This window comes from Mangifera indica, chromosome 12, assembly GCF_011075055.1.
Source record: "Mangifera indica cultivar Alphonso chromosome 12, CATAS_Mindica_2.1, whole genome shotgun sequence".
Taxonomy (NCBI): Eukaryota; Viridiplantae; Streptophyta; class Magnoliopsida; order Sapindales; family Anacardiaceae; genus Mangifera; species Mangifera indica.
Window position 1 is genome coordinate 10,735,858 of NC_058148.1, and position 137,532 is coordinate 10,873,389.

Consider the following 137,532-nt stretch of genomic DNA (forward strand, 5'->3'; position numbering starts at 1 on the left):
TTTGAAAGTTAAGGGGGGCAAAAAGAGATAAAATTTTCAGACGTTAGGATTATATTAAATTTAATTGGTCATGGGTGGATGTTTGATATTTTCATAGTTAAAAAGTGAAAACTTGTCATTACAACATACCTTGGGTGGGAAATAGTCGTTTGCCCTTTTTTTATTAAAGTTTTTTCAGTTGTGCTTGGCGTGTGCCTTGTTGCTTGTGTGTGCGTGGTGTGAAGGTACTATTGTTAATGTGACGTTGCGGTCATGGGGGATCTCAGTGAGCGAAGAGGGTTTTCCACTGATGTTTCGCCACGTAACTTGTTTGGCGGAAAGTACTGCCACATCATGGCCATCCTGGATGTTTCGTTGTTAGGCGAGTTTCCGGCGAGGATTTTCAAACGAGGAAGATTTTGTTTTTTTTAGATTTTAATATTTTCAAAGAACAAATTTTCTACCGAGATTGTATGCAGATGTCACGTTTTCCGACGAGTTATTCGGCGGGAACGAAAATCTCTTATTCAAATAGAACGACGGAGTTTTTGGCAGTACGATCAACCTCAAGGAGATTGAAAGATGAAGGGAGATGGTGTTAGCGGTAAAGACAAGGATAGCTAAAGCTATTCATCATTACATTAACGATGGTGATTAAGAGAGAAAAAAGATCGAGCAACATATAAAATCGAAATTTGGTGGGGATGCAGTCTTTCTCTCCCCTGTGATTTGTAAGTATAACTGGCAAAGGCAGTTTTTGTATATATTGTCGTACCGATATTTGAAAATTGAATCTTCAAAAGTTTGCACATGATAACTCGAAACATGTTCTGCAAGCTGGGGGGTAAAAAAAAATTTCACTGATGAACCTTGACTTCAATGGACTCCGAATGATGTTCACCAAAAATCTCAGCGATGAATGGATGAAGATGGAGTTGGAGAGAAAGAAGGTCGAGTAGAGAAGGAGTGGTGATGGCTCCGAATGATGTTCAACAAAAATGACCTTTTTACCTTTCTGCGTAAGGTTTTCGTTGATTAAATTGTATAAATATAAACAAATTGCAATATTAAATAGATTATATAAATTGAGCGAAACAAAATAGTACGACAGAGTTTTTAATTTCTTGATATACTGTGAGGGTCAACCACATCTTCAGTTGTTACTTTCTGTGTAAATGACACTGGAACCAAGCAAAGGCCTCTGCTTCTCAGGTCTACATCCTCTGTCACTTCCTGTTGGAAAGCACAGAAGAAATTAGAGACGACGCCATTATAGATCAAGTAAATCGTGTATGTAAAGCTTTGTATACAAAAAAGCATGCCTGAGAATGAACTACTCCAACACTGCTGTATGAGCTACTGAGCATCTGAAACAAGTTCTGTTAATTCAACAGGGGAGACAAAAGAATGTGAAATTTTGTTTTAAAGATGAGCTTGGATGATTGATTTGGTGTGTAAATTTACAAACCTGAATTTGTTCTTGCAGCAGTTTGATGTAAAGAGAAGCCTCTTGGAGAACTGAAGCTGTGTCAGTCTGCACAAGGTTTAAGAACTCAAATGAAATTCACACCAAAAAAATTCTGCATCCCTGAAGATCGAATCTGGGTCATCGGCTTGAAGGGAAAAATACTGACCTTGCCATATGGGGAAACCAGTTTTTGAAGAGTTGTGATCTTGTCACTCAGCTTTTGGCTTCTCCTTGTTGGCACCTGCAACTGCACGAAAGGAAGAAGAGATGTAATCCTGGAAAGTTTGCCATATTTACTTTGCTGAAGAAATATATATACCCTTTTCTCAGTTGATGTGTTGATGATATGATGATGCCATTGTTGTTCATAGGGCATGTTCACTTTCTTCTTCTTACTAATCTTCTTGCACACATTTGATGATGTGTTCTTAACAAGGTCACTGATTCCTTCTTGGGGCAGTAGGCAATTTTGTAGGGACTGAAAATCCTGAGACAAAGTTCAACATTGGATCATTGAAGCCTTCATTTTACTAATGTTAAATTTCAGAAGTCTAAATATAGAGTATCTACACACCACTTCAAATTGTGGAAGTGAACGTTTTCGACTAAGCATTGGAGACTGCTGAGAAATGTTATCAAAGCTGGTGGAAATAGACTGAAAACCTGCCACCACAAATGGTCGTTCATGAGCACAAAACATGACCAAATGAACAAAACTGTGCAAGATGAGAAGGAAAAAACCTTGTTGATGTTCAATGAGGGGCTGACAACAAACAGAAATGTCACCATCTCTCAGCTGGTTGTCATCTTTGTATAATCTGGAATCAACCGAGAAGCCATTTCTGTGGATATTTGTTCTGAAACAGTGAACAAAACAAGCTTTAGTTTAAAATCCATACAGAAAAAGATAAGAACAAACTGTTTTGATCCATTAATTTCCACCCAATTCTTTCCAATAGAGTGAAAATATTTGACTCATTGACATTATTATACCAATTCAAGATTCCCCCCAACAGGGCATCTGATGTTGAATTGTTAATGAAATATCTGGACAAACAAGAGGTCACATTCAAAGTACTAAATCTAGACCTTAATTTGTTAATGTAATTTGAGGAAAATATTGATTCCCTGGACAATGAGATAAATCAAGCAGAAAATAAAAGATGGCTCTCTTGGAGATTTCTGTTCTGTAGTTATCTGGGGCAAAATATGAAAGGAGATGCAATAAGACATACACAATACTGTCAACCTGCAGCATGGAGACATCCCAGTTTGGCATCTGAGCTTCATTGTTTCCTGAAGTTTATGTTTAACCAGCATTATGTTAAGATGCATAAAGGTCATAACAATGTTCGAATAAAAGTAAAAGAGACTACCAAAGTTGAAAGGCTGTGAAGGCATTGATGAGCAAAAAGCATTCCTCATTTCTGTGAACTACCAATCTCGAGAAATATTCTGCAATAAGAACTAAGATGAAAAAAGGGTAGTTTTGTTAAAAGAAATAAAGAAGGAAAAAGAAAAGAAAAGATGAATCAATCACATTGCATGACTTCAGTTGCCAGCGGAAATGAAGAAAGAAAAAAGAACAAAAGATGAACCAATCAATCGAGAACTGAATGAGATTGACTTTGATAATTAATGAGGCAGAAACTTGAAGGGTTTGTTGCAGTTAATTACAAAGTGATTATAGTGGAGGATATTTATTGCATGAAGAGATTATGAAACGTCCAGGTGAGTCATCATCAGTAGATATATAAAACAACCTTTATAAAAATGGTAGGATGGGCGGCTCTCTCTGTTTAATTTCGCTTTCATTTAGCTTTGACTTAATTTGATTAGTGTTGAGTAATTAATTATATCCAGCTAGTCAAAACTTAAACGTATTGAAACCACCATTAGACTCCATTTCTGCAATGACTCAGACGGCAATCAAACTCATGGGATACCAAGATGGTAAAGTTCCAGTCCCAGAGCCCAATTCAGAGTTTAAATCTTTGCCAAAATTGCTTCATCTACTGGGCTAATCATAGGTTTAAATTTAGTATTTAGATCATTCTGAGGGTTAGGCTGCAACAACTTGTCCATCTAAAATTGTAAATGAAATGCCAGAATTGCTTACAAACAGTATCTGATGGGATTTTATATTCAAATTTGCATTACTTTGAGTAAAGGTTTTGGTGTCATCAATTATCATCACCATGAGCTATTGAAAAAACAAGAAGAAAATGCCCAGAAAAGATATTGTAATACAGCATAGCTCACAAGGCTGTTTAGATAAGGATAACTCTGTTTTAATCTGTTTGAAAAAGCTTTCAACAATCTGTATAAATCTGGCATAGTCGGCCATGCTAGAGATATGTGAATTTGGTGATATATTTACTCATAACTTTGTCTTGTTTGCATGGTTCTTGTGGCTTGTCCTTGTTTGAGCCTGTTTCTTTAAAGAAATATAATGGTTGATTGCTAAGGTTTTGGGCTCTCAAAGTTTGGGATCTGCTCCTTGAACTGTTACGCTTAATTTAACTAAGAAAGATGATATCTGAGGGTGTCAACATTAATTTTTCAAAAATAAGTTGTCAAATTTGGGGATGAAAGGGATGTAATATTTGTGGTATGACAGTAACACGATGGAAACAAATCTGTTCGTATCATAAATAATTGAATGAAATATAAAATAGTTTGACTTAAAAGGCAAATTGGCAAGTTTTCTCTTTGTCTCTCTGCATGTTGATTATTTTATGGAGAAATATCCCAAGATGAACACATGTAACAATACCCACTAACCCACTTGATTACTTATTACAATAGTACAAGCGTATTGTTAATCACGATCATTTACGTCTTAATGAAGGTCAAATCACTAGTTTCCGCCCTAACTTTGACGAAATGCTTTTCCTACTTTTTAAGTTTGGAAAATCTATTTTCCCATCTTTTGGTTTAAATTTGTTAATAAAATTGGGTGAAAATATAATAATATCTTTTATCTTTATTGAAACTAAATATTAGGTCATCCCAAAAAATTTATAAAATTTTTATCCATCTTAAAAATGTTATTGTTTTTGTTGCCACCCATACATTTAACCAGTGTTCAACTTTTAACAATGTGTATTAAATCTTCCATGTAGTTGTATTTTAATATTGTGCACAATTTTCCAACATCACTTATAAAGAAGCAATTATGACATCTCAAACCTTGAAAATCTACCACCACACACCCATACTCCCAAGTCGTAGCATTCTATATCTTAAAAACCCATCACCACATAGTGTCACTCTCAAGCCATGAAATCCCAAACCCTCAAAACCCATCACCTCACACCGTCACTTACAAATACAATTTAGGCTCCAAAACCCATCACTAAACAACCACCAATGATCAAACTCTTTATCGTATCTTGACCAAAAAGGGAAGAAAGTAAGATGTTCATGGTGCACTTGTAACCATTTGTGTGAGCAATCAAATGTGTCATTTCCACTTTACCATTTCTAAATCACGACACACACAAACTGTGTAATTGAAGAAACATATATTTTCATTTTATTTATATAACACCTGAATTAGTGGTCTCACTTAGGGTTTAGATTTTAGAGTTGAAATCAAGATTAAAGAGAAAAAGGACAAAACGATAACTAACCTCTCTAATGTACCTTTGTTAACGATCATATCAAGCTTCACTTCCTTCATTGGAGGGGTTTTGGCTTGCTTGTCTCGCTCTCATATTGAAAGGCTAGGTTTGGAACCCCTTGGGAACTAAATTTCTAGAAACATATCTTCCTTTGTTTAAACTAAATGAGCCCTAACCAAAGGTTTGATAGTTGTACTTCTCTCTTCTTGTTAGTCCTATTACCATACACCACTTCAAATGGTTTCTTTTGCATTTCTTAACATAAGTTGATTCACATCGCTTTTATAGGCAAAGTTTGAGGTTGGAACTTGGAAGAACTCATTCTTAGTTGTTTGGTCTCCTTTGCATTAAGCTCCTAATCAAGTCTTCCAATAAATTGACAATTGAAATATGGTTAACCTGAGTGATAAGCATTGCTAAATATCAAGTTGGTGTATAATTTTTTCCATAACAACTTATATTAGAAGAAAAACTATTTTCTTGATTGGATGTAATACTCTCGTTTTATCATAAGATGTGGTTTCTCATCACCTAATGATGATCGAACTAGGATTATGTATATACTTATAAAAATGTATATTTGCCCGAACTTCTATAATAAGATTAGTGGAGACCCTTATTTAGACCCTTGTGATCAAACTTATGATTAACATCATATTGTTTTCACTTGCAAACCCATGTCATCCATAGCTCAAAAGATTCTCATTCATCTCATTTTTATGGGTTTGCTTTGGTTGCACCTAGATTTGCTGGATGGAAATAAAGTTGGTAAAAAGCAACACAAATGGAGGAGCAAAAGATATTTTGAGGTTGGGTTAATTGGAAAAGAGAAAGGCGAAAAAAAACAAAAAAGGAAATATAAAGTATTTAAGGGGAACATGAATTTACTATTATTATTAAGAATATAACTGATAATAATTCTATTATATATTATATAAAATGACAAAAATATGTTTTAATTATTAAAACTAATAATAAAACTAATATCTGATTTTAACATTTGGGTACAAAAATAAACTTTTCAAAATTGAAAAGTTTTATCAAAGTTAGGACAGAAGATGGTCATTAACCCCTTAATCAAATGCTTCCCGTTAAATGTCAGCTAGCAGTTTATGATGACACCTGGAATTGGTGTAATATGGGATAACCCAGTAAACATTTATTTACTTCAATTAATGTCGGAAATGAATTATGATACATAATAATAATCTACTGAAACAAAATTATAAATTGAATTCAAACATCACCAAAACGACCTGGTTGAAATTATGTTTGTATAAGTCAAACCAATGAGTAAAAAATGTTGGAACAAATAGGCACACCGGCCACGCAATCAAATTGGTTTACCCTATCCTTCTTCTCTCGTACATTAAACATATATTAATTTGATGGTTAATAATAATGCGTAAAATTAATTAATTTGGAAGTAATTATAAAATAATATCATTATAATACGTTATTATTAATATTAACTTAATACACGTAACACCATATTTTTTATAATATTAATGTAATTATCATTTTACTCATAGATTATAAAAGGCAACATGAGTGTTTATGATATAATTTCAAAATTTGAGGGTAGTTTTAATTTAAAAAAATGCAAACATTGTTATCTGAATGATAAATTTGAAACTCGTAGGAGTGGTATAAAAAAATTTCCCCCGTCAAAATTAACAGGATAAGGGGATGTAAGGGATAATTTCATGAAGTTTGATGAGAAACAGGTAATTTCCAGTACTTTTGGGAACTTTAAATATTTCATTAACCCTCGGAAGGCAAGATAAAACTTAAAATTCGGCCCTTTTTTAAACTAGGCTTTGACCTACGTTAAGCCCAAAAGACAAGCAGTCTCATTAAACTGCGATGAAGCCCACATAACTGAATACCGATTAGAAACGTGGGAGGAAGGACATTATAGTAATTCGGCAATACCTTCATTAACCCGATATATAAACACGAGGGTATGAGAATGACTTCTCTCACTCTCCCAAAACCCTAGTTCTTACACTCTTCCAGAGGCGGCATACCCTGCTCTGATTTGCCGACGGTACGTACAGTTGTATCCTAAGATCCATGTTAGGGATTCGAGTTCTACTTTTTCTTCGTTGACCCAATGTCCTGGATCTGATATTCGTTGTTTATAGAGATCTGTTTGTTTTCATGATTTTGAAGATATTTTAATGTAATTTTGTATTGTTACTTTTTTGACATCCGATTATTTAATAGTAATTATAAAATGAATAAAATAGTTTGCTGTGAAGGTTATCGTTTGTCGGATTTCACTGTATTAAAAATTGTTGAAAATGTTATGTGCTGGAAAATTATAAAGTTTGTGATGGTTGTTTTAGTTGTCTTGCACCATTGCTGGGATTAAGCTCCTCACTGTATACGTAAAGATTAATGAAGTATAGAGTGTAAGTTTTATTAATTACAATTTTGGCTTTGTAACTTGCCTGATAATGTTAAACGGCTTGGAGCAACCTAGATTCGTGGAGCTTGTATGGAAATCAATAGTTTGTTTGTATATTAGTTTCTTCATTAATTTTATTTGTTTGGTGATGACTCTAATCTAAAGGAGCAGGGGACGAGGTTCTCATTTTTTGGCAGTGCTGGAAATAGTTGTAGTAGCAAATATTTTAGGAGCTTCTTTTTCTGCCCATTCTTTTCCCTCTTGTTTCTCCTTCATGAAGTTTTACCGGCATGCTCAAGTTTTGTAGTTGGCTCTGATATGCTTTCTTTTTTAAATGTGCAGCAACTATGGTGAGAGTTAGTGTTTTGAATGATGCTCTCAAGAGCATGTATAACGCTGAGAAAAGGGGAAAGCGTCAGGTCATGATCAGACCATCCTCCAAAGTTATTATTAAGTTTCTTCTGGTTATGCAGAAGCATGGTATGAGACCAGGAGGATTGCCATACAGTGTTTTTTCTGTCATATCTTCTTGGTATTTATATAATTGATTTATTTGCTTTTCTGTATAGGTTACATTGGAGAATTTGAGTATGTTGATGACCACAGGTCTGGCAAAATTGTTGTTGAACTGAATGGAAGGCTAAACAAGTGTGGTGTTATCAGTCCCCGTTTTGATGTTGGTGTCAAAGAGATTGAAGGTTGGACTGCCAGGTTGCTTCCCTCCAGACAGGTTAGTGCAAAAAGTTCTAAACTAATCTGTTTTGATATCATGAATACTTTTACTGTACTGTGCATTTGTATGCATTATGGCACTCTGTGATTATCTCCTACATGTTATTCTGAGAATGCATAGCTTTGCACATTTTTGAATATTACAATCATCTACTTTAGGCTACAGCTAGAAATTAGTTTTAATTACCGAAACGGGAGGAATTGAACAATTTCTACTTTTCTACTTGTATCATTGCTTCTTCCTCGTGGCCTCACTATGATGGTTGTTGTGCAGTTTGGTTACATTGTGCTGACAACTTCTGCTGGCATCATGGACCATGAAGAGGCAAGAAGGAAGAATGTTGGTGGTAAAGTGCTTGGTTTCTTTTACTAGTCTGAGTTTTCATCGAGGAGGTTTGAGTTTTGCTTTTGAGATTTTGGTGTACCCTGGAAGAACTTGTTCACAATCGGATTAGCTCCGTTGTTTTTCTTAATTTAATTATGGATTTTAAAATGAGAGTAGTAGTTATTGTCATTGTTAGTTGAAGAGAATGATGTTATGTGTTCATACATTTATCTATTAGCAGTTGATGTGGTTATCAATTTCATAAAGTTTTTCAAAATTCCATTAATCCAATATTATCTTTGATGCATGAAAGAGTTCATTGCTTCTTCTTCACTTGAATTATGGAGATTGCAAATTTTCTTCAAAATGATGGTAGGGTGAGAATGTGATGGGCAATGTATCATTGCTTTGTAACTTTGTTGTTTTCTCTTGCGAAGTGTGCTTTCTCTGTTATTCAAACTCTGATAATTTACAGAACTAGAATACATGGATTAAGTGGGAGATACACCAAATTTAGGATTCATACTCTTCCATTTGTTAATGCTTATTATTAACTCAAGCAAATCAGAAAATTCATAAAAGAATTTACTGTTGAACTTTGAGCAATGACTAAACATCCATAAAAGAATTTTCTGATTTCATGGATAAAAATGATTCATCTGCTTTGCATTCTAAACAAATGTTTGCTCTTGTATTCAATAAAGAATCAAATCCACTATTTCCCTCACTTATTAATCTAACCACTGCACTGAAAGTTTGGAAGACGATGAACTTAATTGATTTAATTGCAATAATTTCACTATGATTTTTTCCTTATCTGTAAGTAATGAAAATGAGGCCATAATTTATGGATTAGATCATCATCAAGTCACTGACTAACTAAAAATAAGAACAGAAAAACAAGGTGCAAGACAAAAGAAGATCTATAGATCATTCAAGTTATAAATATGAGTTACAATACATTTTGCCAAAGATCATAATTGCCCTAATGGTGTAAAATAACCATCATAACTCAAGACTTTTAACGCAAACATCTTCAAACTTGTCATGGTCACTGCTTGAGGTGGCACCACCGCCGGCACCAACAGCCTTGAAACCAATCAGAAAAGAGCATAGGGAAGAGACCTGTAGAAAAACAGAGAAGAAGATATTGATGAAAAGCTTCAAGCTAGGTGGGGGAAAATGGTGCCATTTAGAGGGGGTTTTATAATGGGCGCAAAAGAAAAAAAAGGATCTTCCAAGCATATTCTTTGAACCATAAAAGTTGCTTTTGCTTTGAATTTATGCTAACTTTTAAATGATTCATAAAAAACATATGGTGGAATCTGCCTAAGGTATTGTGGCTATAGTGGTTTTTTTGTTTTCAGTTGGTGACATGTAACACTTTGATCAATCGCACCCTGAACAACATTAATTCTTTATGCTTAACCTCAAATTTGGTAGAATTTTGAATTTTATATATATATATATATATATATATATATATATTTTCCCCTTATTGTCATCCTTGTATTTAGAGACATGATTAATGCAGTCAGTCTCTACTTGCCCCGCTGCCATAATGAAGTGGTGCCTCCCTGGTTCCATTTAAAAAGATGACCTAATGGGCCATATGTGAAAGGGCACATAAAAAATATATATTTATCTTAAAATTAATTAGATATATTTATGATTTTTAAAATTTGACGTAGAATTATTGGAAGTGATAATATTTTATCCCTTATATTTTTGAAAATTTATTAATAGTTTCTACATTCCATTAATTATAACATTAAAAATGATCTTGTGCAACCTAGTTTACATTTGCAACACAGATTGTCCAATCCTATACCAGGGTGGAGGCATAGAAAACGGCCACGTATCAAACGCGGAGAGACGCAGACGGAGTCCGAAACTCTTAAGTCTTACCTATCATCTTTCCCATGTTACCGAAGACTAATTAATCCTTTTATTTTATTAAGGTTAAAGGTAATCTCTGTCTCGCGTTCTGATCTTCCTATTTATTCTTGTATTTTGTTGTTAAGAATTGTTTTTATCATACGTTGCGTGTGGAAATAGAGAAAGAGCTAGGGAAACTAGATGGCTGCACCACCAGCGAGGGCTCGTGCTGATTATGATTTTCTCATCAAGCTGCTTTTGATTGGTGATAGCGGTTAGTTTCCATTTATTTATTTATTTTTATAATGATTCTATTTTATTTTTTTTGGTTCATGTGGGAATTTGGAGATATGGGAATAATGTGTGTGATCTTGCTATGTTGATTTGTTGTTTGTAAAAGGAAACCATATGGGCTATTAATTTCAGATTCATGCAGTTGTTTTTCAATAAATGTTGCATTTCCCTTCTAAGTAGAAAAATATTGGAGATTTTTTTCTATATTAATATGCTTGGGGTTAACCCTTTGTGAGAAGACTTGATTTTTTTGCTTTACTTTTGGTTCTAGTTGGAGATCTCTGGTTGGTTATGCAACTTAAGGAGACGTTTGTCATGATATGTTTTTGCATGTGGGGTCCTTGCAATGTCTACATAACTTTATTCTTACCTTTTATTTATGTCAAATCATTTCATCTTTTGGTTAGTTTCATTAGCTTCTCTGGCTAGAAATTCTTGTTAGCTTTTTGTTTCTTTTGTAGTTTTTAATTGTTGGGCTCTTATAGTGTGGAAGTAAGTGAATAGTTAAGGAATCATGTTTTTCATTCTTGCAGATTGGTTGGTTGACGCTTTATGTTTTAATCATTCAAGTTTTTTCCTTTGGATTATTTGAAATCTTTTCAGGTGTGGGGAAGAGTTGTTTGCTTCTGCGGTTTTCTGATGGTTCTTTCACAACAAGTTTTATCACTACTATTGGGTTGGTAGCCCTTGGAGCTCCAGCATCATTCTATTTTGAAATTTTTAATAATATTATCTGTGTGGTGTTATCTGGATATCAAGAAATGGCACTGAGCGACTATTGCACAGATCTGCTTTTGGGATCTACAGTTAAAATTTAGGATGAAGGAATGATTAGTGGCCATCTAGTTTCACTACTATTATATGCTGTACCAAAACTTGCACAGTTGTTTTTGGACATGAAGTTAAGAAGCTAATGCTGTATAGGTTTTTATGCTCACAGCTCCCTCAAACAACCTCCCTTGGTGTTTGTGTCTAGAATGACCCTCTCTTACAATTGTGGATCGAGGAACTTTTAATTCAAGAGTTCATCTTTTTTATTTTATTTTTTTAATTTCTCCAACTTTTCAAATATCTTGGGAAGGGGACTTGTACTTTTCTGTTGCTGGAACACTATAAGTGTAAGTTAGAACACTCTTCAAATCTTACTTTCAAGCTTTTTTCAACAGCATTGATTTTAAGATAAGGACCATTGAGCTTGATGGCAAACGAATCAAATTGCAAATCTGGGATACAGCTGGTCAGGAGCGGTTTCGAACCATCACAACAGGTTTGTTTGTTCTGACTCTTTATTTAGAAGATAGGTAGATAGCCCAGTGGACTCTTCCCTCCTATTTGCATTGGAGTTAGTAGAGAGGGAGGGGGAATGCTGTTTCATTGTTTATCCATATTCAAGCGCCGAGACTGCAAACTTAATCAGCTATTTAGTAGTACTCTCATTAATTAAGTCAAATCTTATTTTCTCTCCAAAGAATCTTTGAAGCAAATATTGTAGAGCTTACATGGTTTGGAATATACCATAATGTTTATCTTTACCTTGGTGGTTCTATGTTCTCCACGTGGTGCTTGTTATTGGAACATTTACTTGGTGACATACAAAAGAAGAGGTCTGAGGTTGTTCTTGCTTGGTTGGTCTTGTTTAGCAATCCTACTTTCAATTTATCCTGAGATGTATCTTACAAATTTCAGATAGTTCTGGAATTCACTTGTGTTCTCTATAACCTTTGCAGCTTATTACCGCGGAGCCATGGGGATTCTGCTGGTGTATGATGTTACTGACGAGGCATCTTTCAATAGTAATTCTTCCTGCCTTTCTCCCAGCTTTTGAACAGTTCATCGCATTTATGTTTTTCATAAATTGCAAATGTTGCTGGGATATTCTTTCATCATATACATGGTTTGCATCCTCCATTTCAGTGTGGACAACCTTTGAAATAGGTTTTATGCAATTTTCATATCTTCTTTTGTTGAGGTGGATGGTTGAAGATTCTTCCCTTCTGGTAGAGTTAGAATTAAGTCTCCATGTCTTGCAATTCTTATTATTCTGGGTATTCATTCTGTCTAGATATAAGGAACTGGATTCGCAATATTGAACAACATGCTTCTGACAATGTCAATAAGGTACTGGTTGGCAACAAGGCAGACATGGACGAAAGCAAAAGGGTAAGTATTCTTTTGATATTCATTGATGGGTTCAAGAAATTTATTCTTTGACATGGTAGCTTGGGTTGTGAGTTCACCAATTGGACATGCAATCCCTTTTCGATTGGATGACTTCTGTAACTGATTACTTTCTGAGACCATGTCTGGTGGTCCTGCTTCTCTCACAGACTTTGGTGCTAGATTGGCTTCCATATTTTGTGCCTTTGTCCTGAGTTTTCTATTTAGTTACATTCATGTTCATGACTGTTAACCACAAAAGCTCCTATTTATATTTGCTCTTCCAAGGCTGTGCCTACGTCCCATGTTTGAGATAATTTTTTTCAACATGGTGGGTTGGATGTGGGCTTGTTAAATGACAGGAAACCCTCTTCAATTGTATGACTTCCTTTACTCACTCACAGTTTGAGAAGAGGATAACTTGTGAGGTGTTGATGACCCTATTTCTTTTTGAAGACTAAATTGTGGGATTGGAGCTTCTCTGTGTCTGTATATGCTGTTTTGTATACTATCTTGATTTTAACTACAATGGATATTCTTTGTTTTCTGTGTAGGCTGTTCCTACATCTAAGGGTCAAGCTCTTGCTGATGAGTATGGCATCAAGTTCTTTGAAACTGTCAGTAGCATTGTGCTGTTGGGTTTAAATCTTTGAAACTTTGTCTGTTTCTTTCTCTGATGAAATAATTTATTTATCCAGAGTGCAAAGACTAATTTGAATGTGGAGGAGGTTTTCTTTTCGATTGCGAAGGATATTAAGCAAAGGCTTGCAGAATCTGATTCCAAGGCTGAGGTTTTTACTTTTATTATATTCTTCATTTTCTGTCTATTTTAACTTCTCTCCACGTTTGTTGATTTTTGCTGGTGGTTGCAGCCTCAGACAATCAAAATAAACCAACCTGATGCAGCGGCAAGTGGTGATCAAGCTGTCCAGAAGTCAGGTTGCTGTGGTTCATAAAGGGAACCCAAAGATATGACTTGAGGGAGAAGATTCTGCTTGTGGCAGCCATTGCAGGGTAATTCTTATTGTGATGACACTGTGGTTGGTGCATGTATTTATCCCTCTGCTATTTTTTCCTGTTACCGGCATTAGTATGTTAAAGGTAGCGATTTTCACAATCAGTCTGTGGAATTTACCATATTGCAGTCTTTTTTCTTTGTCTTTTTCTTCTGCATCTTTTCCAATTTGGAAGTCCAACTCAGTTGACGCTTGAATGTATTACTTGCTCTTGGTGTAGATAGATAATGAAAACTTGGCTCATTTCTGTTGCAAGAAATATTGTTTGTGCTTTCCCATACATTGTGTAATGGAGAAAGTTCCCAGCGCCATTATTAATCTTTCCACAAGAACTTGAGGGGATATTTGCTAGTAATTGGAAGGTGACAATTTAGGGGACAAGTACAATTTGAACTTGATTAATGGCTGTTAGTTTATTAAATTATTAATCATACGGTGACACATCATCATTAGGACATAAATTAATATTTATTATTAGTTTATATATTTTAAATTACAAAAATAAACGTATTTTTGGTGAAATAAAAGTTTGTGCAATGTTATATTTACACGTTCTTGAGTAAATAATTTAATATATAAATAATATATCATTATATGATTAAGTATTATTTTATTTTTAATTTAATATCACTTAATTAAACAATAACGTATAATTTTTATTTAATTATATACTTAAAAGTCATCTACATATATATTTATTATAAAATTTTGATATATTTACTTGCTCTGTAATCTTAAAAATGGGTTTTTAAAAATTAATTTAAACTAAAAAAATCCTCCATGTACTAATTAAAATTCAAAATCTAAATTGTATTGACGGAAAATCTATATATATATATATATACAGTAACAGTTTCCATACTTAAATCACTTAATTTAACAAATAAACATTTTTATATCTAATAAGAATAATTTTTAAATTAAAAAACACGATAATCAAGTTAAAAATTGATCTATTAAGTAAACCAGAACAGACACAGAAATGACGATAAAAATATGCAGTTACTAACCTGGAAAGGTATTTGAGAGATGATTATGATTGAGAAAGTGAAGAAAAACAAAGGTTTGGAATTGAGATTGTCGAAAAGCCTGAGAACAATACGAAAGCTAAGAGGGGTAGCGGATGAAATGAAGAAAATGTGGTGATACATCATTTGTTTATAAGGGTATAAGGGTAAGTTCGATAAGACGCTTCTTCTTGACTTCAATTCAATTGTATGGTGCATAAAATGTGTGAATTCCTAAACTAAAAGCTTCCAAAAATGCAGGTTCATTTCATTTTAAGCGCTGACGGTGTTCAGTGAACAACTAGGGTTCCTATCTTATTCTGTCTTCATCTCCGGCTCTGTAGGTACGCCTCGTAATAAAACCATTTCATTTTATTTCTTTTTTAAAATAATATTATTCTGGAATTGAAGTCACTGCTGCTTACATCTTGATTTATTGTGTTGAACATCACCATTTCATTTTATCTATTTTTAATTAATAATGTCTATTTTTTGGTGGTCGATTTTCATGATGTTAGTTCTCTGGTTTCTGATCTTAGCTGGTGATTTTTGTTTGTTCGGTGTTTAATGAATTGCTTTTTTTTTTTAAAATAGAGTTGAGAATTGAGGTTGATTGCTATGGGGTGGTTAAGAGCTGGTTCAAGTGTGGCAAAGCATGCCATTAGGAGGACTTTAGCTCAGGGATGTTTATATCCAACAAGGACACGTGTGGTACCGGTGCAGTCCCGGTATTTTCACACCACTGTGTTTAAGTCAAAGGCACAATCTGCTCCTGTACCTCGCCCTGTTCCTTTATCTAGGTTAACTGATAGCTTCTTGGATGGAACTAGTAGTGTCTATTTGGAGGAGTTACAGAGGGCCTGGGAAGCTGACCCTAATAGTGTGGATGAGTCATGGGATAATTTTTTTAGGAATTTTGTGGGTCAGGCTGCTACATCTCCTGGAATTTCAGGTCAAACAATTCAGGAGAGTATGCGGTTGTTGTTGCTTGTGAGGGCTTATCAAGTTAATGGTCATATGAAAGCGAGGTTGGACCCATTGGGGTTGGAAGAAAGAGAAATCCCGGATGATTTGGACCCAGCTCTTTACGGATTCATTGAAGCTGATCTTGATCGGGAGTTCTTTCTAGGAGTGTGGAGGATGGCTGGTTTTTTGTCTGAGAATCGTCCTGTGCAGACCCTTAGATCCATTTTAACCCGGCTTGAACAGGCTTACTGTGGCAGCATTGGCTACGAGTACATGCATATTGCTGATCGTGAGAAATGTAACTGGTTGAGAGACAAGATTGAAACCCCAACACTGATGCAATACAACAGGCAGCGGCGAGAGGTTATTCTTGATAGGCTTATATGGAGCACACAATTTGAGAACTTTTTAGCCACTAAGTGGACTGCAGCAAAGAGATTTGGGCTTGAAGGTGGGGAGACATTGATTCCTGGCATGAAGGAGATGTTTGATAGGGCATCTGATCTTGGGGTGGAGAGCATAGTTATTGGAATGTCTCACAGAGGAAGATTGAATGTGCTTGGAAATGTTGTTAGAAAACCACTTCGCCAAATATTTAGTGAGTTTAGTGGTGGTACAAAGCCTGTAGATGAAGTTGGTCTGTATACTGGAACTGGTGATGTTAAGTATCATCTGGGAACTTCTTATGATAGGCCAACTAGAGGTGGTAAGAGAATTCATTTGTCCTTGGTTGCTAATCCTAGTCACTTGGAAGCTGTAGATCCTGTTGTTGTTGGAAAAACTAGAGCAAAACAATATTACTCCAATGATGTGGACAGGAGCAAGAATATGGCGGTTTTGATTCATGGAGATGGTAGCTTTGCTGGACAAGGTGTTGTCTATGAGACTTTGCATCTTAGTGCACTTCCAAACTACACTACTGGTGGCACTATACACATCGTTGTGAACAACCAAGTGGCCTTTACTACTGATCCAAGAGCAGGCAGATCCTCACAGTATTGTACTGATGTTGCCAAGGCTTTGAATGCCCCCATTTTCCATGTAAATGGTGATGATATGGAGGCAGTTGCACATGTTTGTGAACTTGCTGCAGAATGGCGCCAGACCTTCCATTCAGATGTTGTGGTTGATTTAGTGTGCTATCGTCGATTTGGGCACAATGAAATTGATGAGCCATCTTTCACACAGCCCAAAATGTACAAGGTTAGTCCTGTTATAGCCATCTTTGCCTTTCTTTTTACATTTGTGGATTACTGTGTTTAATTTTCTTCTCTTTTTATTTTTTTTTAGTTAAAGTATTTCACCCTGATCCATAGTTTTCTTCTAGCATTTTATGTTTCCTTTTTTTAAATGAAAGTCTAAAAATATGCTGTTCTTTAGACAATTCAGTAAATCTAGACATTCTGATTGGCTGAATATAACAGGTCATTCGTAGTCATCTGTCATCACTAGAGATCTACAAAAAGAAACTCTTGGAATCTGGACAGGTGACCCAAGAAGACATTGATAAGATAGAAGAGAAGGTCAACAAGATCCTCAATGAAGAATTCTTGGCCAGCAAAGACTGTGTTCCCAAAAGAAGGGACTGGCTTTCGGCTTATTGGTCTGGTTTCAAGTCACCTGAACAGCTTTCACGTATTCGAAACACTGGGTATGGTGGTGTCTTTTCAGTTAAAATTTTATTGTTAGCTGTCTATGGCATAGTGGATTAAGTTTAATGAATTTTTTATGGTGTTGTACAGGGTAAAACCAGAAATTTTGAAAAATGTTGGCAAAGCAGTCACAAACCTTCCTGAAACTTTCAAGCCTCACAGGGCTGTAAAGAAAGTTTATGAACAACGTGCACAGATGATAGAATCTGGAGAAGGCATTGACTGGGCACTTGGGGAAGCACTTGCCTTTGCTACATTGCTTGTAGAGGGTAACCATGTCCGATTGAGTGGTCAGGATGTTGAGAGAGGTACATTCAGTCACCGGCATGCTGTCTTACATGATCAAGAAACAGGGGAGCAGTATTGCCCTCTGGACCATGTCATGATGAACCAAAATGAAGAGATGTTCACTGTGAGCAACAGGTAATGTGCTGCCTTTTCATGTTTTGTCTTCAGTCTATTCTACTCTTTCTGTATGATAATCATTATTAAATGCTCCTGTATCATTATCTTCCTTTTAGTATATTGACAAGACACTAATTGTAATGGTTTAGTTATAATGTAGCTTTGAAAGTAAAAGAGGAATAGCTTAGAGTTTAGCAAACATGCATTAGAGGACATTCTAGTATTATGTACTTTAATGTTTTGATGAAGACGGTTCCTTACTTATCTTAGGTACACGTTCCTTTGTTGAGTTCCGAAAATGCATTTGGAGATTAATGCAGTAAGTAACTATCTTCTCCAGTTGCATACACCTACACAGATTGTTTATGTTTTTTCCTTGTTCAAATTGGGGGCAAGCATGGGACGAGCTTAGCTTGGTGTAGATGCAGTATCCTAAGAATTTTTATGGGTAAATTAATACTATTATAGCTAAGATAAGAAATCCTGTTGTTACTAATGCTGGCTAATAGTCTCTCTACTTGAAGAAGTTAAAAGTGCACCAGTATCCCCAAGACACGTGATAATTCTTGAAATTATTGCTTTTATTTTGTTTTTTACGTTCAAACTATTTATTTTTCTGAACAGTTCTCTTTCTGAGTTTGGTGTCCTTGGATTTGAATTGGGTTATTCAATGGAAAACCCCAACTCTTTGGTAATGTGGGAAGCACAATTTGGTGACTTTGCGAATGGAGCACAAGTGATATTTGACCAGTTTCCGAGTAGTGGTGAGTCAAAGTGGTTGCGTCAAACAGGACTTGTTGTGTTGCTTCCTCATGGTTATGATGGTCAGGGTCCTGAACATTCAAGTGCACGATTGGAGCGTTTCCTTCAAGTATGCCTCAAGTGCATTACAATTGTCCTTTTTGTACTAGTTAGGCTGTGCATCATGTCTCTTTTATTTATTTTTTTCATTGGACCATGTGTTTAATGTGGACTATAGGGAACAGGCATGCAATGGACTTGGTATCATCTCTTCAAAATTTTTTCCTGGCACACTGTTTTGTGTTTCTCACGGTGTTTTTTTTTTTCTGGGTAGTTCCTAGTTGGGTTTATTGAATCTTTTCACAGGGAATGTGAATCTAACTAATATATTTGTTTATGAATTCTCTGGTAGATGAGTGATGACAATCCGTTTGTTATACCTGAGATGGATCCAACTCTTCGAAAACAAATTCAAGAATGCAACTGGCAGGTTGTGAATGTTACCACTCCTGCTAATTACTTCCATGTTTTGCGCCGTCAGGTGAGTACAACTTATTTGATTATGAATTGCTTCCCAGTTTTCAGCTATGGCTCTTCATTTTATTAGTTTTCCTATCTCATCTTACAGATACACAGGGAATTCCGTAAGCCTCTGATTGTGATGTCTCCTAAAAACCTTCTCCGTCACAAGGATTGTAAATCCAATCTTTCTGAGTTTGATGATGTTCAGGGCCACCCTGGTTTTGACAAACAAGGGACCAGATTCAAGAGGCTTATAAAGGATCAGAATGATCACTCTGATCTTGAGGAGGGTATTAGACGCCTGCTTCTTTGCTCTGGGAAGGTGTGTCATTCTCGAAATTTTAGTTAATGCTGGATGATTTTGCATATCTTTGTTATCTTCCATGTTATATGTTACATGACCAAGAGAGCAAACTATTTGTTTGTGTTTGACATGATAATTAATCCCACAAGAAAAATGGTTTATTAGATAGAAAATGGTTTCAGTTTTTGTTGGATTTGCCTGTGATACATATTTCATATGCATTCTTGCTTGCAGATTTATTATGAGCTCGATGAAGAGCGAAAAAAGAAGAAAGCAAGTGACATTGCAATTTGTAGGGTGGAACAGCTTTGCCCATTTCCATATGATCTTATTCAGCGAGAACTTAAGAGATACCCCAGTATGTCTTCTAACTCTCATCCAGAGATGTGAAGTTCGTTATTTATGATGGAGAAGCCATGTTTTATTTTCTCTTTTACATTGAATAATTGGTCTACTTGCATCATTTTATATGTTTGTAGTCATCATCAGTTTGTTTTGACTGGCACATTCAGTTGTGTACTGCATTATAATCTGCCATGATCAGTGCATTCACGTTGTGGTCCTGAAATTAATGCTATTGTTGAAATATTTTGAGATGATAAGATATGTCTGCTGCCAGTAAAATAGATTAATACTGAAAGTTATTAACGAATAATGCTATATAAGAGAGAAGGCAAATCTAAAGTAATTGAAACGCTAGTAATTCTTTTGGAATCTAGCTAGTTTTTTATATTGTAGGAAAGGATCTACTTTCTAATAATTGTATGAGTTTTATTAGGGTAGAATATGTCAGTGAACCTGCATGTTTGCTGTTCAGTTTGATGACCACTTGGATTTCTTCTTCAATTTTTTATTTTCTTTACACAAATTTCCTTTGACATAGCGAGTCTGATTGGTTTTGACTTGAATTATTTTAGATGCCGAGATAGTTTGGTGCCAGGAAGAGCCAATGAACATGGGTGCATACAGCTATATTGCACCCCGCCTTGGCACTGCCATGAAAACACTGAGCAGAGGAACCATAGAGGATATCAAATATGTTGGGCGGTCGCCTTCAGCTGCCACAGCCACTGGTTTCTATCAATTGCATGTAAAGGAACAGACTGAGCTTGTGCAGAAGGCCATTCAAGCTGAACCAATCATCCACCCTTTTTAAAGTTCCTCTAAACCCTTGAAACCAGTATAAGAACACAATGATTTGATCCAAGAATACTACCCTATGGTGCTATCTGGGAAATTTTTATTTCCATTTCTTCTATTGTTTGTTGTTTGTCGTTAATTCTGTTGTCAACTTCAAAGACACCAGCGAAATCATAGAAAACACAATTTCTATACGAATATGGTATTCATGCACAAATTTTTGTAGAATTTTTTGTATTATCTTTTAATTATTTTTACTTTATTTCTGTTTGCAAGTTGAGAAGAAGTGTATTTGTTTTAATGCCTATAAAATTTGAGGGATGCACACACAATACAAATACAAGCGACAAAACGTATTCACTACATTTTTAATAGAAAATCAATACATATGCATTGATTTTCTATTAAAAATGTAGTGAATTTTTTGGTTATTTTAGTGAAGGCAATTCCAAAGTAGTCCTCAGAAATTTCAGTTAAATGAGAAATGGCTATTGGAACAAAAATTTTTAAAATTAAAAATAACAAAAATGAAGCAATAAATAGCAGATCCAACAGAGACGGAGAATAGGTTTCTCTCTTCATCTTCAGATTTGTAGGTGCGTTTCTTTGTCCAAGCATTTGGTTTAAAATCACCGTACTCTCATCCATGTTGAGATGAAATTACGGTACTTGAAATATTTGGATGTTCTAATTAATTTTTCTTTAAAATCTCGTTTCACTTTTATCTCATTTGATATTTACTCCTTAGATTTTTTAATTTATTTTCTGTCCCTATAGTTTACGATCATTATCAAATCAAATACACTGGTAGTTCCTGCTACAGCATAGTATATTGATTTCTTGTGCAACACGGTGCCTGTATTGATTCGTACGAGGAGAGAATTTTGATCCGATTGATCTATTTTCGTGAATAATGTAGTTTTTTGGTCTATTGTTGTTTTATTATTTGTTTAGTTTCTGATCTTGTTAATTTTTGTTTGTTTGACATTCTATAAATTGCGTGTTTTTAACTGAGTTGAGGATTCAGGTTGATTGCTATGGGGTGGTTTAGAGCTGGTTCAAGGGTGACAAAACTTGCCATTAGGAAGACTTTATCTCAGGGTGGTTCATATGCAACGAGGACACATGTCCGGGTTCAGGACCGCTATTTTCACACCACCTTATTTGAGTCGAAGGCACAATCTGCACCTGTTCCTCGAACTGTGCCTTTATCTAGGTTAACTGATAGCTTCTTAGATGGAACTAGTAATGTCTACATAGAGGAGCTACAGAGGGCTTGGGAAGCTGACCCTAACAGCGTGGATGAATCGTGGGATAATTTCTTCAGGAATTTTGTTGGTCAGGCAGCTACATGTGCTGGAATTTCTGGCCAAACAATTCAGGAGAGTATGCGTTTATTGTTGCTTGTGAGGGCTTACCAAGTTAATGGTCATACCAAAGCCAAATTGGACCCATTGGGGTTGGAAGAAAGGGAAATCTTGGACGATTTGAACCCAGCTCTTCATGGCTTCACCGAAGCTGATCTTGATAGGGAGTTCTTCTTAGGAGTGTGGAGTTTGGCTGGTTTTTTAGCCGAGAATCGTCCTGTGCAGACTCTTAGATCCATTTTAACCCGGCTTGAGCAGGCTTACTGTGGCAGCATTGGCTACGAGTACATGCATATTGCTGATCGTGAGAAATGTAACTGGTTGAGAGACAAGATTGAAACCCCAACACCAATGCAATACAACAGGCAACGGCGAGAGGTTATTCTTGATAGACTAATATGGAGTACACAGTTTGAGAACTTCTTGGCCTCTAAGTGGACTACAGCAAAGAGATTTGGGCTTGAAGGTGGAGAGACATTGATTCCTGGCATGAAGGAGATGTTTGATAGGGCAGCTGATATTGGGGTTGAAAGCATAGTTATTGGAATGCCTCACAGAGGAAGGTTAAATGTGCTTGGAAATGTTGTTAGAAAGCCACTTCGCCAAATATTTAGTGAGTTTAGTGGTGGTACGAAGCCTGAGGATGAAGTTGGGCTCTATACAGGAACTGGTGATGTAAAGTATCACCTGGGTACTTCTTATGATCGGCCAACTAGAAATGGTAAGAGAATTCATTTGTCTTTGGTTGCTAATCCTAGTCACTTGGAAGCCGTAGACCCTGTTGTTGTTGGAAAAACTAGAGCAAAACAATATTACTCCAACGATAAGGACAGGACCAAGAATATGGCTGTTTTGATTCATGGAGATGGTAGCTTCGCTGGACAAGGTGTTGTCTCTGAGACTTTTCATCTTAGTGCGCTTCCAAACTACACAACTGGTGGTACTATTCACATTATAGTAAACAACCAAGTGGCCTTTACTACTGATCCAAAAGCAGGCAGATCCTCACAGTATTGTACTGATGTTGCCAAGGCTTTGAATGCTCCAATTTTCCATGTTAATGGTGATGATATGGAGGCAGTTGCTCGTGTATGTGAACTTGCTGCAGAATGGCGCCAAACGTTCCATTCAGATGTTGTGGTTGATTTAGTATGCTATCGTCGATTTGGGCACAATGAAATTGATGAGCCATCTTTCACACAGCCCAGGATGTACAAGGTTAGTCCTGTTATAGTCATCTCTGCCTTTCTTGTCAGACTTTGAGGTTTAATTGTGGTTGATTTCGTTTCATTTTTTTTTTCTTTTCGGTTTTTCGCCTTGGTACATATTTTCTTATAGTAGTTTCCTTGTTTCTAATGAGGGTCTAAATATATGCTGCTCTTTAGACAAGTCAATAAAACTAGACCTTCTGATTGGTCGTATATAAACAGGTCATTCGGAATCATATCTCATCTCTAGATATCTACAAGAAGAAACTCTTAGAATCTGGACAGGTGACCCAAGAAGACATTGATAGGATACAAGAGAAGGTCAACAAGATCCTCAATGAAGAATTTCTGGCCAGCAAAGATTATGTTCCGAAAAGAAGGGACTGGCTCTCAGCTTATTGGGCTGGATTCAAGTCACCTGAAAGGCTTTCACGTATCCGAAACACTGGGTATGCTGATTTTGTCAGTTAATTCTTTTTCTTAGCTGTCTCTGGCTTCGGAGATTGCACTTATTGAATTTATTATGATGTTGTACAGGGTAAAACCAGAGATATTGAAAAATGTTGGCAAAGCAATAACAACTCTTCCAGAAACTTTTAAGCCTCACAGAGCAGTGAAGAAAATTTATGAACAACGAGCAAAAATGATAGAAACTGGAGAAGGGATTGACTGGGCACTCGGAGAAGCACTTGCCTTTGCTACATTGCTTGTGGAGGGTAACCATGTCCGATTGAGTGGTCAAGATGTCGAGAGAGGTACATTTAGTCATCGGCATGCTGTGCTTCATGATCAAGAGACGGAGGATCGGTATTGCCCTCTAGATCATGTTATGATGAACCAAGATGAAGAAATGTTCACTGTGAGCAACAGGTAACGCTCATTACTTTTCCATTTGTTTTGTTAAATCTACACTATTCTAGTTAAGATAAGAAACCCTGTTGTGTTACTGAGGCTGGGTAGAGTACATTTCGGTAGAAAATAGTCTCTCTGCATGAGGCAGTTAAAAATGCACCGAAGTCTCCTATGTAGCACTTGAAATGGAAATAGAGAAACGTGAAAACATGGAAACAAAAATGTGAAAACGTATTTTTTAAAAAAATATTAAAAATAGAAACGTAAGAAAACTTATAAATATGAAAAATATAAGAGTTTTATTATAAATACTAAATTTTTTATAATAAAAATACATTAACTTGTATAGTATAAAAATAAATAGTAAAAAAAAATGAAAAGAAAGAATACTATAAAATAAAATTATAGAATCTATTGTAAATTGTTTTTAAACAAACACATATAGATATTTAAGAAAAATAATAATACACACCGATTTATATAATATGTCAAGAAAAAGATGAGTAACACATCAAAGAGTGGAGAGGAGATGAATTTAATATGAGATTTAAAGACATGTTAGATTTGAAAATATAAAAGATGTGTGTTTAATTGATTTCACGAATTTTCTTTTAAAAGAAATGCATTTCAAAAATTTTCAAAAATTTTAAAATGATCTAAAACGCTTTATACAAGTTTTGTAAAGTTTCATAAACAAAAACATTTCTAAAACATGAAAACACACCCCATTATAAGTTTCCAGGCTACTTTGCATGTGATAATTCTTGAAATTGTTGCTTCAATTTTGGTTGCCTACATTCAAACTATTTAAACAGTTCTCTTTCAGAGTTTGCTGTTCTTGGATATGAATTGGGTTATTCAATGGAAAACCCGAACTCATTGGTAATGTGGGAAGCACAATTTGGTGACTTTGCTAATGGCGCACAAGTGATATTTGACCAGTTTCTAAGTAGTGGTGAGTCAAAGTGGCTCCGTCAATCAGGACTTGTTGTGCTGCTTCCTCATGGTTATGATGGCCAAGGTCCTGAGCACTCAAGTGCACGATTGGAGCGTTTACTTCAGGTATGCTGTACTAGTGGATTTTTATTCTTCTTTGTGAACTAGTTGGGCTGTCCACTGTCTTTTCACGGGTGTGCAAAGTACGGTTCACAAAACTAAATTATTATTCAACTACTTAAAATTTACAATTTGGTTTAATTTGAGATGAAAAATATAAACAAATGGTTTATAATCCCATATAGCAATACTATTGACAACTCAATGTTATAAATTTGATGCTTCATCAAAGTTATGGATTTTAGATTTTGAATCTTGAATACATAATCAGTGATATAAAGTAATAGTGTTTCATTCTTGTCATTCTATATATAGTTTATTTTGGAAGAGATTTCTATTCTGCCAGTTCAATAACATCAATAATAGCACTTTTGGAGGCTTCTTTGCAAGTTGTTTTAAACGTGCTTTTAAAACGAAGAATTTAGAAATTATACATAATAATCTATTACTTGGAATTGGTATGTTGCTGCTTCTATTTTATAAGTACAAGTGGTTTTTATTCTTAATCTGTTTAACTCATTGTTTCGTCGAATACGTATTACTGTTGTTCCAAAGGAAAAATTTTGGTAGTTAGCTTATTCACTCTATTATGGTTACATTAAACTTATAAAGGGTTTATTTTCTCCAATTATTCATTTGTCATGCCATTATTTATATTACTTCATTTGTTCTGTGTTTGATATTTTGTTTGTCCTAAATATATTTTTGTTGTGCTTTATATAACTTTAACAATGAGATTGATGTCGTATCTATTAATAATCTTGTACTTTAATAATTACAATAGATTTTTTATACATCAAACCTATAATTCACTTCTGTTCAAACTAAATTACTATTTTTCAGTTCAGTTGGATTTGATTTAAAGTATAAAGTTGTTTAATTTGACTTGAAATTTCTCAAAATTATTTTTTTCAATTTAGTTTAAACATTTTTCCAGACTAGATTAAGTCAGACTGTATACACCTCTAATGTTTATTTTTTTGGTTTACCGTATTGCACCATGTTTGTCATGGGGACGGTAAGGAACTAGCATGCACTATGTTCTTCGTATTATCTTTTCTCGGTTTGTCTTTTTTCTAGGTTGGTTTTATTGAGTCTTATCAATTGAAATGTGGATGAAAAGATTTGACTCTGTTGCTAACTAATATACATGTTAATAAATTCTCTGGTAGATGAGTGACGACAATCCGTTTGTTATACCTGAGATGGATCCAACTCTTCGAAAACAAATTCAAGAATGCAACTGGCAGGTTGTGAATGTTACCACTCCAGGTAATTAATTCCATGTTTTGCGCCGTCAGGTGAGTACAACTTATTTGATTATGAATTGCTTCCCAGTTTTCAGCTATGTCTCTTCATTTTATTATTTTTCCTATCTCATCTTACAGATACACAGGGAATTCCGTAAGCCTCTGATTGTGATGTCTCCTAAAAACCTTCTCCGTCACAAGGATTGTAAATCCAATCTTTCTGAGTTTGATGATGCTCAGGGCCACTCTGGTTTTGACAAACAAGGGACCAGATTCAAGAGGCTTATAAAGGATCAGAATGATCACTCTGATCTTGAGGAGGGCATTAGACGCCTGCTTCTTTGCTCTGGGAAGGTGTGTCATTCTCGAAATTTTAGTTAATGCTGGATGATTTTGTGTATCTTTGTTATAAGAGAGCGAACTAGTTGTCTGTGTTTGACATGATAATTAACCCCACTAGAAAAATGGTCTATTAGATAAAAAATGGTTACAATTTCTGTTGGATTTGCCTGTGGTACATATTTCATATGCATTCTTGGTTGCAGGTTTATTATGAGCTCGATGAAGAGCGAAAAAAGAAGAAAGCAAGCGACATTGCAATTTGTAGGGTGGAACAGCTTTGCCCATTTCCACATGATCTCATTCAGCGGGAACTTAGGAGATACCCCAGTATGTAATGTCTTTCGAGCTAGTGAAAAGAGACCATGGTGCATTATATATAATGCAGAAGCCACGTTTTCTATTTTTAGATGCTTTCATTGATAAAGTGGATTACTTGCATCATTATTATTATTTCTTCTATTGAGGTTGATTTATTGTGAGTTTGATTGTTTTAGATGCGGAGATCGTTTGGTGCCAGGAAGAGCCAATGAACATGGGTGCATACAGCTATATAGCACCCCGCCTTGGCACTGCCATGAAAGCGTTGAGCAGAGGAACCACCGAGGACATCAAATATGTGGGCCGTAGTCCTTCAGCTGCCACAGCCACTGGTTTCTATCAAGTTCATGCCAAGGAACAGACGGAGCTTGTTCAGAAGGCCATTCAACCTGAACCAATCAGCGACCCCTTTTTAAAATCTTCTAAGCTATCTGAAAATATGTATTTCCACTTGTCGTTCACTCTGTTTTCATCTTCAAAAGCACCTCGGTAACCATTGAAAACTGAGAATTTTGATGCCCATATGATTTTCATGCACTGCTTTTGCCTTTAAATACAATTTCAGTTGCATTTTGTTCCTTTCTTCTCAAATGAGATTATACCATAAGTAAGAATCTTGAAATTTTTCTGTTACTGTTTTGCCCTACATATACATTTCACTCAAAGAAATGCGTGTAAATCCGTAAGGAACTTGTTAATATTGCAGTTTGAGCAGTAATTTTTTTTGGGCAAGTAATTTTTTCAAAGTTTTATAAGTGAAAAGGACTCGAATTCAAAATTTTAATACTTTATCAATTTTGATAACCGATATTTTTGTCTTTACAAATTCGTGGGACATTAACTCCTCACAAATATAATGAAATAAACAAAAGGTGTAAGATTTCTTGTGGGATGTTTTCATTAAATACACTTTGGAAGTGTCGGCTGAGGTCCGATTGCTTCTGAACTCAGTATGAACATTGCATTATAATGAATGTCCCCTTTAATATAATTACGTGATGGAATTCTTCATCAATTAGTCTGTTATAATATTGTCGGCAGGAACTGTTTGCTCAGTATGAACTATTTCTAGAATTGCTTAAAATTAATGCCCTCTTAACTAAAGCAAACTGAAACATCAGCTCATCAGCAGTGAAGAGATTACTTGTAGAATTAATCAATCCCTCTAATAGGCACCAAAATACAACAAAATTCTAATTCTCAAGACAAAAACCACTTATGTAGTCAAACGGAGACACCTTTAGTTTAGATTGAAATGAACCAGTTTCAGTTCCTCAAGGATGTCATTTGTCTCAGCAGCAAAATTCATGAATCTTTGGTTTGACTTGAAATTAAAACAAGACTGTTTTGTATTGATAATTAGAGCAAGAAAACTCTTCTATATCAAAAACGTAGTAATAATTTTGATACTAAATAATATAAACCTTAAAAGAATTTTATTGAAATTTTCCACTAAAAACTCATATTTTTCAATATAGGATCTAAGTCTCATACCTTATACTTGAGTTCCTAACATTTATCTATTCATTAGAGTGGATTAAACTATATATTATATTTTTATTTATTAATCAAGCATGCATAATCTGACTTCCATGAAACCCACTAACTGGCTTTGCATATTATGGTTACTTTTATTATTTGTTCTCTAATCAGCATATGTATAATGATTCTATAATTATCCAATGTACAATGTAATTGGCAAGGAAATCCAGCAGCTAAAGCAAAAATTAATGGAAATTCAAGTGGCATGCAGCACTTTCTTGATAAGTTGTTAAGTAAGTGGAAGCACATGAAAGACTCCAAGAATTTCCTTTTTCTTCTGAACAAGGGATCAATTAGGACAGTCAATGGGAATTTCCAGGGGCCTGGTACAGATATGTTGGCTGTTTCTTAATAAGAAATTGAGTTTATGCCTTATAATGCAATTAAATATATGAACTAATGAGATTATGAAGTCTGAGATGGATGGCATTTTTGTTAGTGCTTTGATTCAGAGCCACTAATATCACAAACAAAATCCACTTTTGAGGCTGTAGATGAACCTCTCTTTTGCTTACATATTGACTTTGTTGTTTATGAATAAGATTATTTTCCTAAAACACTTTCATCTGCTGGCTCCATATGATATATATTTGAAAAATATTATAAACTCCAAAATTTTGCTACTGAAATTAGTACTGACAGATGTGGAAATTGATGGGGCAGTTTAAATAGTGATGTGGAAGAGGAGTTTGAGTCGCTCCATCGGCTTCCACTTTGTACCAAATTGTATATATTTTCAAAAGCAATATTATATGTATACAATTTTGGTATATAGATTATATGTTATTGTATGATTGAGTGTTACTTTATCTTTAATTCAAAATAATCTAATTACATTATTATATATCATCATTATATATCATCTGTGTACTTATAATTTTATTGAATTTTCAAGTTCAAGCAACCCTACGAAATCACCACTATTATATTTTACAAACAATTGTAATCAACAAAATAAAATGGTATTTGACAATTACAAAAGTGTGGAAAAGATTGTTTGCTGGCTAGCTTCTAATATTTAGCGAAATGAATTCTGGATTAAATATGTCATTAGTTCACGATTTTACGTAGTGGAGTCCCTAGACTTCAAAAACAGAAGACGTGTTAAGTTTGTAAATGCCCATGACAATTAAACCACTCCCTTGTTTTCTCTATTTAAACAAGTGCTTTAGTGCTCCATTTGCTCATCTAAACTCATTTGATTCAACCATTTAGCAAGAAATAAAAAGACATTGTAAATGGGGTCATTTGATGACATGTGTAGTAGAGCCAGGCCATTTCTGGCAGCGATTTTGCTGCAGTTTGGATATGCAGGGTTGGCAGTAATTTCTAAGTTTGCCCTAAATAAGGGCATGAGCCCACACGTATTAGTAGTCTATCGTCACGCTGTTGCCACTGTTGTTATTGCTCCTTTTGCCATTGTTCTTGATAGGTATGTTTAGCCAGCAGCTTCATACTCTATCTTTCTTTGCTTCATGGATGCACTAATATCTCTCTCTTATAGTTTTCAGAAAGCTGTTAAAATATTCTTTGAATCAAATTCATTTTTCAAGTTTTCTAAACATGGTTTTCTTGGCATATGCCCTACAGGAAAGCGAGGCCAAAAATGACTCTCTCTACCTTCTTTAAGATATCGCTGCTCGCCCTCTTGGAGTGAGCCTCTTACCATTAAGCAATGTCTTTTTATCGCCTAATTCCCATAGTCTTCAGTTATGAAAATTATATATCTACTGGATATGTAAACTGGGAAATTATATATGTGTTTGCAGGCCCACAATCGACCAAAATTTGTTCTACACAGGCATGAAATATACCAGTGCCACATTCACATTTGCCATGAGCAATGTTCTCCCTGCCTTCGTATTTTTGATGGCTTGGCTCCTGAGGTAAACTCAAAATCTGACTATATATACACACAGAATGATTTTTGAGTTAATTTCATGAATGTTTTTTTTTTTTTTAAAAGGATTGAGAGGGTTAAAATTAGGAGCCTGCACAGCCAGGCAAAGATAATGGGCACCGTAGTAACAGTAGGAGGAGCAATGCTTATGACTCTAGTTAAAGGACCTACGATTGATTTTCCATGGACAAAAGTAAGTGACCATCAACAATCTGCAGCCACTTCCACTATGGAACATCCAATTGAAGGTGCAATTTTGATTGCAGTGGGCTGCTTTTGCTGGGCTGCTTTCGTCATTCTTCAAGTAAATATCATAAACACTCACTAAAGCATATAGTTTATTTATAAATTTAAGTTGTATAAGTAAATTTGTTGCATGTTTGATTTGTATAGGCAATTACACTGAAATCGTATCCCACTGAACTCTCCCTCACGGCTTTGATTTGCTTGATGGGCACCATTGAAGGCACCGTAGTTGCCTTGGTAATTGAAAAAGGCAATCCTTCAGTCTGGTCTATACATTTCGATTACAGTCTCTTGGCTTGTCTTTACGGTGTAAGAATTTCTCTTGTTTCATCTGTCACCGATCCATTTATATATGCAATTATAATACTGACATATAATGCATATAACTGAATATTGCAGGGAGTAATATGTTCAGGATTGGGTTATTATATTCAGGGTGTGATAATGAAGAAGAAGGGACCAGTTTTTGTCACTGCTTTTAGTCCTCTAAGCATGGTGATTGTGACAATTATGGGCTCATTTCTATTAGCTGAGATCATGTGTTTAGGAAGGTGCTCGTCATTTTCTCTCTACATCTTCCCGGCACAATAATTCATTAAATCTATATATAGTAAGATTAATTTTACTGAAAAACTGAATACTCTTTTCAGGATTATTGGAGCAATTGTGATTGTGCTGGGGCTTTACTCGGTTTTGTGGGGAAAGAGCAAGGATGAAACCCCATCAACTCCAGGCATCAGTGAGGCTGAATTATCAGTTGATCTTCATCATCAACAACAAATGGCTAAAATGAGTAGCGGAGTGGGGAGTCTGAATGAAGATTCAATTGATGTTTGATGGTAAAATTTAGCATCGAAAAAACAAAATATTCCATGCATGCATGGGATGTGTGTCTTCTTGATTTGTTTTCAGATACGGCAGCACAATCCTGCTTCATCTTTGCAGCTGCAGCTTAGCTTCCTCAACTTGTAGGTTGTACTGTTTTTTGGTTGATGCTTAATATTTATTAAAGCTCTGACTTGCTCTTCATTTAATGAGTATCAATGGAGATTAAGTTAGACTTAAAGTACATAACATTTTCCCACCCAAGGTTTGGCGAAAAGCATTTTTCCACCCTTTTTACTTTTTTTGACTTAACTAACATTTTTTTATTTAAAATCAAACTATATTAAAAAAATAATGATATAAGGGTAAAATAGTAATTATATCATTGATTAATTAAAAAAAAAACAACTTTTTATTTGATCTAAACATTTTAAACCAAATAATTTAACCTTGACAAAATCTGTTGCATTTTGTTCAATTCTTTAAAGATATAATTATCATTTTTTAAACTATTGATGACAAATTGATATTTAAAAAATTTCTAAAGAACCTGAAACTTTTTTTGAATTTTCAATAACCCTTAAAAATTTTCGAGAGGACTACTTTTTTTAAAATTATAGTTTTCTTTATGATATATGATTATAAAACAAGGACACATATTATTTATACGAAGATAGAAAGCAAGGATGAAGATTAAAGAAACGAAAAACAAAGAAGCTTTTTTCTATAATTTAGATATTTAAAATAATACTCATAAAAAATGAAATCCAATGGATAAAATAATAATTTCACATCCTAATATTGTTATTTTATTAACCTATTTAATTTTAAATAAAAATTATTATTTATACTTAATTTCGGATAAAAAAGTATTTCAAAGTTAAACCATAAGTGAGAAAATGTAATTTAACCTTATATTTATATAAATAATTTTATATATACATATTTTTATGTATATAAATAGACACATATATAATATAATTAAATATTATTTTATTGTTAATGTAAAATTATTTAATATATTTTAGAAAGAGAGAGAGAGAGAGTTTAGCATAATTTTATTATATTTATAGAAGAGGGCGTGCGTGCCCAATTCATACTCAAAATAATTATTAATCAATGATGAGTGAAAATAGTAAATAAAGATGACATTAAATTGGAAATTAATAATAAAGTCATGGTGGAAGTTCCGGTGTTCGCTGTAATTGACCAAGTCAACACTAGAATGTTCATTTGACGTGGCATTCAAGTACACGTGGACTCGTGTTTCTATTTCTCGCGGCATGCATGTTTTACATAGATTTTGAGCTAACATTGAGTTATAAGTTTTTATTTTTTTTTATTTATTTGTATTATTATCTGTTCATCGATAGTTTCTTAAATTATATACTAATATTGATTAACAATCTGTAACTTCTAATTTCCTAAGCATTATTGGGATTTTCTCTTTGTTAACTAAAAATTTCATTGCCACTGAAGAGCCAAGTCTCCAACACCACCTGTTTACAAGCCCGATCTCTTGCCACTTTCCCTATTGGTACTTCAGAAAGGTTGGCTTCCGTTGCTTATTGTCAATTCTTCCTTTGAGCCTGCGTGCTAAAAGTATAACAAATCTCATACTTGATTGGATCTCCAACAAATACAGCTCTGACTTATGAACGAAGATGCAGCAAACCTAGTCAACCTCTGACGAAGCTCAATCGCTCTTGAGGCAAGACATGCCATCATTTCATTCATGGTGGCCATTAACCTTCAATGTTTCACGATCGTCACAAGGCCCTTCAGTGGCCTCTAGAGGTTTCTGCGAGTCCCTTGTGGACAGCTACCCAATAAGAATTTAAAAGGGAAAAGATAAAAGAAGAAGAATAGATGGGTTACAATGTGATTACTAAAGTAGTAAATAATCTGAAAGTTAATGAAAGATTAGCAGCATCATAATAATGTCATTAATTACTAATTAGCTGTGCTCACTAACAATTAATTGCATAGACTGATGCTTAATAATTCATTCACATACCTTAATTAGTAGCCCTTGCTGTCCATGTTACATGTAACTGTAACACTTAATTTGCGTAACAGATAAAAAAAAAAGTCATGTGGAATCATATAATATAAGAGTTGTTCATATAAATATATTTATAAGGTTGACAGTTACAAAGCCTATTCCGTCTCAGGCACGTTATTTTGATAGTATATTCCAAAAGAGGAAAAAGCATGTTGGTCGTGAAGTTTTCCGGAATATAAAATTTGTTTTTCCGGGAAACGCTACCGTTCAGTCTACCTAACGGCTCTCACCTCGTGTTAGGTTTAGATATTTTTTATTATAAAAATAGAGACTATCACAAAGATATTAAATTATTTTTATAATTAATAAAATTAATATAATAAATAATTATTATATTTAATTTAAAGTCCTCTTAAAAGATTATGAGTATATTTGTGTTTTTTTTAAAATATTTTTCATGTTAATAATATAATTAGGGTTTTCAAGTTGCATGAAATTAATTAAAACTTTTTTTGTTTTTGTAATTAGGAATTTTATTCGAATTAGATCATTATTTTCAAGACTACACCGAACAAGACAAACTTTGAGTTTAATGACTGACCCTATAACTATTAAATCAGATAAGTCAAGTATTTGATTTTGACATGTCGCTAAATGAAACTTGAATTTATAATTTTTTTATATATAGAGTCTCATCTTTTACTATTCAAACTATCATTTGAGAGTATTTTTACTCTTACTTATTATTTTAATTAAAAATAAAAATATTTTTATACTAAAAATTTAATAAGTAAAAATAATATGGTAATATAATTAAGACTTAGATCATCATACATTGCTAGTCATGTCAGTTTCATAATGAATGATCATCAGAATCTTAATTTTGTTACTAAAAGATGATTGAAGAGGTAATTTCAAACCAAATCATGGAAAAAAAGAAAAGTTTTTGAAGGAGAAGAAAGACTTTGCAAAAAGTCATTTGTTTGCATTGTTGCTTCTATCACCTTTGCCAACCATAAATGAAGACGTGTTAGGCAAAATGTTCACATTAGTTATGTGACATAACCATGCAAAATTATGTATCATATATATACAGAAATAAACTCTTCAGATTGTTATAAAGATATGAGGTTTTTCAGCAAATCAAAGCCATATTTGGCTGTGTTTTGTATGCAGTTTAGCTACTCAATTATGTCTATAATTGCAAAGCGTGCTATGGCCGACGGGTTGAGTCCGTTTGTTCTTGTAGCACTCAGGATGCTCGTTGCTGCAATTCTTATTTCTCCATTTGCCTTTGTCTTAGAAAGGTATCTCTAACTCTAACTTTCTGAAGTCAATTCTGATCAAATTTAAAGATGTTATATTTTCACAGGAACACTAGGTCGAAGATGACATTCTCCATTTTTTTTAAGATTATGTTGCTTAGTTTATTCGAGTAAGAATTTCTCCGACCCAGCTACATTTTTTTCCATTAATTATTAAGAACATACAATTGAGCTAGAGTATTCAATTATGTATGTACACAGGCCTGTGCTTAGCCAGAATTTGTATTATTATGGGATGAAGTATACTACTGCAACTTATACAGCTGCCATGTGCAATATTCTTCCTGCCATGACATTTATAATGGCTTGGATTTTCAGGTAATTAACTATTCTCATCTTCTATGTCTTTAGGAAACTAAAAAAAAAAAAAAAAATCGAAAAAAGAGATGGAAGAACAAAAAATCAACTCTTTGTGAATGTTTTTGCAGGCTTGAGATTGTGAACATTAGGAAGGTCCATAGCCAGGCAAAGATATTGGGAACCATAGTGACAGTTGGGGGAGCCATGATTATGACGTTTGTGAAAGGAAGTGATCTCCTGGAGTTGCCATGGACGAATGGAAGAACTGGTGTTCTTAAGAAATCACAAAGTGACATGCAGGAAGCAGGTCTAATAAAGGGTGCAATAATGATCATAGTAGGCTGTTTTTGCTGGTCTTGTTTCATCATTTTACAAGTAAGAAATATTCCCAACTTGCAGATATAATATTCATTGAGTTTTAGCAGCTGTAATAACCAACTAAATAGGCTATTTTTACAGGCATTTATATTAAAATCCTACCCTTCAGAGCTCACTCTGACGGCTTTGGTATGCATACTAAGCTCGGTGGAAGGCGTTATACTGGCGTTTGCAATTGATCAAGGAAACACAAAAATCTGGTCAATATTCAACCCAGATGTTAAACTTCTAGCTGTAATTTATGGCGTAAGAAAAAACCCTCGACTATCATCAAGAAAATCCAAATATCATAATAATGTACTTACTAACATGGATGTTTAACTAAATTTATAATAATATATGTAGGGAATGGTGTCCTGCACAGCTTATTTCATAATGGGATGGTTAATGAAGAAGAAGGGACCTGTTTTTGTGAGTTCGTTTAACCCTCTTGGCATGGTTATCGTTGCTGTTTTGAGCGCATTTGTTTTATCTGAGAGACTCTTCCTTGGAAGGTATGCATCAGATATTACTTAGCAGAAAATTTTGTGCTTAATCAAATTGATGGGACTGGGAAAGTAAAATTAATCAAGTTTATGTTGTGGATGTGAGTAGGGTAATTGGGGCAGCTGTGATTGTTATTGGACTGTACATGATCTTATGGGGTAGCAGCAAAGATCAGTGTCATTCAAAACTACAAAACACTCAACATGACGTGGCACAAAATAGTCAACAAATGACTATAATAAATGGAGATATAGAGACTTCAAAGGATAGTTTAAATGATAAAAAAGAGAACTTCAATAAGAAGAGATTAAGCGTTCAAATTTTTTTTGACAATATTTTAAGATTAAACTCTTAACTTATCTGATGTATGTAAACAAAGCCCTAAATAATATATATGTACGAAATTTAAATACAAATCAGTATTTATTTTTTGTCAAAGAAGTATGTATGTATTGTTGTTCTTCATTTATCATTATCTTCAACCAATTATGAAGTTAGGGATTGAAGTCTGTTGCTCAAATCTCAAGTATTTGTTTGCATGAAGTCAGTTTCGAGGTTTATTTTGGGATTTGGGTTTAAAAATATTGCCTTTTATATTTTAAAAGTTTTATATAACTGATGAAAATTTAATTATGCCTGTTATTTGTTAAAAATTTATATTTTAAAAAGTTTTACAACTGATGAAAAGTGAATTATGCCTTTAGTTTGTGAAAAATATTGCCTTATATAGTTTAAAAGTGTAATAACTGATGCAAGGTTAATTATGCCTTCTGATTGTTATTTTTGTACTCACATAAGTAAGTTGAAGGACCTTTTTGTGAGAGGAAAATCATTGTGTCCATAACTGTATTTGATCGAAACCTGAGGGACTAAATAAGCCATGTGTTCCTGTTGCTTAGCTTTTTACAAAGATGGTATCAGTTGGCCGTTGTTACTGTTGAAACATAAATATCATATTAATTAATAATCATAATTCACACTAATGTATTTTCCATAAAAGAAAAATAAGATTATATATATATATATATATATATTTTTATTATATATATGATGTATAATTATATAATTGAATGATTTTAAATTAAAAATTAAATTAAATTAAATTACATTATTACATGTACCCTGTATATCCAAATTATACATTGCTTTAGAGAAAAATATTTACTATTCGAAGACAATAGGAACATGAGCAATTAGAATGATAGGGATGATTATTTTGAAAGCAGATGTTGAAAGATGAACATTTTGCTTGAAATTGGAAATTTTCCAGACAGAAGGCAAGGTTGTTTGGGGGTTTAAAAACTCTAACAATAGAGATAGAAATTAACCTTTTTGTAGTCATTGCAAGAGGAATAATCATAAGGAGGATGAATGCTGGTTCAAGGGGAAGAGACCTTCACCCTTGAAGTGTAGATTCTGCAACAAGAATAGGCATATGGACAAGTTTTGTTACCATAAACATAGGTAACAAAACTAGGCACCACCTACAGCAAAACCAACAAGTAAATTATTTCAAAGAAGAGGAGAATGAAGACTATTTACAGATGACCTTGCTGATGGATGAATAGTATCAAAATCACGGATTTGGCATAAAAGGTTCGGGGCTTTGTAACCTTAATTCTATTCAATTAGCTCAAAAGAAAAAAAAAAAATTGTGAAGGACTTACCCACCATTGAACTTAGTGAGAGAGTCCGTGAGAGTTATCAATTAGGGAAATAATATGAAGAACCATTTCCTAATTCTACAAATCGGAGAGCAAAAGAGAGATTGCAATTGGTTTACTCAAACATTTGTGGATCTATCAAAACAACTTCCCCATATGGAAGTGTTCTTTCTTTTAAACTTTTCTTTAAAGATGTTGCAGGATAACGTGGACCTATTTTCTAAACTTCAAACTACAGATAATTGGGGAAAGGTTTAAAAAAATGGTTGAAAATTAATTTAGCCTACCTTCGAAGGGTTTGAGGACTGACAATGGCAAAATGCGAAAAAGTATTCCTTTGTCAAATTTGATTCTTTCTGAGTAGATTTCGGAGTTCAACATCAATATATTGTGACTTAATCTTCTCAATATAATGGAGTTACAAAAAGAAAAAATTAGAATAGTTATGGTGATGACAAGGCTTCCTCTGGTAGAAAAGAAGATACTTAAGAGTATTTTGGCTGAAACAACAAATGCAGTTGTATATTTGCTCAAATTATTATCATTAAACGTTGTGAGAGATATGACTTTGATTAAAGCCTAGAGTGGAACAAAACTAACACTCAAGCATATAAAAGTGTTCAATTGTATTGGTTATGTCCATACCCCTTATGTAAATAGGGTTGTATTTGAATAGAGTAGAATCCGAATATGAATTATCTCAAGTTTGACTCAAATTTGTTATGACTAGCTCCAACAGAATTCAAGTTGACCAATAATTTTATTAAAAGGTCATTAGTAAAATAAATAGTAGTATCAATGAGATAAATAGTATCATCACTAGTATAAATAATATTAATGAAGAGATAAATAAAATTATTGAAGGAGAGTTTAAGTCAAACTCAAGATGAGTTATTCTTGAATTCGATTTGAATCAAGTCTAGCACCATTTTGAGTTGAGTTGTCTCTATTCGAGTCCACCCCTAGATGTAGGAAGGAGAAAGTTGAAAATGTGTTTTTGCCGGGTATAATAGTCTAGCTGAGTGTTATAAATCTACAATCCGAGAATGAAGAAAACTTCACTATAGGGATGTAGTGTGCGAGTGTGCGATGAAGAAGCTACATGGGTGAGGGAGGAAAATGAAGGTGATGAAGTTGCAAAGTTTACATAAGTTGATTGGGATGAAGATGGAGTAGGATATGATACTAACTATTGAGGATGTTGTTGCAGTGAGAGGCACCAGACAGCTTGATGAGTTACCAAAGGTAGCAGTGCGATGATTGACCAACTTACTTTTCATAAGCAAGTAAGCATGAAGAATGAAACCTGCAATGCGGGAAAAAATTTCAATGATTCAGAAGAATAAAACTTCGGAGCTTTTAAATGCCCATGAAGGAAAAAAAAATTACTGGAGTAAAACAGGTTTATAGGGTTAAGAAGAATCTGGATGGTTCCATACAAAATTTAAAAGAAAAATTAATTGTGAAAGAGTATTACTAGATAGGCGAGTTGATTATATTGGCAAATTTTGCTCTTGTGGCAAGATTAGACACGATAAGACTTCTAATTAGACTTGTTGCTCCCCGGCAATGGGAAATTTTACATTTGGATGTCAAGTCCGCTTTTTCTAAATGGTTGTCTTGAGGAAGAAATTTGCTTTGACGGTGGACAAGGAGAGTTTAAATTACATTTGCTTTGATAGTAAAGACAGGCGTGTACATAGATACTAAGCTGTTAAAGGAAAATTATTTAAGGGAAGGAGGGATATTAAAGCCAAACAAGACATTGGTTTGCAGCTAACAAAAAGGAGATAAATCTGCTCAAATTAATACACGAGGCGATCAAGGAGAAAATAGAGCATATTTATTACAACAGCAGACAAAGATGAAATCTGTCAAGATTTGCCCTTGTTTTTAAAAGGGCGATTTTTTGGGGGCGAATTAAATTTCTAGATACTTTTGAGGGGAAATTGATTAAAATGAAATAATTGCTTGCCACACTTCTCTTACTTACCACATTGGTTGAGTTGTACATCAGCAGCATAGAGATTAATTAGATTAATTAGGATTCCATGATCTTTCAATTTTTAAAACTACAAGAGTGATATTTTATATACCATTCATGAGTTGTTATTAAATATTTCTAACTAACATTAACGTTAATTAATTATTCATCCAATCCAAAGAACGTGTTGGTGATGACCATGCATCACCATTTTCACTTTCACCTGGTATCAAGCAGAAAAAAGGCACCACTGGCACCTCCATAAAAAGTTCCCTTTAACAGATTATTCAACACCAACAGCATACTTAAAAGAGTCTTAATTCATTACAAATATAACCCTGTTGTTGTCCATCTACGCAAATTATTATGAGCAATATTATGTATACACACTTTTAAGTATATAATCGAATATACAGTTGATATGACATCATTTAATTAGGTGTTATTTTATCTTTAATTTAAAATCACTCAATCATAATGATGACATATCAACTGTATATTCAAAAGTTTATACACATAGGTTTGTTGAATTATTATATACTAAAAACCCAGTTGGTAACTACTTAGCTCAAGTTCACGGATATGGCTGCTAATATCAACAAATTACACAGCTGCTAATATGGTCAAATTACACAGCTTATCCCAACTCACCAGCCCTCTAATACCACACTCTTCACCTCAACAGACGGTGGTGATATCATCCTTCCCATAAATACGCTCAAGTTCACGATTGGCAGCTTCAAAGGAACCTGAGAAGAAAACAAAATTTGGTTTTCATATTATCATATCAAGTAATGCCAGTCACTTTGATTCTCTAAAGTTGAATAAGATGAACCCCAAGAATGATATTGGCCTTACCTTTCCAGGTGAGGAATTTTTCAAGATTAATTTTTGCTCCAGTCACATTTTGAATCTCCTCAAATAGGTTCTTCTGAGGAGTATACCTGAGCTCTTGCACAGCTGAATATATGGTCTTTCCACTCTCCAAGAATATGTGATTGTTGGGGTGTTTGGTCCTGCAATTAGCGTGACGCTCAAACTGATGGGCATTCAAAACCTACGGAATACAATTCAATGAACTGTTATGTATTGGTTAACTTAAATGAAACTGAAATTTACAGAGTTGCGTACCTTGGTGAAGTTGCATTCTTTGCAGCCGCATAGATAGCCAGCTCCTTTAATGGTTCCTTTAAGATGTTTCTATCCACAGAGTAAGTCAAACAATGTCAAAAGAAGTTACAGGAGTTTGCACATTCTTTCTAATCGCGAAACAAAATTTAGCATAGGAAATAAAATGCACCTCTCTTGACCAGGAAACGTACTTGACAGAAGCACCATCCAGCAGACCAGTTTTCAGCAAACTTTTGACATGTGAGGGGAAGCTGTTTGCAGGAACCTTCTTAGCCTCCTTTGGCTCTTTAGTTTTGGTTTTCTTCACAGTTATAGTATTTGAACTGGAAGGGCTATTGCCAACTGAATCCACGTTTGGCTCAACCAAATTCTTCTGGCCTGGTTTGCCTGAAGCTTGAACTGAGCTCTGAGTACCCATTAAGAAATCATAGCTGCTAACGATATTCCCAGAGGGATTTGTCTCGGTCTCATTTTGAAAAACTTCAAAACATAATGCACTCATCTCACCCTTATTGTAGTTGTGACCCATAGAGAGCGCTCCAGAATCCCCTTTGTTTTGAGTAAAATCCACTGATGTGATGTTGGAACCTGGCTTGTCATATGCTGTAGCCATTGCCATGATATTATCAGTTACCTTACTGTGGGAAGAATTCATTGAAATGAAATTCTCATTTGCCTTATCATAACTGTGTCCCATTGAAAAAAATTTCTCATGATCTTTGTTATAGGAGTAACTCATCGATATGACATGGCTAACTCCCTTTTCAGAAGATTGACCAATCGCTACATTGTCTTTTCTCTTGCTATAATTGGAACCCATCGATATAAAATTCTCACCTCCCTCATTTAAGCTGTGGTCCATTGATATGGTATTCTCGTCTGCATTATTGTTATTTGGACCCAGTGATATAGTGCCATTATTACTCTTATGATACATAGTACCCACTGAAATTTGGTTACCATCTCCCCTACTATAGGAGTACGCAATGGGTGCTAATGTGTCATTGACAGAGTCTCTAACTTGATTGACCCCAACCTTTCTGATTCCACCAACACTGAAACCTGAAGGATCTTCAACGAAAGGAAACATAGACAAACCCGTTGATGAATTATTATAGTGACCCTGAAAATCCTTTCTTCCAAAATTCAAACTTCTACCATCAACAGAAGGAATGTTCCTGTCAAACAGATTGACAGACTGTACAGGCTCAGATCCATATAGATGTTCAGGGAATTGCCCTGAGACTGACTGAAAACTAGAAATTGTTCCAGAAACTGTTCTGCCCTTAACAGCATCTACTGCTTGCTTCTTGTTACTGAATAGTTCTGGTGTGGTGGCATCCATGAACCATTGATGACCACGCTTGGGTTCAATTCTTGAGGAACTATCATAACCCGTCTCTGCATCAGTTAGACACCCAGCATCCCTTGGCATCCAAAAGCCTTTGTGCTGGGAAGATTGCCAAAAAATAATAAGATCATCGGATTGACTGCAAGTTACACTTTTAAGACAACAACAGTAGCTTAAAAACAAATAAGAAGCTGGTCATCCTGCAAAATTAAACTTGAAATAATAATATAATCTAAGAAGAAAACGAGGAAACACAAAGGGAAAAGGAAGAAAATATTCCATATTACGAAGAAGAAGCATGCCACATATATTTAAGCAGTACTAATTGATATTTATTATATGTAACAAAGGTATTAATCTGTTCAATATATCTCTTTTCTTTCTTTTTTCCCTAGCTCCTTCCTGTTATACAAATTCTACATTTGATACAACCTCAGTAATCTCTGGAGTTTACATTCATATCACAACTGACAGTAAACCATAAATATCGTCTTACTGAGGATAAATTTAGATTAAACATAACCCTCATTAACTTTGAACATTCATACCCAAACACAATTTCAGATTAAATCCAAAATCTTCAAACAGTACAAATAACAATTATGAATTATCTAAAACAAATGCAATGAAATTTAATAATCATCCACCAATCTAGTAGCTTATAGTCACGTGCTAAACCTTGTGCCTGTAACTCTATAGTAACTAACTTACAAAAAATTAAAACAACTCCGATCACCATAATTACATGTTTAGATTAAACAGAACCTTCATTAATCTAGTTAAACTTTCATAACCCACACAATCTCATATTAAATCTGAAATCTTCGACCAAAACAGATAACAATTATGAATTACCTAATACAAATGCAATGAAATTTAATAATCATCCACCAATCTAGCAGTTTATAGTCACATGCTAAACCTCGTGTCTGCAATTCTATAGCAAGTAACTTACAAAATAATTAAAACAACTCCGATCACCATAATTACATGTTTAGATTAAACATAACCTTCATTAACTTAGTTAAACTTTCATACTGCAAACAATCTTGGATTAAATCTGAAATCTTTGACCAGTACAAATAACAATTATGAATTACCTAACACAAATGCAATGAAAGTTAATAATGATCCACCAATCAAGCAGCTTATAGTCACGTAATAAACCTCATGCCTGCAATTCTGTAGTAACAACTTACAACATAAACAAAACAACTACGACCACCATAATTACATGACTTAGATTAAACATAAAGTTGATCAAACTTATCTAAACATTCATAGCCACAACACAATCTCAGATTAGATCCAGAAACTTCAATGGTTCAGAACATATTTATTAAAACTACGTGGAATAGTTACTAATCATTTCAAATGTCACACAACAACAAAACCTTAAACATAACATAAACATTAGACAGCAATCAAACAGAACACAACAGATGATGTCACAATTAGTCAAAATTTTATGAAAGAAATGGAAACTTTCAATTCTCAATATAGAATGTGCATGCAAAAGCTTTCACTGCCTACCATTTTCGCTCCTTCAACTCAACCACTCAACTGCTGTAAAACCTTTACCACCTTAATCTTTATACTATACCGTTTTGTCTAATCGTCAGCTTCAAACAAAATCTGACAAAAAGGAAAAAAAGAAAAATAAATAAACAAGGAAGAAAACCTAACATTTTACTTAAATCAACAAAATTATAAACGATCGAACTTCGATTCAAACAACATGCAATTTATGATCCGAAGAGACAATTGACACAAACATGAACTAAAATAATGATCCATGAGAGAATTTTATTTAATTTAAAGAGAAACGACCTTCACTGACACTATCTAGATTAATCACCGGAGATGATTTCCGGCGCCGGATTTTATTTTTATTTAAAATTATTTTTAATTTTGGTGTTTTCGGCCGGGAGAGTGACTTCAGTGAGTAGAAGATGAAGCTCAGGAGAGGAGAGGCTGGGTTCTAAGTTTAACTAAGAGGAGAGAAAGATACTGTGCAGCTTATTCTATGAAAACTATTTATTCGCAGGGTCATCGTGATCGTTCAATTGTGATAAAGAGGGAATCGTGACCGTTTAAAGTGTTTACTGGATTTCAAAGATTTTTGTACGGGAATTCAGTGAAGTCAAGTTTGGTAATGATCTATCTATGGTAAGGAATCCACGTGGATGAATATTATAGGTTTACAAGTGTAAAGTACTATTCTACAAGACATTTTTAAAATATGACCATAAATTGTGAAAATGTTTTATCATGAAGGTTATTATTGTAAATTAGACCCGCAGACAATTAAGCCGATGATTCTCCTGAAAAAATCAGCCCTGCTGAATCAGTCCTTAATTGGCAACTTCTTGAGAGTGACAACAAATGACTTAAAATTTTGTAAACAAATTACCAAAAATAATCAGTCTTCATGTATGGTGGTAAGTTTGTGAGGAACATTGTGGTAATATAATAATGAAACATCAGATGTTGCGGCACAAATGAATCAATTTCAATGGACAAATATTCAAATTTTGTCTTTATATTACTTGTTACCTTTTTGAATTCAGTTACAAGGGTAGAAGTGATATTTTAATCTGGTCGATATTACCTAATATAAAATTAGAAAAGAAATAAATTTGTAATACCCTAACGATTTTTATTAAATTTTTTTTTTCTACTTTAATTTGAATCAAAAACTAACAAAGACTAAATCAAGATAGTTTTCAAATTTCATAAAAATAAACAGGGTATATTTGGAACATAAATTGTAATTACGTTGGGTTCTATTCCTTTAAAAAAATTTCCATAAATGTAGATTATGTTACCGATGGTAAGAGAAACATTGCAATTTATGCTACTAGTGTTGAGATTCTAAGTTTAATTGTTTAATTAATATGCCCACCAAAACCTTAGTTACATCATACATTGTGACAGGTTAGTTTAGGTTTAGATTAGTGTAACTTATCATACAACGAGCAATACAATGTCAGTATTCACCAAAAGACAGATTTATTACAAAACTATGACTAAAACCCGTAAGGTGTGCCTGTGTGGATTTTTTGGCTAATAAAATAAAAAAAATTGTATATAAAATAAACTCGTGTGTGATACTTGTATTAAAATTTATAAATATCATACATTTTTTATTTCTCTTATATCTAAATTCTTGAAATTTTAAATATATATTTAACAATACAATTTTGTAGTTTAAAATCTATCATTGCCCAATCTTTCACCCAAATCATACTTTTAATAATATTTGAGTGTAAATTTGATTTTCTATCCTCCAAAATGCATTTACTTGTATTAGAAGCTTGTGATGTTAAAATAGCTAGACTTTGAAGGCGTTAATAAATTGTGTGCTATGACAAAAAAACGAATAATAAGTTTATTTATGTGCTTTTCACCGTACAAGAATATCATAATTATTATTTTCACTTATAATTTCAGAAAAATATTTAATATTTATATAATTTATAATTACATTAAAACATATCCAATTTGCAATCATGTTTAATAATTACATTTTCCTTGTAGGCTCAAATACAACCCACATTGGAAATGATAATTTTGACCTAAGTTTAGGAATCCCGATCTTTTCTGATTTTAATAGGGATAAGATTTTTTAATAAAAATGAGAAAGGAGACTCTAACAAAAAAAATCTTTATAATCGGGAATGAAAATATATGTATCCCCTTCCCACTCCGCCTTCGTCCCCTTTTCTATTATTTTATATTAATATTTTTTACTTAAAATACTAATATATTTACATAGTTTTAAATTATTTATCTTTTTAAGTTTTATTTAAATTTTCGTTATACATATTAAAATGATTAATATATAATATTTGTAATATTTGAAATAATAAATTTATTTAAATTTTACTTAATTTTATTATTTAATATATTTATGTTGTATTTAGATAATATGGGAAAGAGATTTTTTTCTGTGGAGATGAAAAAGAAAATTTTCCTCCAGGGAGAAGTTAAGAAATTCTTGTCATTCTTATAACAAGGCAGGCGGAGATCGAAATTGAGATCCTCCTCTCATCTCTCCATTGCAATCCCTACCTGACATGACCTATCTTAAGAGCACAGCTTCGTGCCACTCATAATTTTGTAGATTGTGGCCCAGGATATTTTTTATTTATGTATTTATTATTTATTTTTTTTTTTTTTTGTAGATGTTAATTCTAGACTCCGATATAAAGCATTTGGGGACCATTATTTGGGCCTTTCTTACTTCTGGTCCATGGGCTCACAACTTCTTTAACCTTGTGTAAATTCAAGGTTGGCATTTTCTAATAAAAGTCAAGGGAAAAGAGTTTGTGATGTATTGAATGACATAAACATTTTCCCTAATAAACATAATACGATTAATTCTTAATGATAGTTACTTATCTCCAATACGCCATTGCATTAATTTACTTATTTATATATATATTTCAATAAACAAATTTATACCATTTATAAATCCAATGGCCTAATTTATTCAAACTGTACATAGTTTTATACTTAATTTCAACTAATACATGCATATCCCCCATTTGTAACATAATTTGACTAAAATACTAGTCATGAAAAGTCATTACTGAACATTGATTATTTAAGTTCCTTGCTAAGTCATTCATATTGACAATGGCATGCATTTCCCATAACTAAAAGGTTCCTTCGTATTAAATTATAAGAACATTGCAAAGAAATGACTATTATTTATGGTTTCACACAGATCATTCATTAAAAAAAATATTTATTAATTTTCTGGGTATTTAATTTGGAAAATATTGATTAATTGGGTTCTAATTTTTGTTCTTCAAGAGGAAGATGTTCCCCACTTCTCAAAACTCTTCCTTTTCACATCATCGTGAGACAATAAATCAAATATAGAAACCAAATTAATTGAAGCTAAATAATTTCATAAATATCATCATGTTTTCTATTAATATTTCTGTAAAAATATTACCAATTAATGAACATATACATATATATCAACACCAAAGGTAACCCTAAAAGGAGTAAAACAAAAATAAAAGAAGTGGAAAGAAAAAAAAATCCTGTATCGTAATAAGGATAATGAACAATTTACAAGAAGCAATCGACAGTGGGAGCTGATTTACTACCAAGTTTAAACAACTCCAAATCATTCTCTAATGGAGTTAAGTTCAAATCCAAACACAAAACCCTTCTGCTGTTTGCTTTCTTCAAGATTTTCACATCCCCATGACCATCAGAAACTTCACCGCTGAAACTCAAAGCAGGCTGAAGGTTGTCGTTATTCAACCCTTCGGTTCTGTGTCTCCTCATGTGACCGCCCAAAGCTTGGCCGATGGCGAACTCCAGGCCGCAGATGGAGCATTCGTGAGTTTTGGGTTTAATCGGCGACCGGCTCTCGAGGTTTCCCTCCATCAACCGTGGCTTCTTGTGGCTAGCTCGGTGGCCCCCCAGCGCTTGAAACGAAGGGAACTGCCGGTTGCAGGTCTTGCACTCGAAGACGCGGCTTGTCGTTGAAGGCATGGTGTTAACCATGGCTTCCAGATCCCGTCCGTGTGAAAGTAACATCAAGCAGTTGGCCATGGTTAAGCTATCGAGCTCTGCTTCTCCAAAAGTTCTCTTCATGGTGTGAAACGTCTGCGTTTTTTGCGTGGAATTCAAGTGAAATTAATCGGTTCATAAGCATGCAGGGTTCCCTTGTACTTATAGGTCGGTTTCAGTTTTGAGGAGAGTCGGCATTGACTTTTTTAGTTGACTGTTCAGAATGACGTTTCTGCCCTTGTTTAGAAAATGGAGGTTTTGGGAAATAAATTAATTAAAAAATATTACTTAACGAGCCCTGAGTAAGAAAACGTGTAAATAACACGTCAGCATGACCAAGTCACATGCACGTAGGAAGTCTAATTTTCTAGAAATTCCCTAATTGATTTGGCAAAGGTTAAAATGGGGATTAAAAAATATATATTAGGGTTCATGTGAACGAGGACACAATGTGAGTCAAGTACAGTAGTAGCCGTACAAAATAGAATTTATAAGAAATATTTATTCTTGGTAGTATGCACGTTATATTTTTAGATAATATTAGAAGACTTTAGTTTTCACGTGTCAATGAATCTAAATTAATTTTAATTTTGATTGAATTGAGTGTTTAATGTGCAGGGAAACGTTAACGTGACTTACAATCCGGGTTAGGTTTAAGTCTTGCTAATGCGTGACAATTTTATGATGGCATGATGTGTCAAATGAGACACCATAATTTATTCCTAGACAAAAGACTTACTTATTCCCTTATAAGATTTACATTTCTGTCAAATTCTTATGAATTAATTTTTAAAAAATTAAATATATATCTATTAATTATTAAAATTAATAAAACCTATTGATTTTATAGATAAAATTATCATTTAATTAACAATATTAAAAATAAATAAAAATTTTATATTTTTTTCTATCAAACTAAAAAAATTAGAAAACTAATAATTTTTTTAATCTAAAAGTTAAAAAAAATATATTTTTTCTTTTCTAAGGTTTACAATTTCTTCTTTTGCTTCTCAAATAATTGGAACTGATTAAAACCCTTTTTAACTCATTCTCTTTATCTGTTGTTGACAATTTTTGACTAATGACAAATAAAAAGATGATGAATCAACGGATGATCAAACATATCCATGAAGACAAACTAATCACGATTTGACTAGGTTCGGCCGAATTCTATGAACTTGAAATATAGAAATATTTTCCCAATTCAATTTTGATTAGTGTTATTAATTATGAAGTATAATCAATTTTGGTGACGTTGGTTTAATAATAGATGACAGATTAAGGAATAATTGTTGATTATAATAATGCAAACATGACCTAATTAATTTCTTTCCCAAAAAGCCTTATTTATTTTAGTCTGCATTAAATGATACCATTTTAATATTGAAATCAAACATTTTTATTTTCTCTGGATAAATAATCATTTTCATTTTGAAATTATTTTTACAAATAACACTACTTTTAAATCTAAACAAAACTTTAATCTACCAACACTTTATCTTCACAATTTCTCTCCATTTACCAGACTATCTATTCATCTTTGTTCAAACTCCACATAACATAAGGACGAATTAAGGTATTTTCATCAATTTGTTTGAATTTTTGAAAAGTAAACCTACAATTATGATAAATGTATGTATTTGTAAAGATCATGTTTTTGACTATCTCAATGTAACTTTCAAAATTTATTAAACTTTTAAATTCGAAATTATCTTTTATAGGTCACAAATTATTGGATGTCATCGGTAAATAGAGCTTTATCGATTGAGATGAATTTCAGTTCGTGAATGGACTTTCAAATAGGATCTCTAATCTCTATTTGGGTATCAAAATTTTGCAGTAAAACTCAAGGGTGACAAATAATTTTACAGTCAACATCAAAAATTTTGCATGCATGAATGTGTTGGAAAAATTTACGGATCGGTGAATTCAGTAGGTTAATTAAAATATAACTGCTACAACTAAGCTAAATTGAGATGACGTTAATAGGCAAAAGATAATCAATTGTTATTGACTTTGTTGGTGACCATAAGATAAAATTCCTAATCAAACTATCTCGTCTTTAGCATGTAAACGTTATCAATTTGAATGTTGTCACGTCATGTAAGTTCTTCGTCAGCTCGCCCAATTTTTGAGTCATTCAAGCCGTTACTTTTATGATTTAGTAATTTCCTTCTTCTACGGCAAGTCTGTTTGGCACACATAAATTATCACACACTTTTCACCATTTTTTTTTTAAATTTACTCATAAATTATAGTTTCAATAAAGTTATGTAAATAATTTTTATATATAAATAATAACATATTTTTATGTATAAATAAATATAAAATAACAATTTACCTCTTATGATCTCTATTTTGTTATATTTGACTAATATATTTCACATTTATTCTATTAAATTTTACGGTGAAACCCTCATGGAATTTTTGCAACGAGGGATTATTTATTATCTGTAATTGGTAGAGATAGAATTTTTTTTTTTATATTTTATTTGTTATAATAGAGATTGTGCAAAAAGATATTTATATAAGAATAAAAAATATATACCATATTTATATTTATTGAGAAAATCCCCCATAATTTGTTGAGAAAATTATGCTAACAATAATACCAGTTAATGTATTTATTAATGAAATAAAATTATATATACAACTAAATCGTATAAATTTATATATACAAACTAAGGTGATAATTTATGATCAGGTGATGTAATTATTTATTTTTTCTTTTACTTTAAAATTATCTAATTAAATGTTACTATATACAGATATATTTGTATAATTTGTTTATGTATATATTATATTATTAACTAATGCAGAGGAAAAACCGTAATGAACTTGGGTGTAATTTGGTGAAATTTGACCCATCTCTCCCACCCTTTCCCTTGGTTCAAAAGTTGGGTAACATTGACTGCAATTGCCGTGGTCCATGCATGCATGAGAGAGCTTGAAGAAGGAGAAGGGAAACTTGGTAACAAGGCATACAACCCAAGCGAAGCTAATTAAGCCAAAGTTACCTTGACGTATACAAAAATTAAAAAATTCGACTCGAAAACTCTTGGCTTGCTTTTCGAGCCATGAATGGAAAACTTATCTGAAGCTACTTAAATTTCTAAAATAGGAATTTAAAATATATATAATCATATAATAATAAATCATTTATATATCTAAATATATATTTAAAAATATATACATATAATTTTACTGTTGAAAAAAATCTCACTATCAATGTCAGCATGAACGAGGGAGTTTGAAAACCTGATAAATATAAAAAAATTAGAAGCATATATGGCAGGCATTTCTCTGTATCCAATTATTTTAAGTTTAATAATTAAGTAAATTAATTAATATCCAGAGTGTGAATATTGAGAAAAAATGGCGTCAGGAAAATATGGTTTATTATAGAAATGTGTGGTACACGTGTAGATATCATTACTGTAAACAAATAAGCTAAAGAGTCAAACTTTTATAATTTTCTCTTAAGAAAACTAGTTTTGGAAGAAGAAAGATAAAGGGTAAGTGACGTTTGAGTTGGTTGGCCAAGAGGAGGAGTTATCCAGAGCTTATCTTAAGCATAAAATTCTGCAGGTTCTTTGAATGGCTTATACAATTCAATTAATGTAATGTGTGTAGCATTTAATAAATAAAAATGTCTGACTTTACTTTATTATAATTTAGAAATACATAAAATCAAATGACTTGATTGAGGCATGATTTGAGTAGTCAAAGAAAAGGCTCTACAGTCAGTAATATATTCAACTTGAGTATTGCCGGGACTTCTGGTGTGGCCCCTTACCGGTTTCACACTGTGCTGGTTATCAGGAGTCTTCACTTTGAACACAAATAAATTAATACTGCATTTATACTAAACTTGAGACAATTTTATGTTAAAAGTTAGGTGAATTCAGTTTAGGGGATGATCCTGATTCTTTCAAATATATGAAATAGGTTTTGTATATTTTTCAAGTCAAAGACAAAGGTATAAAACCATGTTATATTTCCATGTTTTCTGCTTCGTATGGCTGGCAGTTCACCTACCCAGAAGCAGAAAGAACTTTCTTTGTATTTTGTAAAATGCATGTTCAAGTTTTAACATCAGACCTGGCAAATTTTTCCTGAGAGTAGCTTGTATCAGACTCCATTAAGAAGTGGGTTCCTACGGGGCAATCAACTTTCCCAGTAACTGCCGCTAAAAGTTGGGTCCACGTCTACCAGAGAGTCATTTTTTGAGATTTCACACAATGCAATGACGCTTATCTTAGAAACCTCGGAAATTTCTTGTATATTTCGATACTCACTAGTCAATAGTCATTATCATTGAAAAAAAGGGCTCTACTATCTCAATCAATAGCAAATTGGCATCCTAGAAGCCCCTCATTCATCGAAAAATACATTAGCATATAAACGGGTAGTGGGGTTCTTTCTTTTTCTGGAGGCCATGGCCCCATGGCATTGCAAGCCACGGGAAATCCATAGGATTCTTCAAATTTCAAACTTTTTCACCGACTGCTTATTTATATACGCACTGAGGTGGGTATTAAGTTAACAGGTCCAGTACACATTTGACATTCCAGAAGCAGTAAAAGTAAAAATATAAGACTTTTCACAATCAACAGAGCAGACTCCAGCTGCAGTTTCTCCAGATTCATGGTGCTTAACTAACAAATTAAAAGTTAAAAAAATGATAAATTGTCTATTCTATTGATGTTGTTTTCAAAACATCACAGTCAAATATTAGCGGAGGCATTTGGTATTCTTATTATAATTGTAGTCATTTTATTATTCTTGATGTTCCATGAGTTTTTTTTTTTTTTTGGTTTGCTGTATATTATTGATTATTACATCTATACCAACAAACCCTTCACACTCAAAAAGTCTGCAGACTTTGCAGGGGGCCGCCCTGCAATTATTTGCTACAAAGGAATCAAAGATTTCTAGAATTGGACTTTTTAACAAGCAAAAACTATTCAGCCTAAACTCATAATTCATTACAAAATAAGAGAGATGATGAGAAATTTGAAAGAATTAGAATTAGATCATACTGTCATATTAGATATGCAGTTCATCACGAAATCAAACACTAAGCCACAACTATAAAATTTTTGCTTCAGTCAACCTAAATAAACACCACTGTGAAGATATTTTGGTAGTGAGAATTCCACCTTTAAGGTCCCCCTATTGCCATTTGCTACTTCTTCAATAGGTCGTCTGATAATAAAACTGAGCCTAGAATCCCAACACGTAGTAGCTTGTAGCTCCTTCTCAATGCAGCCTTCAACCCAGCCCACAATAGATTCATATCCCATTAAAGAGTGAGTGCCAATCCAGTTGAATGTCAGTTTCAGGAGTCAAACTCATGCTTTCTAACATTTTGGTTCATTGCAACTGCAGAAAACAATCAACAACTTTTGGTTCAAATAATAATAATTACATAGATGCAAACCTAATGAAAGGATGAGGGCCAAAGGAGATGCAGCCAAAAGTATTTCAATACGAATTACACAACGAAAGACGTAAACCTAACAAAAGGATGAAAGCTAGAGGAGATGCAGCCAAAAGTATTAAAGTACGGGCTTCATCTTTTAATCTTCACAGTCACATTAATGCACGAACAACATCAACTAAAATCTTGATTTACCATACACATCTGGACTTCTCCAGCATTTCAACATTATCAACCAATAAAGAATGACCTGAAATCAACCAAACTCTTAATTATAAACAGCCCCCCTTCTCAAACAAATTAAAGCTGTGTATTTGATTGTAGCATTCAGTCAGGGTAAGGCATTAAACACATGCACAATCAACAAAATGTTCAAACAAAATTGTATTCTGGAATGAGGTTATTCAATGTCAATGTAACTGAAACCTTATCCTACTCTTTCTGAGTCAAGTAGTTGTTAATGTGTTTCAGATTTGCAAATTTTGCTTTAAGAAACATTGATTACTCTGCAAAGTATAGATTGCAATTTACAAATAACAAATTCTAATGCCATGAAAAATGAAAAACATGCAGAAAATTTTTTTCCATGTAAACAAAAATCAAAGATCTCTTAGCCTAAACATTTGACCAATTTGGCATAAAAACTAACAAAAAAATAATTAACATAACACCTAAGGAGCTTCAATTAACTTGAAAATGAACTCTAGAATAGAATATTGACACCTCTTAGCCTAACAATTTAAACAATTTGGCAAGATAACTAACAAAGATTATTAAAATGACAGTTGACAAACTTCAATAAACTAAAACAAATATATTCAAGCAACAATGTATTTCAGAAGTCTCAAAACTAGCAATTTATTATTAGAATGTCGTCACATTTCAGTAAATCTAATCAAACCTCAAAATACAAAGTACAACCAGTGTTATTATTATTTATGATAAAAAGTACAAGCAAAACCACCAAGTAAAAATTGAAAATTTTAACAATTTCCATTTCTCTGTTTCTATAGATACAAAAACTGATTCTTCCAGCTAACATTCTTTGTCAGGGTCATGCTTGTTCATCAATATCATTGCCTTGACTGACTGTACCGAACTTTTTCTGGAACGAATCTTGTTTCTGTAACCACATCATATGCCCCTGAAAAACAGACTAGAAAGATTAAAAATCAAATTTTGAAAAGTTTCTAATAGGGATTTCTTGATACGAAGAAAAGGGTTACCTGGAGGGCAGCAGCCCAGCCAATCAGAAAAGAAGCGAACCAAAACTTCTTGTCTTTAAGAAGCTGTCTGGCATCAAAATTTCCCATTTAAACCCTATCCGAAATTTTTTGCAGTTCTTTTGGGGTTTTTTTATGCTCTGCAAGGGCTTTTGGTTGTCCTCCGGTTCTGTACAAGTTAATGCCATGTCACCTTCAATAAGAAGCTCATATTGAGAGAGTTAGGCATATCAGAGGTGCCGGCTCGGGCGAGCCTGGCCCAAGGACAATGCCGGGGGCCTGCAGGACAGTGTGAAGTCACAGATTTCCACAAAGCCCACCATTAATAGAGCCATAACCCAACATGGCTCATTGTCATATTTGAAGTTTGTTGCAAGGCTTTTTATGAATATAAACTTTATCCATGGTTCATTGAAATCAATTTCCAATGTAATAAAGATAATATTTCCTATTTTGATTCACATTTTAAAAAATAAATGAATTTATGTGAAAAATCATTCAATATAGAATGATTCTTAGAAATTGAAATGAAATCACATGTTAAAAAAATAATTTTATCTTTTATAATTGGTACTATATACAAAATTTCACTCAAATACAGAGGGTTATTTTCTAATTTCTTAAATCAATTTGTTCAATTTAATTTTTACATATCCTTCAAATGATTGAACACCATTCACCAATATACTTGACTAGTGTATAACTGATTTCTGTAAATTGGATATATACTGAGACTTTAGAGAGTGCATCTTCTGAACTTCATACTTAAAGAGTCTCTCAGTTTCTCTGGAAAATGATTTATTCTTGTTTGATGTGTGTTCACATGGATGCACTAACTTTCAAATATCATAATTTCCAAATTCAACTAAAAGAGGACATCTAATAATAGCATTCATGTTACATGAATTTGCTACAGTTCTCTGTAAAAACAAAATGGCTTGACCAGTGAAAACCTTCCAAAGCAACTGATGGTAGTGTGCATCATCAGCAAGGTTATTTTAATGAAGGCGGCTCATCTCAAGGGGGTAATTTTCCAGGTAAGTAGAGTGAAAATTTCTCTCTCACAATCGAGGCAGTTTTGTCAACAGATTCACAATTCTGTTGCCGATAACCTGAGTCGTGATGATATGATAATGGCATCTCATCTAGGACCTCATCCTCCATATCTATGATAATATTGTGCAGCAAGCAGCAAACAAGAATAATCCTTGGCAACCTGTTCTTATCAGGCATCCACATTACTCCATGAATTATCCTCCACACCTCCTTCAGCCTGGCCAATGCCATCTGTGCCACCATTCGTGTTGCAGAATGTCGTTTATTGAATGCCAGTTGAAGTTCTGAGAGGCCTTTTCCATGATAAGGAGTAATAAGCCATGGCAATAGGGGAAAACCTGTGTCCCCTATTATATATTCCCTTAATTCTGTTCCATCTGGTAGTTGTAATTTCTTTCCATTTAGTCTCTTTCCTTCTTCAGCGAGTTTGAAGAAGCCAGAACTTCGGAGCACAAGAGAATCACTTAAACTTCCTGGCCAGCCAGCAATGATGTCTCGGAATCTCATCTCAGGGTCCACAATTGCCTGCAGAATCATGCTGTAGTTCTTCTCACGATCAAACCAAACATTATTGGCAGGGTCCACCGCTGGTATATTCATGACAATGTGTGTAATATCTATTGCACCACAGCAATTGTGAAGGCCACGGATTTTCTGAAACTTGGACTTTACCCCATCCATTTCTGCTTCAGTTGAGGGCCACTGGAGATGATGGAGCCCCCTTTCCTCCATTGATTCAACAAATCGCCAGGTTATTTGGGAAACAGTTGATTGATTCAACCCAAATGAATCGCCAATGCTTGATAATGATTCACCAGAGCTTAGCCTCCTAAGGGCAATGGCTACCGTATCATTTAGAGAAAGAGTCTCACCATTTGAAAAGGCAAAGCTCGATAGCCTGGGTGTCATATCTTCCTTCACAAGTGAGCATATGTAGTCGAATGTCTTTCTTGAGATTTTGAATACAGATTCAAATTTCTTCAAATTTTTTGATTCAGATAGAGGGCCTAAAGGTGGAAAATACAACATAATCACTCTTGGATGTGAACTTTGACATTCATGTCAATTTTCAAGTATAAAAATGGAACATCAAACTATCATTATTTTGTAAGAACACTTGAATTCAACTATCATGAAATTAAAGTACAAGAGGTAGATTGTTCAGCCTACATTGAGACAGCCAAAATCAACACGAGATAGTAAAACCTAACCTGAATTATTTCAACAAAAAGGGGAATTACTATCTATCTGAAAATAGCAGACTATGATTTTTACTTATCCATGTGGAAATGGAAGTTCCTTCCTGACTGTCAATTAGTGCACCCATATGTTTATTAGAAGCATTCACTTAAACCACTGTAAAACAACTATTTTAACATAAAATAAAACTATGCATACAAACAAATTTTATTAGTTTATTTGTAAAAACTGAGGTGGCAATTTATGATTGGGTAATGTGATTGTTTATTTTTTCTCTTACTTCGAAATCATCCACTCAAATGCTCCTCAATTTGTACATATAAATTTGTATAATTCGTTTATACATGTAGTATTACTTTATAGGCAAGCATTTCACCTCCACATAACTGATCCTACAGTATGGATTTTCTTGGTACAAGAACATAATATTATCAGCACTTAAGACATCCCAATCTCAAACTGGCCATTGAAAAGCTTGCATTTGTCCAGGTTAACACTGTCAATGTTATACTGCCATGCGGACCATAAACAATACAATGATTCATTCACTGGAAATAAATGTAGTTGCCTGCTACACTGGGGATTTCTGTTACAGACTGGCACATATTTTACAAAAAATTGTGAATAATAAAAAGGTACTTGAAAAGGACTGCAAGTCCCGAAGCAAATACTTAAGTGAAATATAATGGAAACTATCAGTAAAACAAAAACAAAATCTTGCACACTATTTCAGGACCCTGATTAATGGGCTGCTTATGATCCTTGGGTACTCAGCACATGAAGCCAGCATTAGGTGTTTTTGGAGGGTTTGCTAGAAATTACGTAAAAATGTTATTTCTTTTCATATGAGTACATACTTTTTGTCTTGACCAAGTTCTTCACTTGCATGAGTAAGCTTCATGGTATAAGATGCAGAGGTCACATGGATATTAAGGGCATCTTGGACCAGCATGCCATCTCTACTTTATAATTACTATGCTAAAGAATATTAAACCAACTAATCTTAACGACTCAGACTCTGTAAGTCAAGTTGGACAACAACATACACCAATCAAGAACTTGATCACTTTTATTTTTCCTTTCATTTGAGAAGCAACATGGGAACCCTTGCGTTACTAAAGTCAATCCTTGATGATTACAGCTTATTTGCCTCTTTCAACTAAGTGAATCTTCATCTTCTATTGTTCTAAAAGCACTTCGAAGCTAAAGAATTTCAGTTATACACAGGTGTGGTTTGGATAGTGTTTCAGCTGAAATCTAACCAAGCTAAGGAAAAGGCAAAAGGAAAACAAGGAACTACATCTGAACTTGCTAAGTAATTTTCAAGAAACAAAACATATGTTAAACCAAAAAGACTATTGCTCATGGTAAAAATTAATAGTTCAATTTAGATCTCAACTTTTCAATAGACACAGATTGCAAGTGATCTCTACACAGTGTAGAATAGGGGGGAAAAAAAAAAAGACTGATTGATCATCAGGCAACCACAGAGTAGCAACCCAGGATGTGAAAAATCTTTCAAATCAGATCACAATATATGCGAGTGGAAATAGAACTGTATAACAGTGAACATGATTTAGTCTTTCAAAATACAGTAATTCAATGTGTAATGCATAACCTAGATGTAACAGAATGCCATACAGTTAAGGCATTATACAATTTTATCCCAAACTTTTTAAGTGACACAAGCAGAGCTCTAGCAGAGGTGCTGAAGTTTACAGTAATGTGTTCTAGGACAGATCCTAGGTTCAATCATCAACAATCCAATAAATAAAAAATATACAAGCCCATAATCTTTGTGGAAACTATATATTTCATCAATATTCGAACATCCCCTTAAATCCAGAAAACAATCACAAAGACACCATACCAGTAATAGCTACTAAAACTACTCTGCGTATGTGAAGTATCAACAGAAGCTGAATAACACTAAACGCAAAGCAAGTATGCAATATTCAGAGCCCTCATAAAGACATGTAAATAAACAAACATCAAGAAATAGCAATGCACAATCAGCCAAAGAAGTGAAAGCGTTTAACCTACTGTGAATTCATACAGAATATTATTACAATGATGAAGTTCATAAGAAGATCAAACAAATTACAGCAAACTGAATCCGACCCATGTCATAAAATTTCACCAAATATATATTATAACCAGCGTACCCAACGAGAAACAATCAAATGCATACCATACACACAAAATGAACTTCAACACATTAAAATCAATCAGCAATATAACGAAGCAGAGAAGAAAAGAATGCAGAATATAAAGAAATAGTGAAAAGTAAAATGTTTAATACCAGAAATTCTCTTGGAGAAGTCATCCCACCAATCCAAGGGCTGTGGTTGGGACAACAAAGAAGAAGCAGCAGAAACGAAGGCATTTTGGTCAACTTTCTTCTCAACTTTCTTTCTCTTCTTCAATCCTCTAATGGGTCCCATAAAAGACAAACAAAATCAAAGAATTCTTCAGTAATAAAACGATGAATACGGTTTGGTATTGAAGCAAGAGTGTTGGTGTTATATATTATAGTGGTTTTGTATTGGGTCTGAAAACATGCAGTAACTAAAGAAAAGAAGAGAGAGCTTATGGAAAGATGGATTGGAGAAAGAAAAGAAAGGCAGGCTTTAAAGAGAACAACGTGAGACGATTTTTTATTAAAGCCGAAGACAATGTAGCGCAAAGAAGTGAGAACAAACAAATTCATAAATCGTTTTGTAGTCTTATGGACATGCTGTTCCATCATATATTTTCTTCATTATTATTATTATATGAATATCCTTTTGGTTTAGATGATACCAAATTTGTCGAGGACAGGCAATACTGCCCATGTTAAGTACTAACATTTGGTCAAGTTTTGGTAAAATAAGAAAAGTTTTTAATTGTTTTAAAAATATTCAAGGCATAAAGTGTGAGTGCATATTTTTCTTTATAAGCAAATGATAGAAGAGTCTTATCTCTTTTCTGTATTCTTGTTATTAATATTAGTAACCATTTTTATTTTTCACCTTTTCTTCAAAACCATTTCTAACCTGCTGTAATTCAGATTTTTATTTATTTATTTATATTTTATGCTAGCTTGCAAGTACTGAAGAGTTTCATCAAGTACAGAGGGCAACAAATATCATCCTGGTGTACTGCAGTTTCTTCAAAACCAGAATACCTCGTCCTGTTATTGAAATGGAAGACATTACGCAATCAAAAGTTACTTGGGAATAAGTTTTCCCTGGCCAACTCCATGAATTTACCTTAAACTTCAACAAAACAGGATAAAGGAGCTTGCTTTCAAACTATAAAACTGAAGTTCATATAATAACCATGAAAGATACAACACTTCTGTCTGTCTAAATTTGAAAGAATGACATTTGTGATATCTAGAAAACGTTCAACTTGTACTGGAGTTTGTAGTATCAGCAGTTTTCTTGGGGCAGGCTGAAGAAAGATGACCTTTTTCTCCACACTCATAGCATGTTCGTCTCCTGATCTTACCACTAACTGTAACCACTCCAGAATTATCAGTACCATTGCTAGTTGCCACATTACTGGCAGTATTGTTATCAGTAATATTACTAGTCACCACATTACTTGCAGTGTTATCAGTAATATTAGTAGTTGCCACATTACTTGCTGGGGCAGTCCTGGATTGGGTGTTTACACCTTTCTTTGGCGGAACTGCATAACTTATCTTGGCAGGCCTTCCACAGACAATCTGCTGATCCAACTTTAGTGCCATTGACAAAGACATACTATCAGCAAAATCTACATGGGCGTAGCCTCGGAATTCCCCTGTTTCTTTGTCCATCCCAAAACGTATGGATGATATTTTGCAATCAGAGAGAAATTTTCTCAGATCATCCTCGGTAATATCCCATGATAAATTCCCAACATAAATCCTATTATAGCCTTCCACAATTTTTGGGACAAAATCAAGTGCTTTATTGGCTATAGTGACTCTTGTCATCTTGTAGGGCTGGATTTTCAGAAAGAGCCCATCCCTGAGACATTGGGAATTCCATAAACATGATGAGATCTGGGAAAGAACAATGATTTTGCTAATTGAAGAAAACATATTTTACATATCACTCACATCTCAGATCCATCAAGAGCCAAGGCTCGTTTTGCAGCACCTTCAGTCTGCAGAGGGAATAATTTAAAAAGTTAAAAAGAGCCAAGAAATGAAAATTAATCAAAGGATTACTTTTCAGTTATAAAAAAAATTGTAACCTTTTAAACCTATTTTAAAGATAGCAGTTCCAAAGTTTGGATTAAATTGAACTTCATTGCCTTTGCAAAATTTCAACATTTCTCCTTGAAGAGTAAGAAATGATCATGATCATCCACCCGCCATGTGAAATTTTGACTTAAGGCATTTACATGTCATAGTATTAATGACAAACTGAAGCAAGATAAGGAGGATATATAGGTAAAGTACTACAAGACTAACTTATGGCACAATACAATAGCAGATAACATACAATGTCAGTGCTCTCAGAAGTTTGTACACTGGAAAAGCACTTATTTTAACTACTAGCAACAAATGTGCCACAAATATTGATGAAAGACCAAAAAATATCAATATCGAAAGAACAACAGAGCAATTAAATTTTTAGCAAATTTAAAATTACTCTCAATTTTTTCAAACAGTCACAGGCAAGCATAATTTAATTGCAGAAAGCAATACACAAAGAAACTTACCCTGAAACTAATAATGGCAATTCCTCTAAACTTCCCGGTATCAGGAAACGTCATGTAATCAATTTCTGTTATTGAGCCACAACCTTCAAAGTATGTTCTAATATCATGCTCACTTGCATTATAGGGAATACCTCCGACATAAACTTTTGTGGCAACATTACTGTTCACTTGACTGCATAGCAATACAATGAATCAAATTGAGTGTAGGAAACATTTTGCTACACTCTTCTATTAACTGAAAATCCTCCTAAAGCCACTGGCCAAGTCAACTTAGGCACAAAACTTAAAAAATGATCAGACAAAAAATAAACATGAGGCTCTTTCTCAATGTTAATGTGAAAAAGAGACAAATAAAAAATAAAAATAAACCCAATTTCTTCATTACTTAAGAACTAATGTCGGCACTACAAAGCAAAACACAACTTATTGCTTAGATATCTCATCCTTTGAACATTTTAAATGCCAAACCTTTTGACCGAAATATTAAAAAAGACAGCAATATATTCACAACCAATATACAGATCAGGCTGCGTCCAGTAAAATTCCTCTTACACCATATGTTACTATTTTGCTTTCTTTCTGCCGTTTTCATATGTATTATACTAAGAAATCTCTATAGAACACAATGGCCTCTATCAGACGACTGAATTATACTGTATTATATCTTTTCTGCTGCATTCAGCAAATTAGAAAAGAACTATAGCTCCAAACAATCAATCAAATCATCAATGAAAACTGTAAAAGCAGCTATATTTAATCATAAATCTCAGCTGGGAAAACTATACATTACCCATCGTTTTCCTTATTTGGCTCTTCATTTCCCACAAGTCCATCACAACCTTTGTTCTCTTCCTCATTCTTCGCCTTTGCTTTCATCTTCTTCTGCTTTTTCTTCTTCTTGTTCTTCTTAAACTTCTTAGTTTCCTTCACAAGACCACTCTCTTCTTCACCATCATCTAGTTTCTTCCTTTCTTCATCATTCCTCTTCCTCTTCTTTTTCTTCTTTCTATCAACACTATCTTCCTTGTTCTCTTCTTCAACTCTATTTCTCTCTTCATCAGCTCTCTTGTCATTTTCGTCATTGACACTCTCTGAACTGGGAAAAGAATCGAGGGTTCTTCTGCGTTTCTTCTCTCTTTTTGACAATCTGGGTTTCACGGAAACCGAGTCCAAAAGCTGTTTCAGTGACTGCGGCTTTGAACTCGGGTCCGTGTCGGGTCCCGAAGATTCAATGTTGCCCCCATTGGAACTGGGTATTGTGGGTGACGATGTTAGATTTTCTGCTATTGCAGCCCTCAGCTTCTGCTTAAGTTTCTTATTAGACAACACCATGTTCCTTATGGCTTCTCCTTCGAAAGACAGAACATACGATAAACCCTAGCAAAGTCTGAGGGAAATAGTCACAATTAATAAAATTTGTGGAAGGACAAAAATACCCATATTTCAACATGATATTTTTGTACTGGGATTTGCTTTATTACGTACATTAGGGCTTGGGCGCTGATCGAACGAGCAAATCGCAAATCTCCAAAACGCCCCCGAAACGTTTCTACGTTTCTGAATGATTTTGGAAGTTTCAGCTTTGACAAAGCTGCTATTTCCCCTAATAACAATAACAAGCTTCATTTTGATTTCTCAACTGGAAACAAGAATTTCCAAAACGCCACTCCCTCTAATTTCTTCGTCAAAACTCTTTATCTGCTCTCAGAAAATTACAACACCGGTGAGGCAGTGTTGTGTCTAGTTTCAGATTTTCTTGAAAGTTTAACTATTGCAGACGGCAAACGTTTACCATCTATATGCATTTTTGCTAGTTCAAGCTTCGAAAGTTAAAGTCTTTGCATATTTGTGAAGCTTTCTAACATAAATCTTTTCGGTATCGTGGGCTACTCCCCTGTTTTCATTTCAATTTTTATTTGGAATTGGTAGATGCATGTCATGCTTAATTTCAGAGAGGTCCTGGATATAGCTTTAAGAGTGGTTTCTTTACCTCAATCCTAAATGGCATAGAATTTGTTGAGTTCTTTCTGATAACTTTTTAGTCTTTGTTCCACTTGCCACTCAAACATTCATCTATTCTTTCTAGTCTCATTCAAGGTAGATTTTTAAACACTTTTTTGCTTCAGAAATTGATTCATCCATTAATCGTATCAAAAAGTGGTTACCTTGACTGCAGTGTCTTGATCTCCTTCTTAAAACTTGGTTTTGCCGCTGGGAGACCCAACTACTTTTGCATACATGTATAAGTCAATTGCAGCAGCCGACATATCTATATTCAACTAATAATTCTTTAATCAATGTGTTTCAATTGGATATTTGGAATAAATATAAGGAAATGAATCTTAACTTGAGATTTTTTGAACAAAGCAATTATAAATCACTGCCATTTGCCTTCCTCAACAAGGCCCTGTTGGGAAATATAAATAATAGTTTGTCTTACTTGACAATGTCAAACAATATTTCTACATTCTTGCCTTAATAAGTTTAAGCAACAAAATTCCATTAGTGACTAAAAAATAAACTAATTAATTCAAATCTGTCTGCCATATCTGGAATTTGACCACCGCTGGAGCTTCCTTCAATCACATATAATTTACCTTTGATTCTCCCCGTTTAACAGACATCGCTGGAGATCAAAGAGGGTAAGAACATCCCTGGATTTTTTTAAATTGTTTTCTTTTCTGCTCTATATTGAGATTGTTGATAACAAAATACTGATGCAGGAATTCAGTTATGGAAGGTGATATGATCAGTAGGATGCCTGATGAAATCCTTTTTCACATAATTTCTTTGCTCCCTTTTGAGTCTGCAATTCAAACCATTTTTCTGTCAAACCGGTGGAGGCTTCTGTGGAACCTGGCTTTGGTTCAACATGGAACCAAAGAAGAGGTTGCCAGCGCAATTTCAGGATTTCTTACTAATTTCAATGAGCACAATCCAACAAAGAACACCAGGAGGCTTCGATTTCATTTTGGCAAAGATGGCATCCTCTCAGCTATCATTGCACCCAATAATAGACTTCATTTAGATTTCTCTGCTCAGAGACAGGATTTACACAGGCAGTTTGGTTTGGAATTGGAGTTGAATTGTGGAAACCCTGGCCACCAGCCAACCACCCCTTCCTTCTTTGTCAAAACTCTTAATCTAATCTCAGTTAACCATATTTCCAATGAGGCGGTTTCATCAACAGTTTCGAGTTTTCAGTTTCTTGAGAACCTGAAGATCACAGACTGCAATGGGCTGACATCTTTGTCCATAAACTCCAATACAAAGCTACAGCATTTGACCGTCTTCGATTGCCCGCAACTAACTTATATCCATCTCAAGTCTCCCAAACTCAAAACTTTCCGATATAGAGGACTGCTTCCTTCAGTTTGGCCTGAATTTCACTATAACCTGGCCGATGCCATGTTCGATTCCCGGCAAGGCCCTGGATATGGTAGCTACAAGAGATGTGACTTTGACCCAGTTTTATTAACAATAAAGAATGCCAAAATTCTGACACTATGCAAATGGACTTTTGAGGTATGTCCAAGGGCAAACTCTATCTTATGATATTGGTTTTTACTTTCTTACTTTCATCCTGCAACTTATGCAAAACTTTCCTGCAGGCATTGATTTGTCCTTGCTTGTCCTCTTTGAGGGCGGAATTTCAGTTCTATAATCTAAAAGAGTTGTGGTGGATTGACAATTCTAACGATGGATACAACAGTGACTCTTTAATCTCCTTCCTCAAGCTTTGCCCTTCCTTGGAGCGACTCTTTGTAACTGTAAGTGATCTCTCAGTTTTCATTTCAACTAAAACTCTGCAGAAATTAATCAATAGCGGATTTTAGCTGTGCAGATTGATGCTGAAAGCTACTGCACGACGAGCACAGCCACATGCTCCAAAAAAGCTGGTAAGCACACAAAATTGAGAAATCTAAAAGTGGTGAAATTGGAGGGCTTCACAAATCAGGAAGAGGAGATCACATTAGCCGAGCGTTTACAAGAGATAGTTACAGTGGATCCCCTCATCCTGGCAACTTCTGATGGGATTAGGTGGCGAAGTTTGGTGAAGGATGCTGAAATGGCGACCCAATCAAGTGACACAAGGTGTTCATACAAGTTTGTCCAAGAAGTAAAACACAGGAAAGAGTTTCCTATTAAGCATACCCAGATGGGTTTGTGAAGGCAAATTTCCATAAAATCCTGAGAGTCCATGAAAGGCTTTGTATTATTCATTGTCAATAAGGAAAGCTCTATACAGTTGCCACAGTTATCGTTTCAATGAAATCCGGAGAGTCCATGAAAATTTGCGGCTCTGTTATGATGCGCATAGATTCTTAATCAAGAAAAGCTTATTGTTCAGGCCTTCTAGACACTGAACAGCCTATTATTACTCATAAAAGTCAACCTGGGGAAACCTCGTTGCAGTTATTGAATTTAATGTCTTCAATAATGCTGAATATATCTATATAATATAAGCAGGCGGATTATCAGTATTTCAAAAAAATCAAATATCAAACCGGCAAGCAAGGTCCCGAAAATGATGGTGCTTTTAAAATATTAATAAAATATTGAAAGTCTAATCACGGAAGGGAATTATTATCTGTTCAATCTTCAAAGAGGAGAAAGAAATCATATACTTCTCTCATCTCATCTCTGGTTTCAGTTGCTAGTTCATTGGTTTAGACTGATTGCTTAGAGTTGAATCGTTGATAAAATATTATTATTATTAATTAAACCAGGGTATGGAAAATAAGAAAAATCTAAGGATTAGACCTTATAGTCAGTACAAAATTTAAAAAATAGCAAGGGAAAAGTGAGGGGAAAGTGCTGCTGATTTCTCAGAGGAGTCTTGGAAAATAACCCAAATAGCAATTGGGAATTAAGAATAAACTTCAATCCATTATTTTGATTGGCTGACAGTTTTAACTAGAATTGGGATTCATAGAATTCAGCTTTTTAAAGTCCAATTTTTCATTAATGAAGGGCCCAAAAGTATGAAATTGAAAACCCAGCAAACATCTTAATTAAGCCTCTGATGTGACCCATACAAGTTCACTATCATCTCAAATTTATATCTTACAAAACACTTTTATATTACGAAATAATATAAATAAAAAATCATGTAAAAATATCTGTAATATCTTTTAAAAGATTGTTTGTGAATTAAAATTTTTTATTATTTTATTATTTAAAAAATATATGAGATACGATAAAAAAAAATTAAATTTTTAATTCATGATTCGTATACCATACTTATAACTAGCTTTTTCCTCGTATTCAATGGTCAAAATTTTGAAGCCTTTTGAAAGGTTTTTTTTTTTTTTTAAGATGTGTTTTACTTTTTAATCAATCTGAGACTGTTTATGATTGTTTTAGTCCAAGAAAGGTGACCAGAAACAGAGAATTTTTCAACCAGGAATTTGCAAATTAAACAACACAAATTCACAACTATAACAAGTAAAGACAACCAAGAAGCTCCCCACTTCCACTCCTGTAACATAAATGAAGACAACAACACACCTAAATAGAAGTATAAATAAACCCAACTTTGTTTTCAAACTTTATTCTCTCCATGATCTAAAAAGCTGAGAGAGAATGGTGTTTGTAATTGACAAAGGAGATGAAGTATTTAAAAATCACTGTTGGAAAGTGGTTCATGCGAGCTGTCGCCAATGAAGATGTGGTCATAGACAATGGCTGCAATGGCTGCACCAACAAATGGACCTAACCAGTAGACCCAGTGGTTAGTCCATGTCCAGCTGACCACAGCAGGGCCAAAGGAGACTGCTGGGTTCATGGATGCTCCATCAAAAGCACCACCAGCCAAAATGTTGGCACCCACAATGAAACCAATAGCAATAGGTGCAATAATCCCCACATTCCCTTTCTTTGGATCCACTGCTGTCGCATACACTGTGTATACGAGTCCAAAGGTCATCACAATCTCAAAAACCAAAGCGTTCCATGCAGAGACCCCAGATGACAGTGAAAATGCTGATGTTTCCTGCAATTTCATCACAGTAAATTTAAATTAGGCATTTGTAAGAACCAATGCGATTGAGCTCAAAATTTTCAAACACTAAATTGACAATTTACTCACCAATCCACCAGTGGAAAACTTAAGCAGTAAGCAAGCAACAACTGATCCGAGCAACTGGGCGATCCAATACAAAATTCCTCTCAACAATGTGATGTGTCCTCCAACAAATGCACCAAATGTCACAGCAGGGTTCACATGACCTCCAGAAATATTTGCCCCGACTGAAACCGCCACAAATAGGGCAAATGCATGAGCCAGTGATGCGGCTACAAGCCCTGCCGGTGTCGTTGAACCATTATCCGTTAACTTATCTGCCACAAATTAGAAACATCAGCCTTTTAATCATTTGATCACCAAATTATGTAGCATGAATATATCGCTATACACACAAACCAAATTAAATTCAATTTGAAGGTCTTACTGAAGGCCATTCCAGATCCTTCTCCGGCAAAAACAAAAATGATCATTGAGAAAAACTCCGCTAGAGCCGCCTTCAATGCGTCCGGCTGGCTCGCCTCTCCCGGGTTTCCAATGGCAATTCTGTAAATCGGCATTTTGTATAATTTTTCTCTTTCAGTAAAGCAGAGAAAATTCTTTTCTCAAAAGCTTCACCGATCACTCTCGTTTTGCTTTGCTTTGTGAAGCTCAGTGTTTCAGTAGGGTTCCTATTTATATTCCATACGTAACAGAAATAGCGGCACAGCCAGTACTTGGTAAAAGTCACTGAACGGCCAATCAGGAGTGTCTGTTTAATGCACATGTCGGTGACAATACAGCTGTCAACCGGGACTCGCGTTTTCTGAATGTGGTGACACGTGTACGGTGATGAGGTGATTTTATTTCGGCGAAATCGGCGATCAAGAGATATGGGATCGCCGACCAAGTGAGAGAAGGGCCCCGCTAGATAATTGTGTGGCCAAAAAATTTTGATGAATAAAAACCTGGTGGAGTTAGGGCGGCGAGTTTTTTGGATTGAGAGGGCCGACCGTTGAATATTCAAATGATCATGTGCTAAAATGGATGGTGAGTTTAGGTATTGTGTTTGTCGGCTCTTGAAGTGGGTCCAACCATGATTTAATACAAACCGTCCAAATGATAGACCATTGACTATAGTTCGGGCTGATTTATCAATGATGTGGTTCTAGACTTATTTAAGTTGATTAAGGTAAAGGGTATCATTTATTTATTTAAAATGTTTCAAATCCATTTGAGTGATTATGTAAATTAATTAATTTTAGGTAATTGAATGATTAAATCACTAATCAATATGCACATGTTTTAAAATAGACTAGGTTTGTATGTATCAGCATTAATATAGAAAGTAATATCTTTTTTCTTGTGGAAGAATATTTTTATTTCAAATATTAATAACCGACTCATTAATAATTCTTTGAATAAATGAAGCTACAAAGTGGTGTATGGTGAAGTATTTATTTTTCAAATACGTAAAAGAAATATTTAGGTTTAAGATTAAAATTGATTCAAAATAAGATTAATTGATTGTTTTTCATCAGTATTTTGATGAAATAATAATTTTTTATCTTTTGAACTCGAAAAATTTATTTTTCTAACCTATCTGTCAATCGATGAAGTCTTTGCTTTTGTATAGGGGTAAAAATGTAATTTTATAACTAGTTTATCCCTACTATTTGGTGTACGGAACTTCTTCTGAGAGTTTGTGTTGCAATCATCTTATGATTGAGTTTGAGAGCGCCAGCCAGCCAGCCAGCCATGGCCATTGGATAGAAGCCCATGTAATGGCAACTTTTATATTTCAGACAATATCAAGGAAATAAGGTCCCTGTGAAATTAGAATTTCATTTCTATATAGATACCAGATTTACTTATACACTATGAAATTTCTGTGGGATTCGATCGCCTACTTTAATCATTATCAAAGACAAGATATGGAAATATAATCCATATGAAACGAGAAAATTATCTCTACATATAAGTAACAATCATTAAACATCACAATTCAGTTGCACATTCACACAGATTTTCCGTCATGGATGATATTCATGAAGAAATATTGAAGCTGAAGAAGCTCTACGGAGTTGCATTCGATTATGAAGGCATCATCTTGGCCCTGCGTATTGCAAGATATTCCAAATATCCAATTTTGGGTGGTGAAAAAGAAACATTCTTTTTTGTTCTTGAAGAAGCTTGTGAACGTAAAGATTTGAATACCGATGATTATTTTGCTTTTGCTTTACATGATGATGAGAGGATACAACTTCACGACAAGTTTATGGAAAGATCAAATGTTATTGGTGTTACTGAAATTGCAGAGATGGGAACTGAACTTACTGGGATACCATCTTCTTGGTTTGTGAAGCTCAAAGATTCAATTATAAATTCTCTTTTGGTGCCAAAGGTTGATAGTAATTCTTCAGGGAGGCCACTGGGATTGTTTCTTTTTGTGCGTTCTAATGGTGGTTATAAATATAAGCTCGCTGAAGCTAATGCCAATGAGCTTTACGAAGAAGAAGATAATTGCCTTATCCGAATTGACATGGAAAAATATACGGATCCTGATTCAGCTTCATGTCTTGTTGGTACATTTGTTAACACTCTGAAGAATAAGCCATACAGTGTTGTAATCTTAGACAAAATTGACAAGGCTCACTCTTCGGCTATGGATGCCTTGGTCAGTGCTCTAAATCCCGAAAAGGGTATTGATTTCAGAAACGTATTAATTATATTGACATGTTATATTGAAGATGAAGATATGTATGAGCTCAGCCATGCTTCTGGTCTGGGGAAAGAATATGAAGAGGCGACAACCTTTGTGAAACCTGAATTGCTTCAAGTGGTGGATGAGGTGATACTGATCAATTGACGTTTTCTGAAGGATATTACTCAGTTTCTGTCAAGAAAAGGGATTGAAGACACTTTGCCTCTATTGTCTAAAATTCTTGCTGATCAGATTGATGGAGTAGCAGAAAAAACAACTAGATATGTTGACACGGAGCTTTCTGAATAACTTCTTTGAGCACCTGATTTAGGAGTAGCCTTAAGAAATTTAAGTAGGGATTTTTTTTTTTTTTTTGGGTTTCAAATTTGTAGTTTGATTTTTCTTTGGCTTAAGTCTAGTTTTTGAGAGTGGAAACAATCTGTAGAGAATGAATCAATGTCAAACAAATTTATTTTGATATGAATATGACACAATCAAGTTTAATTAGAAAATTAATTAAACTTTAATTAATTTCAAAGAGATTAAACTTTAATTAGAAAATTATTTTCCCCTTTTAAACCTGGATAATTACACAACAAATATATAGTAGTTTTTTCAGTAATAGATTGCATGCACAGGTAAATAAGTACCAAACCTGGCCAAATGCATATATGAATAACATTATTATTTGAGAATTGAGAAATAAATGCTCTCTCCTAGAAAAAAAAAAAGATTTTACTTTATCAATTGAGTTCATTAATCTTATGTAATTTAAACTAGTCCAACTAATAATTTATAAAACAGAAAACATATTATGTGAATTTGATAGTTTTAAGTGCATATATTATAGTTATTTAATTGTTGAGAAAAAAAAAAAACTAAAATCAATCATCCAGTAAATCATAAACCAATACAAGAAGAGAGGGAAACAAATCCACAAGGTCCTGAGCCACATAAAGCCAAACTGCACTATCCACTATCCATCTTATCGTGAGAACTTGCTTCTCTTTACTGAAAACATGGCACTTTCATCTCTCTGTGTTTCTTGTCCCTTATCAAACAAGGTCTGTCCTTCATTTTCATTTTCACATTTTAACATTCTTTCACACTACTAACATCCTGTTGATGTCTTGCTTATGTTTCAGTTGAATGTGCCCCATCCAAATCTTTTTTCTTGTCAAAACTCTATCACATGCCCAAGAGAGACCGCTTCCATTGAAGAAAGTAGGATACCCATGATGAAAAATCATGTTCTAGAAATACCCAGATCAATTTTTCTGTGAGAAGTCATATATTTATTCTTTTTTGTTGAATTTAGGTAATTGCAAGAGACGGCTGCTACTGTTGGGAGCTGGAATTCTGACTGCAAGATTACTCCCTACGAATCCTCTCTTAGCTCAAGGTAACAGGACCTATATATATAATCTCTATGGAATTGATACCTTGATATGCAACTTAATCTGACATTAAACCCCCCTGATTGCTGTCATTGTGTAGGGATTCCTAAAAATTATCAGGCGTTTGTTGATCCTAGAGACGGGTATTCGTATATTTACCCCTCGGATTGGATAGTAAGTTGAGCAAATGATAGTTCATTTTGGAAGAAAAAGCTTAAACTCAGCATATGTCTTGGTGATTCTTGTTTAGGATTGTGACTTCGTAGGACATGATTCTGCGTTCAAGGACAGAATCTTGCAGTTTCAGTTTGTTCGAGTGAGATTTATACCAACTGACAAAAAGGATATCCATGATTTGGGTCCTGTGAATGAGGTGATGAATGATCATTTTTTCTGGGCTTAATCTAAATTTAACAATGAAGAGGATCCTTTACTTCACCTATTTGTTTGTTGTGCAGGTTGTTTATAATTTGGTTAAGCATGTATATGCCACACCAAATCAAATTGCTGACATAGAAGACATGCAAGAGGTTTGTAATTCTATATCTAATTCTCCAATTTAGAGAGATACGTTTCCTTTCGGACCACAAAATTTCTCATTTTCCCTACTGAATGCAGAGGACTATAGATGGGAAAAACTACTATGCATTTGAATACAAATTGACTTCCCCAAATTACTCAAGCCATTCCTTCGCAACCATAGCCATTGCCAATGGTAATCATCCAAGTTCGATTTCTCGAGTTTCCATAAACTGTCTTCCTTTATCAGTAGCTGGAGAACTTAGAATTTCCATTTGAAACAATTTGGTACTAAATATGTGATTTGATTCAGGGAGATATTACACACTGGTTGTTGGTGCACTTGATAGACGATGGAAAAAGCTCCGGAATAAGCTAAAACTGGTGGCAGACTCTTTCAGAGTGCTTGATATCTGAAATTTTATATTATCAAGCTCGACTTTCTTAAAAGAGAGACTATATTTGTTTAATCCTAATGAGCAACAAAATTTTTATCATTTGTTGTAAATATATATCAGAAGACATTGATGAAAACTATCACAAATATTTATTTACAAAGATTACAACTATCCCCTGGGTTCTATCTTCTTCTAAACTCAATCAGATTTCACAAGTGTAAAATTTTTACAGAAACACAGATTCAACAGAGTTACAAAATTTTGCTCTTACAAATACTGGGATAGCCAAGAAAGAAACACACCTCTATACTGCAGGACTAAAATTAACTTCCATCTTCTGATTAATAAACAAATTAATATACCATGGAGGCAGCTTTCAACTGCAATCTAACAATGCTTGCCTCCATAAAGAATATGCATCCAACCCCAACCAAATTTCAAACTTCTTACTTCTAAGTCCTATATTTAAACAATTTAACTAGTTCCCGCAAGTGTCCGCCAATCCCGGTATATTGTTACAGGCCTCATCCTTCATCCTTCTAATTTGCCCTAACTCATCGTGGAATCTCCAACCAGAACATATTCAGGAAAATCTAGCACGTGTAAACATTTACAGCAATTCAAAATGAGCAGAATGAGAACCACACAGATCAACCACTTTTAAGTCACAATCAATCCCAAATATAACTATATCAATCGGTGTTGACGTAAACCTTTCCCAAAGTGGGGTTGCATCAAACAGACATACAAACCATTTTTTGCTACCAAAGAATCATGCGTCCCTTCCTCCACAATTCGCCCTCCATTAAGAACTACTATGTTGTCTACATGCCTCATCATTGCAGCTCTATGAGCTATCAGTATGGTTGTTTTGTTTCCCATTATCAGTGTATCAAGAGCCTCCTGCACTACTCGACTTGACTCTGACTCGATGGATGAACTAGCTTCATCCAGTAACAATATGGGCGCATTCTTCAGCACTACTCGGGCGATAGCAATTCTCTGTTTTTGTCCCGGGGTCAAGTCCACACCCCTCATTCCTACATGTGTGTCATAACCATGAGGCAAGCTGCTGATGAAATGGTGAGCATTAGCTATTCTTGCAGCCTCTTTCATCTCAGCTTCACTAGCATTGTGCCTTGCATAAATTATATTCTCCCTTATTGTCGTTGAGAAGATAATGGGCTCCTGCTGAACAATTCCTAAATGGTTTCTCAACCATCTCAAGTTATAAAGTTTCAGATCTCGCCCATCTAGTAGAACCTGACCAGCAACTGGATCATAAAATCTCTCAATCAAAGATATTATAGTGCTTTTTCCAGACCCTGAAACTCCAACCACAGCTATAGTTTGTCCCCCACTGACTTTCAGACTGAAATTGCTCAATACTAACACCTCCGGGCGACTTGGATAACAGAAATCAACATTTTTTAACTCAATGCTTCCATAAACATTAGGGGGCTTTAATGCTGCATTATCATCTGGATCAATCTTAGGCACTCGATCTATAATTTCAAAAACTGATGTGAGAGATTTACGCCTTTTAAGTATATAAGGAGCCAATCCAAATGGTTCCACAAGTGCAAATGTTGCGAAAGAGAAAACCATGTACTCCTTGAGAGCTGTAGGCAAATCCATATGGCCATCTCTAACGGAAATAGCAGTATACCAAAGAAGAAGAGCATTACAGGCAAAAAGAAGAAACTGTGAAAAACCAAATGCAAACCCAATGGCCATCCCATGAAAGAAACTCTGTTTGAATATTTTTTTCAGCTGCAATCTATAGAGCTCCATTACTTTGTTGCCAGCACAAAATGCTACCACAGTGTAAATATTTCTAACTGCATCCTCAAGGACTAACGATGCCTTCCTGTGCATCTCCTGGATGCCCCTTGAAAATCCAGCAAGCCACAATTTCTGCAATATATAAATTGTCAGATATCACAACCCACCATCAATCAGTAAAAATGAAATAGCAAACTGCTGTTGGAGTACAACATCCTTTTTGTTTCTTTCTTCTTCTATTTTATTTTCTTTCTTTTAAAAGGATTTATTAGAAAACAAAAATTTGAAGAAACAAAAGCTGCAGTACAGAGGATACAAGCAAAAGGGCACAACTCCTTATGGCTAGAAGGAAGTTATGAAGAGCCCAACTGCTTATCATTTTGCTGTGACTGCATCCTCTGACTTGAAGATATACATGAAACACCCTAAAATTGATTCTACAAGGATGTATGAGAGACAATAATAAGATCATGAGAAAAAAAGTATTGTCTGATACATTGATTAGGGCCCTTGACGAAATCAAATCTTGGTAGAATTGTTCATAGCATCATAAAAAGCAGGTAATGACAATGCAAACCTGGGCTATGGCAGACACAGTGAGTATTGGCAAGGTTGCTAATGCTACAAGTGCTAATCGCCACTGTAGCAACATCCCAATAAGTACAGCCACAATAACAGCAGCACTATCCTGTATAAATATGGAAAGACGGTTGCTAAAAGCAGCTCTAACAAATGTAGCATCATTTGCCAAGCGCATGGACAATGCGTCAGCACTATTATCCTCTTCATCAAACCAACCAACTTCATTCCTCAGCATTGCTGTCATATAATTGAAAAGCATTAATAACATAGAGTTTGCATACAAAGAATTCGGGGAACAAAGGAAAAAATATGAAGATACCCAAGGGCTCTTATACCTGAGAACATCATTCTCCTTACTCGTTCAGTCATTTTCTCCCCCATAATACCGAAGTAGAAGTGCTGCAAAAAGTTGGCAACAACTGTCACTATACCCATGCAGGTAATTATCAAGCACCATTTGTCTACTTCCTGACGTAGGTGATGATGTTCACCACGTTTATAGTATTCTGTTACTATCAATGCAATAACGTAAGCAAGCAGAGGATTGAAAGAACCAAAAATGGCAGCACCAATGCTTCCTAACACAGCATAGAGCCACTCAGCAAAACTAAGCTGTGCTAGTCTCCAAAATGATGGTGCTTTCCGATGCTCTGTATCCTTTGCTTCTCTAATCTTCATTGAAATGTCATCGGAGTGACTATGGGGTCGACTAAATGTCTGTGAATGGGAGCGTTCATTTTTAGGATCAGATGTCAAAAGGGGTGATATAGGGGATTCAGGGTCGGAACCATTTGATATTTGTTGATTTGCAGACTGTACATCAATCTTTGGTAATTCTGGTAGTCTCATTTCAAAACTATCTTGCCTTTGGATCGATGGTTCCTTATCAGACGCATCCAAGGGCAGACCATTTTCCAGCATTTTCTCTGCTGGCGGGCTACGAACTGCTGGAGATTCTAGCGAGTCAAAAGCACCATCTGTGGGCCTGAACATGCCAATTCTCTGAAGAGAAGGTGATTTCTGCATTTTGGGGGATAATGGTTCTTGGAAGCTGTGATTTGCAGAAGAATCCTTTTCAATTTGGAAAGATGCAGTTTCCTTGTAGTGTCTGACTGGCATCCTGGACAGAAAAACACATTCCATAAATATGTTAGGTAGAAGAAATGTATAGCTATTTAATTTGAAGGCAGGATACACTTAGAAAACATAACAAGTATTCCAGAAACAACTATACACTTTTACTATGATATTTCCCATCATGGTATGCATACCTCCTAGGAAGTTTTGCTGCTTCTTCACATTTGAGAAGCTCCGCGTACAAGCCATCCAGGGTTAATAGTTCATCATGTGTACCCATTTCAACAAGTTGACCCTCTTCCATCACAGCTATATAATCAGCATTCCTTATAAGACTAAGCCGTCGAGCAATTATTATGGTTGAACGTCCCAACATAAGCAGATCCAGAGCCTCCTGAACAGCTCTTTCAGCTTCAAAATCAAGCCCACCAGTGACCTCATCAAGCAAAAGAATCGATGGGTTTAAAAGCACCGCTCTAGCTATAGAAAGTTTTATCTTTTGCTCTTCTGTCAAGGCTAAACCAGCCCTACCCACCTGAAATGCACATAAATTAATTTCCCAGGAGAAGACACTAAGGGAGAGAATTTATCATGATACAACTTTTAATTTTTTACCAGTGTCTCATATCCCCTCTCAAGTGAGCTGATAAATGTATGTGCATGTGCTATTTTAGCGGCCTCTTCAATATGATCCAAAGCAGCATCCCGCCCATAAGCAATATTATCTCTGATACTCAAACTCAGCAAAGCAGGCTCCTGTGTGACCAGTCCTATTTGGCTTCTCAGCCATTCCAATTTCAAGTTCTTTATATTCTCACCATCCAAAAGAACCTCTCCTGCACCACAAAAAGAAAAAAGCATTAGAATCTACAGCAAAAATAATCACTAAGAAGAACTTTAAGAGAAATAGTGAGGCAACCACTTTAATGAAAACAGTATCATGGCCATATTACCTAATGTTGGATCATAAAAACGCTCCATGAGTGGGATAATACTGCTTTTCCCAGATCCATTTCTGCCAACAAGTGCTACAGTTTTTTTAGCAGGTACAGTGAGGTAAAATCCACTCAAGATAGGAATCTCAGGGCGAGAAAGGTAACTGAAATATACATTCCTAAACTCTATATTTCCATGCACTGATGATAGGCTGTTTCCGTCCTGATTAGTAGTTGAGGATGATCTGCTTATCATCTCAAAAAGTCTATAAGCAGCAATCCGCCCTTGGTCAAATGAATAGAAATTTGTTGCTGCTTGATTCAGCCCACTATAAGAGACAGAAGAAATTATAAATAAGATAGTTAGAAACAAAAGGCAACAGGAAAAAGTAAGAATAAGATGCTTACAGGCCACTTAAAATTACAGCAAACAAAGCTGTTATAATTTCACCACCATGAGCTTTGTTACGTGTAACTAGGAATCTCCCAACCCAAAGTTGTAAGGCACAAGAACATATAGCAAGACCATATGTAAATCCAAGTCCAAGTCCTTGCACAAGACTAATCAGTATACCATATCTCAAAGTAGCTTGTAATGAGGTTGCATAAGAATACTTGGCCAAAGTTTCATTAGTAAATGCATATAAGGTCCTAATATAAGAGACTGCCTGCACAATTTAACAAATTATTTTCATGTTAGAACCTTTGTCAATAAACTTTCCACCATAATGACTACAACCATTCTTGATTAAAACCAATTTTTAACAAGGGATTCTCAAAGCCAGCTTCAAAGTATTAAGTAATTGTACATTGGTAGGTAATTTTATTGTCTTTTCTTCTTATGAACAGCAAGTGATGGCAAGCTAATATAAGCATTATGTACATTAAATCAACAAATCCATGAGTAAAGAACTAGTTCCATTCACCAATTTTATGTTATTAAACTTCCAAATAATAAACACGTTTACCAAACCCTTTAGAAAGATCGTGCAGTTGACATGGGAGACAACATTAATCTTCAATTCAAATTATTCCCCAGTAACAACACCCAAAGTCAGTACATCTGATTTGAAGAAAATGAAGTAAAAATATTCCAACAATCATAGGATTGCAAGATTAAAACTAAACAGAAGATATATCTTTTTCTTTCTTGCTTCCTCTCACCTTTTTATTTTATATGAGACTATTTAAATTAGTATGCTAAGTCATGCATCAATTAGGATTTGAAAAGACACAGAAGATCATAACAAAAACAAAGGTGGCGCTGTAAATAAATTCGTAATGAAGTAACCACAAAGCACCATAATCTATAAAGTTCAGACTCTAAAACTCTAAAAGAACCAACATTCAGAAAGTTTTTGCTAACAAGAGAGAAATCCAAGCCTGAACATTGATGCTATAAATGGTAGACGAGAGTGAGAAGGAACAAGTGAGACCTGTTCAGCAATGCTGGCTGCTTCAGCATATGCATCTTGAATATTCTCAGCAAGCCTATGAAGAAATATATTTGATATCCCTCCCGCAGCAACAATAAATGGACCAGTGCCTAATGTTAAGAGTGCAATCTGCCAACAGTTGACAAACCCAATAACAAGACCACTGAAAAATGTTGCCATGTTATGAATATAATTTCCAACCTGCATCATCCAAGGCCAAGGGAAGTCCCACCAGAGAATCAATTAAATATTTATACCAGGCAAGACAAAGACATGAAAGGCTAAGCTTTAGATCAAACATACTTTTTCACTAAGAGCAGATTGAATGAGCAGCACATCACTCAACACTTGGCTCACAATATCCCCATTATTACCATAAGTATCAAAAAAACTCATGTCTTGGTTAAGCAAAACTTGAACATATTTTGATCTGATGACAGCAGTCTGCCGTTCTCCAGTTAAAATCCAACATGAAACCTCTATTGCAAAGAAAAAGTTAGTATTAAAGGCTGCAAAGAAAAATCATCCATGAGAAAAAAAAAGATATGTGATGGTAGTTGATTCAGAGTTGATATTAATATTTACCAATCCAACCAGCAACAAAAACACCCACAGCTATATAAACAATGGTCAAAGCAAGCTGCATGAAGAAAAAAGTAAGTCAAATTAGAGTTCATCTAAATCCAAAATTTCCAGCTCTGACAAAAACTAATTGAATATAGAAGGAAAAAAATTCAAATGCTCAATGTTGACCAAGAGTTGCCTTTACGGCTGAATTTGAGCCGAGCTTGTTTGACCTCAGCTTGAACAAGCCCAAAACGAGCTTGAACTCAAGCCTAAAAGTTAATTATTTTTAAGCTCAAGCTTAAAGGGCATTCGGATCACCAAGCTCATTAATATGAAAAAATTCAATAAGAATCAACTAAAATAACATCTTTTTAATCAATACATATCAAAACAACATCGTTTTAGTTATTTTTTACTCAGATACAGTACCAAACAGAGTTAAAAACTAAGCTCAACTTGGGTCAACAATATAGCCAAACTCAAGCAAGTTGAGCTCGAATAACTTTGAGGCGAGCTCGAGCTCGACTCCCCTTAGGTCGAGCTAAGTTCGGTTTAAATCCAGCCCTAATTGCCTTCACAGGTAACATATTCTCCCAACCATAGTAATAGTACTTTAGAAAGTATGATATAGCAATACTTTCAGGTAAACACTTCAAACTAAAGAGCAGCCATATTTAATAGACCAAAGCAGTTCTCACAGACTATATATTTTCCCTTCACCCAAGTACATAATATATGGAAAATGTTTTAGGTACATGTATTTGTGCCAACCTTGCTCTTCCCACAGAGGAAAAAAATCTACATATTAAGCAAAAGGTAATTGCATATCCTCATTTTATAAGAAAGCAAGAAAGGGTAGAGAGGAGAGGTGAAGGATGTGGAGCTCATCAACATGGTATCCACCAGACAATCAAATTTCTGTGGGGAAAGTTGTCTGGTGAGCTGATCTAAAATAGAAAAGTACCAATTATGTTCTTTGCAGTCCTCTTCTAGAAATACCTCACAAGTAAAATAGAGATTTTCCTCCTAATATGTCAGATTGACCTCATGTTTTGTCCTTTTACAATGAAAAAAAGTAAATACCGACAAATGGTTTTCCCTTTTAAATTTGAACCATGTATCAAATATCATACAACAGCTCATTATATATTTGGGGTCTCATTACAGCAAGTACTTACAAAATAGAAACTAAAAGTATTAATCAATACATTCCCTTATCTATTATATAGGTGAATCAGAATTTTAGGACCTCCAACAGAACAACTGCAGTAAGATTATTTCTACAGCAGCTGTGTTCTGAATTAAACTTTCTTAGCATGGTGAAGAACAACTAAAGACGGCATCATAGGCTTCCCTCCAATTTTGGACATGGAAAATAAAAGAATACATAGCAACCAACCCAGATCATGTAAAAGCAAAAGGCATCACAAAAGCTGCTTTCAGTTCCATACTACTCACGTTTCTATCAAAACCCTAAATTCTGAACCACATGATCTTTCTAGGCAAAAATTTTCCAATATCTTCAAATTTAAGTATACACATTTTAATACTATACTAAACTGCCCTTCCAAATAATGAATGTTAAAATTAATGAAACAGTACAAAACGTTATATAACCAAACAGAAGCACTAATTATGCAAGTTCTCCTATGGTCAAAACTATAACAAACCGTTAGTTATAGTCTTCATTTATCAAATAAGAAACGGCTATCCTAAACTAATAAAAGTAAAGCAACATAATATCAACAAATCCCTAAAACTCAAAATTTTGACTCCTTTCATTTTCTGAAAAATCTCCCCAGACAAACAGAAGAAAAATGCTAATCAACTATAGTAGCCGAATCTCTTAATTACGAAATTTACTTTTTCATCAAAAATATTAAAAATTCACCTGAATCCAACAAAAACTAACTTGCTCAAATTTACTCAACAAAACCCTCACCTCGCTAAACCTGTGGTACTGATCCTGAGTATTTCCAATCCTCAACACCTCAATAACTTTAGCGAAGTAGTGCAAGTACACAACAAGAGCCGTTCCGTGCGCCGCGGCAGCGAGTGAGCCAACGATCATGAGCACCCAGTCGAGCCGGTCTGCGCAGGCAAACAACCTCGAGAATGGCACTGCTGCCGGCGGCGGCTCCATCTCTTCGGCCTCCTCCATTTCCTCCGCTTCCTCCGCCTGGGCAGCAGCGGCCGCCGCTGCCGCCTCGGCACCGGGGTCCAGATACGGAGACGGCGACTCCGGAGGCTCAGAAACCTCCGACACGGGCGTTAGGGGCTGTATATGCGGTGGGGACCACCCAAACAGCCCCCTAGATATCATCATCTTGTCGTAAAAAAGAAAAGTATCTAAACCCTAGGAGAAACTGACTTTGAATCCCTCTAAATTTAGCTGATCTGCTAAATTTAGAGGAAAGTTATAATATCTGGCAACAAAATGAGATAATCAATTTGTGCGTGCTTTTGCTTTGTGTGTTTTCTGAAAGTAAAAAAAAAAAAAGAGTTTGACGGGGGGACTGAGTCAAAGATTAAGGCGATGAGAAAGGAGAGAGAGAGATGAAATCGCCATCAAAACGGAATGAAAAAATTAAAAATAAAAAAGAATTTACCGTGCTTTTTTGTTATCATTTTCTTTAGGTTTTTTTCAGGTTAACGGTCAAATGCCGGCCATGTACCTCCTCTTCCCCACCCCCAAAAGTTAAATAATTTCTCTTTCTGATTAACTTTGTAGTGCTAAAATAAGTTTACAATTACTAAATATTCATTAATCTGATAAATTTAAATTATAACGGCAATTTAATAGTTCATAAATATCAAGAAAATTTTTTATTTCTGGAAAAAAACTAGTCAACTTATTAATTTCAGGGGTTGAGAATTTTCTCTTACAGAAAATTGAATTGGGTTGATGACACGTGGAAGAAATGGTGGTGTGGTGGGTGAGGTTAGTGTGACTGTAGTGAAATAATAATGATATATATATATATATATATATATATATATATATATAAATAAAAATATACAGATGGGGGCAGGGCAGACATGATTGAGAGTGTGTGAGATGCCAGTCCATTTGACCTGTTTCCGTCCCTGGCTCCTGGCTTCTTTTTTTAATTTTAACGCCTTGTTTGGTGTTCCCCTTTTTTTATTTTTCTGTTTAATTATTGATGGGGACAGGACAGCTTGTGCTTGGGAATTGCAAAGCTAAACAATGTAAAATAAAAGTTAAGTATTAGTGATATATTATATTTTTTAGACGGTAATTGATTAAAATAATTAAAATTAATGCCTAACAAGACTGGGGTTGAATTCTAGTTCAGTCAAAACGAATTCAAAGTTTAAGTTCTTTTAAATTCAGTTTAGTTTAAAAAGGTTAAATTTAAACCAAGATTTGACTTTGATGAACTCTTTCCAAGTCAATTTAAATTTGGTTCGATTAGAAAAAAATTAAATTTAAATTTAAATTTAAATCAAGTTTAAATATAATAATTGAGTAAAAAATCGATAAAAATGATATCGTTATAATATATATTAATCAAAATAACATCATATTAATTTATTTAAATTGAACATTTCAAACTTATAAATAAAACACCCTTCGAGTTTGAGCTTATCTTTTTATAAGTTTATTTTGAATTAATTCAAATAAATCTAAATTTAAAAAAAAAAACTTAATCAATTTAATTCAAATCTAATATTAGTTTGTAGGCGTAACTAAACTTTATATGTACTCAGTTTTGTGACAATTTCAGTCAATTTTCAATAATTAAAATGAGCAAAAAGATTAGTATACTGTTATTTATCATGTTCAACAGCTTAAAGTACTAAGATTTAGTCATTTTGGAGAAGATTTCAAAGGTTTAAATATTGATTTTCTGTTGAATTTTTATGTGAAATAGTTTGAATGTTCTACTATTTTCACGAAATTTGTTAATGGTTTTATGTTAAAGTGATTCTAGAATCTATTGTTGGTGAAATCGAGCCTGGAAATAGGAGATTTTAGGAATGCAATTCACTTGTGATGATGAAAGTTGAAGATGAGAGTTTTTTTGATATTTGGCTTGAAGATTCCCACACCAGAGACCCCCGCTCTTCAGGCCCCTCCTGATCACAGAATATAATGTGGATTTTTTGGTGGCAGCATTGGAATGAGTGTGTAAACAGACTTTTCAAGCTTAATAGGTTCGTCAAAGTTCGGGTGAGACATAGTCATTGGCTTCATGTATTTTGTTTTTACCCCATTTAGAGTCAGCCGAAGTGAAGTGAAAAGTCGCGTATTCAGTGACAGATGAGCAGAGCCAAGAAGATTAAAGGAAAAGAGTGCTTCCTCTTCCAATTCTCAAGGTGTGACTATCTGCATTCAGTTTCATAGTTTTATGTATATACAATGCACATTGTTTAAGTATATAACAATTAGTCTATGCTTCGTTTGTTTTGGGTCTTCAGTAAATAGTGAAACCAGTTAGAAGGTTTTTTTTTTTTTTTTTTTTCCAAATTATAGTTTTGTTTACTCAAGAGTTTCACTAGCATAAATTGCAATTATTCTAAAATTATAAGAAAATTAAACAAACTGTGTGGTTAAAACAATTCTAAGATGAGAAATGTGAGATTTATGAGCTTTAACGTAAAATTGTTTGTCATATGGAAAATGATACAACTGTTGGTTCTTATGAATAGTCCATTCAAATTTAATAATATGGACTATGATGGTAAGCTTTAATTACTGATGCTTCTGTATATTTACCTTGCAATTGAAGTAGATGGGATGCTTTAACTGAAAGTTAAGAGAAAAAAAAATTATTCACATAGATGAAAATATCTAGAATGATTGTTTCTTTTTTTACTGTTTCAACTTTAGTCTAAATATGCTAACAAATATTTACTGCCAATAGGAATTGATAATTCTAGAGTCATATGTCAGCCATGGTAACAGCAATGTTGGAAGCATTACCTTGATGGTTTCATTTGTTTGCATATGAATGTCTTTATTACAAGGACTTTAGAGGTGAAGGAGACACATAAGTATCAGTATCATGGAATTTAACTGTAGATATGAAATTCAAATTTGAAAATATATGATGTCAATTGTATAATATATTGGTAATACAGAGGGGGAAATGTATTTGTTTGTCCAAGGGTTAAAATTTTTTGCATGCATAATCCGTGCATTTTTGTTTCTATGTCCTATATATCTGCTGGAGTCATTGCTCCTTGAGTTTCTCTTGTTAACCAAACCCTGGCATCATGTAAGCATTACTATATTTCAACAAATAGAGAGCATCACCAGTTGTTTCTTTATCGGATTACTCAAATTTCCCTTGTCTTGTTGTTATTTTGTTCTCTAGTGGTGTTGAAATCAACGCCACCTGCTAATTATGCAGTGCCATGGTTCCGTGAATAAGATGGTTGATGTCTTAAGAGGACACCCTTGATATGGTTTAGTTGCTGCTGAAAGTAAAAAGGGATTTCTTTCAGTCACTGATAAGAAGTATGGAAACTCATTTCTCTATCCTTCTGGACGGCAGGTATCCATTGTAAGTTTATTAACACATTCTACATATGAGAAAGGTGTGATGACCAGATTCTCATTTATCTTTCCTGTTTCTTGGGGATGGACAGGAAATAGTTGTTGAAGGTCAAGATAAGGTATTCAAAGATGTTACTGAACTGCTAGAAAGTGTCAGTATGCATATGATAGTGTTAGTAATTAGTTTTAGTTATCCAGTTTCTGCCCTTTGTTTCTTTAGCGATACATAATTTTAGCTGGTGTTGTATACTAAAAAATGACGTTGATGGAAAAGCTTATTGCACATTTGAGTTCATAGCTCAGTCTCCCAACTACACCCGCCACGCTCTTGGTGCTATCTCCGATGGCAACGGTGTGAACCTCACACCCAAAACACGAAATATTCATCTTTGTACATTGCATTTAGTATTGTCGATTAAGATTCATAACGAGGAGAGTTCAAGTGATAGCCTTTAAAATTGTTGAACTTGCATCATGTTCAACAAACAGTGATGGTGTTATCGAGCCTTACTGTTGACAGGTTATTTCTACACATTGACGGTGGAGGCAAACGAGAGAAGGTGGGAGAAGATGAAAGATGGATTGCAAACAATGGTGGAATCCTTCAAAAGTTTCAATGTTTGATGTGGTTGTCCTAAATTTGCTTATCAGACTTGGGATATCTCACCTCACCTCAGAACTACAGGCACCATTTTGTACTCTTCTTCAAGGGTTAGGAGGCCTGATTGTTTTATTTATTGCCCTTGTTCCCTCGTCATTACACACCAGGGAATATAGTGCCAATCATTGAACCATGCAAGGACTTCCACCACCACTGCCAAAGCACCCATTTTTTCCCTTTCTTCGTGCTTCTATTTTAAGCTTTGCCTCATGTATCATCGTAAAATGACCGCATTCCAAATATTTAAATAAAGAGTGTTACAGCCTACCCAGTTGCAACTTGTTTATCAATTATATTTGCGGTTGAAAATCCTTGAACCATATTATTCCAATTATGTATCATTAATATATCTTTTTAAAATAATTATAATTTCAATTAAATTTATAACATCTTTGATCTAATAATTGGGTTCATTGTTAATATATTGTTCATTTTGAACATAATTCATCATGATTTTATTTCTAAATTTGTAACTTAAAACAGATCAAACTCACTTGTTATTTAATCAAACAAATTTTCTCATCTCTAACTGATATAAAATGTACAGATAGACCTTATATTTCTAATGTAAAATATACAGATAGACCCAACATTTCTCTCGTATTTAACAAATCCTACATTAATAAAACATAAGAGAAATATTAGATCTGTCTGTATATCTCATATTACTTAAAGATGAAAATATTTGATTAGTTAAATACTCTATAAACTTTTTAAACACACATTTTGAATTATAAAACCCCCAAACAAAATCACCATAAACTATATCAAAATGAACAACATCTTAATAATAAAAATGTTACAAAATTAATATGATAAATTATATAATTTTACTTATTTATTCACGCTAATTTAAAACAACCCTTACGGCTGCTTTTCAAGTTTAATAAGAGATCCCTTAAACCTAGTGCACCTCGTTGAACCTAAAGGGAAAGGAGAATTACGTAAACATCTATCAAACGGCCGTTGCTTTTAGCTTACAGGCACCGATCTAAACGCTGTCACATGAGAAATTAGAAAATGACAGGCAGGTGACCTTCACAATTTCAGCTACTCTAAACAAGTTTCGATCTAACCCGCGGCATTCTCAATCAATAAAACTTTGTTAAAAATTCATCAACATTTTCACTCACCATTTCATCCCATTCACGGATATCGCAGTATCAAGAATTTAAACAATAAAATTATGCAAAATATCTGTGTACCGAAAATGTACCATTGCAAGCCCACCACAAAATAGTTAAATCGAAAATCCTTGTAGAGAATTTAAGCAATTAAATCTTAATAAGGCATCTCATGCAAAGTTTTAATAAAAAGATCCCAACACATATTTAAAGGCAACCAAAATGATATTGGAGTCCTAACAAAATGCAACACTCCTAGCAAAACTGTCAACAGTACATATTTGTATCACTTAGATAATTCCAATCTTGTTTGCCACATCCAAGGCATCATAGTCAGGGGTCAGCCTAACATACGCCTTCTTTGTTCCGTCAGGCCTGCACCACAAAGGATGAAATCAGTTTTGACTAAAATACAATTGTCTTATAGTTCCATTGCCCACTTAAAGATAATATAGAAAGCAACACATGATCTCTGACTGCTCTACAAAACTTGACATGAATGTGGATTATTAGTTGCAGAATTATCATGTCATCTCTTTGGAAAAAATATGAACATCATGTATTTGATTCAAATTGACTACATTAAATTCAACAAGCATCTAACAGCTAACAGGTTGTATTATTCAACTCTAAAAAGAGTTTAAGCTAACTGCTGATATGTATATATCCTCCTAAACTTCCTCAGTAATTATAATATCAGTAAATGAAATCTACCTGATTAATGTATTCACTTTCTTTGTCTGGATGTCATACATCTTCTTTACTGCATCCTTAATCTTTTTCTTGTCAGCACGGATGTCAACAATAAAAACCAAGGTATTGTTGTCCTCAATCTTCTTCATTGCTGACTCAGTGGTTAGGGGATATTTCAGAATTTGGTAGTGGTCCAACTTGTTCCTTGGTGGAGCACTAATTCGAGGATACTTAGGGTTCCTATCCCTTTTCAATGTCTTTGGCCGATGGAATGTCACGGTAGTCCTGATTTTCTTAGCTTTCTTCTTAAAGGTTGGCCCAGATTTTACAGCCTTGGCAACCTTTGTGGCCTGAGACTTCGGATCATTCTTTTTTGCGCTGTCAACTGCAAAAGGTCAATAATTATTAAAGTCAGCAACCAATGAGTAAACACGGGCATAGAACCAGGAAAAATTCTGGAAGAACAGGGTAATAACAATAGCAATTTAGAAGTAGCTTCTCAAGTCTGTCATAAGTACCATACACCAAAACACGAGAGAACCAAATCTGATTAACAAAACATTTACTCGAGAATTAATAACACTAATAAATTTTATAAACCATATCTGTCAGAAAAAAACAAGAAACAAAGCTAAAATCCTACTGATTTCACAGACATGCTCCTAAAGTTCATGTTCTAACAAAAAATAACCAAAGCAAACTATCTACCAATATCCAAATTTAAGCAGCAATATTCCCATCACAGAAAAAATAAACATAACAAAAAAATTAGAGACATTTATTGTTCCTAACGATTTCCAACGTTTTTGCACATTTCATTCATTTAGGTTCCCATTCTATCAAAACCTAGATTTTGGAAATAAAATAATCAGAAGATAACTCACTAACACATCCAACAAAAAGGCAAACATTGTCATTTATTTATGTTATTTATAGATAAATCAATAAACAAAACACCGTAATAAATTCAATAAAAGAAATTACCTTTAGCAGGAGCCATTGGACTCTCCTTCTGAAGCACTACTTACCCTATGAAAACACCAAAAACAAACAAAAGACAAAACGGTCAGCCTACAAAACTGAATCCATCAACACTGAATCAAAAATTGACTAAAACGAACAACAACAACAACAAAAAGAAGAGAGAGAACTACAACAGAAGCAGATCTATGAAAATAGTTAGAAAACAACAGCAAGAAGGCACTCTTCTAGAAGATAATAATGCGTTTGGAATCAAATGAAAGGATTTTCAAAAGGAAACAAAAACGTTTTGAATTCAAGTTCAAAAGGAAACCTTTCTGAGAGACTGAGAGAGCAAGAGCTGCTGCGGCTTCACCGAGTAGGGTTTTTGACGACGAAGCGAACCTCTATATATAGTCCAGAAATTACTAATTTGACCTGCTTTCTTCTGAACCGGGCTTTTTCACATGTTTAATTGAGGCCCAGCTAACTTATGGCCGCCATGACTAAACTCATTGTAACCAACCAACATCTATGATATAAATAAAGTCCAATGAAAATAATTCACTAACAAATACAAGCTGAAGTAACTTTAAGTGAACACTATCTCCACTCATAATCTTCAATTAATCATTCAAAGCATTAAAGCTGTTAGAAACTTAAGAATCTACTTCAAGAAAGAGCAATATACAAAAAAAAATCGAACAAAAAAAAGATATACTATAAAAATTGTTCTATTAGAATATTTAATATAAATATCCTATTAAAATTTTTAACAGAATCGATAGAGATGAACAACAAAAGAATTTTTTATTTAAAGTGAAAAGAGTGAGATAAGAGTTATTGGATTTAATTTAAAAAGATATAAACTTGTAAATTATACTTAAAGGGTAATTTATTATTCATAAAATTTATTTTTTAAAGGCATATTCGTAAACTTGTAAATTATACTTAAAAGGGTGTATATATATAGAGTTAAATCATTCATTCCATTTTTTAAGTTATTATTCATAAAATTTATTATTGAAAATGTCCCTCTACGGTAGTCGTAACAATAAGTAAAATCAATATTAATGTTAATTTTATTAACAAATAAACTAATGATAACATTTTACCTATCTTAATTTCAACCATCACCTTTGCAAAATTTCTAATTTCGTTCAATTTCATAAATTTGATATTAAAGCGCATATTTAATTAAAATGTTAACATTAAATTGAGAATAAAGTGTTATAAATTCTAAAGCCCAAAAAATCTTTTAGATAAAGTTCAACAAAACAATGTAACATAACATAATTTTTATTTGGAGATAAACATGTCAAACAAATAAACAATTATCTATATGTGAAAGTTAATTTATAAAGCCTAATACACCTTTAATCAGAAATAGACTAATCACAAAGCCAAATGTAGTTATCTTATAAGGCTTTGTGTGGCCACTATTACTAATTGCATTGCTAAATATGGGGATTGTGCTGCAGACTTTAAAAATTTAACTTAACAAAAATTGAGCAACATAAAGTGGAGAGGCAGGAGACAAAAGAGACTGCGGAAGGAAATGGAAATTTCAATATTCTATTCTGCCTGAATAAGGGCGTCAGAATCTGTTTCAAGTAACAATGAATAGACAAGAAGGTTCAATCTGTGGAACAAATGATTTTAGGTGACCAAGATGTTGCATCATTGTACAACCAGGTGAATAGCGACAAACTAAGCAGCACCTGCAAACAACATAAGAATAAACACACAAATGAGTTTTTCTTTTCCGGGTTTTTTGATGAAAATCAAAATTTTCATTAACAAACAAAATACTAAAACCAATTGGCACAGCAACATCCTCACTTAACCACAAGCTGCTTCAAAAGTTCAATCCTGCCAGCTACTGACAGCTCCACTCACCAACACCATTTCCATCGAGACCAGATAACTCACAATGCGTTTATGAAGGTTTATGCCAACTGACATATTAAGTAGATAAATTACTTGGTGTAAACCAATGCTTGCAGATGAGGATTAAATATAAATTATGATCTAAAGAGAAAAAACACCATTCTATTCATCTCAACTCATTAGTCGTGAATGGCAAAAACCAATATTCTTCTACCAAATGTCATTTTCTATATTTTGCTATAGATGCCAAGTGACAGAACAAACCATCCAAAATAATTGCTCATCTAGCCACCCACCATATCATTAAAAAGATTTCTGACACCAATACAGGCAGCTCATTATCTTCTCAAAAGAAACAAAGATATAGTTACCTCAACAGTTTCGTCAGAGGAGTTTGTTCTGTTGCTCGATAGAGTAGTGAACTAATCCAGTTGAATACATCCAATAACAATATGCTACTAGGTTAAGCATTCTATTCTGGCCCTCACTAGAGCTACAATGTGCTCAACCATGCAAGAAATTCCGCTGGTTCTTCATTTTCTTTAATAATCTGTTTATAAGCAGCGGTAAACATGCACATTTAGAACAGCAGAATTAATAAGCACGTGTATGGGTTATTTAATCCAACTGAACTGACCAAAGAACATCACAAAATAATCTCACATTGTCAAACCAAAATCAAAGTTTTATGATTCCTTTCGATATAGGCATATTGTGTGAATAACTTAATGCCTCAAAGGACATGTAAGCAAAAAGCTGATAACTTGAAAGTAACACTAACTGCTAGAAAGAAGCTAACAACAGGACGAAGCAAGAAATAGCACAATAAGATTTTTTGATACAGCACATACCATAAAGCTGGAACTATCAACAGAATTAGTCAACAATTAACAAAAAAATTACAAATTTTATACACAAAAGAAAACATATAAAATAAGCCAAGTTTAAATACCTTAATTGGAGTGTCCTTTGGTAGACCCATCTGAATTAGAATATCATATCCAAATTGATTCCAGTCAATATCTTCTAGATCCCTTGACTGAAGGCTGTTATCTAACTGAATCTGACTTTTCTCATGACAATGAGATCTTCCTACCCATAAATACAGAACCTTAGCAATACTTTTCCCCAAATCTGCACTAGGGGGAAAAATTGCAAAAGCAGATCTTGAGTTTAGATCAGTGGAGACAAATTTTTCTACCTTTTCAAAAGTAGGCCAGTGACACACTAAAGGTTGCATTTCATTACATTTAGCTGTTATGCTTTTTAGCAAACCATTTGGTATTTTGGAGTTAAGGCCTTCCCCAACAGAAAAATTTCTACAAGATTCAGAAAAATTATTAACAGGGGTGAATTCCTTGAGACATGAGTTAGAACTAGCTATTCTACCTGGAGGTATCTTCAACTGGAACATGTGAGTTAGTTCCTCTGATCTCTTTCTAATAGCTTTCTTGCCCTCAAATACAATTTCTATACTATCTGGTTTACAAAATGTGTAACTATTGTTGTTTATTTTGACATCATCTACTTGACCGGTCAAAATAGCCGGATTACTGTTTTCCCTTACATTACTCGTCATCACTGGCAACTTAAGAGACTTAGACAAGCTACCTCTTCGCTCAGCAAGGGAAGGTGAAACTCTTTTGACTGGTGATAAAGAAGACCGAGTAGATGGCGGCAAAGTGCTGTTCACAGCAAGAGGCTTTGGTATGCTAATGTCTTGACATGAAGTTTTAGATTTAAGGGACAAGTTAGAAAAGTCAGACCAAGTTGAAACCACTGGAAGAGAACACGATGCTGCTAAAGGAGAATCCATTGAGGACTCTGAGAAAGACGTTGAACTGGTACTTGAATCAGAAGAAACTGAATCAGGAGAGAGAAAAGGGGGTGAAGAAGATCTAGACGATAATGATGAAGTAGATGACAACGGAGATAATGTGCATAGTAACAACATAGAATCTGAATAAACTCAAGATAGGGATATCTTAGGCACTGAGACAAACACTTTCATATCAACTAAGGTAAACTTACACCTAAGCATACTCCAGCTGCTTTCTCTAGCAGGAAGGTGGGTTTCATGTTCATTTTCTGATAATGCAATTGGAGGGACAAAACCTCCCATTGCAGCTTTCAGAAAAATCTCATAATCAACATCATATGAATCTACTTTCCTCTCACCAGGACATATCTTAATTGTTAATTCCCCAATCTCCACTTCATTTCTAGATTTATCCATCAAAGGTAAGAAGTTCGAAAAGGCATCCCAAAAATAAGCTGGTTCCTCCCCTTCCTTTATTATTACCATGGGCCCCTGTGCTTTCTCATACCGAACAATTTGACAAACATCTCCTCTTGCATCCCTTTCCATGATAGTCTCACAGTTCTTACCAATCCAATTATATATAGCAGAAGGAAAAAAACAATAAATGCACCTCTAGAGTCAAGAGCCATTGGTGAAGGATCATTCAACATTTTTGGGACTAAATGTAATGGATCATACGGGGAGTGTGGGGCAATCCTATACATCCTCAACAATGAACTGGGACTAAGAGGGAAGCCATGAACCCTCTTTTGGCACTGTAATAACTGGCATGCAAAACCCATGTTTGGGTCAGCAATACCTCTTGCTGCCTTCACATACTGGAAAGCATCATCAAAACTCTGTCCTTCTCTCCACATGAGATATGCAATAACCAACAATGTGGACCGTGATACCCCCTGACAACAATGAACAAAAACCCTTCCACCTTTTTCCCTCACATCTTCAAAATAATCAAAAACATCATATAAAATGCTAATAATATCCTCTGATGGACTATCCTGCAACCACAAGGTTCTGTACACAAAATCAGCTCTGAAATACTCAGGACAAACAATACCCACACAGTTCAAAACATGTGTAATCCCATTTTGTTTTAATATGTCCCTATCTCTCGCAACAGTTTCTCCACCAAGATACATATGTTCTGCCACTTTAGAACATTCTTTATCAAAGAATGCAATCTTATCCCTCTTCACAAGCCCACCATTCCTCTCTTAGTTTCGCTGAATTGATGATAAATCCAACTTCAATCTCTCACCATTCTTGTTCCCACTTGGCGTTGGAGGCTGTGTCCACTCACCAAGATCATCAGAACTTGCCTTGGGCCACTCATCTAGGCTACGGCGCTCAATAGATAATGGTTGCAGAGGCAGCAAACAAGACGGTGCCTTAGAATTCTGTTGGGAACGCGGAGTTAATGGGGCAGGAAACCCGCAAATTTGATTGTTGTTTCCACTATTGCCACCATTTGGATCACTGAAATCTTTCTCTTCAGTTTCAGGGTTCTGAGATGAAGTATGAGAGGCAGACCATGAAGCCGATCGCCAAAACATCTTCCAGGAACCAGGAAGCATAAACCGCAGATTGACTCACTGCACAACAAAAATTATAACAGTTAATTAATAAGTTTATCCATTGAAGTCATGAATTACCTCCATAACAGTCCCAAAATAAACAAGCAAAAACCCCACTACGTCAGCAGAACACGCAATAAACTTGAACTTCACATGAAAAAAAAAAAAAAACTAACAAAAAAAAATCATCAATAAGAAGAGCAAAAGCCCTAGTCTGAGTCTGAAAATTCCCTAGTACTAACAAAACTTCATAACCCACAAAACGAAAGTAGATATAAAAACACCAAACTAATAAGAATCTACAGGGTTTTTGTTTTTCTTCGTCTTTTTTTCCCTTGATGTACTACAATATATATATATATATATATATATATATATATATATATATATATATATATATATATATAAACAAATTTGATGCTACAGAGACGAAGAAAACTTAAGAGTGCTAAAATTTGAGACTTACAGAGAGAAATAAACAGCGTAAGGTGTGAAGAAAGAAGTTATTTGAGTGAAGGATAGAAGGAGATAGAGAGGGAAAATATAGAAAAGAAATGGTGATTAGAAGTCATTTTCAAAGGTGTCTTTCTTTCTTTGTTTGACTGTGACGAGAGTTGAGACTTTTCTTTTTAATTTTTTTTTTCACAAAATGTTTAGATTGATATTATTACTTATGATGATGCGTTTTGGAAGTGATTTTTCAAAAAGTGTTTCTGGACGTAAAATCATCTAAAGGGAATTTTACAAGGAAAATAACGACCAAATAAATAACATAATTGGAAACATTTAGTAAGGCCAAAAGAATATTTTCTAGCGAGCTTTAGCTCATTTTTTAATATATATTCATCAAATTTAAAAAATTTAAAAATTAATTTTTATTATAATTAAAAATAAAATTATTATTTTATTTATAATATTGAAAAATATATAATTATATTTTTTTTAATTTTAAAAACTGATATTTTATTTCAATTTTAATTTTAAAAAATATCATTTTTCCTTTAAATTTTTAGAATTTTTTCTCTCTTTCTAATTATAGTGACTATCATTATTTTCATTTTTTTGAAAGCTGCAATCGTCTCCTTCCTCAACAAACAACGTTAATAGAGTTTTCATCTCTATTGATAAAATTGTCTCATCTCTTTGTTAAGAAATTTATCTCTAAGTTAATGAAGATAGAAGACAAAGAGTTTGATGTTGCACCAATTATATTTGAAGCATACGTGGGCATCATATTAACCTAATCAAAAGAATATTTCTCAATTTTCTTTTAATTTTATTCTTAGAAGCGTAAAATTAAATTTTTTTACTTATTTTTTAAAAACAGATCACGTCATTTATTCGTTGTTATTATTATTATAATTTTTGGAATAAATGATAAGAATTTTTTAATGTGTCCCACACAAGATCTAAATTTAAGACAAAGTTTGAAGGTTGGATTAAAATTGTCCCACATAAGACTAAATTTAAGGCAAAGTTTGAAGATTGGATTGAAATTCCTGCTCATTGCCTGACTAGCAAGCAAGACCAGTGCGCACATGCATGAAGATTCAAGTCAGAGCGTTGTTGGTCAAGTGTGGAAATTCAGAAACTAGTACAATGACTTTCAGGTTTGGCTTGCTTCAGGAATTGGAAAGACCCCAATTTTGAGGAATAGTAAAAAAAACTTCAAACTGAAGGTCAATGTCATTCCAAAGAATTCTAGTTGGCAACGAAGACTTGAATGTTTTAATCTTAACCCAACCCAAAGGTAATTTAAGTGACAAAGTAGTGAAACTGATTGGATGTCATTGAGCATAGAAATTTCTGACTGGAGCAGCTTGCATCCCGCGCCTATGCAATAGGCATATGAAGTAAAGTAATCAGGGTAATGCAGTTTTGTTGATGTATCTAGAGGGAAAATGGCTTCCTTCCTACTCCATAAGCACTCTATGGAAACAGAAATTGGAGAGTGAATGAAAACACAAGAGTGTAAAATGATTTAAGATTAAAATAGAAAATTTCTACCATCTGCCTTAATTCGAGATGGGCATCCATAAAAATGAATACACAATATATTTTGTTGCAAGAATTCCCGCAGCTGCTGCAGCTCGAGGCCATATTGTTTGCTGAAAATTTGAGGTATCATCATACTCACCCCACATGCAAAAGGATGACCCAATATCACTATAGTTTATTACAGTTTTGTTTCTCAAAACATGTTTTGACTAATTAAAAACTTATTGATTATTTAATCAGTTAAATCTTAATATTCACAAACGATAAAGGATACTCATAAATACCCACAAGCCTAGTCTCAAATTTCAGTATGGTTAATGAAGCATATCCTCTTTCTCAATCAGCCAAAACCTAATTAGAACTCTCATACTTTCTAAACTTTGTGATAGAAAGAGACATAAATAGATGTAAGCGATTATATAAATCTTATTACAAGGCAAAGCCAAGTAGCACAAGACATGCCAGGGAAGTGTGTTGGTGACAACATATATTCAAACAAAATAGGCCTCCAAAACCGGAGACTTCTTCAGTTTGGTATAATTTTTGTTCCTTGCCTGGGTTCTCCTGTTGCATGATAAAACAGGAGCAAGCAGTGGTAGAGATCCAGAAGAGGAAAAGCACCTAGAATAAAATGATGTGTACAAAGTATAAATAAATTTTAAAATCTTTTATGTACAACCTAAAGTGACAGATTATGATTGAATGATATAATTGTTTATTTTTTCTTTCATTTTAAAATAATTCAATCAAATATTAAAATATTAGAGTGTATAATTTATTTGTATATACAATAATACTTACTAATCATTGGGTCATTCCTCATCAAATGGCAAGTGAAAGAAAATCAGCCGTAAGAGCTGGGGCTTGTGCGGTACCACTGCTTCACATGTGGAGTAGAGTCCCTTCAATCTAATAATTTTCTTTCCTTGCCAAAATCTCCATTTAATTTATAGTCTCTATCAGTTACAAGGTTGTTTTGCTAGTGTGGATGCTCTATAACTAATCATTTTAATTGTATAAACAATTATTTTACTATATTTTATATTAATAGAATAACATTTTTTTACCTTATTTATTTACATATTTAATATATGCTCTCAGTATTTCTTTAATATGATAGAATTGTGACGAAGAAATGAAGTGTATCTTTACTGTGAGGATTATAAACACATTAGATAATTATTTTAAAAATATTCATAGTCATCATATTATCGTGATTAAAGACACTAATAATACAAATAAACTATCATAATACTGAATAATTTAATCAAAAGGTAGTGATAAATTTCGCATTTTAAAGTTATTTGTTAACCAGTATGATATAACACAGGAGTGTTTATTGTGAGCAAGTTCACTAAATTGACTCTAATGAACTTATGAATGTTTAGTGAGCTCTAAGGATCTTAAGGATTGTCTTATGGCCTATGACTCTTAAATCAAATAAGTTTGGAGTGAAAATCCAGATTACATAAATTTGAATACATACAGTACGATAAACTTTCATTTGAAAAACTTTTATATATTAAAAACACTATGCTAAGTAACTAATTGATTTCTCCAACATTAAAGCCTTGCATAAGTGTTTTTTATCACTGTTTTGTGATAAGTACATTATACATGGTCCTGCGATTTCATCTTCTCAGGTGGGAGATCATAGAACCCCATCAATTCTTTCTCCTCCTGTGGTTCTTCCTGAGCAACGTTTTTGTAGACATACGCCTTTGCAATCCATAAATAACCACAGAAATTCAAAGCACTCAGCCCTGCCATTGTCCAATAAAAATAGTCAAGATGTGATCGATTTAGATTGTTACCAATCCATTTCTGCCCACCATTTCTCGAGTTTATATTCTGAACAGCTGATATGATAGCTGAGTTGAGAAAGTTTCCCACTCCAACTATAGATATGTAAGCTGCAGCCCCCATGCTTCTCATTTCCTCCGGCATTTGATCATAGAAAAGTTCTTGCAATCCGACAACGGAGAAGGCATCGGAAATTCCACAAATCATATACTGAGGGACTAGCCACCAGAGGCTCATTGGCAATGCTGTTTTGGGTGAGTCCATGAGGCCATTTTCTCTTGCAATGTTGAGCCTTTTGGTCTCTACTAGAGCTGCTACACTCATGTTAAGTATGGATAAAAATAAGCCTATGCCGATTCTTTGTAGCATGGTTATTCCAGAGGGAATTCCGGTGAATTTTCGTGCTAGAGGGACAAAGATTCGATCGTAAATGGGGATGGTGATAAGGATGGCGACGCCTACTAGGCTTTGAAGTGCTGCTGGGGGGATTAGAAAGTGAGGTCCAATTGATCTGTTTACTGTACCACCTTGCTTTGTCATAAATGTATGGATTTGTTCTTGTACAGCAAAGAACATTATGCAACTTATCCATACGGGGATGAGACTTATCACCATTTTCACTTGCTCCACTTGGTTTTGTGAGCATAGCCTCCATGGATTCCGGCATTTGCTTGAGGAATCGATATCGTCAATGATCATCGCCTTCTCCAAAAATCTGCATTTTTGAGGTTGAAATGGTTAACAAGTATGCTCAATTGGTCATGTGATTGAAAACATATGTGGCCCTAAGGCACTATCTCACATATATACTCATATGATTTAAAGTCTTAAAAGCATTGATGCTTTATGAGAAAAAGAAGAGAAACATTTAAAATCCTGTGGATTTTTCCTACTGAATAGTTGCCAAAACCCCTTCAATCACTAATTAGTCACTAACAGTAGAAAGAGTTTACTCCTTTTTAATTTTATATTGATATATATATTAACTATCTTTATTTTTTGTATTTATGAAAGAAGAAAATAAAAATAGTTGACGTCATATTGAATTGACCTTGACACATGACATTTACACACCTAAGTTTGTTGGTACGTTGGCGAATTCTTCCTTTGGATTGTGGTTGTCCACCATCATCTTCGTAGCAAACACCACAACCATCACGGGTCTCGCTCACGCGCCACTTCCGCGCGGCTGCGACGATCACTTGTACCACTTTGGTATATGGGCTCCCCTTGATGCTTTTCTTGTCAATCCTGTACTTGTTAAATCCAACTAAGAACAATATTAATGCCATTGCCAATATCCCTGCCAGCACACCGAACCCTGCTGCCCACCCAACATTCTCCTGCACCATAGAACATGTCAAAGTCTCTCAATTTCTAGAGTAGAGTGTAATCAATGAACAGAAGCTCTTAATATCTTAAAATATTATATACCTGGATGTAAATGATGACCAATATTGCAGCACAGGCGCCGGTGACTATTCCTAAGAACCACCAGTTGAAGAAAGAGCTTTTGGCGGCTCTCTCTTCAGGATTGCTGTCATCAAACTGATCAGCGGCGAAGGTTTGCACGCAAGGCTTGTGCCCACCTTCGGCAATTGCTAGTGTGTATAGCGCTACGAAAAATACAGATTTATGGCCATGAATTACTGAGACTGCTAAGACCAATAAAATCATCCCCTGTTACAAAACAAATAAATGCATTATTTAATCTTTTGTTTCACTTCTCAGGAACATGAAGATCTGAGAATCAAGAACTTTCCATGAAATAGATAACTGAAGAGACAAGGATGGTCTTGAAGCGGCCGAGGTAAGAGTCGGCGATGAAGGCTCCCAACAAAGGTAAGAGCGCGGAGACGCCAAACCAAGTGTTGACGTTCTTTGCGGCGGTTGCATTTGGTTCACCGTGAACATCTGTAAGGTAATTCATGAGATTTCCACCCAGGCCGTAGTAGGCGAAGCGCTCAGCCATCTCGACGACTGCATGCAAAACGTGGATGGATATCAAGAAAATAAAATATGGATTTAAGAGGTGAATTAAAAGATAGAGGTGTTCTGTTGATTTCTTACAGATGATGAAAATGGCAGCAGCCCAACCACCCTTGGAGGGATTGTGATGGGCGATCGAGATTGTGTCGGCGTCTTCACGGCCTTTTTGAGTGGTGACGGGAGCTACTGAATTGTCCATTTGGAGGCAGAATGACAGAGAACTTGACTGGGGTAAAATGTAACCAAGGTCTGAGGGCTAAGAGCAGCTTGCTCTATGCGTTTTATAGGGGCATGGCCTTGGGTTTGGGCATTTTGGTAACTTCAAACTTGTCAAAGGAGTATAAAGTGCATCATATTGAGTGTCAATTCATACATATACTTTTATTAATTATGATTATGTAATTTTAAAGAATATTAAAATAAAATGAACTAAATTATTAAATAAAAATACTTTCGTTAATTACTTGCTATTATTCTAGAGGCAAATTTCGAGAAAAAGAAAGACGAGTGGACTCACGATCAACACGTGTCGACTATGAATAGTTTCCATTTCTTCGATAAATTCGAGGGAGAAAACTGAAAAAGTAAAAATGAAAATAACCATGTGCTGTTAAAATGAATTTTGGCAATTACAGATTAACCGTGTGCTCTTTAAAGTTCCCAAAGTTGACGAATTTCTCGACTTAAAAGGAGGTAGAAAATGACAAAATCTAATTAAAATCAAAGTTGACTTTTGATTTTTTAAATATTAGATTTCTAACAAATATATGAAAAGGACAGTTTATAATAAGTTCTTGATAAGGTGTAATAAATTGCAAAGCAAATTGTGTTGAAAATAAGAGTAGAATTTATTTTATAATTTTATAATAAAAATATTTTATGTATTATTCTAATTTCTATTTATAATATATCCATCATCAATTTTAATAATTTATTCGAATATTATCTAACATTTATGCATAATAAATATAAATTTTAATATAAAAGTAAATATTTATTATTTTACTAAACATAGGTGGAGGATAGTCAGTCCTACCACCATTTTTATACAAATATAACTATATGTTACTTAGTTGTAAGGTATTGGTTACATTATATTACAAATTTATAAATTATATTTATAATTTATTATATTTCTGAGCAGTAGGTTGAATAAATAATCATATAAAGTAATGTAGGTGAGAAATTCGTCAACGATGGTCGGTGGCCGAATTCTAATGACTAGAAACTTTTCTCCACATTTAATGATAACAAAGTTGATATGAAAATGAAGTGGGCCATGCGTGGTGGTAAAATCAAATTTAATGTAATATCTGGACCTAATTAAACTTCAATGTCATAAATGGTAAAATCAGGTAGTTAACATACATTTGGCCATTATTTCTAGATTTCATCAATTAGGTAGATTTGATTTAGACCATGTTGATTTTCATAAAATCTATAAAGACCCTGACTTTTTTCGTCTTTGGCCAACTTCTAACGCGCTTCACCCAAAATGGCATCAAATCCAACCCACTAAATATTTGGTCATTGATCAGAATTAGTGGCCTAGAAGCCATTGAAAATTTGAGCAATGCTATCTTTATACCTTTTCAGATATGCGTATGTATATATATAATAATATTATATATATATATAAATATATACACGTAATTTTATTATTAAAAATTTGTCCTCCCTTCATGAAGCTGACTTTAGTTGACCCTCTTATAAATAACTCACAAAATAAGTAAGACGTTTTGGATGATATCATTAAAAAATTTAATATACTTTAAACTATACATATATAATTTTTCATATATATAATTATATGCATATTATAAAATGTTTATTAACAAAAACTGAAGCCTAGCTCGTTTAATAAAATAATGATTTTTTCTTTGTACGTTTACAAGTTATTTTGTGATCATCAAAGCATAATACATTAGTTTTTCAAGGGTGCATTTGGCATTTTCCTTTTTTTATGATTGGATAATTTTATTTGACTTTGATAGATAAATTATATAACATAGTAATTAAACTTATAATTATTATATTAAATAATTTAAAATTTTATTTTATTATAATATTTTATTATTCGATTTCAAATTAATCGATTTACCTAAGAAAGAGTATCCGAACATTGGCCTGACTGACTATTTTGTATTGAATTGGAGCCCATTATATTTGGAGTGCTTCGGGTTGGATTAAAATAAATTAAATCAACATATGACCATATTTTTTTTTCGTTCGTATGTTGATTTATTTCTTATACTTTCAGAAGTGGTTTGATTAAAAAGTGACTTTATCTAGTTTATTAGGGTTAATCACAAATTATAACATGGTTTAGAAAAAAAAAATTATTTATAGAAATCTACTAAAAATAATTTTCGGTACAAAATTGCTCATGATTTTTACAGAAATATTTAACTGTAGCAATTATACCTGGTTTGCTTAGGGCTTCAGCTAGCCCTTAATATTCAAGCCAAAATTACATATTCATTATATCTTCCGAAATTATACACAAACGCTTTGATTTGTAATTTATCATTCTAAATTAATCACGACCGTCGGAATATTAATCACCGATTCTTCATCCTCCCTTGGTCCTTCCTCGACAATTTTTTTGTACATAAATCTATTGGCAATCCATATATAAAAACATAAATTCAAAGCACTCAATCCTGCCAATACCCAGTAAAAATAATCGAGGTGTGCCCTATTGATGTTGTTAGTAAGCCAAGTGCCACCGGCCCTTCTGTTAATTACCTCCACAATTGATATAATCAGACTATTCAGAAAGCTTCCAACTCCAACAATGGAAATATAAGCCGCTGCTCCGATGCTTCTCATTTCTTCAGGCATTTGATCATAAAACAATTCTTGTAACCCCACAACTGTGAAAACATCGCAAAGTCCAGTGAGCACATATTGCGGAAGTAACCATGCAATATTTATGGGCAATGTTGCATGGGGTTTGTCCATTAGGTCATGTTCTTTTGCTGTTTTGATCCTTTTGGATTCTACTAAAGCGGCTACTATCATGAAAATTATGGACAAAAATAAGCCTATGCCGATTCTTTGTAGCATGGTTATTCCCGAGGGAAGGCCGGTTCTTTTCCGGGCTAGGCGGACGAAGAGTTGATCATAAGTTGGGACAAAGACGAGGATGGCGAGGCCTATGACGCTTTGAAGTGCAGCTGGGGGAAGTTCAAAGTGTGGGCCGAGGGATTTGGTCATTGTGCTGCCTTGCTTGGTGAAGAGTGTATGAGTTTGAGCTTGTAAAGCGAAGAACATCAAGCAAGCTAGCCATATGGGGATGAGGCGAATCACTAGTTTTACTTGTTCCACTTGATTTTGCGTGCAGAGCCTCCATGGATTCCTTTGGCCACTCAAGGAATCTATCTCGTCTATCATCATTGCCTTGTCCAAAAGTCTGCAATTTTTTAGATCAAATTGTATCAATGAAATTTTCACAATGAAATTCCCCCTAAATATAATGAATTTGAGTACTATCTTTTCCCACCCAAAGTTTGACCTTGTAACACTTTTCTCGCCCTAGTTGGTGTAAATAACAATTTCCCACCTAAAATTAAATTTTGTTAATTAAATAACAACATTAAAAAGTGAAATTACCATTTATCTATACTATTTTATTTTTGGAAATTATCATATAACTGTAAATTAAAAATTAAAAATAATATTTTAAATATCTAAACTATATAAAAAAAAAAAAACCTTTTATTTTACTTTCCTTTCACCCTCACAATTTCTTCTTTTCTTCTTATAAATAGAGTTGTCTTGTAGTAAAATTGTATTTGAAAATTTAGAGGGGTTATTGGAAATTCATAAAAAGTTTGAAAGGCGTTTGAAAAACTTTGAAAAATCATAATACACCTCAATAGTTTCAAAAATAATAATTATATTACCAAATAATTAATCATAATATAACAAATTATGAGTATAAATGTCACCTTATAATTATTGAAGTCATATATTAGTTTCAAAATATACAAGGGTTTAGAACAATTTCAAAGATTAATTTTTAAATATTTTTAAAAAATTAAACTATCATATTTAAAACATTTTAGTTTAATAAAAAAATATTTTTTAAAATTAATTGATGGTAAAATTATTATTTTTATCTTTACACCATTATTTTTTTTACAAAATTTAATTTTGATTGAAAAAGAAAATCTTTTTAGACCAAACATTAAGCAAAAAAAAAAGTTATTTTCTCCGTCAAAATGATTTGTAAAGAGGGCTGATAAAGATCGTGTTATGTGTGCTAAAGCCACCTAATCATATCGTCCAAAATGTGGTCACGAAGAATTAGAATACACAGCATTATCTCTCACTAACTAGTCTTAGGAAAAATGATTCATTTTGACTTCTTCCACATTTTACTCCTGTGGACTTTTCTCATTCACACGACAAATTTATTGGTCGTCCTCTATAAATTTTCTTTTTTGGTAATACATGCACTTCATGTTTACTGTACAGTGTTGGACCAACGTTACCTCTCAGTATTGGAATCTCATTAATTATAGGCCTATCGACTATGTTCAGTCTAATGTTTGATGTAAACTAAATTTTTTATTTATTAATTATAAAAAATTTTAAATATTTATTTTTTTATTAAATGTTATTGTTATTATTAGAGATAAAATTATTATTTAATAAAAATATCTTTAAAATTAAAAATTTATCATATTTTCACTCCTCAAATTTAAAAATTAACAAAATTTGAAAAACTTACATCCCCCTTTAAGGTTTTCGAAGCAATTACCAATGGTTGAAGACAATGGTGACGATGGTGTTCTCACTCCCTTTCAACTTCTCTTTCAGTGGCAGTTTATTTTTTATTGTCATCGACCGTTCTCTTTCCTTACTAGTTAATGCACAAAAAAACCGAGATTTCGGTCTTTTCGTCTCATACCAAAGAGATCTCATTCTTTTTGTTGCATAACAATGCAACAAAGAGACCCAAATTTTAGTCTCTTCGTGTGTTGGCCAGTGAAGGAAGAAAACAGTCGATGATGGTCGAAAATATAACTCTACTAAAAGAGAACGCTATCATCGCAATAGTCTCTAACCATCAACAGTTGTTATAAAAACCTTAAGAATGAATGTAAGTTTTTTAAGCTTTGGATGAGGAAATATGAGATAAATTGTCAGTTTTTAAACTTGAGAAAAGGGAAATGTGATGAAATTATAATTTTTAAAATATTTTTATTAAATAATAATTTATCTTTTATAATAATAATAATATTTAACAAAATTATAAGTATTTAAATTTTTGGTAATCATAAGAAATTGAGTTAGCACAAAAACCTCATTTGGCCTTAATTAATAATAATATTATTATTATTAATTTTAATGGGAATTTAATTGATACTGAAAGATGATGTACCTGAACTGCCTTGTTCGTGCAAGAGTTATTCTCCGGGATTGACCCAACTGGTTCTCCCCATTCTCTTCAACGTAAATACCACGCGTCTCTCTCACGCGCCACTTCCTGACCGCCGCAACAAGCACCTGCACCACCTTGGTAAACGGGCTCCCCACCGGTACCTCCTTCCTGTACCGCTTAATTCCCACCAAAAACAACCCCAATGCCGCCGCTAATATCCCCGCCAATATCCCAAATCCTACTGCCCACCCCACATTCTCCTGCATCACACAAACAAATCATTCTTTAATTGAGTTTAGTTTTAATTTTCTTCTTTTATCATTCATTTTTATTTACCTGTATGTAAACAATAACTAAAATTGAAGAAGTGGCACCAAATACAATCCCCAGGTACCACCAATTAAAGAATGAGCTTTTGGCCTCCTTCTCCTCCGGATTGTTTTCGTCAAACTGATCGGCGGCGAAAGTTTGCACGCAGGGCTTGTGCCCACCTTCGCCGACGGATAATATGTAAAGCGCTAAGTAAAATACAGTTTTCGAATGAAGAACTCTGGACACAGCCAACGACAGTAAAATCATCCCCTGCAAGTAATTGAAAAGATACATCAATATCTATTTGATCATTGCTACGATAAGGAGAAGAAGAGAATTATGAACTCGCCATTAAGTAGATGACAGAGGAGGCAATCACAGTCTTGAAGCGACCGAAGTAAGAGTCGGCGATGAAGCCGCCGACCAAAGGGAAGAGCGAGGAGACACCAACCCAAGTGTTGACATTCTTGGTGGCGGTGACAGTTGGTTCACCAAGAACGTTAGAGAGGTAAGTGATGAGATTACCAGCCAAGCCGTAGTAGGAAAAACGCTCCGCCAGTTCAACAACTGCAATCAAGAAGATTATTCATTACAATATGAGATGATGAATTAATCGAGAATTCATTGCTGTATTTGTTTGTGCGCTTACAGATGATGAAAATGGCGGCGCTCCAGCCTCCACCGGAGGGTTTTTGCTCAATCTTCGGTTGTTCTCCATTGTCATTTTCACCTGATGCAACTGAAATGTCCATTGAAGATCTGAGAAGTGCTTTCGGCATCTTTGTCTAGCCCTTTTTATAGAGGTTTATCAGAATTTAATTTACCTAACCTTTTCTGTGTAACGCTCATTTTTATCAAATTACATGTGGCCAATGTTTCTTGGTCTATCTCTTTTCTGTTTTTATTTTTACAAAATCACAATTTCCCACCCAATATTTGATGAGACTGCAAATTTTTACCCTTCGTGTTTGAAAAAAAAAACATTTTTCATTCTTGTTTATCAAAATTATCCATTCGCTCTATTAATTAAAGGGTATTTATTTATGTTAACTTGTTCAATTATCATAATATAGTCAATATCACTTATATATGTTTAATAATACAAACAAATTACAGTTTAACCTTAGATATTTTATTTTTATCTTTTTCCTCCTTAATTTTATTATATTGGAATAAATTTTAAAAATAAACTATTTTCAGTGAGAATCACACCTATTCATGTGATTTCAATCAACGTCGCTAGTGATGTATATTGCTAAAAATAGTTAATTTTAATTTTATTTTTTGATTATTGTTAATTGAAATTAATATAAAATGGGGTCAAAAAACATATTTAGTAAAAATATAAGGACAAAATGTTATTTAATTTAAAGGTTTTTTTATTTTTTCAACAATTTTATGAAAATGATTTTTAAATATAAAATGTGAGAATTGTCATCTATATATATATATATATATATATATATATAGCTATGGATACCAACTAAAATCACATACTTTTTTTGCTATTGGAAGAGAGTCCTCTATAATGAAATTTGATTGATTATAATATTATAATAAGCTTTTATAATTTGGGTTAACAAATATGTTGTTGTGACATTAATCTTTGATGAAAGTGTGCTTATATATATCTTGTTAGTTTTTTGACTTTGGAAGAGTTTTAATTTAGTAGCTAACTAGGGGAGAAGAATACTGAAATGCTAGCGAAAGGTCACGTGTCATATTCTCAAAAGAATTTTGGCTGTTGAAGAAATTTGTGTGAAGATCATGTGAAAACCTCCTAAAGGATGCCCAGATTTCTGCCTTTCAAGGTAGAAAATGACAATGAAAAGGAAATTTTTTGTTTGGTTCATTCCCATTTTGGTGATTAGTGTCAACCTTTTCATTTTGGTTCATTAATTAATTATTAGAAATTAATCTAATTAATGTCCAGTTTTGTATAAATTTTAAGGGTAATATCATATGTATATATTTTTAAATATATAATTAAAAATTTTAAATTAAAAATAAAATAATATTTAATTTTATGATAATAAATTATATATTTATATATTAAAAAATGCATATTTATTACATTGTTTCAAAAATAACTCAAGCTCTTCTCCTTTGACTTTCTGATTCTGAAATTTTAATTATTTTATATCATGTGGCAATAGAGAGTTGGATTGGATTGGATTGGATTGGATGGACAAAACCTAGTAATTTAATTAATATTTACAAGTTGAAGAGAGGATCCCAATCATCATCTATGAAATTTCTCCATCACTCAATCACAAATGAGAATCTAGCATCACGCCATATTTCCAAATAGTAAGTGTCGGCCCATTGAATATGTTTCTTTGTTTCTTATTGCACCTTTGAAATTCAATTCGTAATTTGGATTATGCCTAAGAATCTAACCACTTTTTAATTGACTTTCACCTAATGCCTACTTATGGTACGTTAGTGGGCAAATTTACCATAAAAAATATCCACATTATTGTAATTATTGTATGGTTTTTATATCAACAAGGTATACACACAGTAATACTATGTGTATTATATTTTGATTATTTAATTACGTATTTGATAATAGATTATTATATAATTAAATATTATTTTATTTTTAATTTAAAATCATTCAATTATATGATAAAATATCGTCTGTATTCCTAATAAAACACTTAAATCTAAATGCATATTGTTTCAAAAATTTGATGAGTTTAAATGGGTAAATTGTAGTAAATATTACCCAAGAGCGGCAGAACCCTTAACAGTAGATACTTTAATTTCCAATCAATGTAATGATATCCTAGTCACAATCCATTTGAAAACTTTACACTTTCACTATTTTATTCATTTAGCTCTCCAATTAATCACATTCTTCAACGCAAAATTCCCTTTTCAAAGTGAGTGCTTGCTTACTTTGAACTTGAAACCTCAAAATTCTTCAACTCAAAAGTGTAGCATTGGATGAAACTTATTTACCATTAAATTTTCTTCTTTTTTCCACTGTGTTTCAACTACAAAAAGTTGTGTGTGTGTTTTTTTTTCGGCCAAAGGACTTATCGACACCTAACATTTACTATTTTTTTAAGTTCTCATTCATTATTTTTTAAAAATCTATATACTTATTTATAAATTGTTAAGTCTGTTAATTTTTAAAGTAAAATTATCATTTTATTAGTAATATTAAAAATAAACTAAATTTCTTTTTTTATTTTGTCCCATAAATCTTTTAGTAGCATGGATAAAAGCCTACAAAAATTCCCCCTCTTATCACAAATTTATAAATTGCAGCAAAAAGTGTTTTTTAATGTTCGGACCCTCCTCTGATAATTGAAAAATAATAATAATAATAATAATAATAATTAAGATGACTACATCATATCAGCATGACCGAAGGCTTTACTTGCCGTAGAGGAGTGGTGCTAGAGTTGAAAATTTGAAGAACTTGAATGCAAGGATGCTTAAAGTCGCCACAAAATCGGAGATTTTGTCTGGTTGAAAGTAGATATACGAGGTGCAACTTTAGAAACTGTGGTCCATTGAGATAGACTTCTAAACCCACTTATAATCTGACCTTGAAAATACTATACATTGATCAATACATCATACATGTCTAAAGTTGAAATTCCTAATTGTATTATAATTTGAAAAAGACCGATGAATTAACTTACATGTTTAAAAATTGATAAATTTCAATAAAGTTTCAACGAAAACTCTTATACCATCCAGAAATGAAATAAACTTGATAATAAAATATTTCAATTAATTAAAATTAATAAAAAAAAGTTGCTAATAAATTGAATCTAGCTTTATTGATTAATATATATTTGAATCCACTCTTATCTTATATGATTATGGGATAAGTCCGTCATTTATTAATAAAGGTTAAAATTGAAATTAATTATCCTATAATTAGCAATGGTTGTAAAACATCTATATGATCTCTATCTAAACATATATATACTGAGTATGTAAAATAGAAACCAAAATTAAAATTTACGGAATATTAAACATTAACCTCCGACTATTGTTTGACAATTTGATACAGAATAATTCTCTAGAAATTGCTTGTAAACTTTCATCTTCTAGGTGAATTATTTTTCTCATAGAATAATATATGTATTTTCTTAGGAAAAAGCTCTCCCAAGGACCCTTTTGCAACCTTAATAAGCATTCTACCATAAAAAATGTACCGAAAAAGGATGAAGTTATGACATGGGAGTTACAAACCATAATGCATGAGAGTTACAGACCATTAATCTATGAAGAAGTAACTGCATGAAACAGTTACCAGTAATAAGAAAAAACTGACGATGGTACCTTGGTGGATTATTTCCCAAATCACTCACCACCGGCCTTAATCATTTATATATAATCACAGTGAACAATAATACTCAATCTCCTAATAAAATTTCCTATTCACCATGACATGCAAAGACTTATAATGGAAATCAATACTATTCCCACAAATGGTTTCTTCTTTTTTTTTGTGATGAGAAACTCTGACTAATATTTGATTAAACGCGTCAATTTTAAAGTATAATTATTAAATCTGAGTATTATATCAAATAATTTTTTTTTTTTTAATTAATATTATATTAATTTAATTTATTTAAATTATATTTTTTTATGAAAAATTAACAGGAACTATTTGCCGACAAGAAAACTATTTGCAGGTCTTGAAAAAAATCTATATACCGTAAGTTGTGACAATGTTTTCTAATTTTCACCAAACTCATAAGTGAGTCCACTTGTATTGAACAAGTTTCAATGCCTCATTAATTATTTCTACATACAAAGAAACATTAACAAGTACAAAACACTGTTATTTTAACTTGTCATCCCTACTGAATTCCCTTGTTGTCTCCTGAAACAATACCTGCTTCTTGACAAAATTAAGTCCCCTGAATTTTTTCAAAGATCTTGAAACATATAAATTCCTTCCAACCACATTTCTCATAACTTATTGGCCACAAAACGAAAGCAAAACCGTAGACCGCACAAATTGTTTCATCAATCTGTTACATATTGGTACAATATAGCATGTCTACATTCAGAAACCAAAAAAAGCTTTTTTTTTTTTTTTTTAAGTTGGCCCTGAATTGATTGCATTGTAAGAGAAAGGCCAAAGACTTATCCCCATCCAAGGATCAGTGTATTTTCAAACACTTATATATAAATTTTTAAAAATTTAAATATTTATCTTTGTGTTAAAATTTTTTATTAAGGTTTAGAGAAAATCATTATTTATAAAAAATATTAAAAAGGCTAAAATTTTATCTCATTTTTTTTCTTAATTTTAAAAAATTAACAATTTTTTTCTATTCAAAAATTTGAAATTTTGATATTTTTTTCTAAGGTTTTCTTCCCTTATTTGACCATCTCTATTTCAACCAATAATAGGCCCTTTCCATACATTTTCCCATTCCAGCCCCGCCCACCCAGACCATCACACCTAGCGACGGTCATTCATTGTGCATAAGACAGATTAATTAACATCTAACTAAACCTTGAAGATTTATAAGTCTTCGGGCCTAAGAGAAATTTGTAATGCTATAGGATTCTATGCCTCTTTGTGACATAAAAAAAAAAAAAATTGCAGGGAAAAGATATTAAGGATACAATTACAAGCAAATTAATTGACATCTAACTGACTAATCAATATAATGGAAAATCCTAGTGGGAGCGTCGGCATCTAAGAAAATTTTACAAGAAATTTGAAAATGCTTGATTATAGATAAGGGTATCCCAAATTATTGGCTATTATTGAAGTTATAAAGGAAAAAAAAGGGAAAAGATAAAGAGCATATGTTCAGAAAAGTTGAAAATGGGCTGAATCGAATTCATATATAATGTATTCACATGTCACTAGGATTAATTGGATTGGAAGGGCCACCTGCAGAAGAGTCTATAGAAAACTGCATCTCACCTACTAGTTGGCAATTGCCATAGTGTTTTTTGAATTGACTACATTATAACCCTAACTACAATAATTTCTCTATCTGTATCATGAGTTCTATGCAACATTCAACCCACATTCCTTGTATTCAATTTTGTTAGAATATATTATTTTTTATATTATAATATATCTTAAATATATGATTTCCTAGATTAGTAATTATTCTAAATTTATATTTTTTTCTTTTTATATTATATAATAGATATAAATTTATGCACTATTTAGATAATTAAAAATACCATAAACACAATTTATTTATATATTATCAAATATACTCTCACTCGTGCATTATTTCATCATCTTCATCGACTCCCCAGTTTTCAAAATTCTTATTCTTATTAGAATTCTTAGTTATTCCATGGCGGCAAGCCTAGCTAGGGTTTTCTGTTGAACACACAAGATCAGCTTAAGCAAAGTGCCTGACAAATGCCAACAAGGATTAGCATCTGATGTCCCCCATTGAATAAGCATTCTACATGCTCATACTGCCAGAAAAAAAGATGTCTATAAGCTTAGAACCTAAGTTGAAACTCTGAACCATGCACATTCAAATATCAAATTCTGGTACAGCATTATTAACTCTTCTTTACTGAGCTGGTCATATGCCTCACAATTGCCCTTTCGCCCCACTTATTGCAGAGCTTTTAGTCCTTTAGTTGCTTAATTTGTATTGCAGAATTTTAATGCCCACCAAGACAAGAAAGATAAACAACCCCACTGCCAAAATGATAAGCTAGCTCCAATGATATATTATTGAATATATATATTTTTTATACCTCTGTGTACTTGTAGTCTTATGTTCTTGCCTTTTTCCGGACGCTCCTCATGCTATTTCTGCGGTTCCACCCACATGCATTTCAATCCAATTAAAACGCTAAAATCATCACATGTCACTGTGGACAGTACTACTTGCTAGCTACTATGGCCCAACAACTATAAGTTAGCTCAATTTTTCAAAGGAGTCGAAGCCATCAGTAGCAAGCCCAAGTCTGAGATTTCTAGGATCTTCTGAAAAAGAAGGCCATGTATCATTGGCTGAGGAACTATTTCCCACCCAAGCATATCTAGGGTTTCAACTTTTCAGGCGACCTCTCCCTCGTTGACAATTTATAGCCTTTGGTCGTCTCTCTCCCTTCTTCCGATCTCATCCTTGCCAGAGAAGACAAAATTTCATTTAGACAAAGACTTCCAAATGAATCGACAAAGATGATTCTCATCTTTGTTGAGTGATGATGAAACCAAATCAATGACGAGACCAGATCTTTGAGCAATTTCTAGAATCGATGATGAGACCAAAGACGAATTTTCATTTTTGTTGATTCTAGCTAAATTGATGAAAACAAGTTTGTTCAGACAAGATTTTGATTTCTCTAGCAAGGATGAGATTGGAAGAAGGAAGAGAGATGGTCAGAGGCTATTAATTGCTAGAGAGAGAGAGGTTGCCTGAAAAATTGAAATCTTAGTGGGGGAAATGTAGTTTTTTAAAGTTTAATTTTAAAAGAAAATTGTTAGTTTTCTAAACTAGGAAGAAAAAATGATATAAACGTTTAAAGTTTTAATATAAAATAACGATTTTACCCTTATCTCAAACAAAAAAATTTAACCAAAATTATCTCATGAGTGAATTTTTGGGTTTTCCAACTACTGTGAATGTGTTTTTGAAATTAGACTAAAACTTGGATGAAAAATTGTCTTTTAACCTATATCATTAACCAAGTTCCATGAAGGTAACACATGATATCATCTTTAATTTTTTTTTTTTAACAAAAGAATTTTATTTGAGTCAAAAGGTCTCTTCATGATGGGCCCAATGACCCTAAAAACAAGTAAAACTCTGAGTTCAAATATCAGCTTTACAATTACTATAAATAAGTTAAGAGTTTAATTTTGAAATATTATTATATTTATTTTACTTTTGTGTTCAAAAGTTTAGTGTAATTCTTCAGCCATTTTTGGTGACTTGAACATTCTCCTTAATCTTGGTATTACATAAAAGGGTTTCAAAGCTTCAGTGGGAACACCTTTTCTAATTTTCTTTGTTTGTTCACCTGCCTTCCATCTTGAATAGCCACAATTTGGACAACTTCCCCTTTTATCTATTTCTTCCCTAAACAGGCGACAACCATTCACACAAGCATGCTCTTATTTTCTCACAGAATAGATGGATTTGAGAATCACATTATGCTCTTTCTAGCATCTCCAAAACCCTCATAACTTCGTTTCATATAAAGCTATAATGGCAGACCTTTTAAAAATAATTTCCTTGTTATTAGTCATTGCCCCATGGCCCATTCCAGTCTTGTAGCCTTAAATTTCCTAGTTATTATTTTAAAATAATTTATTGATTTAACTTAAATAATTAGGGTAAACTACCTTGTCAATTAGCAAAGAAAGGATTAACCAGTTACTCTTTCTCAAATTTATCCAAGTTAGGCATTCTTGCTTCATCTTCATATGCGTGCCCAACATGTACCCCTTGTTAATAACAACCCGTGGATAAGCTTTTAAGTTGAAATAACTCATGCCAAGTGCTATATAAGATTTGTTGTAATTGAATAAGGACCTTAGATCCACTAGTGAGACTTCATTGTAACAATGAATTTCTTCGATATCATGCAATACAAAGTTATTTAGTATCTCTGGTAAATCATCGTCCCTTTTAACTCTAAATGTTGAAATGTTAGAGCTAGATTTGTCGAATCAAGCAACACAAGATATTAAACATGAAATCTAGAGATTACATGAGATTACTTAATTTGAATTTTATAAAGAAATCATATATCAATGGTAGAAGTGTAACACTAGTTCAAAACACTAGTTATCAATGTTCGATTACAAATGTAACACAATAACTCTTAATCAAAACGATTTACAGAAAATAAAATATACACAATAAAATACAAAGTCAAAGGAAACCGGATTTCTCATTGGATATCATCAATTAATCGAAAACCAAAGAGAAAATCGAGACCCTATTAGGGCTTCAAGAACCAAGAATTAAATGTGTTTTACCAGGGTGAGTGAAATATGAGAGAGTTAGTTAACTTCACTAAAATGTATTTTTTATACATAGGGTTAAGAGAATAAAAATCCTTTTTGTGTAATGACCAAATAACCCTTCCTTTTACCCAAAAAAACTAAACTACTCTTTATTGCAATATTACCTAATTGCCCTCAATTTGAGTCACACGTTTAAATTACAAAAGTGTATTTGATTTTGGTAATATTTTATTATTAAATATGAAAGATTACTTAGAATTTGGTAATGTTTTATTATTAAATATGTAAGATTATTTAGAAAATTATCAAATATAAATTATTACTATATTTGATAAAATTTAGTAAAAACTTATATATATATAAAATAATTATTGTATATAACTAGACATAATAAAAAAATATTTAAATGCCCTTGATATAATTATTTTAAAAATATTTTTCATGTTTTTAATTGTAGTAATTAAAAATAAAGTTATTTTTATCATAAAAATTAATAAATCAATATATAATTACAATAAAATCAATATCATTTTCATAATATTTTAACACCTAAAATAAATGTTACATTATTATAAATAATAAAAAATTATCAAAATATTACAAACTAAATAAAGTAAAGTAAATAATAAAAAAAAAATTACTGAAGTAATTTTTTACCACCGTAAACTAATCACAACTTAAATGTCATCTCACCATGACATATATAACAACAAAAAAATCCATTGAATTTATGAAGGGAACAAAGGTTTATTTATTTTTGATAAAAGAGATAGTGAAAGATTTAAAAAAAAGTCTTATGCATATTTGGTAAGACGCAAGTATCCCTTGGCCTTCAAACATAATGTTGGAATTTAAAAGTGTAACTTATGACAAAAGTTTTTTAAATTTGAAATTTGGAATTTAATAGTGTAAAATTTAAAATTTACCCTATAATTTATATTAATTTTAATTAAAAATAACATAAAATAATTAATATAAATATAAATAAAAATATCAATAACGTATAATTATATATTCATTAGAGGTGTTTATACAAATTTTAAGAAAGTTTTTTAAATTTTAAAAAAATTATAATGCTTTTTAAAAAAAATTAATATATTTCTTAATAATTTTAAAATTAATAATTTCATTCTAAAAATATAATTAATAAAATATTTAAATATCATATTATAAATTATTAATATTATATTATAATTTAAAAATATATAAGATAAATATATTAATCTCTTAAATAAGATAAAGAAAATATATACTTACTTTTAATATAGATTTAAAAAATATTATTAATATTTTATAATATATTTTTATTATAATATTTAAAAAATAATATACATATTTATAATTATTAAAATTAATAATTAATATTAATATATAAATAAAAAATTAATTTTTTTAAATTTAATAAATAAAAATAAATCATTTCATCAAATCGTGAAAAAAGTCACTTTGCCTAAAAATTTTGAAAATCACTCAGTGAAAATAGATTGATCTATAGTTTACCCTAGTTTAAGTTAAGCTTAACCATGGTTATTCAACGTACTTGACATTACCATTTCACCCTTCACTCAAAGAACAATTTATACCTTTTACGGAGGAATAAAACAGTTTTAAGGGCAATTTCGTACACATACTAATCATGCTAGATTAATTTAACTGGGGTCCGCACCATCACATCAATGTTTAGAACAATCATTTCCTGACATTCCCATTTTACCCTCCACATGGTAAGCAAAAAATGCCATTTAAGGAAAATGAACAAACAAAAAAACCCGCTGAGGTGCAAATTTGTACTTTGGACGCCCACAAAACCTTTACAGTTCCCAAAAGTTGAGCAGCACAGGAGTGTATAGAGTAAAGTAAAAATTAAAACATGAACTTCAATTTCGTACAGCACAAACAAAACGAAACACTGAAAACGTTCAAGTCTCTAGCTTTCTTCTAATTTTTCCTTCGATTTTCTGTATTCGAAGCTGTTAAGGGAAAACAGAAAACCCTATTTGTTTTTTTGCCTTTTTTTTTTTGGGATTTTAGGTTAATTTTTAGGTATAAAATTACAGTCAAAGTCCAGTGGAAAGCGAGAGACTGAGCTGGGACTTGGTATTTCTTTTCTTTTGCATTTTGTTTATTAGTGCTTGTATGGCGGAAAACTTGGGGAAAGTGTGACATTTTGTGTTGTTTCGTGAGGATTTTCTGATTTTTTTCTTCGAAATAATTTGAAAAGATGAAACAAATGGTTTTGATTTGTTTCTTTCTCTTATTATTTGGGTTTTCGTTTGCTTACTTTGAATTATTTGCTCTGTTTTCGTTTTAGTTTTATGAAATTAGGTTTAACGTCTCGAGGAAGAGAGTCGCAGTAGAGACACAGAAAATTGCTGGCAATGTTTGTTGTTTGTGTGTTTCTGTTTAGTCATTTCTGCTTGTGATTGTTTGGTGAGAAAGTAGAGCAAATGGAATTGAAAAAATGAAAGTTAAAATATCACCGGGATTTTGTCGCCGATTTACAGAGATTTTTTCATTAACTTTTAAAGAAGTCCGTGTTTCTAATCGTGCTGTTCCTCGGTTTTGGATCTTATTTGGTGATAATGTTTGTCATTTGTTTGTAAATTTTTACTGTGTTTGGTTGGTGAGAAAGTTGAGGAAATGGAAATGAAAAAAACCACTTGGGTTTTGTTGAGGGTTTAAAGAGACTTCATTTTATCATTTTGGAGAAGTTTGTGAACTAAATTTATTGTGTGTTTTTATGCATGTTTTGCACAGTTGGAATTTATTTGGTGATGATTTTTTTATTTATTTGTTTATGTTTTTGTACTTTCTACTTGTGTTTGGATGGTGAAAAAGTTGAGGAAATGGAAATGAAAAAAATCACCTCGATTTGTTGATCAAAGAGATTATATTATTTTTATTTTTTTTTTAAGTTTGTGAATTGATTTTAGAGTGTGTCTTTAATGCATGCTTTTGCGCAGATTTGGAATTTCTGATAATTTACATTTTAAAATTTACTACTTAACTCTGATAATATACATTTTAGAATTTGCTTTTGTGATTTGTACTGTTTCTTTCCTTTTATTATACTTCATATGTTTACTACTCAAATTATCGGTTTGTTTACTGGATATTATTGCTTTGATCTAATTATGTATTAAGCAAATATTTTCATTAGTGCTGATTTTAATTGTTATACAGATTTATGCATTTTCTCAGTTCATAATGTTGGAGCGGCTGTTTCTGTCAGTTTCAGTATTTGAAGGATTCAAAAATTAATTGGTGATATTGTATCAATCACTTGATGTTTTCTGAAGTGATGAGTTGAAATTTTCTTTCCTTTTGCATTGACATACATTCATTAAATATTTTACATTTTGCATTCCTTTATCTGATTTTGATTGGTGCTACATTTGCTCTTTTGGTCTGCAGTATTATTTCAAAGTTTACTTCAAAAGAAATGGAAGACAACTCATCATCAACTATTTTAGATGGGCAGATAGTTGGAATCAGATTTGGCTTGGCTACTCAGAAGGAAATTGTGAGTTGAAATACATTGTTTTATCAATCCTTCATTTTTTTTCTACTAACTTGTGTCTTTAACTGTTGTTAGAGAAGTCTTGAATCATTTGTAGCTTTATTACATTGATAAGCGCACGGATACTTGTGATATGATCTTTTTTCACCAAAGTTTAGGTACTGTTGTAATTAGCTATAGCAAATGCTTCACATGTGGAATATATTATTATGCTATTCTAGGAAAAGAACTTGGCCTAATGGCATTCCTGGCAACTGAAACTAGCGGGTGGGGTGGCTGTTAGCAATGTTGGCTCTAATACATTCTAGGAAATTCAGTCCAAAAGCTTAAGCTATTAGGGGTGGGCCCAACATTTGTATATGTAGCCATATGATGTGTATAATTGGCAAAGAATACAATAAAATTTCAAGTAATTATATTTGGCAATTGCTATGAGGATGCTATTTTTGTTTATTTGCCATTCAAAGTTTGAGTTCTATTAATCATTTGATTAATGCTAAAATTAACAGGAAAATCACTTCCTAGAGGCAATTATGTCGCCAAGCTACAACCCTTTTGATTTGTTTACATTGAAACATTTTGCAAGTTCCATTGATATCTTTCTTTTTTCTTTTTCTGTTTTTTTTTACCTCTAGTGTACAGCATCAATCAGTGATTCTTCTATTGGCCATCCTAGTCAGCTACTGGGAAATCCTTTCCTTGGCCTACCACTTGAATTTGGTAGATGTGAATCCTGTGGTACTTCTGAGCCTGGTAAATGTGAAGGTGTGTAAGTTCTAATTTTTTTTTTTAAATCTTATTTTGTATGAACCTGATGCAAATTTTGCATCGTCATAGGCAGTTTTTAGAAGTTAACTCGAAGCTTTGTCCATTTTGTTTCTTTCAGGTCATTTCGGATACATTGAATTACCAATACCAATATATCATCCTAGTCATATCAGTGAACTTAAAAAGTTGTTGAGCTTACTCTGTTTGAAGTGCTTAAAATTGAAGAGGAACAAGGTATATGTGTCTTCGCTTTATATGTTCCTTTTGACATTTTTTGTATCAACTGAGGAAGATGAAATAACCATTTGATGCATTCAAGGCATGCCTTTGGAATACCTTCAGAAACTATGATGAAACAATTGTAATTAGTAATTAAATTGAACTTGCTTGTTAGTTCTCCCTTCCAACTTTATAAGTTCTGTGTTTATCTTATCATTTTGGTTGAATAGCACATTTATTTTACTGTTTATGTATGTATTAACTCTTGCTGTGTGAGAGTAGTGACTTGTAACATCCTTATGGTATTGGAAATACTGAGACTTGTTATTCCTCACACACTTGCATTTTCATGTTAATTTTGTATAGCGCTTTGGTTTCCATTTTCATGTTAATTTTGTTAATTTGGTCCTTTGGTTTCCATTTTCGTGTGAATTTCGTATAGCGCTTCAAAGCATGCTATCATTTGTTTGAATTTCATATGTTTTATATTATGGGTTTGTCCCTTTCAGTTTCCAGTCAAGGACAGCGGTGTTGCACAGAAATTGTTACCTTCATGTTGTGAGGTATGTAAATGTTGAACTCTTTTATTTGTTAGTCTACTTTCGGATTCTTTGTTTACTTTATCTAGACATTATATCTGAGGTCACTGTATTTAAAGTCTTTGTTGGTAATGTTTTTTGCTCCCCTTTTCTCTCGTTATAATGATTTATTTTAAAAATCAATGAAAAAGATAGTAGACATAGTTGCACAAGTATCATAATTTTGCTTGTATTTGGGAACTATTAAATTAATGTTGTCATTTCTTCTGCATCTTTTAGGGTCTATGATCTAATTTACAAATTTGAATTAACTTACAATACTCTCGTGCCAAGGCTACTTTCTGATTTGTCCTAAATTCGATGGAAAAATTCCTTTGTCCTATTTAAGATGTGAGGTCCACTTTTCTTTAAAGGATTTTAGTTTGGGTGAAATGAGTTTATTGGGCCATATTAGATAGGTTTATAAACATTTATTCTGTTGCAAATTTAAAAATATATAAATGGTTGAACAACTACTCTTCCCTCCATGACATAATTATTATCTGAAAACCATCTTGATGCATGATGTGAAATGTTGTTCAAAACAATATCTCATTGAACTGCCTGAGCACACTAGTCCTTAACATCCCTGGACAATCATATTAATTGTGGCTTAGTTTGATACTGACAAATTATGATAATAAAAGCAGTGAAAGTTGATATCAATATAGGATAACCTTGAGGGACAGCCTAGTGATTTTAGTTCCTCATTGTAATCTCAAAGAACTATTATTTTCTTTCCTAGTTTTTTTGGGTTTTCTAGGATCTTTAAAGCTGCAGTGATCTCTCCTTTTGGTTTTGTTGTTTTTGCACTGGTTATACAAGCTCATGATAGTCTTTGTAAAGCTTTTGACCCTAGTTAGATGGATCATTTTTGTACTGGTGGATATGTTATACACTATGCTTTTTTCATAGTAATACACATCTCCGAATTTCTTATCAAGACAAATTGTACCCTCTTTGATCTCATCAGATACTCCTTTTCTGGTTGGAATTTTAAAAGAATCTTTTAATTATTGTATTTGTGTCTTACTAACTTCAGATGTTGCTTCAATATATATGTTCTTTTATATGTTGGAAACTTGTTTATAGGGAATTTTCTTGGGGCCCGTTAATGGTTGAGAGAACTTGGTTGGCTAAAGATTCTGCATTTAGAATAAATAATTACTATCCAATTAAATTTGGGTTTACTTATTGTCTATAGGTTTCATCATATTTGTTTAAATTATCATACTAAAGCCTGACACCTTACAATATTTACTGTTCATATTATCCTTTCTGATTTCATGTTGTATACATAGAACCTTAATAAATGTGTAGTATTAGGTTTATTATTAGAAATGTTACTGTTGTAACTTTCTTTTTTTTTTAAATGGGGAATAGAAAAGGCAGAAGTTGACGAATGTGGACATCTGAAAGCGTTTTGTTCCTGTTTTGTCATTAACATCATATATTTTTCTTCGGTAATCTTTGGAAGTGAATGAATTTACGAAGATCATAAATGTCAATTGTCACACTCAAAAATTACCTTTTTCATTTCATAATTTGGTTTATCTCTTAATAAACAGCCTTTCTACTTGGAGTACTTCATGCTTTTAAATTTGATGAAGATTTAGTTTTACCTCTGGTTCTAGTTTTGCTAACATTTGGAAGAAATGGTAAATAGGATGATTTCCTTGTAATTACGGTTTCTGTCCATTTTGTCTTTTAATCTTTTTCCCTACTTTTCATGTAGGACACCATTCTGATTTCAATTGAAGAGGTTAAAACAACAAATGGTGCTTCTTGTTTGCAATTGAAGCTTCCAGCTAAGTTTAGACTAAGTCATGGCTTTTGGAACTTCTTAGAAAGATATGGTTTTCGCTATGGTGACAGATTAACTCGAACTTTACTTCCTTGTGAGGTTTGGCATCTATTGCTTTCATGTTTTGTTCTTCAGTCTTTTTTGTTATTAATGTTGGTGCTATGTTGTTTTGGTGGTTAATTAGAAGTCACTATATCTTGGTTAAATTTTATTTTCATTTACCTTTTTGTGCGTTATTTCTTGTTCCTCTGTTCTTTTTATATGTTAAGTTTGAGATTTCATCTTTTTTCTCTCTTTTTTGTTTGGTCCTTTTGGTTGTCGCTTATGTTTTATCAGTGTGTATAGTCATGTATTCTAATCTCATAATTCAGAAATGTGGAAATTTATTGTTATGGATTACAATGTAAGCTAGATTGTGCCAGTCAGGAGTGGCTAAGTTTTTTATCTGCATTGTGGGTTTGGGCATTTTGCAGTTACATTAATAAGCCTAAATCCAAGTGAAATGAACTAATATGAAATGTTTGTTTATCTCTTTGTTGGTTTGTGATGTTGTGTAAGAATAGTGTGGAGACTATTGCCTTTAATTTTTTGTTGTCTTATGTTGTGAAAGTTGTTTCTTTCTTGGTAGTTAGGGTGTCATGGGCAACTGCAGTCTCAAGTGTTTCTTTGTTTGTTGAGAATTTTGCTTTTGGGATGGTAGAATGTTCTCAGTTTCATGAAAATTTTGTTGACATAAAATTGCTTCTATATGTTTTCTTGACTCTTTTTTATGAAATTCTTACTTCAAAATTAATATTCTATTTCCCTGTGGGGCACAATAATGTACAGGTGAAGGAAATGCTCAAAAGAATTCCTGCAGAGAGTAGAAAGAAACTTTCTGGGAAAGGTTATTTCCCTCAAGATGGATACATTCTGGAGCATTTACCTGTTCCTCCTAACTGTTTGTCTGTGCCAGATATATCTGATGGTGTTAGTGTCATGTCTTCGGTAAGCCAGTCATGTGCAAATCAGTTTGTTTGCCACTTTGCTTCTATATTTTTCATGGTTAAACTCATGATGTATTTTTACTGCTGTCTTCCACGTCTTTGACTCTAGGATCTTTCCATGACAATGCTTAAGAAAGTTTTGAAGCAAGTGGAGATCATTAAAAGTTCCAGGTCAGGTGCTCCAAATTTTGAATCGCATGAAGTTGAAGCTGCTGATTTGCAATCAGCAGTTGCTCAATATTTGGAAATAAGGGGTACTGCAAAAGCATCTCGCGATATAGATGCACGATATGGGATTAGCCACGATTCTATATCTTCAACAAAGGCCTGGTTAGAAAAAATGAGAACTTTGTTTATAAGGAAGGGCTCAGGGTTCTCGTCTCGCAGTGTAATCACCGGAGACACTTATAAGAGGGTGAATGAAATTGGTGTCCCTTTTGAGATTGCCCAAAGAATTACTTTTGAAGAGAGGGTGAATTCGCACAACATTAAGTATCTACAAGAGCTGGTAGATAACAAGTTGTGTCTTACCTATGGAGATGGGTCATCAAGATATTCCCTAAGAGAAGGTTCTAAGGGGCATACCTTCCTTAGAATTGGCCAAGTGGTGCACCGACGAATTATGGATGGTGATATAGTATTTATAAATAGGCCTCCCACTACACACAAACATTCACTACAAGCACTTTCGGTGTATATACATGATGACCATACAGTGAAGATAAATCCTCTTATCTGCGGTCCTTTGAGTGCAGATTTTGATGGTGATTGTATCCATCTATTCTATCCTCAGTCCCTTGCTGCAAAGGCTGAAGTTGTTGAGCTTTTCTCAGTGGAGAAACAGTTGCTTAGCTCCCATAGCGGTTATCTCAATTTGCAACTGGCTACTGATTCATTGTTGTCGTTAAAAGTATTGTTTAAGAAGTTTGTCTTGAAGAAAGAAGTTGCACAACAATTGGCAATGTTTGTCTTGTCCCCATTACCACCACCTGCATTGATGAAGTGTAAAAGTCTTGGCTCTGTTTGGACTGCATCACAGATGCTACAAGCTATTTTGCCTGATTGCTTTGACTGCTCCGATGACAGATACCTGATTCGTAGAAGTGAAGTGTTGGAGCTTGATTTTAATAGGGACATCATACAGTCCCTGATAAACGAGATTGTAACAACCATTTTCTTTGAGAAGGGTCCTGTAGAGGTTTTAAAGTTCTTTGACTCTCTACAGCCCTTTCTTATGGAAAATCTTTTCATGGAAGGCTTCAGTGTTGGCTTGGAAGACTTTTCCATGTCCGAGGCTGCTCTGCACAATGTTGAAAAGGGCATTCAAAAGATTTATCCTTTGCTTCATCGCTTGAGATCCACACACAATGAGCTGGCAGAGTTGCAACTTGAAAAGGACATTCGGAATGTTAAATCATCGGTTGCAAAGTTTATCTTAAATTCATCTGCAGTGGGGGATTTGATAGACTCTAAAAGTGATTCAGCTGTTAGCAAGGTAGTGCAGCAAATTGGCTTCTTGGGCTTGCAGCTTTTGGATAAGGGGAAATTCTATTCAAAGACTTTGTTTGAGGACGTTGCCTCTCATTTTGAGAGCAAATATCCTTTGGATATTATTTATCCATCTGCTAAGTATGGATTAGTCAAGGGTTGTTTTTTTCATGGTTTAGATCCATATGAGGAGATGGTGCATTCCATTTGCACTCGTGAAATTATTGTCAGATCATCCAGGGGATTGTCTGAACCTGGAACCTTGTTCAAGAACTTGATGGCTGTACTTCGTGATGTTGTTATATGTTACGATGGGACTGTTAGACACTTTTGTAGCAATTCTATTATCCAATTTGAGTATGGGGTGAAGTCAGGAAGTAAATCTCAAAGTTCGGTCCCTGCTGGTGAACCCGTTGGTGTGCTTGCTGCGACTGCAATGTCAAATCCTGCATATAAGGCAGTTCTCGATTCTTCACCGAGTAGCAATTCCTCATGGGATATGATGAAGGTAGCGAGTTACCTAGTTTTCTTCTGGTGTCTTTTGTTCATAACTAATTTGTCTCTAAATATTCCATGAAGATCAAATAATAATTCTGTCATAAAACTTATTTATTCTTTTCAGGAAATACTTCTTTGTACAGTTGGTTTCAAGAATGATGTAATTGATCGACGTGTTATTCTGTACTTGAATGTCTGTGATTGTGGGAGGAAGCACTGCCAAGAACATGCTGCTTATACAGTCTTAAATCACTTAAAAAGGGTCAGCCTTAAAGACACTGCAGTTGAATTCTTGATTGAGTATGTCCTGTCATTTTTTCATATTTATTTTTTTCTCATCTAGGAATTGTCAGAGATACATATTTATGTGCATGATCTGATTATGTAATGTATGGCATCAATGCTTTATTATTTATTGAACATGACTTGTGTCTTTGCTTCATTTGAAAAAGATTATTAATGTTTGCTTTGCTGGTCTATATTTTTGTGATTGTATAGGTCTTGTGGTTGGTTCTGAGAAAAAATAATGATTTGTAGGGTCTGTGGTACTATAAGTTTATCTATGAAATTGTGCAATCCTGGGTTGTTTCAGTCTGATTTAATTGCTGTTTGTTTATCTCTATGATTAAATCCTATCTGAAACATAACATTTATGCTAAACAAAATTTTGATTTAACTCTTTAATACCTAGTTTTTGAATTATTGTTGCACATATTTATATTGTAGAGGATTGACGTTAGCTACCTTTTATGTAATTATTGCACCAAATTTTTTGTTTATTGTTGAATAGCTGGAGTAAGAGTCTTCTTGCTTATTCTAGTATAATTATTTCTATATTTGTTTACACCACTTTTATGGCTTGTATCATATATGTGAAATATAATGCCTACACGTAGTACCAATAGCTTTCGTTACCTTTTCTTTTCTTGCTATCAGTACTTCTAAATTTTATCGTTAGATTTTGTCTAATTAGTACCATAAACTTGATGTGATGCTGAAATTCAAATTGACAATTTTTTTAATCTTGTTTTTTATCAGGTACAAGAAAGACCGACCATTATTAGAAAATTTTGAAACTGATTCAGGCCTTGTTGCACATGTTCATCTCAATCAGGTTTATATGTGATAATAAGTCATTGTAACTTTTGGAGTATAATTTGTCGTAAGAAGCTATTTCTTCAGTGGCAAGAAAGCTTGATTTTGTTAATGATTTGATCTTTGTTCAACAGGCTCGGCTAAAAGAGTTGGAAATTGGCACACAAGAGATTCTTCAGAAGTGTCAAGATACAATCAAAGCATGCTGCAAGAAGAAAAAGCTGAAAAAATATGTTCATTATTTTAAGAATAGCTTTTTGTCTGTCAGGTTAGTTTTGTCATCTTGTAATTTTTTATTGTGATTTTAATTAGTAATATATACCTTTTGTTGAACATAATACTTAAGAGGTGAGTTCCTCTTTCAGGGAGTTTATTGTGATGTCTATCTTTTTATATATTAATTTTCTTTAATTAAAAGTTCAATTATTGTTATAAAGAGAAATAAAAAATTTGTTTGGGATTTGATGTGATAGAATGTGTCATGAAAGAAGAGTGAGGCTGCAACTATTTATTTGGATTCTTTGTTTTCATTGCTTTATCTGTAGGAGAATTAGATTGCCTTTATATGTAGTTTCTTTTAAAGATCAGTACTGAAAATGTCTCATTTGAAAGTACTCTGTGGAAAATGGTTGGGAATTAGGTGCTAATCTTAGCATTCTGATTATAGTCTTTGCTTGGTCCAAGAAGTTTACTCATCTATTTGTGGATTAGGAACCTAGTAGATTTTGGAAAATACTTTCCAAAACATGCTCAAACTCTGTTAAAGGAATGAATTTGTGTTGGTTTTTGTTGGCATGTGTTAATTATTTACATAACCTAGCATTATGTATTTTTGTAATCCTTTACTGCCCTCCTGTGTGCTTTATTAATTGCTTATTATTCTTCCTTTGCTATTAAGTTCCAAATCATGTCAAGCATTTAATGTCTGCTTCTTTCTTGTCAGTGAATCCTGCTCCTTCCAGCGTACTTGTGATGAAGAATGTTCTGACATGCCATGCTTGATGTTCTTTTTTCAAGATGCAAGTGAGAATCAGTTGGATAAAGTTTCATATATCTTTGCCAACATTATTTACCCAGTTCTCTTGGACACAATTATCAAAGGTATATTTAATAAATAAATGCATTTTATGGTATCTAATATTAGTCTTTTTTGCAAAAACTGAGGTTAAATTTAGACAATGAGAATTTAGTCTCAGGGCAATTAATGTGGCATATGCTTAAGAACTTCTATGTTTATTGAGGATCACTAAATTGTTACCCCAATAATAACACAGCATATATGTTGGAAACAATTAAACATGCCAAATTGAATTCTGTAAATTACAGTAAACATAAATACATGTACCCGGATCCCGGTTTCCGGCAAAGCCCATTCGAATACGACGCGAGGTGTTGACTTGAGTCATTTCCTCAGCCCAATTTGCCTCACATACTGCATTCCTTTGGGAGATGTGATCTCTCTGTGCTTTTGTTTGGTGTGTGGTGGAGAAGAAGGATTTTCTTCTGTTAAACAAAAAATATCGTTCATTATATTTGGAGAGACAGTTTGGACATATAAATAGATGTCCAACTACCAATAATGCCCTACACTAACTGCCCTCGGCAGTTTAAAATAAACCAGGTCTGGTCGACCCGTCATGGGTGGACCCAGACCCAATAATATGGAAAGGTCTCAATAATATATTTATTCTCATTCACTTTTGTATCTGGTGTATATGCTAAAAATGTCTATCTTTAATACATATTTGAGAACACTACTGTTTTCTACTTTTTCTGTTGGCTATTATATATTCCTCACTGTATGTTACAATAATCTCCTATGTTGAAGTGCTCTCTGTATGGTTGTTCTTGGGACTCAAAGTTTGTTAACTATATTCTATGGGTTTTTAGTATCATTGAGGGTGATTATTGCTTGCCTCCTTTAAAGAGGAACTAATAGAGGGTGAACGCAGATAGAATGAAAATGAAGTTCATTTACATTTTGTTATGTATTGAACCTGGTAATTTTATCCTTGACGTTTGCCATGTTTTATGTTCACTACTATGTTCAGTAATTTATCTCTAATGGTTTTTATCTTATCTCAATATGATGTCAGTGGTTTCATGTCTATAGATTCCGTCTCTTTAATGTACAGGTGACCCTCGGATTAGCTCAGCAAATATTATCTGGATCAGTCCAGACACGACAACATGGATTAGGAACCCTAACAAGACTCAGCAGGGTGAATTGGCCATTGATGTTGTTCTTGAGAAATCAGTTGTCAAGCAAAGTGGTGATGCATGGAGGATCATCTTGGACTCCTGTCTTCCTGTGCTTGATTTAATTGACACCAGACGTTCTGTACCATATGCGATCAAGCAAATTCAGGAACTGCTTGGGATTGCTTGTGCATTTGAACAAGCAATTCAGGTAACAAGGACTTGCCTCTTGGTTTTTATTAAGAGTCAGATATTTTGTGGTGTTTACTGATAGCTACTGTTGTGCATTCTATGCTCCCTTTTGTTATAAAAAATTCTCTTTCTTATTTTTATTTTAGTGATAATACTATTGCTTGTTGACATTAAAGTCTAACATCAACCACTGCACTGTTTCATGGTTGGTATCCATAATTCATGCCACCTTCCACATTGTGTTCTTCAAGTTAGTAAGTCTAGCCATGTCTCTGCCTAAGGCTGGATTTAAATTGAGTTCGACCTTGAGCTCAACCCAAACGAGCTCGAAACGAGCTAGCCCTAATCGAGCTTGAGCTACTTTTCAAACTCGCAAACTAAAATTTTGATATAGAACGACATCGTTTTGACCAATATATATTAAAACGACGTCGTTTTAATAACGAGTTAGTTAAAACTCGAGCTCCAACTGAGTTCAAGCTTATTTGCAGTGAGCTTGAGCTCAATTATTGCAAATCAAGCCGAGCTCGAGCTTAGCTCGACTTGAAATCAGCCCTATCTCTGCCTTATTTCTCTATTGTCTACTGGTTTTCAATTTGTTTCTTTCAGTATAAAGGCTTTAATTTCCACTGGTTTTCCTATCATCTGTCCATGTCTTTACTTTTCCTCTATAACTTGGAACAAATCCTGTATAATCCTGTGTTTGTTTTATTTACTTTGGATCATCCTTTCTAAATGCTCTTCACTGCTTCCTCCTTCCCACTTCCATAACACTTGTACTTCCTCTGCATTCTGTTTTGACTGTGTTTATTGATGTATATAATTTGCTGATTTTTTTTTTCTAGCACTGAATGATTTTTCAAACCTTTCCAATATATATCATGTACAACAAATATGCACGTATTGAGAGGGGAAGTGGCATTTCTTTTTCATGCATGAATGCAGAACTATAATTTTCTGTCACTTTCTATATCAGCTTTGTTTTCTATATTTTTTCATGGTTGATTTCTTGTTTTAAAATCTACATTCCATTAAACTTTGTCAAATTACTTTTTGTAGGGGTTTTATGTTTCTTTTTAACAGCTTTTGTGATCTGTGATGTATTCAAATTAGTTTACTTTCAAACAGCCTATACGCTTTTATATAATGCCATGCTACTTTGCAATCAATGGAAAGTGGAAGAACCTACTGTTAGTGATAGAATAAAGCTAACTACCACAATTATTGGTTTTCTCATTTTTCTGATGGTTGTCAGATCTAATAGGGGCTTAACTTTGTGGCTGATTTTTGCAGCGGCTCTCAACTTCAGTGACAATGGTGGCTAAAGGTGTACGAAAAGAACATCTCATTCTCTTGGCTAACAGTATGACATTTACTGGAAATTTGCTTGGCTTCAATTCTGGTGGTTACAAAGCTTTATCCCGTTCATTGAATGTTCAAGTACCATTTACAGAAGCAACGTTGTTTGTAAGTAATTCTCTTTTGAGATATTCACTTAGGATCTTCCTCAAATTTTTCTAAACAAATTTCTCCTTGTGTATGGTTGTCCAGACTCCTAGGAAATGTTTTGAGAAAGCTGCTGAAAAATGTCATACTGATAATTTATCAAGCGTCGTTGCATCTGTTTCCTGGGGCAAGAATGTAGCTGTTGGAACAGGCTCGAAATTTGATATTCTCTTGGACCCAAAAATGGTATTATTTTAAGTTTGCATCTTATTATTTGTTGGAATATGTAAGCCCCACATTGGGAAGAAAAGATAAATGAAGGTTAAATAATGTAATGGGTATCCAAGTTAAATTGACCTTAAGTCATTTTAACAATTTTGAACCCAAAACATGTTAAATTCATAATTAATAAAAATGTTGATCCACACTAAGTTTAAAAGGCCCAAGATTTTGGACATTATTCTTTTGGCACATATCCAACTCTATCCTTGGTCTATTACAATTCACAATTTCCTGGATATGCAATGATTCTGTTACTGTTTTTCATTGGCAGGTGGGATTCAATCAAGAGAATGAGATGGATGTTTATAATTTCCTAAACATGGTGAGAGGTAGTGCTGGTGTAGAGGAAGTAAACAATGGTTGTCTAGGTGTGGAAGTTGATGATCTTGTGACTGATGATGAAATGGAGTGGAATTTGTCCCCAGAGAAGGATTCTACTTTTGAGAAGCCGTTCTTTGACGATACCATTGAAAACCAAAATTTTATGGACAATGAGTCTGAAGGACTAAATTGGGAAAAAGGGTCCAGTGGCACTGGCGACTGGGACACTCGTAAATTTGCAAAATCAGATTCTTGTTCTAGTTGGAGCAAGGATGAAACCTGGGATAAATTTGAAAATGTTGGATCTTCTGTGGCAAATTTGTCATCAGTTTGGGGTACAGATGTTAAAGCTGGAAATGATAATTCTTGGGGTGCTAAAGGTAGCAATGACAATGTCAATGACACTTCTTGGGGGCAAGGTGCCAAAGGTCGCAGTGGCAGTTCCTGTGAGCCATCATCTGCCAAAGTTGGCAATGACAATTGGTGGGGGCAGGGTGCGAAAGGTGGTAATGGCAGTGACAGTTCATGGGGGCAGAGTGCCAAATGTGGCAATGACAATTCGTGGGGGCAGGGTGCCAAAGGTGGCATAGACAGTTCGTGGGTGCAGGCTGCCAAAGGTGGCAATGATAATTCGTGGGGTCAGGGTGCCAAAGGAGGCAGTGACAGTTCGTGGGGGCAGGATGCCAAAGTTGGCAGTGACAGTTCGTGGGGGCAGGGTGCCAAAGGTGGCAATGACAGTTCTTGGGGGCAGGGTGCCAAAGGCGGTAATGACAAGTCATGGGGGCAAGGTGCCAAAGGTGGCAATGTCAGCTCTTGGGGGCAAAATACTGAAGGGGACAATGACAGTTCGTGGAGGCAGGGTACCAGAGGCGGCGATGACTATTCGAGGGGGCAGGGTGCCAAAGGTGGCAATGACAGTTCATGGGGGCAGGGTGCCAAAGGTGGCAACAATAGTTCATGGAGGCAGGATGCCAAAGGTGGCAATGACAATTCATGGGGGCAGGGTGCCAAAGGTGGCAACGATAGTTCACGGAGGCAGGATGCCAAAGGCGGCAATGACAGTCTGTGGGGGCAGGGCACCGAAAGTGGTAATGATAAGTTGTGGGGGCAAGGTGCCAAAGGTGGCAATGTTAGCTCTTGGGGGCAAAATACTGAAGGTGACAATGACAGTTTGCGGGGGCAGGGTTCCCAAGGTGGTGATGACAGTTCGTGGGGGCAGGGTGCCAAAGGTGGCAATGATAGTTCGTGGGGGCAGGGTGCCAAAGGCAGCAATGACAGTTCAAGGGGGAAGGGTGCCAAAGGTGGTAATGACAGTTCATGGGGGCAGGTTGCCGAAGGTGGCAATGACAAGTTGTGGGGGCAAGGTGCCAAAGGTGGCAGTGTCAGCTCTTGGGGGCAAAATGCTGAAGATAACAATGACAGTTTGTGGAGGCAAGGTGCCAAAGGCGGCGATGACAGTTTGAGGGGGCAGGGTGCCAAAGGCGGCAATGACAGTTCGTGGGGGCAAGGTGCCAAAGGCGGTAATGACAGTTCTTGGGGGCAGAGTGCCAAAGGTGGCAATGATAATTTGTGGGGGCAAGGTGCCAAAGGTGGCGACGACAGTTTTCGGGGGCAGGGTACCAGAGGTGGCAATGATAGTTCATGGGGGCAGGGTCCCAAATGTGGCAATGAAAAGTCGTGGGGGAAAGGTGCCAAAGGTGGCAATGTCAGCTCTTGGGGGCAAAATGCTGAAGGTGACAATGACAGTTTGTATAGGCAAGGTGCCAAAAGTGGCGATGACAGTTTGAGAGGGCAGGATGCCAAAGGTGGCAATGATAGTTCATGGGGACAGGGTGCCAAAGGAGGGGTAAATGTTAGCTCTTGGGGGCAAGATACTGAAAACTACAGTGACAGTTCGTGGGGGCAAGGTTCTAAAGGTGGCAATGACAGTTCCTGCGAGCCAGATGCCAGAGGTAACAATGACAGTTCATGGGGTCAGCAGAAGTCATCTGAGGTTTCAGAAGGCTTGGCCAATGACTCAAGCCAGCCAGTAAGTTCTTCTAGTTGGGATATGCCAACAAGAGGTGACAAGGAAAGTGAAAAGAATCAGCGGGGGCAAGCTAGGGGCATCTGGAAAGGTAGGAAGAATAATCGCCCTCCTAGGTCTCCTGCGCCTAGTGATTCTACTGCTGCTGGGCAATATACTGTAACCAGACAACGGTTGGACATGTTCACATCTGAGGAGCAAGCTATTCTCTTTGATGTTGAGCCAATTATGCAGTCAATTAGAAGAATAATGCATCAATCTGGGTAGGATTTTTAAGCTTCGTGCATGTTTTTTTCTTTCTCTGCACTTATATTAATAGTAGTGTAGGCTTGCAATACACTGTATTCAAAGTTTAGGATATTAATCTAAGCCATTGCCAAGGTACTCTTCCTAGGAAGCTGCGTATTGGGGGTAATGTAGCTTAACTTTGGCAGTAAGACAACACAGTTACAATTGCTGATAAACTTAATGTTGTTCTCATGAACAATACTAGTTAATTACAGTTGTGATTCAGGTAGCAATTGGTTTCTTTTGTTTTTCTCGTCCATCCTTTCTTGACTGGGGTGCCCCATGATTTTATTTCTTTTCAGACCAGGTTCTGCCTAGATCTTATATTGCCTCAATATTCTTCTTTCGGTCTGCAGTGCCCTCGTCTAATCAATAATGGGTTTAATTTTTTGCAGTTACAATGATGGGGATCAGTTGACAGCTGATGATAAAATGTTTATTGTCGATAATGTCTTTAGTTACCATCCAGATAAAGCTGTCAAAATGGGTGCTGGCATTGATCATATCATGGTATGGTTGACTAACTTATCATTCAAACTGTTTTTTATTTTTTTCTAAATTTTGTCATATATTGTTGACCATTTTTGGTTATTTGTGACAAGTTTATACTCACCTCAAGCTTTTAGGATATTTGTGTGATTAAGTTTGTAACCATCTCTTCTGTGAGTTTCTCAACCTTTTTTTTTTTAAATTTTAATCAAAATCTACAACTTATACTTTTCAACGATTTGGGCCCTTTTTGAGCTGTATGGTACTCACAATTTACGTTTTGGACAAGGGACATGCTACATTATACGAATGCTACTGTACCTAGTTAATAACCTTGGTATTTTTATATGGTACCTTCCAGTAAGGTTACTGGGTGAGTAACTCGGCAGTTTCCATTTTATATGTTTACACGTGAAATGAAACTTCACATGTTTTTTTGTTGCATGGGGCCTTTTTCTATGACAGGTTAACAAGCACAGCAGTTTCCAGGATAGTAGATGCTTCTTTGTTGTGTCTACTGATGGCAGCAGCAATGATTTCTCGTATCGCAAGTGCCTAGAAAACTTCATCAGAGGAAAGTATCCTGATCTGGCAGATGATTTCCTTGGTAAATATTTCAGGAAACCTCGTGGTGGAGGTAACCGGGAGCGCAGTCTTCCCCCACTTCCAGAGGAGAACAAGGAGTGATATTTTCAGCATACCCTGTTTCCATTTTAGTGTTTAGATTGTTTCAACTCTGATACAAACTTCATCATCATCTGCAATTTTTACTGTATATAGAAAGCAGATGTTTCTGCAGTTGCTTCCAATTAAGTAGAGATGTATGAACTGTCTCCTTTTTCAGTAGGAGCATAGTTCATATTTTGCATATTACTTGCAATTCCACCATTTCATATCTAGCTAAGAATTTTATTATCGATCAAATTTGGAGGAGTTTCCAAATTTTTTATAAGGGTTAATATTCAGTGGGTAGATTGGAAGGACAGATTAAGTCTCCTTAAACACCGCATTCACTCGGTTGGTTGCTGCTTATTCCCAATTTCCCTTATGTGAAAATATAATAAAAATATATTTGACTGTTTCTATTTAATAAAAATATAGCTGTACATTCTAATTTTATTCCATTAAAAGAAACTTTTAAACACTCATTTTTCCCAAAAGCATTGTTAATAACTTTTGTTAGTTTTATATAAAATTATTAAAAAAATAAATAATACTCAAATTAACTATTGTTTATCTTAATTTACTCTCAAAATTTTATTAAATATTGTTTATCTTAATTTATATTAATTATATAAAAAAATATTAGTATAAATATAGATAGGGAGGTTAGAATGTATAATCATATTTTTAAGGGTAAATAGTAATTTTTAAAAATTTGATATGTTAATAAAAATTTAAAGGCTGTTTTGAAATTTAAAAATATTTAAGGTGTTTTTGAAAATTTAAAAATTTAATGTTTCATCAATTTAAAAAAATGAAGTTGTATTTACAAATAACATAATAAATTAAGAATATAAATATCATATTACAAAATATTGATATTATAGTTATATTTTCAAAATATAAAAAGTGGATAAATAACATAGCTCATATATTTGTTTGCCTATAGTAAATTTTTAAAAAATTATATTTGCATAATTATCCATAAACAATTTAATTTGTATGGGTGTTATTGTAATATTTTATACTTCAAGTACAACGACAATTAGTTACACTCTTATCAGGAGCAAATCTAAGGGAAGTTAAAAATAGATACCTGACCTCCTTGAGTTTGAAAATTGTGAATTACCCCTTTTTTATATGAAAAGTAATATTTTGATATCCTTTAAACTTAGAAAAATTATATAGTTTAATAAATTTAAATTCTTTAAAATATCAAAATAATTCTTAAAACTTCATACCAACCCTTCTTAAAATTTATTATTTCTTAATTGACCTCTTACATTTTTATTTTTATTTATTTTGACTTCTCTATATTATATTGTTGAGTTTACTATTGACTCTTATCTAGGATGATAATAGGGAGGGACAGAGAGGGAATCTCAATCCTGTCTTAGTTCTCATAAGGGATATTAATCTTGGTCCTTGATCCGTCCCTATTACAGGAATAAAAATAATTTTTCGTCCCTTCTCTGTGAAAAAAATCTCCTTCCCATCCTCTCCTTGTCCCCACGAGAAAAAATATTCTCCTTGTACTTGTAAAGAAAAATTTTTTCCTTATACATTCTAAACACAATATAAATATATTAAATAACGAAATTAAATATATTAAAATCAACCAATTATTTCAAATGTCACAAATATAATATCTTAACCAATTTAATATACACAACAAAATCTAAATAAATTTGAAAAATATAAATAATCTAAAACTATAAAAATATATTAGTATTTTAAGTAAATATATTAATATAAAGGGATGCAGACAAAAACGAGGGCAAGGTGGGGAGGGAAGACATGCATCCTCGTCTCTGGCTCTTCCCTAATTGTGGAGATTTTTTTCATCTCCACCCTCTATTTTATCAGAAAATCCTCTTTCTATTAGAGTTGGGGCTTTTAAAGTCGGACAAAAAAAATTCTCATCTCTACTTTTATCATTATATTTAAACAAAAATGATGTAAATATCCTTTAATATTATGTTGAATTTGACAATTAAGTAAAAAATTAGTTTTTTTTTTTTCCTTAAAAAGAACATAGTTATATGACTAATATTTTATTAGAGTGAATTACATTTTCTCACTCAATGTTTAATCTAAAAATACTTTTTTACCTTTAAGTTTTTCGTCGTTAATTTTAAAAATTTCATTTACTTACCCATGAATGGTTAAAATTAACTGAGTCTGCTAGTTATATTATTTTCCTCTTTTAAATCCTAAAAACTAACAATTTTTTCCTAACTCAAGTTTAAAAAAAAAACATTTTCTCTCTAGGGTTTCCAATCTTTCAGAATGAATTTTTTGATGATGCCCAACAATGTCTCTTCCTCTCTGACATCTCTTCCTTCTGACCATGCTCCTTGCGATCTTTCTCGACGTCGTTGTTGATGAAGATAAGTCGTCTTCATCGATGATGACTTCAAGGAGGATGAGAAGAAGCACTGTTAGAAAGAAGAGATGCTGGTGACAAAGAGAGGTCGTTTGAAGATCATTGGTTGTAGCCAGAAAATTCAATCTGAAAGTTTGAAAATCCTAAGGGAAAAATGTTGTTTTTGAAAACTTGTGTTGGGAGAAATTATTAGTTTTAGGGTTTATGGGAGAAAATAAAATCAAATTTAAGCTTATTTTTAATATTATAGATAAAATAACGATTTTATCTTTAAAACCGTTAATTTTAATTGTCTATGAGTGAGTAAACGAGAATTTCAAAGTTAACGGGAAAAATTTGAGAAATCAGTATACTTTGGGTGGGAAATAATCCTTTGGCTTTTTTCACTCAATGTTTAATCAAATTATATTAATAAAAAATAATAATAATAAGTTAAATTAACATTTTATTCCTACTTATTCTAAACAAAAATGAAAAAGAGAAATAAAAACTTTGATTGAAAAAAGTTATTTACTCATTTTATAAGGTAATGCAATTAATAAATTACGGGATAATGAAAAATTAGCCTTCTCCACGTTCCCCTTGACATACATAAATGAAACCAAGCTCATGATTGAAACCCGGGTCCCAGAATCAGTGTCTACTTCACAGGTTTAACAATCCTTTCACACGTTTCTCTTATCTGCTTATGCAACCAAGTGTTACTTCTGCGTGGTAATGGCTTCTTTGGTGTGGCAACCTGCGTTTGCCTTAGAAGGCCCAAATGGATATAAAGTTTGGGAAGATCAGTCCTTCATCAAGTGGAACAAGAGAGATCCTCATGTTACTTTACGTTGCCATGATTCTGTTGAAGGTCAACCGTCTTTCCCTTCTTCATCTCTTTTTGTTTGTTTGTTTGTTTTTAAGTTTAGGAAATGGGGTTTTGAGTGTATTTCGATTCGTGGATAACGCTAGTGATAGAAATCCCGGTATTGATAGCGGGATTAGAGGTTTTATTAACCACATCTGGCGGTTTTGGTTCAAGGATTGATAATTGTCCTTTTTCCTTATTTCTCTTTACTAGAACTTGGGTTCTTTCATGCTTGTTACTTTGAGTTCGACTGGTGGTTGTAGTGCTAGTGTTGTAGTTTCCAAGGTTGTGATTTTTTTATTCTTTTAGTATTGGTACTGTTAAAAAAACTACCTGATGTATTTTGAGGCTTTACTCCTAATTGTTGTGGTTGAGTTTAGTTAAACTGCGTGATCAGTCAAATGGGATCAAATTTAGTTAGTCTTTGAAATATATGTTGCAATATTCAGCTCAATTTCAACCTTTTTATTTCATACACCTGTCTCTTGCACAAATACTGGTAACCTTATCCTTTTTGGAAAATAATTTTTCCTGCTTAATCTCTCTTTAAGTTTTGAACTTAACTGTAACATGTGAATGGGGTTGAAAATAAATTCTGATATGGTGTATAAAATGCGGTATTCAGTTAAATTATTCTTCACATCTATAGGTGTCTATCTCTTCGTTGTTTGAAATTTGACATTTTGTTTATCTATAGGTTCTCTTAGATACTGGTATGAACGCAATAAAGTGGATCTTTCTCTGTCCAAAACTGCTGTTTGGGATGACAAAGCTGTTCAAGGAGCTCTTGACTGTGCTGGGTTTTGGGTGCAAGGCTTGCCTTTTGTCAAGTCTTTGTCTGGTTTTTGGAAATTTTTCTTGGCTCCTAATCCCACCAGTGTACCTGTTAAATTTTATGACAGTGCATTTGAGGATTCTGAGTGGGACAAATTACCTGGTAAGCATTTTATGCCTTCTACTTTCTTTGTTTTCCCTTTCCAATTTTCAATTTCAATAAAATCTGACATGCTTGTACATGGTATTATAGTAATTGCATGTTCTAAAATATTTTCATGTCTAATAATTATAATTGCTTCCAAAATTTCTCATATGTTTATTTCTTCCCATAATTGGAGCAGTTCCTTCCAACTGGCAGATGCATGGATTTGATCGCCCAATTTATACAAATGTTGTATATCCATTTCTGCTTGATCCACCCCATACTTCTGCAGATAATCCTACTGGCTGCTATCGGACTTACTTTCACATTCCTAAAGAATGGCAAGGTATTATTTATTTAAATGTGGTGGTGACTTTTTTCATGTGCTCTGATGCTTCTTGATCCTTTATTTATTTTTTTCTTTTGCTTAATCTGTGTTTCAATGATTATTAAATATTTGATATTAGTTTGGCAGTTCTCATCCTTTCTGCTTATAAGGTGTACTCTCAATAAACTCTTAACTACTTCATTTGTGAAAAACTTGCCCTCAGTACTTTTCATGGGAACATACCCAGATATCACTTGGTTCTAATCCTGGATTATCTCTTCTTGAAAAAATAAAATCAGTTTTTTTACTTAATGTGTTATATTCCTTAAATAAGTTCCTTCTGATAGAACTGTCTCTACCAGGTAGCACTAATTGACAAGTGCATAGTCACTGTCTGAACTTTTTTTTGGTTAGCACTCTTTGATTTTTAAAATGGATTGCGAAAGAGTAGGAGAGGAATTTGGTGCTTAGATACAAAAACATTCTGTTTTCTTTTTTTTTTTTTTAGTTTACATGCTTTAGTCCAAGGTTCTAATCTGCAAAAGGTTTAATGCTATAATATAACAATGGAATCTAACATTCTGACAGGGATATTCATATGGTATATTGTGAAGGGTAAAATTTATTTTCCCAAGTGCAAATTGGCATTAGCCAAATGTTCTTCACATGAACTAAGGCATGCAGCGCTTGTGACTCCATAGGGTTATTTGAAAATTTTGATAGAAGGGGCAATTTTGGGATTTTTTTTTTGGGAAATTGATCCAGTTTCCAATGAAAAGAGAAT

At 33.7% G+C, this 137,532-nt stretch overlaps 21 protein-coding genes and 3 pseudogenes across 29 annotated transcripts in view; 12 read left to right on the top strand and 12 right to left on the bottom strand.

Annotated features, from left to right (window-relative positions):
- Positions 1-1,030: 1,030 nt before the first annotated feature.
- Positions 1,031-3,130, bottom strand: LOC123193501 (transcription factor bHLH113-like). Of its 2 annotated transcripts, none has more exons than XM_044606526.1 (10): positions 2,988-3,130; positions 2,824-2,902; positions 2,683-2,743; positions 2,189-2,304; positions 2,022-2,110; positions 1,767-1,934; positions 1,614-1,694; positions 1,448-1,513; positions 1,302-1,346; positions 1,031-1,212 (listed from the first exon to the last, which is right to left on the bottom strand). In XM_044606526.1, exons 2-10 carry the CDS (start codon positions 2,870-2,872, stop codon positions 1,096-1,098), a joined length of 792 nt encoding a protein of 263 aa, XP_044462461.1. In that variant the 5' UTR covers positions 2,873-2,902; positions 2,988-3,130; the 3' UTR covers positions 1,031-1,095. The 2 variants fall into 2 exon arrangements, with proteins under 2 accessions (XP_044462461.1, XP_044462460.1); XM_044606525.1 differs by having other exon boundaries at positions 1,302-1,358; positions 2,988-3,129.
- A 3,872-nt stretch (positions 3,131-7,002) lies between these two features.
- Positions 7,003-8,850, top strand: LOC123192220 (40S ribosomal protein S15a-1). Its single transcript, XM_044604694.1, has 4 exons — positions 7,003-7,123; positions 7,829-7,966; positions 8,056-8,216; positions 8,493-8,850. Exons 2-4 carry the CDS (start codon positions 7,834-7,836, stop codon positions 8,589-8,591), a joined length of 393 nt encoding a protein of 130 aa, XP_044460629.1. The 5' UTR covers positions 7,003-7,123; positions 7,829-7,833; the 3' UTR covers positions 8,592-8,850.
- Positions 8,851-10,354: 1,504 nt separating this feature from the next.
- LOC123193438 (ras-related protein RABE1a-like) lies at positions 10,355-14,147 on the top strand. Of its 3 annotated transcripts, none has more exons than XM_044606435.1 (9): positions 10,355-10,511; positions 10,602-10,695; positions 11,319-11,391; positions 11,882-11,982; positions 12,443-12,508; positions 12,778-12,875; positions 13,427-13,489; positions 13,571-13,663; positions 13,745-14,147. In XM_044606435.1, the coding sequence occupies exons 2-9, from the start codon at positions 10,623-10,625 to the stop codon at positions 13,826-13,828; spliced, it is 651 nt and encodes a 216-aa protein (XP_044462370.1). In that variant the 5' UTR covers positions 10,355-10,511; positions 10,602-10,622; the 3' UTR covers positions 13,829-14,147. The 3 variants fall into 3 exon arrangements, with proteins under 3 accessions (XP_044462370.1, XP_044462371.1, XP_044462369.1); XM_044606436.1 differs by having other exon boundaries at positions 10,357-10,504; XM_044606434.1 differs by lacking the exon at positions 10,355-10,511 and having other exon boundaries at positions 10,519-10,695.
- Positions 14,148-14,840: 693 nt separating this feature from the next.
- LOC123193060 (2-oxoglutarate dehydrogenase, mitochondrial-like) lies at positions 14,841-20,887 on the top strand. Its single transcript, XM_044605843.1, has 10 exons — positions 14,841-15,062; positions 15,157-15,239; positions 15,490-17,064; positions 17,286-17,512; positions 17,604-17,936; positions 18,543-18,789; positions 19,072-19,200; positions 19,288-19,503; positions 19,720-19,843; positions 20,403-20,887. Exons 3-10 carry the CDS (start codon positions 15,514-15,516, stop codon positions 20,639-20,641), a joined length of 3,066 nt encoding a protein of 1,021 aa, XP_044461778.1. The 5' UTR covers positions 14,841-15,062; positions 15,157-15,239; positions 15,490-15,513; the 3' UTR covers positions 20,642-20,887.
- Positions 20,888-21,623: 736 nt separating this feature from the next.
- LOC123192709 lies at positions 21,624-27,651 on the top strand (annotated as a pseudogene).
- A 2,155-nt stretch (positions 27,652-29,806) lies between these two features.
- Positions 29,807-31,735, top strand: LOC123193601 (WAT1-related protein At2g39510-like). The gene is made up of 7 exons (XM_044606651.1): positions 29,807-29,992; positions 30,151-30,213; positions 30,330-30,446; positions 30,527-30,764; positions 30,854-31,015; positions 31,106-31,257; positions 31,357-31,735. The coding sequence occupies exons 1-7, from the start codon at positions 29,817-29,819 to the stop codon at positions 31,541-31,543; spliced, it is 1,095 nt and encodes a 364-aa protein (XP_044462586.1). The 5' UTR covers positions 29,807-29,816; the 3' UTR covers positions 31,544-31,735.
- Positions 31,736-34,659: 2,924 nt separating this feature from the next.
- Positions 34,660-36,545, top strand: LOC123193573 (WAT1-related protein At5g13670-like). The gene is made up of 7 exons (XM_044606609.1): positions 34,660-34,843; positions 34,909-34,971; positions 35,063-35,179; positions 35,290-35,536; positions 35,621-35,785; positions 35,885-36,033; positions 36,134-36,545. The coding sequence occupies exons 1-7, from the start codon at positions 34,662-34,664 to the stop codon at positions 36,378-36,380; spliced, it is 1,170 nt and encodes a 389-aa protein (XP_044462544.1). The 5' UTR covers positions 34,660-34,661; the 3' UTR covers positions 36,381-36,545.
- A 3,397-nt stretch (positions 36,546-39,942) lies between these two features.
- Positions 39,943-44,126, bottom strand: LOC123192626. 3 transcript variants are annotated; one of them, XM_044605252.1, is made up of 6 exons: positions 43,986-44,126; positions 43,689-43,790; positions 40,974-42,254; positions 40,805-40,873; positions 40,532-40,730; positions 39,943-40,422 (listed from the first exon to the last, which is right to left on the bottom strand). In XM_044605252.1, exons 2-6 carry the CDS (start codon positions 43,689-43,691, stop codon positions 40,352-40,354), a joined length of 1,623 nt encoding a protein of 540 aa, XP_044461187.1. In that variant the 5' UTR covers positions 43,692-43,790; positions 43,986-44,126; the 3' UTR covers positions 39,943-40,351. The 3 variants fall into 3 exon arrangements, 2 of the variants coding, with proteins under 2 accessions (XP_044461187.1, XP_044461188.1); XM_044605253.1 differs by having other exon boundaries at positions 44,014-44,119; XR_006496907.1 differs by having other exon boundaries at positions 40,532-40,689.
- Positions 44,127-47,053: 2,927 nt separating this feature from the next.
- Positions 47,054-47,846, bottom strand: LOC123193471 (zinc finger protein ZAT12-like). Its single transcript, XM_044606484.1, has one exon. The coding sequence runs from the start codon at positions 47,772-47,774 to the stop codon at positions 47,241-47,243; it is 534 nt and encodes a 177-aa protein (XP_044462419.1). The 5' UTR covers positions 47,775-47,846; the 3' UTR covers positions 47,054-47,240.
- Positions 47,847-52,695: 4,849 nt separating this feature from the next.
- Positions 52,696-54,560, bottom strand: LOC123192557. Of its 3 annotated transcripts, none has more exons than XR_006496897.1 (3): positions 54,360-54,560; positions 53,329-54,277; positions 52,696-53,075 (listed from the first exon to the last, which is right to left on the bottom strand). XR_006496897.1 is itself a non-coding variant. In XM_044605141.1 (2 exons), the coding sequence occupies exons 1-2, from the start codon at positions 54,444-54,446 to the stop codon at positions 54,188-54,190; spliced, it is 177 nt and encodes a 58-aa protein (XP_044461076.1). In that variant the 5' UTR covers positions 54,447-54,555; the 3' UTR covers positions 53,965-54,187. The 3 variants fall into 3 exon arrangements, 1 of the variants encoding a protein (XP_044461076.1); XR_006496898.1 differs by having other exon boundaries at positions 53,210-54,277; XM_044605141.1 differs by lacking the exon at positions 52,696-53,075 and having other exon boundaries at positions 53,965-54,277; positions 54,360-54,555.
- Positions 54,561-55,184: 624 nt separating this feature from the next.
- On the bottom strand, positions 55,185-59,328 carry LOC123193225 (protein ALP1-like). The gene is made up of 2 exons (XM_044606071.1): positions 58,915-59,328; positions 55,185-56,419 (listed from the first exon to the last, which is right to left on the bottom strand). The coding sequence occupies exons 1-2, from the start codon at positions 59,054-59,056 to the stop codon at positions 55,374-55,376; spliced, it is 1,188 nt and encodes a 395-aa protein (XP_044462006.1). The 5' UTR covers positions 59,057-59,328; the 3' UTR covers positions 55,185-55,373.
- A 542-nt stretch (positions 59,329-59,870) lies between these two features.
- On the bottom strand, positions 59,871-62,734 carry LOC123193223 (phragmoplastin interacting protein 1). The gene is made up of 4 exons (XM_044606068.1): positions 62,101-62,734; positions 61,311-61,482; positions 60,703-60,749; positions 59,871-60,610 (listed from the first exon to the last, which is right to left on the bottom strand). The coding sequence occupies exons 1-4, from the start codon at positions 62,640-62,642 to the stop codon at positions 60,001-60,003; spliced, it is 1,371 nt and encodes a 456-aa protein (XP_044462003.1). The 5' UTR covers positions 62,643-62,734; the 3' UTR covers positions 59,871-60,000.
- A 91-nt stretch (positions 62,735-62,825) lies between these two features.
- On the top strand, positions 62,826-65,734 carry LOC123193224 (F-box protein At2g39490). Of its 2 annotated transcripts, none has more exons than XM_044606070.1 (4): positions 62,826-63,952; positions 64,034-64,835; positions 64,922-65,080; positions 65,147-65,363. In XM_044606070.1, the coding sequence occupies exons 2-4, from the start codon at positions 64,044-64,046 to the stop codon at positions 65,225-65,227; spliced, it is 1,032 nt and encodes a 343-aa protein (XP_044462005.1). In that variant the 5' UTR covers positions 62,826-63,952; positions 64,034-64,043; the 3' UTR covers positions 65,228-65,363. The 2 variants fall into 2 exon arrangements, with proteins under 2 accessions (XP_044462005.1, XP_044462004.1); XM_044606069.1 differs by having other exon boundaries at positions 62,854-63,952; positions 65,155-65,734.
- Positions 65,735-66,688: 954 nt separating this feature from the next.
- LOC123192518 (aquaporin TIP1-3) lies at positions 66,689-67,998 on the bottom strand. Its single transcript, XM_044605101.1, has 3 exons — positions 67,763-67,998; positions 67,402-67,652; positions 66,689-67,305 (listed from the first exon to the last, which is right to left on the bottom strand). Exons 1-3 carry the CDS (start codon positions 67,893-67,895, stop codon positions 66,931-66,933), a joined length of 759 nt encoding a protein of 252 aa, XP_044461036.1. The 5' UTR covers positions 67,896-67,998; the 3' UTR covers positions 66,689-66,930.
- Positions 67,999-69,349: 1,351 nt separating this feature from the next.
- Positions 69,350-70,327, top strand: LOC123192057 (chaperone protein ClpB-like). Its single transcript, XM_044604526.1, has 2 exons — positions 69,350-70,165; positions 70,271-70,327. Exons 1-2 carry the CDS (start codon positions 69,350-69,352, stop codon positions 70,325-70,327), a joined length of 873 nt encoding a protein of 290 aa, XP_044460461.1.
- A 596-nt stretch (positions 70,328-70,923) lies between these two features.
- Positions 70,924-72,503, top strand: LOC123192880 (photosynthetic NDH subunit of lumenal location 1, chloroplastic). Its single transcript, XM_044605571.1, has 8 exons — positions 70,924-71,082; positions 71,164-71,242; positions 71,337-71,420; positions 71,516-71,589; positions 71,666-71,788; positions 71,874-71,945; positions 72,034-72,130; positions 72,248-72,503. The coding sequence occupies exons 1-8, from the start codon at positions 71,038-71,040 to the stop codon at positions 72,349-72,351; spliced, it is 678 nt and encodes a 225-aa protein (XP_044461506.1). The 5' UTR covers positions 70,924-71,037; the 3' UTR covers positions 72,352-72,503.
- On the bottom strand, positions 72,459-81,438 carry LOC123192879 (ABC transporter B family member 20). Its single transcript, XM_044605570.1, has 11 exons — positions 80,657-81,438; positions 78,733-78,787; positions 78,451-78,626; positions 78,148-78,348; positions 77,120-77,379; positions 76,730-77,040; positions 76,392-76,612; positions 75,971-76,311; positions 75,035-75,819; positions 74,695-74,936; positions 72,459-74,249 (listed from the first exon to the last, which is right to left on the bottom strand). The coding sequence occupies exons 1-11, from the start codon at positions 81,038-81,040 to the stop codon at positions 73,020-73,022; spliced, it is 4,206 nt and encodes a 1,401-aa protein (XP_044461505.1). The 5' UTR covers positions 81,041-81,438; the 3' UTR covers positions 72,459-73,019.
- Positions 81,439-83,890: 2,452 nt separating this feature from the next.
- On the top strand, positions 83,891-84,862 carry LOC123192058 (annotated as a pseudogene).
- A 1,277-nt stretch (positions 84,863-86,139) lies between these two features.
- LOC123192265 (60S ribosomal protein L23a-like) lies at positions 86,140-88,121 on the bottom strand. Its single transcript, XM_044604748.1, has 4 exons — positions 88,011-88,121; positions 87,701-87,745; positions 86,738-87,101; positions 86,140-86,398 (listed from the first exon to the last, which is right to left on the bottom strand). Exons 2-4 carry the CDS (start codon positions 87,714-87,716, stop codon positions 86,314-86,316), a joined length of 465 nt encoding a protein of 154 aa, XP_044460683.1. The 5' UTR covers positions 87,717-87,745; positions 88,011-88,121; the 3' UTR covers positions 86,140-86,313.
- Positions 88,122-89,223: 1,102 nt separating this feature from the next.
- Positions 89,224-93,578, bottom strand: LOC123193572 (annotated as a pseudogene).
- Positions 93,579-96,391: 2,813 nt separating this feature from the next.
- On the bottom strand, positions 96,392-98,997 carry LOC123192696 (protein NRT1/ PTR FAMILY 5.4-like). The gene is made up of 5 exons (XM_044605341.1): positions 98,834-98,997; positions 98,526-98,743; positions 98,198-98,443; positions 97,838-98,106; positions 96,392-97,478 (listed from the first exon to the last, which is right to left on the bottom strand). The coding sequence occupies exons 1-5, from the start codon at positions 98,949-98,951 to the stop codon at positions 96,572-96,574; spliced, it is 1,758 nt and encodes a 585-aa protein (XP_044461276.1). The 5' UTR covers positions 98,952-98,997; the 3' UTR covers positions 96,392-96,571.
- A 2,111-nt stretch (positions 98,998-101,108) lies between these two features.
- On the bottom strand, positions 101,109-105,241 carry LOC123193494 (protein NRT1/ PTR FAMILY 5.4-like). Its single transcript, XM_044606516.1, has 5 exons — positions 105,106-105,241; positions 104,806-105,023; positions 104,481-104,726; positions 104,145-104,404; positions 101,109-102,167 (listed from the first exon to the last, which is right to left on the bottom strand). Exons 1-5 carry the CDS (start codon positions 105,233-105,235, stop codon positions 101,279-101,281), a joined length of 1,743 nt encoding a protein of 580 aa, XP_044462451.1. The 5' UTR covers positions 105,236-105,241; the 3' UTR covers positions 101,109-101,278.
- Positions 105,242-115,228: 9,987 nt separating this feature from the next.
- Positions 115,229-132,470, top strand: LOC123192837 (DNA-directed RNA polymerase V subunit 1). Its single transcript, XM_044605494.1, has 18 exons — positions 115,229-115,500; positions 116,818-116,926; positions 117,559-117,688; positions 117,810-117,925; positions 118,420-118,473; positions 120,224-120,391; positions 121,121-121,279; positions 121,388-123,274; positions 123,389-123,564; positions 124,303-124,378; positions 124,494-124,627; positions 125,303-125,460; positions 126,495-126,769; positions 128,044-128,217; positions 128,302-128,442; positions 128,750-131,088; positions 131,509-131,623; positions 132,068-132,470. The coding sequence occupies exons 2-18, from the start codon at positions 116,846-116,848 to the stop codon at positions 132,287-132,289; spliced, it is 6,405 nt and encodes a 2,134-aa protein (XP_044461429.1). The 5' UTR covers positions 115,229-115,500; positions 116,818-116,845; the 3' UTR covers positions 132,290-132,470.
- Positions 132,471-135,227: 2,757 nt separating this feature from the next.
- Positions 135,228-137,532, top strand: part of LOC123193048 (beta-galactosidase) — an 18,077-nt gene continuing 15,772 nt past the window's right edge. Inside the window, exons 1-3 of the mRNA XM_044605820.1 lie at positions 135,228-135,504; positions 136,199-136,438; positions 136,620-136,766. Of these exons, the coding sequence (XP_044461755.1) occupies positions 135,369-135,504; positions 136,199-136,438; positions 136,620-136,766 (523 nt within the window). The 5' untranslated portion in view covers positions 135,228-135,368. The remainder of the gene's footprint in view (positions 135,505-136,198; positions 136,439-136,619; positions 136,767-137,532) is intronic.

What these genes read in the sequence shown, in the direction of transcription:
- LOC123193223 (XM_044606068.1), bottom strand. Translation starts at nt 62,642, where the DNA reads ATGGTGTTGTCTAATAAGAAACTTAAGCAGAAGCTGAGGGCTGCAATA. An exon ending in TTGCCATTATTAGTTTCAGG is followed by an intron (nt 60,750 to 61,310) that starts GTAAGTTTCTTT and finishes TTCCCTCTGCAG; the next exon opens with ACTGAAGGTGCTGCAAAACG. An exon ending in GCTCTTGATGGATCTGAGAT is followed by an intron (nt 60,611 to 60,702) that starts GTGAGTGATATG and finishes CCAATGTCTCAG; the next exon opens with GGATGGGCTCTTTCTGAAAA.
- LOC123193501 (XM_044606525.1), bottom strand. Translation starts at nt 2,872, where the DNA reads ATGAGGAATGCTTTTTGCTCATCAATGCCTTCACAGCCTTTCAACTTT. An exon ending in CCTCATTGAACATCAACAAG is followed by an intron (nt 2,111 to 2,188) that starts GTTTTTTCCTTC and finishes TTGTGGTGGCAG; the next exon opens with GTTTTCAGTCTATTTCCACC. An exon ending in TTGGAGTAGTTCATTCTCAG is followed by an intron (nt 1,213 to 1,301) that starts GCATGCTTTTTT and finishes GCTTTCCAACAG; the next exon opens with GAAGTGACAGAGGATGTAGA.
- LOC123193224 (XM_044606069.1), top strand. Translation starts at nt 64,044, where the DNA reads ATGGAAGGTGATATGATCAGTAGGATGCCTGATGAAATCCTTTTTCAC. An exon ending in TATGCAAATGGACTTTTGAG is followed by an intron (nt 64,836 to 64,921) that starts GTATGTCCAAGG and finishes ACTTTCCTGCAG; the next exon opens with GCATTGATTTGTCCTTGCTT. An exon ending in TGGAGCGACTCTTTGTAACT is followed by an intron (nt 65,081 to 65,154) that starts GTAAGTGATCTC and finishes TTAGCTGTGCAG; the next exon opens with ATTGATGCTGAAAGCTACTG.
- LOC123192518 (XM_044605101.1), bottom strand. Translation starts at nt 67,895, where the DNA reads ATGCCGATTTACAGAATTGCCATTGGAAACCCGGGAGAGGCGAGCCAG. An exon ending in AGGATCTGGAATGGCCTTCA is followed by an intron (nt 67,653 to 67,762) that starts GTAAGACCTTCA and finishes AATTTGTGGCAG; the next exon opens with ATAAGTTAACGGATAATGGT. An exon ending in AGTTTTCCACTGGTGGATTG is followed by an intron (nt 67,306 to 67,401) that starts GTGAGTAAATTG and finishes ATGAAATTGCAG; the next exon opens with GAAACATCAGCATTTTCACT.
- LOC123193225 (XM_044606071.1), bottom strand. Translation starts at nt 59,056, where the DNA reads ATGGGACCCATTAGAGGATTGAAGAAGAGAAAGAAAGTTGAGAAGAAA. An exon ending in CTTCTCCAAGAGAATTTCTG is followed by an intron (nt 56,420 to 58,914) that starts GTATTAAACATT and finishes TTCCACCTTTAG; the next exon opens with GCCCTCTATCTGAATCAAAA.
- LOC123193601 (XM_044606651.1), top strand. Translation starts at nt 29,817, where the DNA reads ATGTGTAGTAGAGCCAGGCCATTTCTGGCAGCGATTTTGCTGCAGTTT. An exon ending in TCGCTGCTCGCCCTCTTGGA is followed by an intron (nt 30,214 to 30,329) that starts GTGAGCCTCTTA and finishes ATGTGTTTGCAG; the next exon opens with GCCCACAATCGACCAAAATT. An exon ending in GAGATCATGTGTTTAGGAAG is followed by an intron (nt 31,258 to 31,356) that starts GTGCTCGTCATT and finishes TACTCTTTTCAG; the next exon opens with GATTATTGGAGCAATTGTGA.
- LOC123193438 (XM_044606435.1), top strand. Translation starts at nt 10,623, where the DNA reads ATGGCTGCACCACCAGCGAGGGCTCGTGCTGATTATGATTTTCTCATC. An exon ending in TGACGAGGCATCTTTCAATA is followed by an intron (nt 12,509 to 12,777) that starts GTAATTCTTCCT and finishes CATTCTGTCTAG; the next exon opens with ATATAAGGAACTGGATTCGC. An exon ending in ACATGGACGAAAGCAAAAGG is followed by an intron (nt 12,876 to 13,426) that starts GTAAGTATTCTT and finishes TTTTCTGTGTAG; the next exon opens with GCTGTTCCTACATCTAAGGG.
- LOC123193471 (XM_044606484.1), bottom strand. Translation starts at nt 47,774, where the DNA reads ATGAAGAGAACTTTTGGAGAAGCAGAGCTCGATAGCTTAACCATGGCC.
- LOC123192220 (XM_044604694.1), top strand. Translation starts at nt 7,834, where the DNA reads ATGGTGAGAGTTAGTGTTTTGAATGATGCTCTCAAGAGCATGTATAAC. An exon ending in TCTGGTTATGCAGAAGCATG is followed by an intron (nt 7,967 to 8,055) that starts GTATGAGACCAG and finishes TTTTCTGTATAG; the next exon opens with GTTACATTGGAGAATTTGAG. An exon ending in GGTTGCTTCCCTCCAGACAG is followed by an intron (nt 8,217 to 8,492) that starts GTTAGTGCAAAA and finishes GTTGTTGTGCAG; the next exon opens with TTTGGTTACATTGTGCTGAC.
- LOC123192557 (XM_044605141.1), bottom strand. Translation starts at nt 54,446, where the DNA reads ATGGGAAATTTTGATGCCAGACAGCTTCTTAAAGACAAGAAGTTTTGG. An exon ending in GCTGGGCTGCTGCCCTCCAG is followed by an intron (nt 54,278 to 54,359) that starts GTAACCCTTTTC and finishes TCTGTTTTTCAG; the next exon opens with GGGCATATGATGTGGTTACA.
- LOC123192626 (XM_044605252.1), bottom strand. An exon ending in ACGTTTCCTGGTCAAGAGAG is followed by an intron (nt 40,874 to 40,973) that starts GTGCATTTTATT and finishes CTCTGTGGATAG; the next exon opens with AAACATCTTAAAGGAACCAT. An exon ending in AAAATTCCTCACCTGGAAAG is followed by an intron (nt 40,423 to 40,531) that starts GTAAGGCCAATA and finishes TTTTCTTCTCAG; the next exon opens with GTTCCTTTGAAGCTGCCAAT.
- LOC123192057 (XM_044604526.1), top strand. Translation starts at nt 69,350, where the DNA reads ATGGATGATATTCATGAAGAAATATTGAAGCTGAAGAAGCTCTACGGA. An exon ending in TGCTTCAAGTGGTGGATGAG is followed by an intron (nt 70,166 to 70,270) that starts GTGATACTGATC and finishes CTTGCTGATCAG; the next exon opens with ATTGATGGAGTAGCAGAAAA.
- LOC123193494 (XM_044606516.1), bottom strand. Translation starts at nt 105,235, where the DNA reads ATGCCGAAAGCACTTCTCAGATCTTCAATGGACATTTCAGTTGCATCA. An exon ending in CGCCGCCATTTTCATCATCT is followed by an intron (nt 105,024 to 105,105) that starts GTAAGCGCACAA and finishes TCTTGATTGCAG; the next exon opens with TTGTTGAACTGGCGGAGCGT. An exon ending in GCACGAACAAGGCAGTTCAG is followed by an intron (nt 102,168 to 104,144) that starts GTACATCATCTT and finishes AAAAAATTGCAG; the next exon opens with ACTTTTGGACAAGGCAATGA.
- LOC123193573 (XM_044606609.1), top strand. Translation starts at nt 34,662, where the DNA reads ATGAGGTTTTTCAGCAAATCAAAGCCATATTTGGCTGTGTTTTGTATG. An exon ending in ATAATGGCTTGGATTTTCAG is followed by an intron (nt 35,180 to 35,289) that starts GTAATTAACTAT and finishes ATGTTTTTGCAG; the next exon opens with GCTTGAGATTGTGAACATTA. An exon ending in CTTGTTTCATCATTTTACAA is followed by an intron (nt 35,537 to 35,620) that starts GTAAGAAATATT and finishes CTATTTTTACAG; the next exon opens with GCATTTATATTAAAATCCTA.
- LOC123192696 (XM_044605341.1), bottom strand. Translation starts at nt 98,951, where the DNA reads ATGGACAATTCAGTAGCTCCCGTCACCACTCAAAAAGGCCGTGAAGAC. An exon ending in TGGTCATCATTTACATCCAG is followed by an intron (nt 98,107 to 98,197) that starts GTATATAATATT and finishes TCTATGGTGCAG; the next exon opens with GAGAATGTTGGGTGGGCAGC. An exon ending in CAACGTACCAACAAACTTAG is followed by an intron (nt 97,479 to 97,837) that starts GTGTGTAAATGT and finishes TCAAAAATGCAG; the next exon opens with ATTTTTGGAGAAGGCGATGA.
- LOC123192879 (XM_044605570.1), bottom strand. Translation starts at nt 81,040, where the DNA reads ATGATGATATCTAGGGGGCTGTTTGGGTGGTCCCCACCGCATATACAG. An exon ending in AATCTGCTCTTAGTGAAAAA is followed by an intron (nt 78,349 to 78,450) that starts GTATGTTTGATC and finishes TGGATGATGCAG; the next exon opens with GTTGGAAATTATATTCATAA. An exon ending in AGAGGGGATATGAGACACTG is followed by an intron (nt 76,312 to 76,391) that starts GTAAAAAATTAA and finishes TGTGCATTTCAG; the next exon opens with GTGGGTAGGGCTGGTTTAGC.
- LOC123193060 (XM_044605843.1), top strand. Translation starts at nt 15,514, where the DNA reads ATGGGGTGGTTAAGAGCTGGTTCAAGTGTGGCAAAGCATGCCATTAGG. An exon ending in CACAGCCCAAAATGTACAAG is followed by an intron (nt 17,065 to 17,285) that starts GTTAGTCCTGTT and finishes TGAATATAACAG; the next exon opens with GTCATTCGTAGTCATCTGTC. An exon ending in TGCTTCTTTGCTCTGGGAAG is followed by an intron (nt 19,504 to 19,719) that starts GTGTGTCATTCT and finishes TCTTGCTTGCAG; the next exon opens with ATTTATTATGAGCTCGATGA.
- LOC123192880 (XM_044605571.1), top strand. Translation starts at nt 71,038, where the DNA reads ATGGCACTTTCATCTCTCTGTGTTTCTTGTCCCTTATCAAACAAG. An exon ending in ATTTGGGTCCTGTGAATGAG is followed by an intron (nt 71,789 to 71,873) that starts GTGATGAATGAT and finishes TTTGTTGTGCAG; the next exon opens with GTTGTTTATAATTTGGTTAA. An exon ending in AACCATAGCCATTGCCAATG is followed by an intron (nt 72,131 to 72,247) that starts GTAATCATCCAA and finishes GATTTGATTCAG; the next exon opens with GGAGATATTACACACTGGTT.
- LOC123192265 (XM_044604748.1), bottom strand. An exon ending in AAAGTGAATACATTAATCAG is followed by an intron (nt 86,399 to 86,737) that starts GTAGATTTCATT and finishes TTTGTGGTGCAG; the next exon opens with GCCTGACGGAACAAAGAAGG.
- LOC123192837 (XM_044605494.1), top strand. Translation starts at nt 116,846, where the DNA reads ATGGAAGACAACTCATCATCAACTATTTTAGATGGGCAGATAGTTGGA. An exon ending in TGAGCCTGGTAAATGTGAAG is followed by an intron (nt 117,689 to 117,809) that starts GTGTGTAAGTTC and finishes TGTTTCTTTCAG; the next exon opens with GTCATTTCGGATACATTGAA. An exon ending in AGAATAATGCATCAATCTGG is followed by an intron (nt 131,089 to 131,508) that starts GTAGGATTTTTA and finishes AATTTTTTGCAG; the next exon opens with TTACAATGATGGGGATCAGT.